The sequence below is a fragment of the Sparus aurata genome, chromosome 18 (genome assembly GCF_900880675.1).
Source record: "Sparus aurata chromosome 18, fSpaAur1.1, whole genome shotgun sequence".
Classification (NCBI taxonomy): domain Eukaryota; kingdom Metazoa; phylum Chordata; class Actinopteri; order Spariformes; family Sparidae; genus Sparus; species Sparus aurata.
In genome coordinates, this window is record NC_044204.1 from 28,525,718 (window position 1) to 28,645,664 (window position 119,947).

Genomic DNA, 119,947 nt, shown 5'->3' on the forward strand with positions numbered 1-119,947 from the left:
GACATCTTCCTACACAGTGAGGAGCGATGAGGGGTTAGCGGGAGCAGTGGCTGGAGGTTTGGCACCAGTTATCCTCTTATGTGAATCCATGGGGGGTTTCCCAGAACCTGATACTCTGGGAACCACTGCCATGGCAGGGCATCCCAGCTGGGAACTGGCTCCCACATCCTTGCCACGGGCATTCCAGAGGTCCACCGCCACTCGATCTCCAGCGGCAGTGGGACAACACCCATGCATCCCTACTGCCCACACTCAGTAGCCAGTGAGTGACTGGACCCCGGACGGATGGTCAGTTTGTTTTTGGGTGGTTTCGGTCACATTCTTGCTGGTTGTAAGTCGCCGCTGGGCCAACTCCGAGAGGTCACGTACTGCGGCCGTCTGATTGCACCGTGGTATGTGTTACCGTCTGGGCTTACAGGGTGAAGGCACGTTTTGCTGCTTTTCACCACGCAAAAGGTCACAAATGGCGCGTGATGTCATCCATCAAGTATTTGAGGGTGTCCACGTCACCTTGCGGCCTTCTGTTTGTCTCGAAAACGAAATCTACCAGCGAGCATTGCCTGGGATTGTGGCCTCAGGAGTTTACATCAGAGTGTGTGTGTGTGTGTCTGTGCACGTAGACAGGCAGTGATTATAACTTTCCTGTCATGTACTTTAACCGGAGCTCGCGGACTTTACACAACACTTGCTTCAAATTTTTTTTTTTCTTAATTCCTTGAATCGGCCGGCCTTTTCCGAGCGCTCAGTCAGCGGGAGCCGGAATAGGTGATTTGTTTATGTTTAGCTTAAACACTTATAGCCTCTCTCCAGGAACATAAACTGAAGACTGATTGTTTCTCTGCTGGGAGAAAAGCCCAGTCCATCAGAAGACTCCGCAAACATAATTCACTACGAATCTACCTCACAAATATACTACAGTTTTACAGAACATGGTGGAAAGAAGAGAGCAGCGGGGGGCGAAGTACTCAGATCCTTTACTTAAGTAGCAATGCTGCAGTATAGAAACCTCGTTACAAGTGCGCCTCTCACATTCACAAGTCTACTGGAGTGTTATCAGCAACATGTGATTAAAGTTTCCTTAATAGTTGAAGTAAAAAACTAGTTTCAGTGTTGAAATATAGAAAGTAGAAGTAAAATAGAAGTATTGCAAAATGGAAATACTCAGGAAAAGTGAAATATCTAGTAGTTGTGGTAAATGGACGACCACTTAGTTTCCGTCCACCACAGATGTCTTCTTAGGCCCTCCAGTATGTCAAACAACACAACACAGCATCTGCACGGGAGGACAGTTATCTAAGTAAGTGAAGCAGCTGAGCACGAGATCTCTTTACAAGACTCTTGTAAAATATGCAAGTAATAGCCAGGATTTATGTGTGATGCTGCGATACACAGTAAAACTGAACCTCTGGAGGCAGCACTCAGCGAGACGATCATTCCACCGGGCTGTAGTCTGCCAGTCTGCAGACACAGAGGGCTTTCTGTGAGCAGCCAATATGAAAGTATTTCTGTGATGTTGACTCTGTTATTTTCAGCACAAGGATGGAGAACGTCACGATGTTTATGTTTTCACCTGGCACGCTCGTTCATTCCATTTATTCCTGCTGCGATCAAGGGGAGACTGTTTGGTTGACAAACAGTGAACCGAGTCCAGGACTCGGACTGTTTGTGTTCTCGCTCGACTACTTAAAAATTGGCTTGAAAGTTGATTTATCCATTTCAGCTGCAGCTTACAGCGCCAGTGTGAGACTGAATTGATCCAGTTTCTGCGTTTTCTAACGTTGTCTTTCCTCTTTGTCTCTCTCTCTCTCTCTCAGAATTACAGAAACCACTTCCTGGCTGCTCTGAACATCACAACGTCGGCTGCCTCTCTCATCTACCTGTCTGATAGCCGTGTGTGTTTGTGCGTGTGTGCGTGCGTGCGTGCGTGTGTGTCCGCCCGTGTGCATGTTTGACGTGTGTGTTCCTGACCCGACCCCCCCCCAACACACAAATTAGTCTATTAGTATGCAGGGCGCTTGTGTGTCAGTCTTGTGCGTGTGCATATGTGTGTCTGTGCTCCTCCGCAGTGCTATTTCGCAGCCACCGAAAGAAAGTGACACCTACACGGTAAGGATGGACGGATCGCTCTCCCTCCTTCTCTTCTCCTCGCGTACTCCTTTCTTTGTATTTGCATCCTTCCTTCCTTCTCTCTCGCTCACTATATATATCACACGGCTCAGCTGATATTACTGGTTTTCTTGTGTGTGGAAATCTTGGCCTCGACCTTCTCTCTTCTCTCTTTTTTAATATTCCACAGCCGTTCTCCCCTTGCCAACATTTTATAGCAGTCATAGCTGGGGGTAATTTTAGTTTTAATTCCATGTTTCTTCAGGCCTTGCGTTTTTCTTTCCATGCAGCTCACAGCTGCAGTATTTTTTCCGCAATAATAATGACCCTTTTTCCAAACAGTGGCCTTAGATTCGGTGTTTTTGAAGTGACGTTTGGCTCACGAGAGCAGCTAAAAATGTCACAAATCCTTTAACAGCAGCAGACTTCTTGTCTTTTTGGCCCGGAGGAAACAAGTCTCTCTATCCTCCGCGTCTTTTTTCATGTCCTACTACTGGGGATTTATTATGTATTATGAATACATTATGCAACTCCTTGGCTCGGTGGGCCTGTTCACATCTTTCTTTCCATCATTTCCTCACACTTCCTTTTCTCTCTCTGCTGCTCTTTGCAGGAATGCACAGATGGGTATCACTGGGACGCTCAGACCGAGCACTGCAAAGGTAGAATGTCTCTTTTTACCTGCGTTTGGTTCCATCGCACCACCTTATTCTCACATGCGGTAACAGTTTTTGATCATCCGGTGGGTCTTTAGCCCCTAAAGTTCCGTCTCTGTGTTTCCCATCAGACATAAACGAGTGTGAGACTATTCCAGATGCCTGCAAAGGGCAAATGAAGTGCTACAACCACTACGGAGGGTACCTGTGCCTTCCACACACTGCGGAAGTCTTCCCAGCTCCAGAGCCCGCCATCACGCCCACCGTGACCAACCCCTGCCCCCTGGGCTACGAGTCGCAGGGAGACAGCTGTGTGGGTGGGTGTCTGGTTTGCAGGGTCCGGGGGGTTGGAGGTGGACAGGTGGCCACAGGATGAGAGATCATTAAGCATGTTTATGTGTGTGTGATTGTGTAAATTTATTGTCTGCGGCCACAGATTGCGAGGGACAGGTGGCCGTAGCAGGTGTTGAGACTGGAGGCAGCATGTTGGTGCAATCTGTGTGGGTGTGAGTGAGTATGAGTCCAGGGGGGCAGACAGACAGACAGCCAGACAGACAGCGAAGGAATTTGGAAGATTTCACACGAGAGCAGCTGCTTTGTTTTAAGAACCGGACTTGCGGCGAGAAACCTAGCCCCGCTGGAGGGGACGGGTGTTCGTCAGCCTGCATGAGACAGCAAACATGATTCAACATGATGTGATATTTTCAGCTGTCGGGTGCAAATGAGGCGAACGGAGTGGCCGTCGTCTGCCCTCCGACAGGAACACTGTATCTTCCTGTCAGGCTTGAACGATGGTGCGTTTGCTCACAATAACCACATTCTGACATGCGTGTCCCTGTTTCACTTTGCCCCCACAAAACGCAGACATCGACGAGTGTGAGCGAGACGAACACGACTGCCAGCCCAGTCAGCAGTGTATCAACTCGCTGGGGGCCTTCACCTGTCAGTGTCCGGACGGTTACCGCAAGGTTGGCACCGAGTGCATTGGTGAGATAATCCGTGTCTATCTGTCTGCGGGCTGAAATATGACAACCCAGAAAAATGTTTGGATGAAGTTGGAGGCTGACCTGAATATCCTTCGTTCTCTCTCTCTTAGACATCGATGAGTGCAGGTACAGGTACTGTCAACATCGCTGTGTCAATGTCCCCGGCTCCTTCTCCTGTCAGTGTGAACCTGGTTTCCAGCTGGCAGGAAACAACCGCTCTTGCATTGGTGAGTGACGCCTTCTGCTACTGATTTAAGACTCAAACTGTTGTAGCCAGAAGGCAAAAAGGTCTGAACGCTCGACTGATAGCTTCCAATCAGATTCAGCCTTACAGAGATCTGACTCAGGGTTTGTCAAGTGCCTGACAATAATTAACACCTTTAAAAATGATGTGGTTGGGAAATCTTAAAGAAACAGTTTACCCATAAATTCAGTTTAGCCGTTATCTGCTCACCTCCATGCTGATGGAAAGTCGAAGGGAAGTTTAGAGGCATTTCTGGAGCTTCACAGCAAAACAGCGTTGCAGCAAACGTTGGAAGTTAATGGAGAGTTGTTGAAAAAAAAAGATTAAATGGCTCCATACAGCTTGTCAGGCATATTCCAAGTTTCTGGAATACCTGAGATTCACAAATTGATTTTAAAAGATGTTATCGACACCCTTTTAAAGCCGAAATCTTCACTGGAGTTGCCAAGATAGTCTCAATCTACTTCAGTTATTTAGGAGAATGCTGTAACACTGTTTTGCTGTGAAGCTCCAGAAATGTTTTGTGGACTAAGAAACGCCACTTGACTGTCCATCAGCTTGATGGTGAATAGATAATGACTGTAATCAAACTCTCGGGTGAACATAATCTTAATTAAGTCTTTCAGTATTGGGGAGAACAACTCCATGGGTGAAAAAAGGTGTTTAAAGCTGTTTGTGGCTCTAGAGGGCGCTCAAGGGACGTACTTGAGTCAGTGTTGGTTCTGGATCAAGACTACAAGTTTGAAAATGGCAATAAAAATCTGGGGATGTGGCGTTAGAAAGATGTGACCCCTCTAGTCCTTCAATCTGCTACTTTAGACAATATTAGCACAACACAACTGAACGTCCATCAGTGGTTGAGATTCATCGTGGGTTATGTAGGTGGCAGGTTTTGACCAGGACAAGTTGGTCTATCTGCTGATACACAGCATCTACAAAGAACGCCTGATACATGATACAGCCTCTAAATGTGAAAGTTTAGACACCAAAACTAATGTGTTAGGGTGAGAGGAAGAACTCTGGGGCTGGGTTGTGTAGTGAAGTGAAGCCTGCTGGAAGAATACATGGAATAAAAAAGACAATATCTCCAGTTCATCAGTTTTGATCAAACTTTCCATCATGAAGTCTTGAAAGGATTTATCTGCTTCTTTCTTATATTCATGGTCACATAGGTAACAGTGTATCGTCGGCAACTGGACGTGTTTCAGTTTCTGGAAGACGTTTCACATCTCATCCAAGAGGCTTCTTGTGTTTAAGTTTAATTTTGGGGAAAGAACTTCTCTTATCTGTTCAGTTGTTGTTTTGATCAGTTAGCAACAATCCAACGCCTGCCATTACATATTGGTTCAATCATGCTTAATTATAACTACTGTACAGACGTACAGTGTGTGTCATTACCTCTTTACGACAGAGACTGCCTCAATTAAAACCAGTGAGAAAAAAACAGTTCTTTGGTGAATAAATGAAAACTGTTGCAACAGAAAACAGGCCGACGATCGCGTTTCCCGTCTCGGGCCCCTTCGCTAACAACAACAAGCTGATTGAGAGAATTTGTGCTCACATTGTTTACTTTAATGGGAAGCTATTCTTCTGATTTCTGCATTCATTTCATGTTTTTGGTCCAGAAACCGTCAAAGGTCTTTTTGGGTGTGTTTGCTCTTTGAAATTAGTCACACAGCATTCTGTGTTTACACGATACAATCAACCTTCTCTCCCTTCAGATGTGAATGAGTGTGATATGGGCGCCCCCTGCTCTCAGAGGTGCTACAACACGTACGGAACCTTCCTCTGTCGCTGCGATCAGGGCTACGAGCTCGGGCCTGATGGCTTTGCCTGTAATGGTAAGAGACCCCACTCCGCCTGTAAAGAAGGATTCATTCCAGCGAGGACAAAAAAAATAAAACCTGACCTTGTATACTGACAGACATCGACGAGTGCAGCTACTCCAGCTACCTGTGCCAGTACCAGTGTGTCAACGAACCAGGGAAGTTCTCCTGTGTGTGCCCAGAAGGATACCAGCGGCAAGGCACCAGACTATGCCAGGGTAAGCACGCCCGCCTCCATTTCCTCCCTAAGACCGAACACCTACCTCTCTGTGCTTTCAGAGTCACAAACGCTGCACTGAGTCAATAATCATTCTTAGACAGCGGTCTATTTCTGTCCTGTTCCTGTTCGATTCTGAGCCGTTCTTCTCCCGCAGATATAAACGAGTGTGAAACAGGTGAACATCAGTGCACCGACACGCAGACCTGTGTGAACATCCACGGGCGGTACCAGTGTGTGGACTCAAACCGCTGCCAGGACCCTTACGTACAAGTGTCTGAGAAGTGAGTGACACCTCGTGAAAGCTTGTGTGTGCTCGTACACAAACACACACTTTCACACACCTTTTCCCACTTAGTGAAATATGTGCTGGCCATCAGCTCAGAATATAATCAGCCCCTGTATTGAGTATGGCTCAAACTGCGAGATTACGCCAATTACTTTTTCCACGTTTGAGTCCAAATGTTTCTTTTGAGCACGCTCCAGTAAGAAAACTATCACAGAGTGGACAAGTGTTGGATTGGGAACAGGTGTGGGACAATATTAACATATCCCAGATGATTTAATATTAAATGTCTTTTAGAAAAACATTGAGATAAAAATGGCTACTGTTCAATAGTTGCTTGAATTCTCATCAGTCATCTCACTCCCTCTGCTGGCTGATTCGTGAACTACCTTAAATGTTTTCCTGCACAATTCAAGTGGTTTTTTCCTCCTTGTGTGTGTGCAGCCGCTGTGTGTGTCCCGTCAACAAGCCCCTCTGTCGAGATCTGCCTTTCTCCATCGTCCACCGCTACATGAGCATCACCTCGGAGCGCTCCGTCCCCTCCGACATCTTCCAGATTCAGGCCACCAGCGTCTCTCCCGGGGCGTACAACACCTTCCGCATCCGCTCCGGTGATGAAAACGGAGACTTCTACATCAGGGTGAGAGCTGTTACAGAGAGAGGAGAGTGTGATGGTTTGTTCAAGTTGTTTATGCAACTGCTGAGAAAATCTTTAATCTGAGTGAGGGGTAATATATATATTTGATTCAGTCATATCAGTGCTTCTTATCAAATTAATTCTTGCTATAATGGCTGAATAAACTAAAAGCTGATCAGCTTGAATGTCAGACGAGCTGGAGATGTATTTGTTTCGCTAAAACAACCAAATGTATGTTTTTTTATTTGTCAAAAATTCAAAATCAAACATTATATTGTATTTCAAACTTGAAATCAAAGGGCCAAGTTTGCACCATGGGCTTGTAATGTATGCAGGAAAAATGCGTTATTGTTCTTTCAAAGTTCCTTCGGTGTTCATGGCTTATTTTCCAGAAAGTAACAAACAAAGAAATAACAAATAAAATCACAGTTCCTGCACGCCTCTTTGTGCTCTGGCAAAAAAAAAAAAAACAGATCATGGTCCTCTGACCCTTCTATCATTTAAGTTGTTACCCAAAACAAAAACAAATCAAAATACTAGCTATGCAAACTAAATATGCCTGGAAGTAAACTAGCGCTCTAGCAAAAGAAAATGCTTGAATAACCAAACAAAAATAGAACTTCTCAGACGAACAAATAGTTCCTACGTGTCCGACTTTATAAAACTGTTCAACTTTGTTTTTCCAAGGCAGACTTATTTACAGTGACTACAGTCAGTCAGAGTGAGCAGTGAGTCTGTAAAACATGATACACTTTCTAAATGGAAAGCTCGCAGGAGGGTCATAAACTTTGCTTTCCATCTGCGCCTCTTCAAATGACAAACCGTCACATCCCAGTTTATATTGTTTATCTGAGAGCTTCAGAGGTGCTGATAGGTGGAGTTTGGTTTCCTTTGAGAAAAGCCAAGTTCACTATTTTCCCCTTTTTCTGTTCTTCATGGCAAACTAAGTTAAGCTAAGCTAACTGTTGATGTAGTTTTATATTTCAAGGATCTCTGTATAGGATTAGGTGGCAACTAGCAACTAACAACTTGCAGTGCGTTTGCTGATTGCTAACAAATGAACAACCTCAGGCTCGGGCCCCGTCTCCAGCCGCTGTTTGGTTTGTCCATTTTGGGCCACTGTAGAAAAACATGGCTGTTTCTGTGGAAGAGGATCCTGTTCGTCTGTAGATTAAAAAAAGTCTCATTGTAAGGTTACAAAAACACAATTCGTAGTTTCATATTACATTTCTGCCGATCCAACTTCCTGAATCTGACACACTGGACCTTTATTATATGCATATGTGAGTGGTATTGATCAGAATCTGCTGCGTGAATGTGCTCAGTGACATTTGTTTTGTCTTCTCCAGCAAATCAATAACATCAGCGCCATGCTGGTGCTGGCCCGCGCCGTGTCTGGGCCCAGAGAGTACACGTTGGACCTGGAGATGGTGTCGGTCAACCCTCTGCTCAGCTACCAGGGCAGCTACCAGACCAGCTCCGCCCTCCGACTCTCCATCTACGTGGGGCCACACACCTTCTAAAGAAGAAGAAGAAGAAAAAGACGACGAAGAAGAAGAAGAAGAAGAAGAGTGGAGGGACACAGAGAGAGATTGAGAGAGAGGAGAAACAGAGATGCAAAAAACGAAGCTGTAAAACCAAAGTGGTCAATGCAACCAGTCACTGTGATGTTACACTCTGAGCTTTTTTGTACTTCCAAAGAAAGCCTCACATTTCTGCCAGTCCACCATATTACACGTAAGATTATACATAAGATAAAGTATGCATAAACATAATTGTCTCGCAGATAACAGCCTTAAAACAATTAGTCCAGTCAAAGTTGTTCCCTTGTGTTTAAAGTGTCGGGATATCATGTTTACCGTTACGTTGTATTTAACACCGCTCTGATCTGACGGGATTTCTTTTCCTTACAACTGTTCAGGGTGATAACAAACCTGCCAGGCATTTTTTTTCTCCCCCCCGTCTCCCTTCATGTGGAGCGATCCACATCCATATTAATCTGTTTTCACCAGTTTACATTCTTATCTTTCGGTTCCGCTCTGTTTGTCACTTCATTCTCGTCGGCTCCGTTTCCTGTTGACAGACATGATTCAGTAACCACTCCAGACCAGACCTCAGCGTCCCGACTCCTCCTTCACCCTCCACCGTTCATTCCCGTGTGCAAGCTCTCCCTCACAGCCTTTTGTAGGTTTGTCTCATTGCTGATTGTGTTTTGTTTTGTTTTTGTCTAAGATTTAAACCCAAATAAAACAATATACCTTTTAGTCTCTGTGTCACAATGAAAAATAATTCCTACTTCTTACTTGTAATGTCTTTTTTACCCTGCAGCATCCGCTAGAGCCGAGATGACTGGCCAATTAAAGATCCAGTATTTAGCTAATTATCAGGTTAATTTTGGGTGTCTGCTAGAAAATGTTAGCATACTTTAATGGTAAAAGTTCTGACGATATCTAAGCCCCCAGTCAGACAGAGCGCCAGGCTTTGTAGCCAGTTTTCGTTGTGGCCAGTCTGTTTAAACACAATGTCATGTGAAGCTCTGCGGCCCAAAACAGCTTTTTCCCATAAGCTTACATTGTGAAAGAAGCATCAATAAAAGGGTTGATACATTATTTTGAGCGTCACAACCCCCGCAAAATGACTTTCACTGTCATAAATGGAGCCATTCGGTCTAGAAAAGCCGTACGATTGAATTACTTTATCCCCAATCAAGTTAGCCGGGCGCTGAGCCGGACAGCAGAAGTTAAAGGTTAAAGTTAAGAAAATATATTTTCACCTTTATGATTCATGTTCATGGACACGATTTGGACAATTTGTGTCCATGAACACGAATCCTCCACGTTACGTTTCATCACTGTTTCACAAACTGCCTTCACACTGAGTTGGTATGAGAGCATGTTTGATACTTGCTCAGTATTTACAGTATGCAGCATGGAGACCTGCTTTGCAGTCAAAACATGCACGAATCTCACTTTCTACAATATGAGTCCTTCAAGAAACACAGTCTGCTGTGGGGATCGGCTGCTTTCTCTGCTCCGATCATTATAAACTAAATCTATTTTCGACTTTTAGACTGCTGTCCACCTCAAGAGAGCTTCCTGACAACATCACTTAAGGCTCTGGGAAATCAAAATGTTCATTTTTACTATTTTCTCACACGCTACGGTCCAAATTTAACATAAAATTGGTCCAGACATATGCATACTGCCCGTTCCTTTGTCGAACACCATCCCTGTTTTCTATCTGCTCTGTAAATCATTCCCCTCCCTCCTTTTTTTCTTTTTTACTAAAGACAGAAAAGAGTGGTTTATATATGAAGTCGTGAGAACAGGGTAGTCTGCGGGGTAACCGGTGTTCGAGCTTCCCCGTACCACCCCCCCGTTTATCTGCACCCACACACTCAACGCAGCCCTCCGTTGCACAATATGTTTGCTTCTTTCTGTGTCATCGTCAGCTCACAACAACAAGCTAACATCATGATTTCTTCCCTAAAAATGCTCTCAGTCGCAGCCCCGGGATCTCTGAGCTGAACAGCATGTCAGGAACATACAAATGAAGACAGAAATACCAATTCCCCATTCTGATTTCCATCCTCATCTCTAATTATCTACAAACGTTTCATTTTTGTGACAGGGAGAAGCCGAGTAAATCTTCTTAAAGTCCTTAAATTAGGGAGGGGAATGGCAGCAAACGTCTGCAGTTTAGATTACACAAGACTGAAGCTCTGCAGCCTTCTGGTCTATTTTTACTGTCACAGCACTTCACTTGTGTTGTAACTGATTCTCCTGACCCACAAAAAAAAAAACTAAGGAAAAAGAGAGAGAGAGAGGGAGAAAAAAAAGAGAGAGAGAGGGGAAAGCCCTTATTTCACAGTCCACTGCTGTTCGCTCCGCCCCGTCCTACACACAAACACACAAACACACCACACACACCTCCCATCTGTCCTCACTGGGGGGTGATGACTCACACACACAGCCCGGTTTTATGTAATCGGAGCAGCCGGTGTTCAGCCGCCAGGAGGCAGCAGATCACACACATCTTCCTCACACAGCAGAAGTCCAGGAATAGCTGCAACCTGAGGAGAGAGTGTTGGTTTTATAACCTAATTGACGACTGAACCTACATTTTCTCTTGTTTCCCATGAACTCATACACCTGTGGGAGGGAAAAAAAAAAGTGATAGCAACTTTGTCTACTTTTCACAAACAGCAACTGCAGCGTACGAAAGAGTTTCCAAGCTCTGAAATATTGAGTGTTGTAGCACAGACTTTTTCTTGCATAACTTGGCATGCTGTGATGATGGAGAACAAAGATGACAGAGCCTGGTGGTGGCGTTGAAGAGTGCAGTAGGGTAGGAGGTGTGTGTGTGTTTTCACATTAGGGGAGTGTAGCTGTCCCCCTGGCATTTCCTGTAGGCATTCACACAGAAGGAAAACCTGACTGAAATCGGATGAAACTGTCATGGATAGATTGCTGGGCCTACTGGACACAGACCGAGGGGTGCGAGGGGTTTCACCTGCAAAATGTCACTGAAAAAGACACAAACTGACTGTAAAGATCCACAAAACCTCCGCAAAGAGATGCAAAATGTCGACAAACAGGTGCAACTTGACTTAGAATAGATACAAACCCAGCAGAATGAGGTGCAAAGCAGCTAAAGAGACACAAAACAACCACAGAGAGGCACAAAATGTCCACAGAGAGGCGTGAAACGACCACAAAGACCAAAAAAAAAAAAAGACCACAAGAGAGAAATCAACCAGGATGAGGTAAAATCAGCTAAAGAGATGCATAATTGACAACTAAGAGCAGAATAAAAACTCAAGATATGTTCAACAATCACTAAGGGATGCACAATAACGACAAAAATATGCAAAATGTCCACAAAGACACATAAATTGACCACAGAGACACAAAAAAACATCCGCAGACACATCCACAGAGATGCAAAACATACACAAAAAGACGCAAAACGAGCACAAAGTCAGAAAAAGGCTGGTATCGAGATGAAACATGTCTGGAAATAGATGCAAACCAACCAGAACGAGATGCAAAACGGGAAGAATAGAGAGGCAAAACTGACCACATAGTGACGCAAAACATGCACAGAGACACAAAATGTCCACAGAGAGATGCAAAAAGCCCAAAGAGAAGCAGCGTAACTAAAAATAAACACAAAACTACTAAAGATAGACAAAAAGACAATATGGCATTTCAGAGACAAACACGTTTGCAGTCCGTTGTGTGGTTCAGTGTGTGACGCTTGTGTTTGTGTTTTGAGTTGTGGGGGCTTTTACACGTCTGCGTCCAGGTGCCTGTTGTCTCATAATCTGTCCATGGACACAGTTGGCAGAGAGAGTGTGTGTGTGTGTGTGTGTGTGTGTGTGAAAGCGTAGTAATGAAATCTGCATGATTCTTGTTGTGTTTGTGTGTGTGTGTGTAGGGTGTGGGTGTGTGTGTGTTTACATTGGAGAGTGTGTGTTTGTAGTGTGGCATTGCCCACACAGACACAACGTGGGAGGAGTGTTTGGGGCGGCAGAGGGGAGTCTTGGAGTGCCCGGGCCTCATTTTTCTTCTTCTTCTTCTTCTTGGCACCTTTGCTCCGGTATGATCTCATTTCTGGACAAGCCGTGCCCTGCAGGCCACAGCGGGGAAGGCGTGGGACCGGAAAAGGAAAGGGCCCAGAGCGCAGACAGGACACAAAGATGGCGGACACACCTTATGAAATCCTGTTCTGCCCCTCAGTCTGAAGCCATGATGGAGCAGCAATCTGTTCCCTTTGATCTCCTCCTATTGCATGACAAACAGCTCTCACGCCTCCCCGTCCACTACACCACAATGCAGGTATTATATTTATGAATGAAAGAGCGAGCTGGAGTGTCATTTCCCTCCACCCACAACCCCCCCGGCCACTGAGATCAGTTCATTAACGAAAAGAGCGGGCAGTGGAATCTGTAGGACATCAAAAAACAGGCTGCACAATACAAAGAGGGCCGGGTGATTAGGGAGTGTAAATTAGTGAGGGCATGAGGCAGGAAACGGCTCTCTCCTCTGGTTATATATAAATATATACGGAGAGAGAGAGGCCGAGCAGAGGCAGAGGACAATTACACAATACGACATAAACAATCACGTCAGAGAGCAACAACAGCCGTGACACATCCGAGTCTGGATACAATGCCCACTGGCTGTTACAGGCACATAATTGCATAGACTTTGTGATGCAAATCATGTTACAAACTCTTTCCATGGCAACATCTCTGCACTTAAACTAAAGGTAGACTCAGACATCTCCCTCTGTAACAACATGAAACATACAACCTGGAACAAAAATCTTACATTGGCTGGAAATCAAATTTTACTTTGGAGACGGCGTTTCCCAACCAATATTATCTCTTTGACAAAACGACATAAAAAAAAAGGTCAGGAGCCACTTAGGTAACCAACAGGAGAATCTTATTGTTGTGATATTATAATTACTACTGCTCACATACAGTATGAGGCAAATCTTCAGTATGACCTGTAATCTTTTGATAAACAGGTGTTGAACTAGTTAACAACACCAGGATTCGCAAAATAACTACAAAAAGATGCAAATTAACTACAAAAAGATGCAAAATAATGAAAAAAATGATGTAAAACAACCAGAAAAGATGAAAAATGTCCACAGAGACATACAAAACAACCACAAATTGACACAAAACAACCAAAAAAAGACACAAAACAACCAAAAAAAGACACAAAACAACCACAAATTGACACAAAACAACTACAAAAAGACACAAAACAACCACAAATTAACACAAAACATCCACAAATTCACAATTTTGACACAAAAAGATGCAAAATAATGGATTAAACGATGTTAATCAACCAAAAAATATAAAAAATGTCCAGAGACATACAAAACCACACATTGACACAAAACGACCACAAATTCATAAATTTGACACAAAAAGATGCAAAATAACTCCAAAAAGATCCAAAATAACAAAAAAAAACATGTAAAACAACCAAAAAGATGAAAATTGTCCAGAGACATACAAAACAACCACAAATTGACACACATTGACACAAAACAACCACAAAAAGACACACAACAACCACAAAAAAACGCATACAACTACAAAGAGATGCAACAGAACTACAAAAAGACAGAAAACAACCACAAAGAGACAGGGGTGGGTAGCAGGTGGGTGTCAGCACAAGTTTGGTCTTTGTTTATTTGAATTCACCTTTCTGATGTTTTAGTTTGTTTGTGGCTCTCTTTTCATTTAGATACACACCTTATTTGTTACGGCACAATTACTTTACAAAAAAATCTATAAAGCTTTTAGGGTTCATCTTCTGGGGACCAAACATATCTGAACAAAGTTTCATGCTAATCGATACAATAGTTGGATCCATCCGGTCCAACAGAACCGAAGCGGTGGACAAACTAAAAACTAAAAATCAGAAGGTATTGATGTTTAAATCTCTGATAACATAATGAGTTTTTATTGGATTTGTATCATTTAGACATAAATCCTGCAGGATTTCCATCCTCTTTTTTTAAATATGAACATTCGTCAGGCCTCAGCTGACCTGCACAGACCGCACAGGAGCTTACATGTGAGACGCTCTCTGAATCGTCCTGCCTCTAATATACAACAGCAGCCGTTTCTTGTTAGCTCTGGAAATAATTAGCTTATCAGTCTGGTCCAATTACAGGTTCAACTGCTGGGCATGTTCATTACTGCGGGTCAGTGTAATCTCCACCAACACCCGGGGAATGAAGCACAGGGTATCTCAGCGAGCAGGATACTGGGTCACATGTCAGTGAACGTTAACAAGAGTGTAATTAAAAACACGACCGTGCAGATGTGCGAGGACGTCTGCACACCGCATGTTCCCCGTGTGGAGGTTCAGGTGCACTTGAGCGACATCTTCATCTTTCTCCGTCTTTCAAACAAACTAAACTTCAGCCGACAAACTGGATTACATGAGAGCCTTGGATGGATTTATATAAGGCTCTATCTAGACCTTATCCATGCCTACTCTACCTTCAATTTTCTTTACTCATTGCGTAAATGTGGTTACCAAGAAACGACAACGTGTTGCTATGGGTGTGTGGGTGTACAGCAGCAAAAGGGACCTATGCTGAAAAGACATTCAGCCCTGAGAAAATAACAGAGATGAAAAACTTAAGATGTGTGTGAGCGGCAGGGAGCAGGAGCTGGAGAGTAATTTTGTGAATCACAGAACAGAAGCCGATTGTGAAACAGATATTTGGGCTGTGACTTCGGGCTGAAGCGCGGCCTGCTGAAAAAAATCCGCTCACTGTGGATTCAGCAGGCAGAGTGTCATCCTGGTAAAAACATCAGAGGAGGAAGAAGAACTCAGATCCTTCACTGAAGTAAAAGTCTCCTAACAATGATGTGAAAGTACTTTGAGTTCCTGGAGGAAAACATTAGTTTTCACTTTGACACTTTGTGGCTTTTCCTTATTTGACGGCAACTGCTCGTTCATCGTCTGTTTTATAATTTCATTTACAAAACTTTTGTCATTTATCTAGAAACATGCTCAGAAGTTCAGCCTTATAGTTTTATTACTCACATCCCTCTGCTGTATTTGTGCGTATTAATAGTAAAAGAACATAAAACTGTCCTGCAAAAACATTTTGAGTCATTATAAGCTGTATTTCATACATGTTTAGGTTCCTTGTCAGCTCTGTAGTTTTTTGTTACACTGACAAATGAGATGACAGATGTAAAAAAAAACATTTAATTGATTCATTTAAAGTAAAAGATCTACCCAATCAACCACCCGAATCAAGACTCTAATGATTTAAATTGAAGAAGTTTCAGTTTCCCACTGCAGAAAATGAGAGATAACTGTGTTTGTGTTCTCTGAGAAATGTTACATATATGTAATTTGGAGTTTCATAACTTTTGTTAGAAATTTGACCGCTCTGAGGTTTAACTGACCCCAAACATGGATCCTACAGCACCACAAGTTTCTGAAATACCTTTAAAGAAACATAGAGCATTTGTTTGTATTTCTTCACAGCTGATCTGACTTTGTATCCTCACTCAAAGCTGTTCAATCAGTATGTGTCAAAGGGAAAAGTTACAACTTAATACTTTTCTACACGCTTGGTTTTAATAAGATCAGATCAAATTTAAGAAATATTTTTTATTGATTGTGCAGTTTTTATCTTTTTGTCAAGCTTTCATCTATTTGAAATTCTATGGGACTTCCAACGATGAGCAAGTAGAGGTACACAAGTTGTGCCACATGGAACTGCTGCTCACTATGCTCTTTACTCTTAGCTAACTTCAGATGTAGCTACTAGCTGCAATTAGCTAATTAGCTCTAATAGCCATGAAGCTAGTGGTCCTATTAGCTGATTGGAATTTGCCTTAGTGGGGGGTCATCTGGCGACTGAACGCAGCCTCCAGGACCGACTGAGGTCAGTTTGACAACAAGGGATACAGTACAGAGGCGATTTACAGCAGCTCTCACCAGGACAATGACACCATCGATGAGATGTCATGGCAGGCGTGCAGCAGGAGTGGAGTGAGAGATAGTTGGACTTCAGCAGCGGGCTGTGTAGAGCCAGAATTTCTTTACATGTTAAGTGAAATGAAGATTTAATTCAACCAACTCGAGGTGATTGTGGAAAGACAAACCATGACCATGCTGGTGAACTTTGTTTTGTTTATGTTAATTGTCAACACTGTTGTTTCTCCACACACAGTTAACGTTTGAATGCTTTAAAATGTCGGCCATATTGTATAAATTGCTCCTTTAAAGCAAGACTCTTGCCAAAATGCAATTGAGGCTGTTTTGTGAATGAGTTTATGAGTCAAACCATCATGTAAAAGCATAATTGCGACAAAAGAGGCACTTTTAAGATTTACTGTATTTCAATTTTTGGGCAAGTTCATTTTCAATGGGAGTGCTATGAGCACTTTTACAATAGCATCAAAATATTATTTTTAAAACATTAATAAGGCTCGACACGACATGAAACTTTGCTCATAGTATCACCAGGGTCTCTACACATGAACACGATCATTGAGAACATTGTTTGCTGAGTTTATTGAGAACTCAGAGTTTACTAAAAAGAAAGATTTTGAACAACTCACGTTAACAGTTGCTTTTTCCGCAAGCCGCCGTCCTGCCAGTGGAGAAATGTCAATCTCCGAATGCAACGTAAACTGGAGGACCCATTGAAAATGAGTTTGACCCGAAAATGAAAAGACGGTAAATCTTAAAAGTGCCTCTTCCGTTGTAATTTTGCTTTTACACGAAGGTTTGACTCATATACATCCACAAAAAAGCTTTGGTTGCATTAAAAGACTTATATTTCACATTTTATAATATAGCCTCACTATCATTGATGTAATGTAGAGAAACACTTGAATGTTGATGTTATTTGAACAACTGTATATACTTTTGAGGAGTTTAGTGAACTATATCCAATAATGTGACCATGTGTTTTGTTTGTAAAGTCTAAATCTGTCAAATAACTGCTGTCTGATAAATGTGGTGGAGAAATAAAGGCAGTATTTCCCTCTGAAATGTAGCAGAATATGGAAATAGTCCTCTCATCATCTGCCTAATAACTCTTTACAACAACAATCAGGTTTCTAAAAAATATCCCAACCTGCTTATCGTGGCAATTTCTAACAAACCAATATGACAATAATATCCTGAAAAATGGGACGATTACCTGTTACCTGTTTTCCAGCTTGTTGACACCAGACAGGTCATGTTTGTTTTTTCATGTATTTTTGGAGCGCTATAGATAGAAAACCAGCTTCCATTGGGAGAAACGAACAAGCCGCAGCTGACAGGTACTTGACCCTGGTCCATTCATGGATCAGCCCGTGGAGTGAATGAACCTGTAAATTGCTCAGGACTGTAGAAGACATAGAGTAGGGAAGACAAAATGCAGTAATGGAAGTTATGAGAGGGGAGTCACGTGACTGTTATCAAAACGTTCAGTCAATAGAAAAGTATTTTGAGCAAGGACAGCGACGAGAAAGAGGACAAGTAGACCGAGTCTAAGAAAAGGTGCACATGTGGTTCATTGGCGGATCTGAAGCCCATTCAGCACATCTGCTCCTCCCTCACTCTCAGCAACCCACTCTCTGCTTTTGTTATGCAACACCTCGCTCTATCAGCTCACCTTGAACACACGTCTGGATGATACACATTAAGATTAAGACTTAAAAAGTCAAATCTGCCCCGTGTATCTTCTCCGGCGTCTTTGTCTTTTGATCCGTGCTTGACCTCTTTGTCTGGAAAAATTAGGCTGAGAGGTTGATCGAGGGGAGAAACGGAGGGGTGAGAAAGAGAGAGGGAGAGAAAAAAAGGTAGAGAGGGAGTCTCAATGAAAAGATCTGCTGCTAGGAGGTCTCTCGTGATATAACACATCTACATCACGTCGTCGCCATGGCAACCCCGCATCAGCACCAACTTACTGTGGGGAGAAAGAGTCAGTGTCTGTGCTGGTATGTCACAGTACAGTACTCAAAAAAAGACACATTTTTATAGACAAATATCGAATGTTAAATAAATATTTGTCTTGTATTCAGACGATGTTTTACCTCACAAACCGACACAGCATTCATCCTTGAGCGCAGGCACAATCTCGTACAGTACAATGACGCCTCCGCTCTATAGAAATCTCTTGGCTATTTATTGCCCCATGTATATTCCAGGGACCTTGGGCAGACAGAGAAATGTGAACACAACTAAGAGCTCCGGAGAAAAACTTCTGCCCTCTGTTCCCTGCCTGCTAAAAATAAACTGGATATTGAAAAGCAAAGAGAAAAGGTACAAGGCTACCAGCTCACAAAGCCACACCAAGAGAGGGAGGGAGGGAGGGAGGGAGGGAGTGATGGATAAAGGCGGGAGGTGAGGAGCAGGGGTGTGTGTGGGTGTTTGTATGGTTTCGTATTCACAAGTTTGTCCGTCGACGGATCTGACAGGCATCAAATCAGAGTGAGGTGTTGTCAGAAGCTGTGTGAATGCAAAGTGAGTGGCAGGTGACGTGCATGTTAAAATTACGTGACGATATCGTTGACATCATGGCAGCACAACTTTTTATGTGAAATTGACTAAATTTTCATCCACAGACGTAAGCAGTGGTTTTATATTTAGAGACTCAATCTGAGGCCCAAACAGGGAATCTTACGTTTTCAACACGACTGTCCTGTTGTTGGGTAGTGAGGGTGCTGGAGTCGGTCCCATCATGCCTTGGGTAAGGGGGAAGGATTCACAAAGAGCATGTTGGGACCCTTGCAAGTGGTCAAACAATCGAGTATAAAGTAGTAACAAACTGTTTGCTATAGAAATCGTTCACACTGGCGCAAATTGGTCGTGATCTTTCCCAATTTTAACGAAAGTCAATCCTACAGACTAAATATCTTGACTGTTGACTAGCTGAAAGTATCTTTTCCCAACATTAACCAAAGTCCTCTTGTTGCCTAAACCTAACCACACACTGGATGTGACCCCTTGATTCTGGTATATAAATCTTTGGCTTTGTACATCTGTCATCCACCCTGACGTCCTCCCTGTGACACCAGAGCAGTTCATACCTGTAGAGTTTCATTCAGTCAAGAAATAAAAAGAAAAAATGAGATTAGTTTCACAAACTGCTTTCACAAGATACGTCTGAGGGGTTGAGTGATGATTCAAAGATGAACATAAAAAATATACCCCTGAGTCTTTTTAATTATGAATTGATTTATACTTTGACTTCCTCAGTACTAATAAAAATCCCTCCTTGGGGTTTCAAAGGTTCACCCAAAATGAAAATTCAGTAATTATCTACTCATCCTCATGCTGATGGAAAGTCAGGTGAAGTTTTGTCATCCACGAAATATTTGTGGAGCTTCACAGCAAAACAGCATGCTCCGAAACAACTGAAGTAGATGGGAACTTGTTTCAACAACTGATAAAAACTTTCAAAACTGATTTTAAAAGACATTATTTACACCCTGGATGCATACTCTAAAAAAAAAAAACCTTCTTCTTGGGGTCAAAAATGTGAAAAATTTGGTTGGATGTTGGAAAAAGACGGAAAAGGTGTGACATCATGGAGGCTTCGTGTACCACGACCAATTCTCTCTTTTCCCCTCGTCTCCTGTCCTCGTCTTTGCCGAAGACAAGGAATTTAAAAAAGAAGAAAGGGTCATTACATCACTGAATTAGACAGCTGTGTTGAAGTCAACAGGAGATGCATGAAGAAATTAAACCTGTACATATCTACATCGTATGACTTCTGATGAACTTCATTTCACTTCAGACACACTCAATTTTGTTTTGGACAGCCTCCTATTCGCAGCATGACTTCAGACTAATCAGCAATATTTGGTTGGACCTGCCCTGTTTGATCAGGATATCATCAGCCCTGTCAATCATTTGGTCATTAACATACTCCCTGAAGTGTATTCTTTAATTTTCTGGAGGAATATCTTCATCAGCAGTCAAGCAACGTAGATATGTTAGGTTTTAGTGCGTCTCTCCATGCATCTCCCATCAACTTCAACTGTTAATAACATCGTAAAATACAGAAAACCTTGTCACGATATAAAAGTATATCAGCTTTTAAACATCTGTAATGAACAAAATACTTTAATTTTGTCGTAACTGAAGTATTTTGTCGTAATTTTGTCTCTTGTAATTTTGTCGTAAAGACTTCTGTCAACATGGACGTCCTGGTGACCTCGTGGTTCTCGTATTTCTGGTTCAGATCTTCCGTGACTGTCGCACCTCTATCATCTATTGATTCAATGTTTGATTCTTGGATTGTCCATTGAAATCTCTATTTTCATTTATTAACTTATGTTTATTTAACAGGGATGATCTATCCTAGGGAGAAACAATGCAACAGATGTAACGTACCGTGTTTCTGTATCAGTATATCAGCCCTGGTTAATAAATAAAACAGACTGCAGGAGTGTGTGTGTGTGTGTGTGTGTGTGTGTCTGTATGCAGCACGGAGCTGTGCGTGTATGTGACAGTCTCCTCACTCTCGCCGTTAACGTGCGATTATTCAGACTTCACACGCTGATGTCCATCTCCGTCCTCCTCCACCTCTCCCTGTCCCTAAAATTTCTGCCTTTCTCCTCCTCATCTCTCCTCTTTACTACTCCACATCCTCTCTCCGGCTCCCGCTTCGATGCAGGAGTGGGAGGTGTTGCTAAGCGACAGATTAGCTCCTTCCTTTCAAGAAGCAGAGCGCAGACCTCGACTCTCTGGGTGTAAAAATAAACAGAAAAAAAAGAGAATAAGATTGTCTTAGAGGGGAGAAAGGACAAGTATCTTTCACCTCTGGCATGAGAAACCTTGAATTTACTACCTCCCCCCCTGGAACTCAGCCCCTTTCACCCCCCTCGTCTCCTCCACCCTTCACCCTGAAGTGGTCCAGAAATAATTCACTTATTTATAGCCCCATTTACATTCGAGATAAACACATTCTGCCGCTCATCATCAGCACAAGTGTTGACATTTTATCTGTAATAAACCTTCATCCCGCTGCACTGACTGATGATCTGTCCTCTCTGTTCCCTCTGACGATGACTAAGGTTGTGGAGGAACACGCTGCTCGTCCCTCATCGGCAGTTACAGTCTGCCAACGACCGAAGCTGTGAAAGTCACACCTGTTGGCCACTGCTGCTGAAAAATGTGTGTGTGTGTGTGTGAACAGAAAGAGCCAGAATACTCCTGCGCTTTGTACATCTGCTAAGTGTGTATGTGTGTGTGTGTGTGTGTGTGTGGACGACAGCGACAGAGTGTAAGTGTCGGGTGAATGAGTGTGTAACCGTGTGAACAACTGAGCGATGGCGGCAGTGAGAAATTAAATGAGTGTAATGTTCATGCGTGAGTGAATGTGAGAGGTCGAGCAAGGTAACACGAGGGTGAGTGAGTGTGTGAGGAGGGGAAGGTGAAGAAGAAGAGTGAATATGAGCTCTACTTTAGTATCTAACGACCACGAGCAGGAGAGGACGCTGAAGCAACATAACGTACCTTAAAATAACAGCTTCAAAATCATACTGATGGTAAAGTTACAGGGCGTCTCTGTCTCAGCCAAGCCCCAGGAAGTTTTTGTAGTGGCCAAACCTTGTAATTACAACTTCACGTGATGCACCGGCGCCCAAAAAGGCATTTTCGGATAAGCTAACAGGGTAAAGAGAAGCATCTTTAAAATGGTCACAACCCCTGCGAAGTGTCTCGTTTCTTCATCATGTATTGGATCGTTTGATCCAAAGTCTAGAAGAGCCGCAAGATTAAATAGTTTTATCCCCAGTCAAGTTTGCCAGGAGCTAAACCAGAAGTTACCTGGCTCGGTCAGCGGAAGGTCTCTAGTGCGCACGCTCTACGGGCCGCACAATGTGGAAGCTATGCGGAAGACAGTTGAGTTGTTTTGGCTTCGTGCACCACGGAGCAGCTTTCATAGAAGTTATTGGGACTTCGCCTTCATGGCCGTGTCCAGGTATAATTATGACGTCCTTGCTCACAGCCTCTCTGCCTCCCTATCACCTGTTTCTGCACCATGTGTACAGTGAGAGGGTCGGATCACAGCGTTACACACATGTTTACCTAAAAATACAAGTTTTCAACACATAACATTGTTATGACGTGGTGAGTTTTGCTTGTAGTTAGTACCTGCATAACGTCTGACAGATTGTTACAGAGCTGGGATTTGTATTTACAAGAGTGGTGTTGCACTCAGAAACTGTGGGGGGCGCCAAATCACACAAAATGGCAATTTCTACTTAATGTTGCTTTACAGCCTGCTCCAGTCAGTGTTTCTTCATGTATAGAAGATGTGGTTACCAGTCATATGTGGTTATCACCATCGCAATCAGACTTCTGTTCTTGCAAAATCAACACCTCACTACATGGGTTAGCGATAGTATCAATATTAGCATGGACCAGCAGAATGAATGTTAGCAGTGAGACTTGTGAGGAGGATAACCCAGAAACACTGTGTGAGAAATAACTGCAGTTATGAATGTGTGTCTAAGAGAGAGCGTTCGTTTTCTCACGAAATATGGAAAACTATCTTTTAAATTGACAAACATCACATGTGTGATTCATAGCACAATCCAAACGCGATCAAAAAATGTATCGTCTCTTTCACCACCATACATACTTTATTCCATAATAAGGGCCTCTGGGGTCGACCAGAAGAAGCGAGACGCGAGATGCCGGACGCTTCCTGTAGAGCTGCAGATTCACGCCACATGATACCGACGCTGTTTTACTATCGACTCACAAACCTCATCTGAAGCTGGAAACCAACAACCACAATTCTTACTCAGACATAAACAAAACAACATGTTTGGACCAGACAAATATTTTTTAAATGACCAATAATAATGTTTTCAAGGAGAAGAGATACTTTTATTCCTCACCTTTTAACAAGCTTAATTGTATTACTTTTTTTAGGAGAACACGTCTTTTTCCAAGATGATAATTTAAAGGCTGAACAGTTACTTCAGAGCAGGAGAGAGGGAGAAAGTCCAACAACAGCCAGCACATAACTGAGAGTCTAATAGTTAATAAATCATCACAAGAGGATTCAGCAAATGATCTGTATCAACGAATGTGTGGTTTGGAGAATGAAACAAATCATGTACAAACACTGGCACGGTCATTAAAGTGTTAAGAGAGTTAGAATCTGAATAATTTACTCTCACATTAATTTATGGTACAAGGTCGAACCTGAGATTTGGTAGTTAAAGACTGTTGTCCATCATTTTTTACTGTAATGATGTCCGATTCTACAAGCTTAATTGTATCATTTTTAAAAAAATGATTTTTTCTACCTAAAAATATTTAAAAAACATAAAATTTGCTTTTTTTTCACATGTGTATTACACATTTTCACACATGCTTGGCTATTGTTACATGTGAACAAAACAAAATGATGATGTAAAAAAATTGATTATTAGACTAAAACTGAACTATTCCACAAGCAATTTTTGTTCACATATGAATGAAAATGTATGCATAACAAATTTACATTTTCACAAGTAAATTACATTTCCTGTGCACATTTTCACCTGAAATTTTGAATTTCCACATGTGGTTTTGATTCAAGACTTTTTCGCTGTCACTAACATATTCCCATCAGCCTCATCTAGAAAATATTAGCATGCTAACATTCAAAACTACGACAGTGAAGAAGTCAACATTAAAACTACAATAAAATGTATATGAGCAGGTTTGACAGCGTTTGTTTCTGTGAGGTCACTCTGCCTCAGTGCAGCCTCACAAATCTGCTGCAGGCTCTTAGTTTCCATCCATTACAGGCTGTTAGCTCGCCAGGCTAATTGCATTCTGTCTGACATTTCTTAATACATTACATTTGAACAAAATAACCGAACCAGAGAGCTCCCTCCCATTGAAAAATGCACCAGACTGCCGCTGTGAATGAGTGACAGAAGTAAGGCCGTGAAAAAAATGAATGAGCGAGTGGGAACATGAATGAATGAGTGCCTGACTTAATGCGCCTGGATGAGTGTAGAGTAAAGAGGGTTATAAGACCAAATGAGCCTCCACATGAATATTGAGACAAACAGGAGTTTCTGGCACAAAGACGCTCAACTAATTGGATTCATTTGAGTCCATTTGCTGTCAGGGAGACGAGGCACTCATCCCTCCGACCCCTCGCTCTTCACCCATCCGCCTCTCCACAGCCATGTTCCTCTCTGCCACCCACCTATGATACCGACACAACCCCGTCTCATAATGGTGTGGATTATCATGACAACCGCAACAATGGCAGCGCTTTAGACAAGAGGAGTGTGTGGGACACCGGGACAGCTTAAGTACCTACGAGACTACCGGACCTGGAAAAAAAACAAAAAAACAACAAAACAACTTTGAGTGTTTTTCGTTCTGGGAGCTCCTGCATAAAGATGTGCGCTATTTCTGTACACAGAAAGTCTACCTGCGCCATGTTTTTTATAAAGGCAATCTCTGGATACACTACGTCTTGAAGAAATGGTGTGTGCTTAGTCACAAATCCAGAGAAAATGAGATTCACATGTGCAGCTGCAGCCTCAGAGTGTGTCTCTGTTCAAACATCAGGGAATCAGTTACTCCTCCATTACCCTGAAAACCGCTGATCTGCTTGTAACGCTTGTATTATTTATCAGGTTAGAGTGCAGAGAAATGCTGCTTTTTTATTCTATAAATAAGGTATGATAAACTGATGTATAGCTCTATGCGTTTGTAAAACTCTGAACAAAAGTTATCAACGTAACCGAATCATGCAACTGACATTTCAAGCAGCACCAAAGGCTCAAACTCAAAAGTTGTTTTCTTTTTAGGGATACAGGATCTACAGCCGTGTTTGAGCTAAATGCTAACAGTAACATACAAGAAGTGTCCTTAAGTAAACACATTCAGGGGGTAATTTGATCAAAACTGACTGAGATATTCATGATTTAAAAACTAAATGTAAGATCTTGTAAAGGAGTGTCTTCCTTTCACACCTGACCTCATTTAAAATAGACAAACTTGGCATTTAATTATGAGATTAACTTTATTTTCAATGTTATTTTAAGAACTGCACCATAAATGTTACAAGACGTGTCCCTCATGCGCCAGGAGATGAAGTGAGGAAAGGAATCGAGGAGGAACTGAGAAATGAGATCCTGGTCATCTGAGTGCCCTGAACCACATGGATGAGATGTTTCTCTGCCCCAACAGGGAAACAACAACACTGAACAAGAACAAACCTCGACAGCATGCTTGTATTGATTGCTTTTACCCCTGCAAACACGCACACACACACACACGCACACACACACACACACACACACACACACACACAACCATAAGCGTACACAAATCTGCCACATCACTACAGATGTTTTTAGCCCACACAAGTGAAGAATTCAATGTTGGCAGACTGAAAGTGATGCTACAGCCAGCTCATATTTCCAGATAACTCTGACACTTACTCACAAAGAGCCGGCACGTACAGCATCCTGCTGCGTGTTAATGTGCTTTTTTCACAGGAGAAATCACGTGGAAGCAACAGCCTCGAAAATTCTGAGAAATTTGAGCCGAGTTGATGTCGTCTGATCCTGAAACATGACTGAAGTAAACATTGGAATGATTGTTTTACATCATGTGTTGTACTGTATAGTCATTCTGTTGTATCCCTTTGCTCTTCCTCGTCATTTGAATACTGGAAACTGCAAAATAACTTCTTCTTGGCGTCCATGTTGCTCCCACATTCTGACATGATGCACTCAAACACACCGAAGTCGGAGGAACGACTTTCCTACTCGAGAAATGGGACCTAAAATTCACTGAGGTGGCAAAAAGCAGCACACAGATAAAACTGATGACTATGATAAATAAATTGTCAGACTGGAATGGTTTCCATCCTGGCACCAGACCACCTTCGTGTCCAAGATCCAAATTAATTAAATCAAGGTAAGTGTTTATCCACTGGGCTTTTTGAATTGTATGCAGAGCGTTCCCACAGAAAGTGGATCTTTTTTTTGGCAGCTTCAAAGTCCATTAGGAAAACACGTCTTTTTCCAAGATGATAACTTAAAGGCTGAAATGTAATTTGAGAGCAACAGAGAGGGAGAAAGTCCAATAACAGCCAGCACATATAACTGAGAGTCTAAACGTTAATAAATCATCACGAGAGGATTCAGTAAATGATCTGTAATAATGACTGTGTGATTTGGAGAATGAAACAAATCACGTACAAACACCGGCACGGTCCTTAAAGTGTTAAGAGAGTTAGAATCTAAATAATTTACTCTCACGTTAATTTGTGGTGGATGGTGACGGCCTACAAGGTCGAACATGAGATGAAAATCATTTTGCAGTCAGTCAAACTTGGAAAATAAGACTTTTTTTTCATTGTAGTTAAAGATTGTTGTCATTTTTTACTCTAATGACGTCCGATATGAGACGTCCACAGACGCACTGATGGGCTGGTTAATGATGCAGCAGACTTAACTGTGTCCAGTCAATTGATTTAATTATTTATTTTGCTTTTTACAATTAATGAGAGTCGATGCGCTGAAGAATCTGAACATTTTACGCTCGCTAATGACACCAAGATGCAGAGGACTGTATTCAGTCTTGTGGCAGCTGAAGAAGGGTATTGTGACCAAGAAGAATCAGGCAGAAGGAAATGTCGTAATGCAGTGTGAGGTGAGATGAGGCTCTGAGAGACAGAAGTGATGAACGAGTACAAAAATTCAATCATTATCTCCCCTTAACAACAAACAAATGCAACATGAGATCAGACTGTGTGAACAAGGCGCGAGTCTGTCACAGCTGCATCACGAGTTTCCTGAAAAAAGGAAACTTGTGCAAATTGTGTGAAATATCAGACAAAACAGGAATTCTCAAAAGTTAGAGAACCACCACTTGTTCGATCAGACCGAACTGACAGTAAGATGATCGGTTATGTTTTTTCTTCTGACAAGCAGTCATAAAGAAATTCATTTCACAGTCACATCCTCACATCTGCGAGGAAGAAAATATCTAGTTATAACTAATAAATAACCAGTTTTTTTTTTAAAAAATGGATCCAAATGCAAGAAAACAAAGCAAGCTCTAATGATAAGATGATATCCAGGGTCCAAAAATCACAAAAAGCAAGCAATAAAAGGCAAAGACCAAAACAAATACAAAAGAAATCCAAAACTGAGGACAAACCAGAAGTCACATAGAACAAAGCAGGAGCACGAGGACACACGAGGACCGGAGAACAGGCACAGGAACACAGATAAACCAGCTAAGAGAGAGGAGAGAACACAGGAAGTGATCAACTTACAGGTGAGAGGAGGAAAAGGGCGGAGAAAACAGACAAACACAGGAAGTGGAATATAAAACATGAAGAATAAACTTCAACATGAAACAGAAAAGAAGGGAAGACAAAGACACTACTGACAGAAATGAAACATAATATTCACAATCATGTTTTCATGGAGCGAGTCCCTCCTCTGTGGAGTCCGACATGTTTCTACAGAAGCCCAGAAGAGACAAACCAAACGCTTACTACATTTTTAGCCGCGGCAATCAGCAGCCTAGATGCCATTAAATCCTTCACACTGAACCTCCAAAGAAATTAATGAATGCTGGTTTATTTTCTGTGAACTAATGAACAAATAGTTTCACCTCTTTAAGTTGATTTATGGAGAAACATTTTCCGCGATGATCGCTTTGTTTTCTTGCTCTGACTCGAATCAGTCAAGCAGGCCTGTTCTCATCCTGCTGTGTCATTAATTCAATCTCTAACTGGATTCAACATAAACTGACACAGAAGTATATAACATTTCACAGTTATATCCTCACCTTAGGGCACTTACCTGAGGCGCCTTACTCACTCCTCCATTTTTTATTCACCACATCCAGGAGAAGGAGTAATAATCTGGATGATCTTTGACACCAAACACCAAAGCAAAGGGTTGTTAGATGCACCTGAAACAAAGAGCATGACTCAATGTCGGTCCTTTCAGGGTCGGTTGACAAAAGACTTGCAATTATACCTCCTGTGAGTGAGCCGCCGTAATGAACGAGCGTGACGCTGTGCCCTTAATAGCCGCGAGGAAAGCTGATGTCACTGCGCCGACACGTTGTGGTCATGACTTTCACCTCAGACTGATGTGTGTGACGTATTTCTCTGTGACATGCAGCAGAGAAGACACACTCGAGTGAAGCGGATTAAAACTCTACGTAGGACTTTTCTAAAAAAGTCAATAAATCAGTGCTGTACCTCGTCATTCTCTGATCATCTGGTAACAATCCGGTACCTTTGGGTCATTTACCAAACAGGAACCAGCGGTGAAAAAGAACAACTACAGAGGAAGCAGAGCTGGCTGAGTCATCCGATAGGAAAACCAAAGAAATATGAGAGAAAACAGACACAGAGGCAGAGCCGCGAGCACCGAGGCAAGAAAAACTACAGCTGAGAGCCCCAGTTAGATCCAGGATGATTCATCAATGAGTTATCCTCTGCATATTCAATAATATAAAAAGTAAACAGTGGGCCGAAGTAATCAATATATTTAACAAATGGGCCTCGTACTGTTTCTGATTCTGCATCCGTCTTCATTCATCTGGTAGAAGAAGAACACGGATCAGGTTCTGTTTCAGAAAAGTTTGTCAATGAAAAGACACACAGGTGTTTGCAGCCATCTTTGTTTGGACATCGACTTCTATTCATCGAGGACACTGATGGTGGAATTGAGCTGAAACGATTGGATTCAACCCCGGACCCGATCCTGGCCATGACCTCAGTCACAGAAGTGGACCCAAGTTTAAGTTACGATGTCTTGGAACTTGAATCAACAGGAAATAAGTGATTTGAGACTCGACTCAGAAGTTAAAGACGTGTAACTTGACTTGAGACATCGTGACTCGACTGACCTGTCTGTCTTCATTTTAGTTTCTTGTAGTCTGGCTGTCAGTATTTCACTTTTTGGAATCAACCAATCAATCAATCAATCAATCAATCAATCAATCTATCAAAATTGTTATATAGCGCCTAACGGAAAAAACCAATAGAAAAAAGAAGAAGAAGGAGAAAAGAAATTACAAGCAATACAAACAAATTGCTACTATACTAAACTTAAAAAATGTATAAATTAAATTTAATGATGATAAATAGTGAAATGTTGATAACAGAGAATAAATCGTAGTGATTAATTAACAAATACATATTTAAAAGTGATGGGATAGTTTTTTGTTTTGACTGATTGCATTTATTTTAGTCTCAATTAACAAACATGTAATTATCTGTCACTCTCTGAACAGGTTGAATGTGAACCGACACCTCGTCTATTTTCTTCATAACGACTGAATACTGATGGTGAGACCGAGGTTTCTCCTGGAAAAGTGACTTAACTTTAAAATAAAGCACTCAGTTTGACTTGCGCATTAAAAAAATGACTTGGAGACTTGCTTGAGAATAATTTCAATCTGTCAGCTCAGTGAATAACTTCATGAAATAAAGTACTTGAGCAGGACCTCAGATTCACACTTTGCTGCACTTGGATCGGTCTGCGGTCCCCGTAAAGAAAACTGGTCCTCACAAGGTGAGTGTTCAGACAGGTAGGTGTAAAAAAAACGCCCCTGAAGAACATCATCCAGAATGTTCACCGCCTTTTTTCTAACCTCAGATGAAAAATGCAGATAGAGAAAGGTTTAGATATTCATTTGGATTGTACTCAGTTTGAAAAAAGTAACTAGTAAGTAAAAGTATGTAAGAGTGAGAAGATCGACAATCTACTGCTGAACAACAACTAAACTAAGAGAGAAAGGGAGGCAAAGACACACACACATGCACACACACATGCACACACACACCTGTCTTCATCAGTGGATCTGAGGTGGAGCAGGTGAAAGTCATAGTTTTCTTGGAATTACCATCACTGCATCACTGAGAGCCGATCATGGTCATCACACATCTCCACCCTGGATAAAATAAAAAGCACAGACAGTGACACACGCACACACACACACACACACACACACACACACAGAGCAGAGGAGATGTGAGACATCAAAGTGCTGGGACACTTTGTCCATTGAAAAATCACAAAAAAAGAAAATCAGGCTGGAAACTTGAAATATGTGACGAATGTGTTCATAATTTATCCGGATGAATCATAAGTGTGTGTGCGCAGATCCAGCTGTGAGTCTGTGTGTGTGTGTGAGGGTGTGTGTGTGTGTGTGTGTGTGTGTGTGTGCCTGCTCCACATGTGAAGCACACACTCTATATCTATTTTGGGGGGCTACAAGTGAAATCTCCTCCCTATAAATAGGACGGTGGGGAGCTGGTTGCGGGGGCGCGCCTCGCGGTCCTTGTGCGGGTCACCTGTGAGATCTATTTTTAGACACCGCACCTCACCGCCCCCCCCCCCCCCCCCCCACGTGCTCACGTGAGGCTCGCGGTGACAGAATGGCAGGTTGCGCAATACTGGCGTCTGTTTGATTTCTTTATATTCACAGATGCCAATTATTGACACGGCTTCAGTCTCCATGAAGCCTCTGGAGATCGTCCTTGTGAGGTTTTTAAAGAGCTGCAGAACAAAGAGACAAACCCTGACGCACACGAGCACGTCACTAAATTAAAAAAAAATGGGTGAAAATCAAATAAATAAATGAATAGAAGTATGATGGTTGTGCTGGTCTGAGCTTGTGTCTCACTGGTGGAGCTGCCATGGTTGTTTCCTCTCATTATCTGTCAACCACATCAAAACTTCCACTCATAATCTGTCTGTTCTCGCCTCTTGATTGGTACCTGATCAGAATCAGAACCGCCGCACAGTCGATCGCAGGTCTGTGGGACTGCTCGACGTGTCTCACTGTGTGTATGCAGGCAGCGTTCGTGTTTTATCACAGCAAAACACGTTCATTAAAATATCAAAGATCGTCTCCCAACGACAGGAAAATATGAATTTGCAGGGAACATGCGCAGAATCCACGTCCGTCCGACTGACTGACCGACTGACTGACTGACTGACTGCAGGCTATCCGCAAATTCTGTGTATATTTGAGCATTTATTACAGTTTTCAGCTGCCCGGGATGATGTTTCATTCATAAAAGGCGACAGAGGCGACGCGTCTGCGGCAACAGTCCAACGTGTTTGAGGTGCTGACAGTCAGACGTGGTCAAATAAAATCTGTGGATGTCACCTAACGAGCACCTGCAGTGTTTTCTGACAGGTCCGGGGCAAAAAAAGATAAATAGAAATGACGGGTAGTCTTCTTCAGGTGCCAAACATATAAACACAGAGACCTCTATTCGTATGCACCACACACCCCTCCTCCTCATCCTCATCCTCATCCTTATCCCCCTCGTCGTCCTCCTCTTGCTGCTGCTGCTGCTGCTGCACCCCCTCCTCCACCTCCTCATCCACCACCACCTCCTCCTCTTCCTCCAATACACCGGAGTCCGGTGACTCCGTTTACGTTTTACGCTCGCTCCGCCTCTTACTCGGTTTTGTCCAAATCGGGCTTTTTGCGTCGCCGGAGCTCCCGATTTCAGCCCGACGTCATCAGCGAGTAGAGGGAAGAGCTGACGTCGAGAGAGAGTCACCGAAAGGAGAGGGCACGGGTGAGGGAGGGGGGGAGAGATTCACCATTGCAAACGCTGATATGAGACATATCTCCCCCCTCCTTCTCCACCCCCCTCCCTCCCTTTTACGTCGGTGTTGGTGCGTTGGGAGCCCCCCTACTCCGGCGGAGTCCCAGCCTATATAAGTGACCCGCGAGCAGAGTCCCTCAACCAGATTTACGGGTTCCGGACTTCAGTGCGAGAGAGACGGCTACCACAGCCGCCGATTCACCTGCACTCCGAGCGGGGGGACAGACATCCAGCAGCCGGCCCAGCCTTCAGAGCTGGTGGACGCTGTGGTGGAGCTAAAGCAGCCGGGGGACCAGGACAGGAGACGGGGTTTTAAAACCAACAACAACAACAACATAGCTGAGATGACAGTCCAATAACACCTCCGAGCTCTTCTCCTCTCTCCACTCTGACGACCTGAGACTTCAGCGCTGACACACACACACACAACAACTCTCCAACTCACATCTGGAGGAATTTCGATAGTTCACCACCGCAGCAGCAGCAGCAGCAGCAGCACCCGGCCACCATGTACCGCTCAACCAAAGGAGCATCCAAGGCTCGACGGGACCAGATCAACGCCGAGATCCGGAACCTGAAGGACTTGTTGCCCATCACCGATGCAGATAAAGCGCGGCTGTCATACCTGCACATCATGTCACTGGCCTGCATGTACACCAGGAAATCCGTCTTCTTCACTCAAGGTGAGAATGAATTAAACAACCTGTTGATGAGGCTCGTGTAGCGGTGAGATAGAGAGAGGGAGAGAAGGGGGGGATCAACAAGTGTTCTAGCGGCACAGCAGGCGGCTCTCCTGGCGTGTGTCTCACTCTGTACAGCCGGGTGTCTTAACTGATCAGAAACAATCAATACAGAAGCTGATAGATGAGTTTTAGCAGCGTGTGTCGCTGTCCGCGGTGCTGAAACGCTCCGGCTCGCCGCTGTCCGCGGTGCTGAAGCCCGCCGCAGTGATCGGCTCTGTTCGGCTCTGTTAACGTATTCTGCACATTCTGTCCCGGTTCGTCTCTGTAGGAGGGGGAACCGCTGCTGGTCTGGAGGAGAGCGCGGGCTTTCTGTCTTTCCACGAGCTGTCGGAGTTGATGCAGGCGCTGCCGGGCTTCCTGATGCTGGTGACCGGGGAGGGGAAGCTCCTGTACCTGTCAGACAGCGTCTCCGAGCACCTCGGACACTCCATGGTGAGCACACACACACACACACACACACACACACACACACACACACACACACACTGATACACACAGATTTGTGATGTTGAATGAAAGGAGACACACACTCTTTACTTCAGGGGGTAACGTTTATGATATATGTGTTAATTCTACAGGTGGATCTCGTGGCTCAGGGGGACAGCGTGTATGATATCATCGACGCCTCAGACCACTTCATCATGAGGAACAACCTGTCGACCTCCACCTCCCTCGAGATGGGTGAGTTATCAGAAAAAAAACGTCTCAATGAAGTCAAAGGTTTATATTTTTAATTTCTAGAGAGATCTAACCCTCCTCTCCTCTCCTCTCCTCTCCTCCACAGATCGTCTCTTCCGCTGTCGTTTCAATACCTCTAAGTCCGTGCGGAGGCAGAGCGCTGGGAACAAGCTGGTTCTGATCCGAGCTCGCTGCCTCTCCCTCCCCTCCACCTCTCCCACCACCGGCTCCTACTGGACCTCCAACCCGGTCTGGGTGTGCTTCTGCTCCCCACTGGAGCCCCACCCGAGCCGCTCCGGCCCCGGAGCAGAGAGGGAGTCCACCTCCGCCCCTCCTCTGGCTGACACCAACTTGTTCCTGGCCTGCTTTTACTCGCAGCACGGCCGCGACATGAGGCTGCAGCTCGCTCAGGACAGGTGAGTCCCAACACCTCCACCCTCCACCTGTTACTTTAATATACAATCTGCTTGTGAGATAACTTTAAAAAAAAAAAAAAAAGGGTGAAGCATTATGGTCCTAACGCATCACCGCCCACTCTCCCCCGCAGCGTGAGCTCCTATCTCGGCTTTGATGTGACAGCTTTACGCTCTCGCTCCTGGTACAGCCTCCTCCACCCACAGGATCTGTCACATGCCTCCGCTCAGCACCGCAGCCTATGTAAGTATACTCTTCTACAACCGTCCTTGCCCACACAATCACACACACATCGTGCCCACTGGCACATCCACGCAGCGAAGAAGAACACTATGATGATTAATAGGATTACAAACCGGTGCCAACTTGTGCTGTGACTGTTGTTCCACAGTGAGAGAAGGAGGAGAGGGCAGAGCTGAGATGGTGGTGCGTGTGCAGGCTCAGGACCAGTCGTGGGTTTGGCTCTACATGGTGCTCCAGCTGCAGCCAGGAGAGATCCCCATCAGCAGCAACAACTACATCATCAGGTATTCACAACAGGCCACTCATCCCCTTCAAGTCAGGTTGATTCAAATATCGTAAAACGCCTCCCTAACTTCCTGTTTGTCCTCTGTTTCCCCCTCCAGTGAGTCTGAGGCCTGGTCGGTCCGTCAGCAGCTCAGCTCAGAGCAGAACCAGCTCACCCTGGTCCTCAGTTCTGGCACCTCTCAGCAGGAGGGTCTGAGCCTCCAGTCTCCAGAAACCCTCTCCAGCCCAGACCAGGTCTTCACCCCCGGCAGCAGCGGCCTTTCCGCCCAGTCCTTCGACTTCAGCACCGCCGGCTGCAGTGTGGGCTCCTCTGATGAACCGGGGAGCTCTGCCGCCGAGGCCATGCAGCTGGAGGGCGACCCCCGCTCCAGCATCTCCTCTCTGGAGGAAGAGAGCTTCTTCCAGCAGCATCCCACTGAGAGCCCCTCAGTCGCCTCCTCACCCACCCCGGTCACTGTTGAAACAGTAGCAGACTTAGACTTTTTGACCCAGAACATCCTCTTGCCTCCCTCCTTCCAGCTCGATCCCCCTCTGCCATCTCTCCCCCTGCCTCTCCCGCCCGTCCCCACCTCACAAGCTCAGCAGAGCAAAGAGTTTGTGTGCACTCCCCCCTACACCCCACAGATCGGAGGGGCCAGCTTCCCATTCGGTGAGCCTCTCTTCAGCTTCGACCCCACTGGCACCACCACTCCTCCGCCCTCTGCCACAACGGCCACCGCCACCACCTCTCTGGCCCCTGCAGCCTCCTCCTCAGGCCCACCAACCACTGCCTCCAGCCCCACTCCCCCCACCACCCTCTCTACCAAGCCTCCCCTCACTCTGCCCACTCTGTCCACTGACTTCCTGTTCTCCGTCGACCCCTGCAGCGGCTCCCTGTACGAGAAGCTGCCCCCCACGCCTGACAGCCCCGGAGACGGCGACTGCACAGTGATGACCCTTCCCGAGGTTCGGGGTCCACTGTATGTAGATGTGCCACTGGGGCCCATCCAGTGTCCCCCTGAGGGCCTCCTCACCCCTGAGGCGTCACCCGGTAAACAGCCCTGCCTCTCCTTCTTCTCCCTGGAGAGGGAGAGGGAGAAGGAGAGGGCGGAAATCTCCCTCTTAGCGCAGCACATCAGCTCCCTGGCAGAGGGGTTCTACCTGGATCCACTGCTGTCCAAACTCTCTCCCCCCTCCATGTCACCCTCATCCTCCCCTCCCTCCCCCTTCCTGTCCCCCACCGTAGAACCTGCGGATTCAGTCCACATGCTGAGGGAGTTTTATCCCATCAAATCATGGAGAGGTCTGGACATTCCCATCTTCCTCGACGATGATGATTCTCTGTTTGAAGAGAGCATCCTAGAAACCCTCCTCCAAGACGACTTCGCTCCTCCCCAGTCCGCCATGCTCTCCTCCGCCTCCCCCTCCACCTCCCCCGTGCCCATTCCCTCCAGCCCCCCCTCCCCTCAGACCCCAGTGTGCTGGCGCCAACCCTCCCAGTTTGAGGGAGTGGGCCACTTCTGTAGCGTCCAATCGGCGCAATGTAACTCCATGGCCGGGTGCGGGGCGACTGTGGCTGCTGAGGCCGGGGCAAATGTGGAAGGGGAGGGGCTGGCGGAGGAAGCAATGGAGATCGAGGTGGTGTCATCTCCTGTGTCCTCCTGCTCCTCCATCCCGGCTTCCCCTCCCCTCATCCTCACTGCCTCCCCCAGCCCCGTCACGTCCACGCCCATCGCCTCGCCAACGCCCGCTGTGTCTTGCACTCAGTCCCTCCTGGAGGAACTGGCCGTCCTGGAACCCATGTTTGGGGCAGGTGCCTCGATCGCCCCTGGCTTAGGGCAACAACCTGAGTTGTATCAACTCCAATGTCATCCATCGCCACAGTGCTTCCACAAAGGTGAGAATCTGTCCCTTCTTCTGACTTCTTAAATGAAAAAAACAAGTCTGAAAATAGACCACTAACGTCCTCTTTGTCTCTCTTCTCTCTTTTTGTCTTCCAGATGGGAGTGGAAGTGTTCCTCCGTTCTAAAATAAGTCTGTGACTTACTTCATTAAGTATGGCATATTGTCATATTTTGTGGAGCCCCTTTTACTGCAAAGTAAAAAATAATTAAGTGTATAAATATACATAATGTATATACAACTTAAGGACTTTAACTCCTACATGTCTCCTCAGAACAAAGATTGGCTTTATATTTTTGTTCAGTCATTAATCTGTATACTACTACAAACCTGGTGCAACATTTTACATGACGGGTCGAACGCATGGGCTCATAACTGACTGGGTTCTGAGCCCATGTGGTGCCTCTCAGCTTCTCTGTGACATGAGCTTCAGATATGATCAGACAGAGACAAACTCTCTGAACGTGTAACGCGCTGTTTAACTTCCAGACGCGCATTTGTATTCACTCGTAGTGAAAAAAAAAAAAATCTGTTGTGAACAAAAAAAAAAACTAAACAAAAGAAAAAACATTTCTTGCTACTTCAATGGGGAAATGAATTATAGCACTTTTTGCCTGACATGCAGCGACGCAAACCCAAACCTCAAACGTACCGGAAGTCAAATGTTTACAATTCTTTTTTCTACATCCTTAGGGTGACCACTATCAGAGCATCCAACCACAAGAGATCTCTAACAAACTTCAGAGCCTTAAAGGCGACACAAAAAACCCCACAGACAGTAACTTTAAAAACCCGAGATACTTTGAGCTTTGAGTTTGCGGCTTCAAAAAAAACCTTTAACATTTCATATTTATCTCTCCATCTGAAAATCTTGTGTATCTGTGATGTGCAAACAAACAAAAGGAAAAAAAAAACATGTGAAGAGATTCTGGCATGCGAAGATATCAAGATTGTCGAAGGAGACGTTGTCTGGAAGTTTCTCTGATCATGCCACAATTCCACTGCTCCGTCGTACTGTACATTAGACTCTGAATGTGGGCTCCTCAGGTCCCTCCAGTCGGCTGGATATTGTTGCAGCATCAATATTTGCAATGCTGGCAGCGTATAGCGGCTCCTGAAGCGGCCCCCTGACCTGCTGAACTCTGAACTCTTTATCATGTCCATTCAACATGGACTTTTACATCGTTGCTCCACTGGAGCGCGGTGTAGTTGAGGCACAATTGACTATGTGAATGAGCGATTCTTCTTTTTTGAGAGGGGTTAGAATACACAAAAGTTTTGTTTTAAAAAATGACAAATATAGGGATGGGGTGCTATTTCTATTCAGTTACCAAGCGACACGGGTTGAGAATGGTACTATTCCCATGGTGTCGACATGCTCACGTAGAGTTGTCTACGGTCAAGTAAAGGATTGATTCCTACGTTTCTAGCTATTCAAGGCTAAGTTATTATACATGTGTAAAATTACTATATTGTATGTGTGACATTTGAACAAGATGTTAATGCATATGCGTTATGTCTGTGGATATAGGCATATGTTCTTTTCAGAAAGGTTGTACACATTTGTACATTTGTATGAAACTGTTCTCGGTCTGTACATATGAGAAAGAGATTTTTATCGCATAAGATGGAATATATTCTGAACATCTTACCTACTGCAGAATGGACATTGTGGACCAGTGTTCTATTGTGTTGCTTATAAGTGTATTTGGTTGTCATACAAATGCATTTATATTAAAGTGCACTTATAATGCGGCTGATGCATCCGTGTCGTCACAGTCAAGCCCCTTGTTCCTCCCTCATCATCATCATCATCATCACCACCATCATCATCCCACCATCCCTGCCTCTCTCCTCCTCTCCTCCTCTCCCTCCCATACACACTCCACTCCTCTCCTCCATTTCTTCCCCTGGAGCGAGTTTCGCTCAGCAACAGCACTGACGCACACACATGACGAGACAGAATGAGACACTATCTGACTCAGACTGACGCACACTCTTGGCATCGAGGTTTTTTGCGTGCGCATGTGCACACGCAGCCGGCCTCCCACTTATGATGATGATGCTGCTGATGATGATGATGCACGCACACACATAATAGTAGGCATATGATTCCCCCCCCCCCCCCCCCCTCCCTCCTCCCCTCTTCCCTCCCTCCCTCCCAGCACCCCCTCTTTACAAATCACGGCAGTAGCCCACGTTCACTCGGTGTACCTGGCGACTCCATCAGCGCTCGACGTGCTGGTGTAAGACTCCATATATAGGCATTCCTGCTCGTCTATTCTCAGCCTCCATTCAGAAGGAGCGGAGAGGGGAGGGCTGGAGAGAGGGAGGGAGAGAGAGGGGGGAGACAGAGGGAGAGTGAGGGGAGGCTAAAATTAGAGGTACAGTAAAGAGGGATGTGGGACAAACTGGATGGAGGTGAACATATAATCAAAATCACACAGAAATACACCCATTTTCTGCAAATCATGATGGATAAAAGATGGAAGACGGAGCCGAATACAATCTGTAATATCTTCCCCCTCCCCCCGGGGCCACATTAGAGATAACACAGAGTCTATTACATGTAACGAGGCAGAGCCAGAGATATTATACTGTTTTTTTCTGCAAAGCGAAGATTTCCTTTCTTCGTCGGCTGCTTCTGTTGCTGCAGTGTCTGATGGAGGGAAGACGAGCAGAGAAAGAGCTGCACGGCTGACTGCTGCCATCTGCTGGCGAAGACAAGAACTGCACCCACACAGAGAGAGACTGATAATATAGACTAGTTATTAAGGGAAAATATTAAATTCATGCATGTAAATGGATAATACAAAAACAATTCCAACTTCTTTTTAGAATGTACTGAATTATTATTTTTTCTTTATCAAAAATTGCTTAATCACACGAAAAAAAAACATTTCATAATTCATATTTTATAACGAAACAAAATATGTTTTTTTTTTCATTATATCTGAAGCACCTTTTGCTGCTCATCCTCTCACTCAGTTACAGATACAGGCAACTTCTCTGTCGCCCGCAGAGAAAGTCTCCAGACTCCCTTTGAAAAAATGCATGATTTTGTAAATGTTGAGCCAGAAGACACTTTATAATCTTTAGGAAACAATGTCAACAACAAATTCTTAACTATTTTGGCCTTCATCATAATTAAAATAAATCATGTTATACATGAAGATATTTCTTTGTTTCTGTAGAGAAGGGATATGAAATATGATCAGAAATGGTCACTTCAGACATACACTGCCAACATTTATGATTAGAATATCAAAGGACAAGTTCACATTTTAAAAGTCTGACTTAAAACAACATTCACATGTATATATGCGCAATGTTAATCAATGTTTAATGAATTAATAGCTCCGAAGACACAGTTCTCTCTCTGTTTCCACAGAAACTGTCTTTGCTGATCAATGGTGAAGAACAGTAGCACGAAGGTAAATGTTTGTACCAAACAAATATAACTTTTAAGTTGATCTAAAACACTCTTTGCTGCTTATTCACTAATTCAGTAACAAATACAGGCAAATTCTTTTCTCCCCTAGAGAACGACCCAGACTCCCTTTAAAATACCCTCGTTTTGCAAGTTGTTGAGTCAGAAGACACTTTATAAACTTTATGAAACAATGTCAACAACAAATTCTTAACTTTTTTGGCCTTCGTCATAATTCGGCATGTTATACATGAAGATATTTCTTTATTTCTGTAGAGAAGGGAAATATGATCAGAAATGGTCATTTCAAACGTACACTGCCAACATTTATGATTAGAATATCAAAGGACAAGTTCACATTTTAAAAGTCTGACTTAAAACAACATTCACATGCATATATGCACAATGTTCGTCAATGTTTAATGAATCAATGGCTTTGAAGACATAGTTCTCTCTCTCTGTTAGCACAGAAAGTGTCTTTGCTGATCAATGGTGAACAGTAGCACATAGGTAAATGTTTGCACCAAACAAATATAACTTTTAAGTTGATCTAAAACATTCTTTGCTTCCTATTCACTAATTCAGTGACAAATACAGGCAAATTCTCTTTGCCCCTAGAGAATGACCCAGAGTCCCTTTAAAAATCTCTCAATTTTGTGAGTTGTTGTAATAAGAGAATCGTAAAAACTTCAGAAAACACTGTTTACAATAAATTGTTAATTATTTGGACCTTTTTCATAATTCAGCTAATGTTATGATGAAGAAATTTCTTTATTTGTGTAAAAAACATCTTGTCTCCATAAACCTACGGATTCGAGGAAAAGTGACTTTAAAGACGTAACCCTCTGTTTCTTTGCTGATCTGTAGTAAGGAAGAGTAACACAAAGGTGGATGTTTATACTGAACAAAAATTGCTTTTCATTTGATCCAAAACACTCTTTGCTGCCCATTCAGGCAAATTTATTGTCGTTCGCGGAAAAGTCCCCAGACTCCCTTTGAAAACTCTCAATTTTGTGAGTTGTTAGAATAAGAGAAGCTTTATATACTTTAGGAAATGCTGTCCACAACGAATTGTTAATTATTCTGGCCTTCTTCATAACTCGGCTAATGTTTCACATGAATATTTGTATAAAAAACATTGTATGTGTTAGACCCAGTGATGTACGCGTTTATTTGCATACAGAGCGAGCGGGGAAGTGGTCACTTGAGACTCATGTCTGGATGCATGTCCACTTGTGCTCACTCAGACGGATGTTAATACCACGTCTGACTCTCTCTCAGCAGCCGATGGCAGCAGCTGCTTAAAATGGAGTTCCCAAGGACACTTGGACAGGACAGGAGGAGTCCAACCATGTGATTAATGGAGAGCCTCCTCCACCTCCTGAGCCACAGACGGTGGAGACATGGTCCTGTTGGCAGGGGCCCAGGTTCAGCTAAACTTAAGTGTTTACAGAGAGAGGACGGTGGATTTGGTCTCTCAAGTTCCCATGAAATCAACATGTTCAAGATGTTTTTACAACACGTTTTGCTCTATAGACACTATGACTATACATCAGGTCCAACGGTGCCAAAAAGTCATTTTGTATATTAGTTTTGTTTTTTTTAAATAAATGATATTTCAGAGTTTGTAACTTTATCAAAAAATTGTGATGACTCATCCTGCACTCAAGGGCATATACTAACTTTGTGACCAATAACCCCTCCCTTAATGTGTAATGCACATTTAGCACTACTGGCGGCAGCAAACGCCAGTCGATATCAGTGACGAATGGCTCCCTGGCCGCCTGTTTCGACAGGAAACACGTATTGCCGGAGCAAACAGCACTCCACCCGCCTTTCATGGGAACTTTAAATCACTCCAGAAGAGTTTCATCAATGCCGACGTGTAGAGAAGGAACAATTACAGCAACAATGAAGTCTTAATGCACATAATGGGCGGGTGAGCGGTTGATTTAAAGCAACACTTTATTCTCTTTACCTTAAAATAACAGCGTCAAAGTCATTCTGATGGTAAAGTGTCTTGTAATAGAGCGGATGGTGTTTCTGTGACCTGTTTCTGCATTATGTAACTGCAGTGAGAGGGTCGGATCACAGCGTTACACATGTTTACTTCGAGATACAAGTTTTAAACACATCACATCACATCACACAGAAGATGAGCTTTGTTTGTAGTTAGCACCAACATTACACCTGACAGACTGTTACAGACCTGGGATCTGTATTTATGTCAGTGGTGTTGCACTCAGAAACTGTGGGGGGCGCCAAGTCACTACAAAATGCCAAATCCTACATAATGTTGTTTTAATCAGGAGTTAATTTTAACACTTGTAGTTCAGTATTTTGTTACATAAGTATAAAACATCCTTTAAGTGTTATTAAAGGAAACAGTTCAACAATCCATAATTATCAGCTTACTGAGGGAGAACTTGGTTAACGGCCTGGCCGTTGTAGAATATTGTGGAATATATTAACATGTGCTCTATAATGACTAATAAACAGCTGATATGCTACTAATGGTGTGTTCAATGCAAGTCTGAAGTAGGAGTTTCCGAAATGAGTATTTCCAACTTCCAATCTAAAAGAGTTCTGGTGAATTAGCTTGGAAAAACATGGACGCTCGCTGCAAACGGGTGTTTGAAATGAAAAGTCTGCAAACTCCACAGCAGTTGCAGCAGATTTAACAGCAGAGGCTCCTCACACAGACCATCAGGACTTCTACTGAACACAGATCAATACAAACAAACACATCATGAAGTAAGAAGTGATGAAGAGGTACAAAAAAAAAGTCATTGTTCACTATGTGTGCCGCCAAACTGCTGTGATGTCATTTTTGTTTATGTCGGTGAACTCGGGCTTCTGACCTGGAATTCTGACTGGGATGGCAGGTCCACTGCAGTAATAAACAACTAATTAAGAATTATGTGTCCCCTTAAACAAAGTGTGAGATTATTAAGATTCTTGATCAAAACTCCTGTTAGTAAGACTGTTGATTTTCAAGTGTCAGGTCTGGCGCTTTCAGATGGTATCCTCCCCTACAATCCCAAAAATATCGACATTTGATGAATTAGGAAACCCAGAGCGTCAGTATTACTGTCTAACTAACAGGAGCTTCAATCAGACAAATGTTTTTCCTCATTAATAAAGGAATTTGTTCTCAGTTAATTGTCCCAGAGTCATCAGGGATCTTCTATCTTCTTCGTTTGATCTCATCAACAGTCAAAACAACAGAAACGTACAAATGTTAAACAAAAAAAAACAGCAAATCCTCACTCTGAAACACCTGAATTATTTAATTGCTGGTATTTTTTGCTTGACAAATGACTCAATTACTTGTAAAACAAATGGTTGAAAAGCAACTTTCCTGTCTATTGATTAATTGTTCAGTCTGGGTTTAACAATGGGGCATTAAATATTGAGGCATTAAATGAGACTGACCCATTTTTAGGCGTTGAACAAACATCCACACAATTATTCCGTTAAAAGTCAATAAACCATTATACTGAGCAGCCCGTGTGATGTTTCTGCATTAATTCATGTGCTGAGCCCTTTGGATCACGGATTGATGAGAACTGTGCCGAGTGTGCAAGAAACCATCTGCACAACCTGACGAAGATCCAAATCGCTTCCAGAAGTGTTAATAATAGATAATAACATCAAAGAGACTGCATGTACAAATCCTTCCAAGACAGAGCAATTACAGTTTCATTAGCTCGGCTCAGAGGAAACGAAACGCTCCCGGTCATAAATATTCTCCAAATTTCAGAAGATGCTGTTGTTGCTGAGACGAAGGTGACGGAAAAAAAAAAAAACTGTTAAAATCATTTTGAAACACTCAAAACAATTAAGAGAACAGACATCCGCATAACAACTGTTTTATTAAGATCAGTCAAACAACATTAACAGAGTTTTCGTATGAATGCACACAGTCAGTAAAAACAGGAATGAGGGCGTTGATTTCGGGGGTCTTCATTTCTTTTTCACCGTCAGAGCTTCACTTGCAGCCGCGTCAGCTTTCAGCTTCTCCTCCCGCTGCTCCAGGAAGATTTTGTACTCATCTGCCGACAGACTGAAGAAGAAGGAAGGAGAAAGAGACGGAAAATATTATAATCGGCTACACCAAACTCTGACGTACTGCCGCAGTAAAAATCTAATTGAGCAGTTCCTTACGTTCCTACATCATTTAGTAGTTTGGTGAGTTTAATAAAACTCGACAAATGTGGATGACAAACACGACAACGGGATGTTTTTCGAGTGGAGCCGGTGATGTTTAATAGAAGACATTTCTACGACTCAGGTCTATACTTCATCTATCAGCGACTTTAACTTTGAACACAGTTTTTGGCATCAGCACCTCAGAACCAAAGTGCCGTGTTTCTTCTTTGTGGAGTCGCCACAATGCAGCAGTGTTCAACAACCGTCCGGGGAAACATCCATTGTGAAGAGAAGCAGAGATACCAATTTCTCCACTGACAGAACTCTCAATAAATCATAACGCTCTGCAGCCGCAAGACATGTTAAGTTTTAAGTAAGGGGGAGAAAGGGATTCTGGGAGAAGTACAATATCATTAACTGAAGGAGAAGTAGATGCGGCAGGTAGAAGGACTGAGATCGTGCGAGAATACTGAACTGAAACAAGGAATGCGGCGCACGTAATAAATGATAAATATCTAAAAGTAAACAAAGGTGGATGTTAAGATGCAAAGCTCCTCACGGGTGAGAAAGTGAGTTGGTGTGAGTGTGGCGGTGTTTAAAGCATTCGGATACAAACGGCAGACATATGTATAATTTAAATGTTTTATACAACAGGACATTACGCAGCGGGTGACTTTGGGATATCGCTGCCAATTCAACCTCCACGATTTTAGTAGTGACTTTTCTGTTTCCTGCAGTGTTCAGACGGCTATTTTACCCAGAAACAGTAACCACGATAAAATGTCAGCAGTTTACGTTTCTGCCAAACACTGATACATTCAAATATGTACGATATGTGTCACAGGGTTACAGCAGGGCCATCGCGATATCAGACTTTCACTGCCACACTGCGACCAAAACAGGTATCTCTCAAGCCAAAACATGATCCTTTCCAATGCCGAACCATGTTTTTTTTTTATGCTTTAACCAAATCAGAGCACTGGCACAGCGCTGTCACGACATAAAATAGGAACTTGAACCTAAAGAAAGTTTCAACATGTCTTTGGTTTTGCAGAAACGTACATTTATTCTGCCGACTGGGATGGCGAACCATGTCCAAGAAGATGAACCTTTATTGATCCCCTGTAGGAGAAATCCAATCTGACACAGCAGCGAAAAGTGTGCAAACAACACAATACAATAAGTAGCAGCACAGTTTCTGAGTATACATACCTACTTTTATAAAACCTGCTTAGTTTCAGGTAGGTTAGGACACTAGAGAATGGACAGGAGAGTGTAACTTCACTAAAATACCTTGAAAATTACTGATATTGGATGTTCAACACTACAGGGCATATAACTGTAGAATACTCTCGTGTAGTTGGTGTTAAAGCGCTGCAGTATGCAAGTTAATTTACTTCGGACCACAGTCGGTCTTTTCCTATCGGCAGAGATTCCTCAGGCCTGATAGCTCCGAGAGGGATTAGCTTATCAGGGAGTTACAAATGGCTGCTGGGCCGACAACAGGACAACACACTTATCAACAGCACTTTACTGGGCCACCTCGTAAACCACTTCAGTGAGGCTGAAAAGGGAGCTGCCTCCAAACATGCGGAAGTTTTTCATAAAAGTGTCGGCCTTCAGGTGCTTGTTAGCGCTGCTCTTGCATCATTTGCCTTTCCCTGTTTATTTGCCTGGAATGTGACGCATTTCTAAACTGCACTCCTTTATTTCTTTTCGTCAACTGAAAACCGGTCGTGGACGTTTCGCACTTGCCATCTTTAATGAGCAACAGAGAAAGTGTAGCTGCTCTGTCTGTGTATCCGAGCACCGAAACCTTTTCAAACATTCAGGATCGGTATGTACTGATAAATCAATATTTTTGACAACACCAGCTCACAGAGTTGGTCGGGATGATATGCGACAAAGGTCTCTGGCTGGAACCAAGCCAGGCACATTGTTTATCACGCAGTACACATCTTAAACCACAGGGTCCAGCATCGCTGCCAGGAGAGAGTTGCTGATTCAATTTCGGAGACTGTAATTCTGGTGTTGCTGCGCTGACTGCTTGTTATTGTCAGGTACCCTGCATGTTATTATTCATGTTATTTTTCTATAAGGCGAGTTGGGCTGCATAATAAAAAGTGACCTCTACAACAAAATATGAATGTATTTCGACTGCAACTACAACTAAAGCCTCAACAACAGAACGACGGACAGACGGAGGAGTGGAGCGTCTTATAAGCAGAGTGGTGTCATTATTACAGCGGCCAAGTGAAGTCCGGCACAATAAACCAAACTAGGACCTGACATAAAATCTAAAAGAGAATAATGTCTGATCATATACGGTGCACTGGTAGTACAGCAGATACTGTCTAATCATCAAGTTTTAGTATGGGGAGCTACTGAACTGGAAATACAAAGGTGTATATATATCTAAGTTTTCAAGGCTTTATGTTGTTGGGCCTCTGCACCCAAATTTATTTTCTAATGTAATAGCTGACTGTAGCCCAACTATAAACTGTGAAGCTGTATGACAGGAGAAATCCGACGTAAATATAACAGATGAATAATTCAGAGGACTCTGTTTGGAGTAATGCTCGACGTTCAAGTTCACCCCCAAAAAATGCAAGTTCAGTAATGATGCTGAAGCAAAGCCAGGTGAAGATTTTATAGTTCACAAAACACTTCTGGAGCTTCACAGCAAAACAGCGCTGCAGCATTCTCCTAAACGACTGAAGGAGATGGGGACTAAAATGTAAAACGACAACAACAAAATGGCTCTTTACTTCCAAACTTCACCTGACCTTTCATCGGTATGGAGGCGAGAAGATAACAATGGCACTTTCATTTTTGGGTGAACTGTTCCTTTAAATGACTAGCGGTTCTTCATGGTTCCTCATAACGAGTTCAGGTCCCGTTGTACTGTCAGGGGTCTCGGATGTGTGTCATTTGTTTCTTTTTGTTCTCGTCTCCTTTTAAAATGTGATAATGTAAAGTGTCTTTGAGAATCATGACAAGCAGCGTATAAACAAAATGCGTTCAACAGACGATCATTCACCTGCTGCTTCTTTGCAGCCCTGCAGAAATACGTCTGATGCTTCTGACAACACTGCTTATACACACACACGTCAGGTTCATTGTACACCGAGCGCAGGATCAGGACTTACTCGTTGACGACCTTGATTCCCAGCGAACGGGCCGAGCCGGCGATGCTTTTGACGATGGTTTCCATGGAGGCGTTCCTCATTTTGAAGCAGTCATCCTCGGATTTAACCCTTGCGATCTCGTACACCGCCCTCACGGACACCATCCCTGCAGTCTCGTGGCCTTCACGCACAAAACAAGAGTTTGAATAAAGAGGTAAAGGGAAGTGAAAATTAAATAAACATTCAAGGGTAGTTTGACACAAAAGCGGCCAAAGTGTGTGTGTGTGGGAGGTATTAGAAGTCAACAGGTGAAACGAGGCTGCGGATGGCTTGAAGCGTTAAAGGTTGAAATTCATAATTCTCTTTTCCTAACACTCCACCTTTGCCACTTCCTTCCTCCGCTGCAGTTCCCCCACGTCATGAATATAACATCAATCACAGCAAAGCTCAAAACCGAGCCTGGGGAGAGACGTGTGTCCGTTACAGGATGGGGCTCAGCGGGTGAAAAGTGGAGCAGTTACATCAGTGCAGCAGAACATCTCACCTGTCTTTCCGGCACCTTTCGCGATGCCCGCTGCTTGCTTGAGAAAGTAGGACACCGTGGGCTGGCCGATCTTCAGGTCGTAGGTTCTGTCGGGCTGAGGAGACAGAAGAATTAGAGTTCAAAGCTGTGATCAAAGGTGTGAACATTAAAACTTTATGGTATTAAAATCTCGGCAAAGGAACGGGCTGGAGACAGGGTTTTTAAAAAAAGACATCAGAGGAAATCCACACTTCTTCATTGGTTTGATTGACTGTTCGCTTGAGCCTCGACACTCGGCTACGACTGTCACTCAGACGGTTGAATAGCACAGTTTTACAATTGATTTCTGATTGACATTCCTCATTATTTTTGAAACGTGGGCCCTTGATTTCTGACAGAGGCAGACAAAATCATTTTAGAGCCATCGACCAGCTGGAATGACGACTGTCTGTACTTTTTGTACAAGAATCAAAGTCTGCGTACATCCTCGACCTGCTCGCTCGTCCTCCTGGATCCACAATGTTCACTCACATGACGCACTTCAATCAGACATCGCAATTGAAATTGTCTGTTCTGTACACACAACATTGATTATCTGTCAGGCTTCGGAGACTCCTCTGTGGATCTTCCATTCATTCACTACCGCTATAGTTTGTTCTTATTGAATTGAGGGTTTGAGGACAGAGGATGTTGTTTACTGTACAGAGTGTAAAGTCGCCCTGAGGAACTGACTGTGACTGTGATTGTGGTTGTGGTTGTGATTCTGACCTATACAAATAAAACTGACTTGACTGTTGCTAGCAGCTTTCATCAGCTCCTGCAGCTTGCAGATGACGCTAACGTTAGCCAGCTCTTGGAGTTTAAAAATACCTCTTTATCCCCACATGGAGTCAATCGTAATCTTGGAACTCACTTTCACCACTTTTAGGGGTGTGAACGGATTTCAGGTGCTGGAGTCACATATCTAAGTGGTATATTTCAGACTGCAGTAAGAAAAGATCCAGGATTATTTGCCCTCCGAGGAGTTGGCACTTTCTCATCATCACAACATATTATTAGACAAACGCTTCTTCTTGCTCGCAAATGTATCCTTTTAAAATGGATTAAAAATACCCCACCAACCAGAACTCCGTGGTGCACGGAGATTTTTAATTTCCTTCCTCATGAGAGGGTTGAGCGCAGTGCTTAATTATAATGAGGATGAAGATCAGGAATCTTGTCCTTGATTATTTGCCCTCTGAGATTACACAGATTCTGTTGAAAGGTCAATACCCTTCTAAGTGGATGCAAACTTTGCCCAGTTGACGGTTTAATAGCCAATGCATTAGTTCGACTTTGCTCTTGTAATTGCCGTAATGTGAATTGTGAAAGTCTTTCTGTTTTGAAGATAAAAAGAGCCTCAGACTGAATACTCGTCATCACGTAGAAGAAATGTAAATAAACAGATTTGTCCTTGTGTTGCTGTATTGATGTATTTAGTCCAATATAATGAGTACAGTAAAGATACATAAAGACCAAACTGTCATTCCAAGGTAACTCTGTTTTTCTGCTTAACTTTAATACTTGTCTGTATTTTCAAGGATGTTTTAACTTTAGCCTCCAAGAAAAAAAAGTCTCTGCAGACGTGCCAATGTGTTCGGCGGACATGATGCCGTTATCTCAGGTGAAGTCGGTGGCGGTTTCTAAACTCACAGAACATACAGAGCTGCTGCTGATGTTACTAAAGGCCTCTAAACAACAATTTATTGGCACCTGGACAATAAACTAGATCTATTACAAATTAATGTGTATGTAAATACGTGCAGACTATTTATATACTTGGATTTTGTAAAAGAAATAAATAAATGTAAGTGTCGACAATCCTTTCGATACCTATTTTATTTCTAGTAATATTATCATCTTCAGTTTCTTCTTCAGTGCCATTTTATCTTATAATTCTGTTGTCTTATTAAAACTTTTATCTTATATTCTGCACTGCGCAACTCAGGGAGACTCGTCGCAGTTTCATCGTTTTGCACAGCGACAATAAAGATCTGAATCGTAATTTGGACGTCATTTTATTCCCTTTTCAGCTGTTGTTCTGTCACAAGTGCTTTCACACAGAACATGAATATAACATGGTGAAAAAGCGATGCATATTTATCTCAAGGTTCATTTTTGGAGCTTTCACACCGACATGAAGTCGTCAACCAGCGCTTCACATTTTCATTTCATTCATTCGTAATTTCCCCTGTTGGTAAAGGCCTTAAACTTTAATTTTCAGGACTAACGTGAGCTCGGGGAAATGCAACACAATGGATGGACTGGTTAATAATTAAACTGCAACCACAGAAAATATCATCATATCATTTGAAAGGCTTATAGTAATAAAGCTGCGTCAGGTTACCACAGTGGCAAGTAAGGTTGTTAGCCAGACATGCTAAGGATGAAAGCTCATCATAGAGCAGACAAACACAATGTTTAATGATTTACAAACACTTATGTTTTTAGTTGTGAAAAAAAAAAAATAGGAACTAAGCCTCCAGACTCTGCAAATGTCGATTATCTGTCTTACTGCAGCTTAAAGCGTAACACTTCATCATGCAGAGAAATCCAAAGCTCGACAGGCCTACTGTGTTAAATTCGAAAATATAAAAGTCAAACATGATGTTTTAAAAAGCTTTTTGAAGCAGTCAACACACTGCTTGGGATAAACCTGGTGTAAAAATACAATATTTCTCTTTTTTTGGACCACAAACCCCCAAATTGAAAGTGAAAACCATCAGAATAAGCCTTCACAACCCACCATGTGTTCTTTCTGTGTACATGTAGGATGTTAAACCTTTCCTTCATTTATTGATTACTGCAGGAAACAACTCTTGTGTCCACTCCGGACACAAACATAACAAATCTATCAGTTCATGGTTCTCGATAATCCCTTAAATGAATTTTTAAAAAACTCAATATAATTAAAACATGATTAAAACATGAATCTAAAAGCGGAGATATGAGTTATACTTTTTCTGTGTTTTGAAACACATACTGAAGTTTCTGACTGAAATTTAATCACACTTTATTCTGGACGTACGGTTTAACCAGACAGAGACAGACCTCCCCCCCCCCCCCCCCCAGAAAAAATTCAAGGCACTTTGCCTCGTTAAACTTCAAGAAGTTAAGAAACCTTTTATAAATCAAGGCGAGATGATTAAAGCTCAGACGAATGTCAATCGACCGCTCACTGGTTTCCTCGCCGTCTTCAATGATCCTGTCTGTGTTTTCTGTGCAGAAATCTTTCCCTCTCATCTTCAGTATTTAAGGTTCCTCATGAATCAGTACCTGCTTTTTCTTTCATCCTTCACAGATACAAGTCTTTCCTTTACTTTTTGGGGCCTAATTGCTTCGTGTTCAAGGCAATTATTACTCTGACAGAAACAAAAATGATAATATAACAACCTGTACATCAGATATATTCCTTAGAGCACCAGCTCTTAACAGAAAAGTAAATTAGCATTTAGTGTTTTTTTGTTAACGGTTGTTTACTTTGGTTCTGAAGGTCAAAGCTCAACAACATTTCATTAGACAACGTTTCAGGTTACAGAAAAGGTGAGACAACACTTCTTGTTTGTGATTAGAAAGTCCCCGGCGAAAGTTCAATGCAATTTCCTGTTTCTATTGTGTGCTACCCTCAGCCTGTGTGGTTTTTTTTTTCCTTTCAAGAGCACTTTCAGGCCATGATACGATTCAAAGGGACGGTTTTGTTTTTTAGAAGTGGGTTGAATGTGTTGCATATCCATAGTCAGGGAAGTACAGATGGGTACGTTCCACATGTAATGTCTTCTCTTTAATGTGTATTTGATGTTCTTATATGTATTTGTGAGTATATTAATGAGACATGCACCAGCAAAACACACATTTCCATTACTGCCTGCATTAATTAGCAATGCTTTTGAATCTTGAATCAGTAGGCGTACCGTTGTCGGTAGCTAATTAATGTTCTGCCCCGGATTAGTTTAGCAGCAAAATGTATTTTAGACAGCTAAAAAATTAATTTCATCAACGATTCATCAATTTCCATTCAAGTCTGTGCTATATTTAGAATATATTCTCTGCCTCATCAGACTGCCCGTTCCAGTCAGAAGCTGAACCAGTTATATTGCTTTATCTGCAGCAACCAGACTCCTTTGAAATAAACACAAATTTAAGGCTACATTACACAACAGAGTTGCTGGTTTACCGCTGCCTTGTTTCCATGCTTAGCATGTATTTTTTAGTCACGTTTCTGGTCACCTGATGAATTTAAGTCCAACAGTCACTCATTTTAGCTCAGTTTTTGGTCTCCACCAACCAATTCTGGCTCTTAAGCTGCTTAATGTTCACCAGCTAGCTCGCTAACTTTCCACCCAAGTTTGTTTGTTGGTTGCTTGGTTTGTCAGCAATCAAATGGATTTACTTGAAACTTGGATGGATAAATGGCCAGAATAGACTCTATTACCTTTTGGTGCAAAAACAGATAAAGAGATAGATCCGGGAGTTTTATTTCACTTCCTTTAACGTGTACGATGGGGCATTTTTCCACATGTCTGCCGACTTCTCAAAGAGGAGAAAACGCATCAGACGTATTCAGGTTGCATGCATCTGAACACCACCAGTTACTGTGAGTCCGAAAAACCAAAACAATGATGAGGAGAACTGCAGAGGTAGCTGATAATTCTGATACTTGACAATTAAAAGTGTTGAAGAAGACAGATCAATGTGAACACTCATTAAAACAGTGAGTAATCTACGCTGTGTGGACGAGCCGTCTACCGTTGCATCGTCAACTGCCCTCCGGCCTCGTTCGCTCGCCCTTTCCATCCTCCCCTCAGGACTAAAAATAAAAGTAATCTTCTCAGCCTCGCTATGTTTTTCTCCCTTTTCTTTTAATTCAGATTCAATCCCCAGCCTGAGACCTTTATTTATTGCAATCTGACATATCGAGCCAATCAATGAATCATCTGAGGAAAGTTTACTTTGGATTATCTGTTACCTGTCAAATAGAAAAATAAATAAATAAATAAATAAATAAAAAAAACTCAGGGCAATAAAGTGTGGGCGGAACAGAGGAGATACTATAGAGCAGGTGATTTGTCATCTGAGCCGTGTTATCTAACAGTATTGACCTTTGGACAGAGGGAACAGAATTCTTCTCCATCTATGAAAAAACATATCAGTTGCAAAGGTCTGAAGCTCGCTGTTGTTTCATCCTCCATTTTTACAGGACGAAAACGCAAACATTTACTGCAGCGGCTTTTCTGACAGGCGAGATGAAAAAGAGGAAAAAAACACAGAGATGGAAAAAAGTAGATTTCGGTGAACGAACAAGTAAACCACCACAATGTTAAAGGAAGATTTGAGATTTTTACATTCAGCGATGTAGGTGAGAGGCGTTAGCTTAGCTTAGCACAAAGAGTGGAAACACAGTTGATCTGTAACACTAAATCTTAAAGATCCTTGTATTAAGCATTAGTTAATTAGGTCGTAAAGCACGTACATTTAAATTTTAGGGCATTTAACAGAAGCTTTTGTCCAAAGGGTTATTTATGTTTATAACAGCATCACACATCAGTTTAACTTAACTATTATGTTATTGTTAAACCTTCACTAAGCTTTTTTTATTGCTTGATTAGATACATAAATTCTTTATCATTCATTTCTTAGCAGTTAACTATTCACTAACAAACAGTGTGTTATAACGTTCTTATATTCTATAATAAAATAAATATTAAGATAAAAGATAATGATGATTTATCTTTAAAACACTCAAGTAATCTTATATATTTCAAAAAGCATCTTAAAAAGACTCATAAAGGACTTATTACCTATTAGCTGATGCTTATTACCAGGATCTTAATAATTGTTACGGAGAGAAACAGTTCGCCTGCTCTGTTCAACGTACACCAAAATCTGCCTGCCTCATTTATTTATCGGCTATGTCATGTTTGCTTAAACTGTACCCAAACATAAATTGATATCTGGCAACCTGTGTGACAAGATGACACCAGAAGGCGAATGCACCGAGCCACCGTGAGCCGAGAATCATCTTCCAGTACATAACTTCACGACTTGTCATTTTTATGGATGACCGTTTCAGTCCGTCGGTCCACCACTGTGTTCCAGACTGAAATATCTCTGAAACCGTTGGATGGATTGATGGGAAATTTGGTGCACATATCAATATTCCTCTCAGGGTGAGTCAGAAGTAGCAGGACAAGAATGTATTTTGTTTAAAGCCGCTACAAGGAACCTTATTTGTATGTTGATTCTGCTGCCCCCTGTGAACAAAAGCTGTATGAGCCTTTCATCGTAAAAATCTTGATTCGCTCACCCCTTTATGTTTGCTTTGGAAGTGAGTGAATGAAAGGCGCAACACATTTTTTATACTAGTTTTTCTTTTTACTCACAACTTTTTGCAGGATGCAGGGAAATATTTTTGTTTGTGTGAGATCAAACTGTAATATGAAGATGGGGGGGGGGGGGGGGGGGTAAAGTGAATCACATCAGACTACAGAGCAGCTTCTTTCCTCGGGCTGTGAGAAACTCCTCAATTGATCCTCAGCACTCCACCATAAAAAATGGTTTAAATTGTGTGTCTTATCTGGCCCGGGTAAGTCGGAATCCGACCCGATGACTTGACAAGAATAACTGGAGTAACCATCAGTGCTTGAAGTGGAAAAAAATAAGTGCCTGCAGTCTGGTCAGAAGCACATTTCCCCGCACAGGTCAATTCTGCTCCTCTGATCTTTTCTAATTACACATACATCTTTATAATAACCTCATGGCGTTATAGTGTACAGTCCTCGCAGCCTGTGTGAGTCTGCTCATCTCTGAGGAATAAATATGTAAAAAACACACACAAAAAACAGCAGTGAGACTGTTTCTAAGAGATGATCAGTGTTTTCTTGATAGATTCGCTTGTGGCAGGCAGATTAAATGTAACGGATGCAGACATGGACTATGTAGGCACTACAGTGGTGATTTTATAAACTTGCTGTAAGAGAAAACACAGACAGAGCATGAGTAACAATACTGCTATAAAAAAAAAAGGATTGAAAACATATTCAGTATCGATACTATACGATGCTAATGTTACAGACCTGATTTGTAGTTACGACAGTGCTGGTGCAATCAGAATTTTTTGGGGCTGCCATATCGCGCAAAATGCCAATTTCTGCATAATGTTGCTTTAAAGAAATAGCCGATCATTTAGTTGAGGGTCCTTTTTTCCTAAACTGAGACTGTTTCATAACCAAATAAAAAACTCTTTGTAGTGTTTCAATGTATTTGGTTCATGATGAAACTCATGTACTATCAGTGCTGTTCCCATAAGCCTCAGCTGGACTTGTCATACCATGTTAGCACGCTGATGTTAGCATTTAGCTGAAAGCACCGCTGTGAGTCAGTACTGTACAGCCTCACAGGGTCACAAGCATGTCGGAATCTTAATCTTGCCAGATGTCTGCTTGTTTATAGGTTAACCTAAATGGATAAAGAACGTTTAAAACTTCTGGACAGAGCGGGCTAGCTGTTTCCCCCTGTTTCCACTCTTTATGCTAAGCTAATTGCCTCTTGGCTGAGTGCTATTGATCTTCTCATCCAACTCTCTGCAAGACAGTAAATAAGCATATTCCCCGTAATGTCAAGGCAGTCCTCTAAAGTGAGATGAAAGGCAGCGCGAGAATTAGCCTGAGGTGAAAGTTGAGCTGAGGAAACATCAATCTGAGAGGCTGAAACATGAACACACCAACACAGAGCGGGGTGAAGAGAGCAACCACAGCGCTGAGCACCGCCAGCAGATGGCAACGTTCGGCAGCAGCGAGGCCCCAGTCGTGATGGCAGAGCTGTTGGCTGAATATTGCATGTCAAAATAAATTCACGCCTTTTAAAGGATTAGGCTTCCCCCTCCTTACATCACAAACCTCATTACAACACACATTTACTCAGTGGAAAGGACACAACAGCACACGGAGGAGAGCGAGGGGGGGGGGGGGGGGTGTGACGAGTCAAACAATATGTGGTTGTGTAAAATAAAAACTACAAGCTCATAACACCTCTTTTCTGAGTAATTCACATTTCCTGTGTGCACTTAATGCTTCTTGACTCCGAGTTCCTCTGGGTATTGCTTCATTAATGAATGCAAATGGAAAAGGCTTACTTCAGTGGTAGAGTATGAATAATGGAAGTGCTATGGTAATGTTATGCAGCTGGATGAATTAACCAAAACCGTGAGAGGGAGGCATGTTAAGTGGAGAAGGTCATGAATGGGTTCGGAGGGACCCACAGCGAGGAATCGCAGACGCACCTTCACGTGGATCTTGATCGGGAGAGGGATTCCCTCCTTCAGCTCCTTCGTCTTCTCATTGAAGTCCTTACAGAACTGGCCGATGGGGATTCCTCTCTGGATGAGGAAAACAGGGGAAAATGAGGGAGGATGGTTTTAAAATGTATGAGAAACAGTTAAAACGTCACCGGTGTCACACTGCGCCGCCTGAATACAGATGCCCGGGCTGCTGTCAGTCAATCAGTGACAAACCTCAGCACAGGTCTGACTATATTTGCACACACGAGTGGCTCGGGGAGCAGACGTGTCACAGTATATATGTGACAGGTGTGTGAGTTCATGCGCCTTTACATCTTGAGACGCTTCATGCGAGTTATTCTAGCTATAGTCACACTGAGATGGATCTGTGTGTGTGTGTGTATGTGTGTGTGTGTGTGTACGCAGCCCTCTTTTGTTCCAGAGTGTTTTTGTGTGTGTGTGTGTGTCTGTCACTCGAGTTATGACTGAATGCATGTTGGCGCCCAGAGCCAGAGAAACCCAGTGATGAATGAGCCTCCCATTTTCCAGCTCCTGCAAGGCCAACCAGAGCGAAAGCAAAATGGATGGGTGACATTAAGTCAACACCCGGCCAGCGCTGCCTCTTTGCACCATTCCTCTTCGGAGCTGAATTCGGCGGCATAGCCTAATAAAGAATCTAATTATTACCGCTGAAACTTATACTGACCTTCATCTGCCATCCTTCCCAAAGGCAACACGCTGATTGAAATGTTCATTTCAGAAATGAGAGGAGGGAAGAAAAAAAAAAAAAAAAGTGGTTTTATACAGTTTAATGGACTCGCGAGCTTCCATTGCTCCACGATAGAGCACAGCACAGCTTTCAGATTCTAATAATGGATCTGATGAGAAGTCAGTCATCCCGAGACATTCTCCAATGACAGTATGCAGGAAGACATTCATTTGAACTTAACGGAGCAGAAACTTCTGTGAACATCATTCCCACTAAAGGCTTTGAAGGCACCTGATGAATGCAAATCAGACAAGACCGTCACTTCATTAGCGTCCAAAGTGCTACTCATTACTCACGGGCGCTTTCTATGCAACCGCTGACACCATAACAACAGGCTGATTGAAATTTCAACACATCACATCGCGAGTTGCAGGAAAGGTTATTGTTTCCGAGCTCATGGCTGCTATTTGAATCACAATATCCAATTAATGAAATGAAACACAGCTACGTCCCCAGAGCCCTCACTAGGCTCTACCTTCCCTCCCCTCTTGTGCTTATTAATAGTAATCCCATGTCAACCTCAATACCTTCTACCCGTGCCCCGTTCCCTCCCTCCACATCCCATAAAACAACATAGCAAGGGTAAACAAGTGGGGAGGGAGCAATGAAGGAAAGTCTAATTAAATATGGATTAGTATAAAGGCTGTGATGTTGGGTATGAGTCAAAGCAAACCCTCGGGCTCTGCCTCACACATTCAGCTCCCGTTCCCTTCCTTCTGTTCAGCCCGTGTCGGATAATGATCTCTCCCACCGACTCCGATGGCCCTTTCATGCCACACAATGCCATGAAAGGGCCTCCCCGACCAGCCAGAGATAATGCCTGATGCCTCTAAAATGTGCTTAAGCACGGGCAGAGGGACATTATGCAGACAGAGGAGCGACTGTTCTAAAGATAGACGGAGGCAAAGACTTCACATGGCCACCCTGACCAGACAGTCAGCGCAAAAAAAAGAGCAAATTCAACATGAAGAAACAGCTAAAAAAGTGGCCCGTGAGAACAAAGACAAGAGAAAGGACCCACTTGAGGATAGCAGACAGTTTGCCCTGAGTTACACGCACAATCAAGTATGCACCAGAGACAGGTAATCATATTTTAATGAAGTTATTTCTCCAGAGTCCGACCGTCTTAGATTCTGGGAACGACATTGTGAGCAAGTTTTATTTTGGCCTCAGGCTATTTAATAGTTTAACTGCTGTAATTACAGCAAATTGAACCATGCTGGTAATTGCAATCACCGTCTTTAAATGCGGCGGAGGGCTGGTGTGCCACGAGAGCAGGTTTCAAGGTTGGCTCCTCCAACTTCGCATGACATTTATCAGCGAGGGAGCGAGAGAGAACTGGAACAGCAACACTCGTGCCCTGGCCAAATCGCTAACCCCGCTCACTGCATCTGAGCATCTAATCATCCTCGAGTCCGAGCTGCTGGATAAATCCCCTCTCCTCCACCATGACTGATTAGAGCCGGGTGCTCTCCAGTATAAAATGGCTGCAGCCCATCACCCGAGGCGGGGCCTTCCACCGCCGGCTGCGGACGAGGACATTCAGCCGCGCATCTTCAAAGACTTCTGAGATCCTGGGCACCGGGATTAGACGCTAATCTACGAAGATATTTCTCGCCGTCAAATCCGGCGGCGACAGTGGTGAGTAATTGCTATATGAACCATTCAATATCAAGCGCGGCAGAGCTTTATTACTCATAATTATGGGAGCAATTAAGCATTTGCAATTAAAATCTGAGAAGTGTCCGTTTGATTTGACCCTTCCACCATATTCTCTGCAGTCTTTTTTGACACTCCTTCCGTGTTAATGTGATTGGCCTTTCAGCTTCACTAACTCTTTTTAACAAGATGTAGCGCTGGTGTGGCAGGATGGTGAGAGAGTGTGTGTGTGTGTGTTGTGTGCGGATGGAAAGGAGGAGAGACAGGACTGGGAGAGGAGAGAGACCGCTGAGGTGTATTAAAGTTGTCAGAATGTGTCCAGTGGTCGTGGTCAATATTTGAACAATGGGGAAGGAGGTTTGTTTGAGCGACGGGAGAGAAGTAAAGCGAAGGCCGCGGGAGGTCCTCATGAATACTGGTGAGTGTGCGTGTGTGTGTGTGAGTGTACATGTTTATGTATGAAGACTTCCGCCTCATTTCAATCTGACAAGACTATCAGTTCAAGCATGGATATTTGTGCATATTAAGCTGCCAGGGAGTGCTGACGGTGAGGAAGCGTTCACCGTGTGTGGTCGCAGGTGTCTCAGCAAAGAAAAAATACAATGAGGAGAGAGGAAGAGAAAGGGAGTGGAGGTGGATGAGGAGGAGGAGGAAGATGGGAAACAGGGAGAGTAGGTCAAGAGAAGCACTGTGCTTATTGGAGTGTGGCAAACACAGAGATACAGGACACAGATGCAGGATAAGGCCTTGGGGCAGGAGGCTGGAGTAATTGCCCCTGGCACGCAAGGCCACTCGATAAATTGCCCTGGGCGGTCGACCCGGAGGAGGTCTGCGATACACGGTGAGGAAGGTGTTACAGAGGAGAGAGGCTGGTGGGAGGCGAGGTTAATTAAACTCTTCGGTGTGAAACACTCTCATTCATTACGTTCATTACCTTGTTCATTTAATCTGCTCCGCTGTTGGCATTTTATCACATCCAGCCTCATTGTAGCGTCATACAGCTGATTAGGTTTCATGTTGAACCCTCGCCTGCAGGCAGGGTAACTGAGAGTGTTCGGAGCTTAGGTCCAACACTCGCAGCCGCACACAGCAAACAGCACAAAATAAATTGAGTTCACGCTGGACATGCATTTTACTTGATTTTCCACCCTGGAATCAGTGGATTAGTCTTAAAAGTGGAAAATGAAAACGATTTTCACCCCAAGTCTCCAGTGAACTGTGCTGAGGCCAATATACAGCCCTGCATAAAAGAGCAGAGGAGTGCTGCTCAGACGGCCATGAGTGCAGAGCCGACGGAGCGAACCAAATTCAGGGACTCATCCTCATAACCACCAAAACAAGCCAAAACTTCTCAGCAGTGTTGCTGCCGTCTGGATCTTTGCTTAAAATAGACACAGCCTTCACACTTTCCGTTGCTACCTGGCACCAGAAGAAGAACTCGCTGTTTGGGGGCATGGCGAAAGCGAGCAAGCAAGCAAGCGAGCGAGCGAGCGAGCGAGCAGGCAGGCGAGCCGGCGAAGGTGGAACAAAATGGATTGCATCACGACAAAACATCCCATTTTCAACTCCATTAGGTCTCCCTCACAGTCTTGACAGTGTTGTGCTTTTTGCCACTTCACATGATTAATCACGTGTAGAGGCTGCAGCAGAAACACAGAAGCCTGAGCGGCAGGCAGCTGAGGCTCCACGCTGGTGATGACTGAACAATCTCAAGATACGCTGACAAGCCGAGGAGAGAGACACAAAGAAAGAGAGTCAGCAGTTGGAATAAAGTCAGACTTTATAGAAAAATGTTTCTAGCAAATCTTTTGTTGAGTTTGTCGAGTATTCACAGAGAAAATTGTGAATTTCGTGCGCTACAGGTGTTTTTAAAAAGTAACTTTAAAGAGATTTTATACATCCAAGACCGTGTATAGCTCTTGAGGAGAACGACTGCGTGTGGAAAATAAAAGTCCTGCGAGCCTTTTGTAGTTTCAGTCGGAGCTGGAGACGAATTCTCTCAAGTGATTTCACTTGAGTCTGCATCTGTTGGGGCTTAAGCACGAGAGGCCGCGCTTCCAGGCAACATAAGCTAAGCTTGTTATCCAGATCTGAGAAAACATGTTTGTTTAGTGCAGACCCCAACAAATGTCGCATCAAAACGAGGATTCCCATTAATCAGAAATCATCTCGCAATTGTAAAACCTGTCAAAATAATCTCAATATGTTCTCTTTTTTTACTTTATCGTGCAGCCCCGGCACCTACTGTGGTTTTTAAATGCACAGTATGACATTTCTGCCACTAGGGGGTCTCGCACTCATAACAAAACATAGGACGTAAGCAGCATTGCATCGTGGGAGTTCGTTGTTCTCATTGCTGAACAACCACCATTGCTGATGAAAATCTATCTGACCTGACTCAGACAGAAATGTTCACGGACGAGGTAAAGTTTAATTCACGTTACGTTTAGCCACGTTAGCCGACTTCCTTCCTCACTCTGCGACTCTCTCCTGGAAGTTATATATTATAATATTATCGACAGAAGACCAAATGAAATGTGGATTTCTCTGGGTTATTATTTTTAGGTTAAGGTTTACCTTCGATGGTGTAGATGAAACAACAGATTATGTTGAAAATCTAGCATTTTTTAAGCTGTTTGAATTCATACTCCAAAACCTTGAAAACATTAGTAATGCATGATAAATATAGGCTCTATATTGGGAAATTGATCTCATCAGGTGTAGCAGATAAATGGACCCGTTAATATGAAGCCAAACTGCTCTGAAAGGCTTCACAAGTGCAACATCTACGCACTCAGATACAGTCGTTGCTCCTCTAAAACTGTTTGGCATTTTGTCAATAAAGACGAAGACGCGCAGCACGCTGTTGTCGGGTTCATGACATCAGACTGCTCCACCTGGTTAGAGCCGCGGCGTGCAGACGAGAGACAAACATTATACATCATCCATCTTTAGGAATCTCTTATTGTCGTTATCCATGAGACGAAGGTAATCATCGGCTGTAAATAATCCTCACTCTGCATCCCTAAAACAGATCGGTTTTAAATAAGCTTTCAAGTCTTCGTAAAAACCCCAGACTGAACTGTCAGAGGTCGAGTTGCATTGTGGGTAAGAGCGGGTGCCAGGTTTTGACAAGAAGAAGAACACAAGGAATGAAAAGAAGTGCTCTCTGATTCTGTTGCATCCATCATTTTGGTTTTGTTTCATTGAGCATCAAAAACTGCAATAATGTTACAGAATGCACACTCAGAGGAGCCCTGATTTAATTCATGTCTTGCACTCCGAGCTGAGTCAGAGAGAGAAGATCCGAGCGCAGGAGGGGAAGGGATTGAGCCCTCCATGTCTGGCGAGGTCAGCCTCGGGTCTGACGTGTGGCACCGCACACTGTTGACGCCTTTAGCATTCTCGGACAGTCTGTAACCCCATGTGTCCTTCCAAACTTCCCCAATCATGTCGGAAGCAAAAAGTGATGACTGCACAGTACTGTGGACAGCCTGTCCGCCTGGCTGCCCCTCGCCCTCCTCTGCTATTCTCACTGTTCTCCCTTGTCCTTTTTTTTCCTGCCTCGTCTCTCCCCTCCCTCCTCTCTTTTCTCTGAAAGTGAGCCAGTGTGCACAATGACCTTCAACCACACCCACAGGGAACAAAAAGAAAAGAAAACAGGAGCATAGCATCAGGAAGGTGGAGAGAATCGGATAAACAAGAGGACAGAGGAGTGACAGTGGCGAGAAGAAGAAGAAGGGGTGAAGATGATTTAAAAAAAAAAAAAAAAAAAAAAACCTCACGCTGAAGTGAGGAAAATGGAAAATCTCTCCTCTCTTGGAAGCCAGCAGAGCGCAGAGCTGGATCTGACAAGAAAGATGAGTCTCCATCCCCTTTCTCACCAGTCTGATTAAACCTCTCACTCTAAAAACGAACCCACCGCACTGAAAGGAAAGGAAGAGGACTTGAGCCCGTTGGACGTTGGACATTTTGAAAAGAAAATTGCATCTGCGGTCGACAAAAGGAACCCCAAATTAATTTCCCCAAACGAAGACGGCAGGCAGCCTTTCTTCTAAAAAACTGTCTCCAAAAGATTCATTTTGGGAGCAGATCTGCCTCAGAAATTCCCAATCCTTCTGTTTAAGTATGCAGTAAGCCGGCTGTAATGAGTTAATCTACAACAGAGGGATGATTTCCTTGTGTGACTAAGACAGTAAGTAGACAGAAGGAGGACTAATTAAAGTTGTAACATCTGCCTTCTGAGCTCTAAATGTGTCTACAGGCTACAAGCATCTTTCGCTCCACTTCCTCGCGCTTTATTTTTGTTTTCTAAATTCGGAAGCGAGGAAGGGTAAATAAGGTAAATCTGGCTGCTTCCCCGGAAAACAATGCAACTAATCTTCCTGCAAGTGGCGTTAACCATAACCAATGAGTGTACTGTAACTGGGGTTTGCTTTCAAGAATTCACAGCATCTAACTTCCACAGCTGATGGAGGAGGAGGAGGAGGAGGAGGGAGAGGAGGAGAGAGAGAGAGAGAGAGAGAGAGAGCGAGGAGGAGGAGGGACTGGAGGAGGGTGGGAGGTCTGGACTGGAGGCACGTAACATGCTTACAAATGAACAGCACAGCCAAACTCGGACAGCGTGAGTGAGTTTCTCCCCCTTCGCTTCTCTCCTCCTCCTCCTCCCGAGCCATCTTTCCTCTGCTGGATCTCTCTGCGGTCTCCACTTTAACGATTGCGCGTCGCCGCCTGATGCCGCCGCTCCACTTCTGAGCGACTTCCCCCGTCGGTCGCTCCGCGCAGCCGGAGCCCGACCGAGCAGCAGCGGCAAGCAGAGGAGGCAGCAGGAGCAGGAGCAGCTCCCCTCCTCCCTCCCTCCTTCTCCCTCTCTCTCTCTGTCTCTGTGTCAGAAGATAAACCCCCGACAACAGCCGAAGCCGACACTGCGGGAGGTGACAGATCCAGATTCGAGCCTCTGCAATAAAAACCTCGGAGCCGTTTGGAAGATATCGGCCACGCCAGATCTGCACGGGAAGAGCAGGGATCTGGATAAGTCTTTTTTTTTTTTTTTTTTGTTCTGCTGTAGCGATGACTTTCCCCTCTCGCAGCCTCCTCTCCTGTGCACAAACACCCGGACTGTTGGAGTAAGACTTTATTCCCATCAACGCCAATAAAAGCGACTTTATTGGTGACCGACCGCAGCTTCTCCTGATTCTCCTGCTTCTTTCTTCTTGGGAGGGAAAAGAGAGCGCATTTACCAGCTGTAAATCAAGAGGATCGAGCCAGAGTGCAAGACGAATGGTTTGGGTAACTGAAAAAAAAAAAAAGCTTTTACTTTTACTACTCACAGACATGCACGGATTTAAAAAAAAACAGATTACCTGCTGTGACCAGGGGCAGTTATGAAACAGGTGTTGTAGGGAGAGATTGTTTGAATTGCCAGAGGATGCAAGAAAGGAGGGTTGCGTGCATGCCGGGGCAACAAATGATAAGCATGATTTTTTTTTTCTTGACTCAAGAGAAAACAAACGTGATAACTCTATTAAAATAAAAAATAAAAACAGGCCCCTCAGGCAACACTTTGGCTGCTACCTGACAAATCAACAGATGTTTCAGTCACGTGGGTTTAAGTCTGGGGAGGGGATTTATTCAGCGCACTGCCTGGCTCTCTATTAATTAATCAGTTTGCACATTATGGCAGAGATGTTGTCCTGATGCCCTTGGTGCTCCAGTGGCACATGTGAAAACTTGTGAGGGATCCTGGTCTTTGATACAATTAGGAGCCCTCTGAGGCGAGCGTGCGGAGATCAATCGAGGTGGGGGGCGGGCTAATTAATCTTTGCTTCGCCTACCTGGAAAACAAATGCAAGATGCAAACCCCCCTCACCAGCCTCCTACACCTGAATTTAGGAGCTTTTTTCAGACTTGCAAAGATGGAGGAAGATCCTTGTGCGCCCGGTGTCACACACGATTAGCTTTAAGGCGAGAAGCAAAGGGGGAAAAAATCGAACAAATGTCTGTAGAAAGAAAAACGAAAATGAACTCATCTTTCACCTGCGCCATTACATGCCATTACTCATGCTTAGAGCGAAATGGGTTACCTCACCTTGTCAACAGCGGTGTCAGTTCCCAGACAGGAGAATGATGAATTTGGCCGTATTGATGAGCTGAGTGGACACACGGGCTGTCATCTCGGCCCCTCACTCAGGGCAGAATAAATTACACCGGCGTTGACAGGGAGTCAAAACACAAATGTGGCCTGACAGCGAGATTTCCAGGGTGAAAATTAAGGCGCAGGTGGAATAACTTTAGAGGCGCGACCTCGAAGAAGAGCCAGCTGCAACGGTGGATGTGAACTTCTCCATCCCCCTCCCCTCCCTCCCCTCCTCCCCCCGCAGAGTGGGGCTTGTTCCCCGAGAAAAGCAAAACCAAATTTAAATTCCAATATCCTCTCAATCTGTGGCGAGGTTTATTGAATTTCTTTCTTTCGGAGGGGAACGATAATCAAGTTTGCAGTGTGTGGTGAGACAAAAGGCTTCGCAGACAATCAGATATTGCGAATGCTGGCATGATCCACGCCTGTCCTCCCACCATGCCTCCGAGCAGATTAATCAGTGGAGATCGCTCCTTTTCCTCATCTCTTTGATTCATCTGTTTCAGAACAAACCCTTAATGTCTGTGATATTTCAATACCCCCGCTGATGAATACATTTCGATTCATCCAGGCCAGGCTGGCTCGCGAAATGCACATGCTCACGTAAGTGGGTGGAAGTCACTTTGTATCTGCATTTGAGTCTTTTCCTCTTCATCACTTTCACCCCTTCTCCCCTTGAGCTTATTTATGAACTATTACCATCATGCAGTAACACTTTATTAGGCATGTAGACAGCCAAGAGGCCTATTAATCTTTCACTTGCAGTCGTATGCTCAATCCCGCTTCTCCACACGCGCATTCACACTCTCTAACCCTCTTCTTTAACCCAGGAGAGTTCCCTCAGCCCTCTTCAATGATTCACCAGCACAGAGGAGATGGCAGAGCTCCTGCTCATCTTACAGTGAGGGAAGTGATGCGTCTTCCGTCTGAAAGATATCAATACACACTTTCCACTGGCAGAATTTTCTCACAGGCCGCAATCACGCTGACAATCCCTCGCTCGATCACGCTCAACTGTTGCCATTACGACACATCTGAGCCGGTAATGATTTTATATTATAATGTCATCGATCCAGTTGAGGGGTTGACACCCCCCCGAGTGCTGCTGAGCAGATAGCAGACAGTCCACCGGTCCTGCGCTTTGCTTTACAGCTAAATACGATAAAGAGATGTCGGTTCGATTGCGCCGTAAAGTCAATGATCGTTTCTCACGTTATGTCAATACTGAGGCTTACACTGTCGGTCCCTGAGATATGAGCTGCAACACACAAAAAACAAACCCCACATATTCAGCCAAATTAGCATTGCATGCATGCACTCACCCGGGCGCACACAGTGTGTACACAAAGACACGAGTGGAACACATCTCTAAACAAATAGAGAGTTATCAATATTCATCTGAAATGAGAGAGGAATTTGTGATGATTAAAGACTGCAACGCGGCGTGAGAATAAACATGGCAGACTGTAGAGGCAAAGAAAGGGCTTTGACAGCGCACCTAGCTGCGTCGGAACACAATTAATTAATAATGAATAAGCGGAGTACAAAAAAAGAACAGGAACCTCAACAACAAACAGGAAGAAAGTATCAGAAGAGAACTTGGGGAAGATTTCCGAATCAAAAAAAGCAGTAATCTTAGGACCTTTATGGAAAATGAAGACTGCTTAATTCAAAGCGCTGCAGAGAAAAAGCAAAAAAAAAAAAAAAAACACAATTTAACAGGCTCCTCGGCTTGAGCAGCCAGGGTAGATGTAGCTCTGGCCAAAGATGAAGGGCGCTCACTGCTTACTAGGCAGCTGATGTCTTAAACCATAGCAACAAGCATAAAACTATTTTACATCTGGTTTAAATTATTGCTGCTAAGGAGAAACATGTTTCTTATCTTCACATTTCTTAGTTTCTCTGAGGACAGATGGCACGTGAAACGCGATGTGAGCCGAGTTTGAATCGAGGCGAGGCGAGAGATTTACTGTGCATGTGTGTGCGTCTCTTTCAGGCATGGTGCCCACGCCCCAGGTGTGCGTATCAACCCTGGTCACAGTGAGCACGATGGCAGTGGTCGACCTCTACCTGCTGGAGCAGAGCATGCTGGGATCTCGTGGTCTGCCAGGGCCGAGTGTCTGGCAGTATGCGGCCGTGTTGCTCGGCGATGTGGGCTTCCTGCTCGCGCTGCGCTTCGTGTCGGCCGGCGTGGTGTCGGAGGCGCGGTCGCCACGTCGTGGTTTTGCCAATGCCCTCTGGTTCCTGTTCCTGTCTCTGCTCCAGCTCAAGCTCTTCTTCGTCTGCCATAACTATAGGCAGGAGCGCCGGCCGCCCGACCCGCTGGCCAGAAAGACGCTGACTCTGCTGCTGTCCATCTGTCTGCCCTCCCTGTTTCTCATCCTGACGGGGGCCGACCACATGACGCCGCAGCGCAGGAAGCAGGAGGTGCGGGGGCGGCTCCTGTGGGTGGTGGTGGACCTGCTGGATGTGCTGGACCTGCAGGCAGGGCTGTGGGAAGCCCAAGGAGGTGCTGCAGCGGGGACTGGAGGGGTCGCTGAGCAGAGGCTGCCCATCTGGGCCGAGGGCCTGGTCTTCTTTTACTGCTACGCCCTCCTGCTGCTGCTGCCGTGTGTGGCCCTCACAGAGCTGGGAGCCACTGGCCTGCCAGGACAGAGGGGGCCCCGTAAGGAGGCTCTGTACCCTTGGCTCAGCTTGGTCACTATCAATATCTTCACCCTGGCCCTGAGAGGCACAGGCATGCTGTGGTACAGGGACTCCCGCATTTCCACCGTGTTCCTGGGGAAGAACCTGCTGGCTCTGGCCGTGAAGCTGAGCTCAGCCTGGGAGAAACACAAGCAGGAGCGCGCTGCTGCGGGAGCTGGGACTGTGGCTGGAGCAGAACCAGGAGACTCAACCCTGCCAAGCCAGAGCTCGGGGCAAGGAGAGGGCCAGGCCCAGGGGAAAGCCCCAGCCTCTCATTATCACTCACTGTCTCGCTCCCAGAGCCACACTCTCTCCCACGTCAGCCTGGAGCCCACAGAGACGCCCTTAGGACCCTCTTTCATCTCCCATGAACTCTAGAGAGTCACTCTGAACAGGCACACACGCACACAAGCATGTACCCACGCCCAGAAGTCGGAACAGCCGAGCCAGTATCACATCCAAACAGAGAACTTGTATTGGATTTCAGTACAATGGTGATGGGTACAATGCAGAACTGTGGAAATGCATTTGGCAAGCTTGGCTTTCTGCACATTTTGTTGTGCTAAGAATAACTGAAAACACGTTACTGTGATTTGTGTGAGTGTATTTTTAAATTGAACACTGTGAACACATCTATCAGACTGTAAAGAATATTCCAGATATGTATGTTGAAGTCTCGTAGTGCTGATTCCCTTTTTGAACCGTCAGACGTGTTGAATTTGTTTCACTGAGGCTTTTCTTCATATTCGGCTCTTTCGCCGTTCCCACATACTTGTATTTGTGATTTACTCATTTAACTTTGGGTCCAGTTCGTGTGGTTTGAGAGGACAATTTGATCAACACTCTAATGTCTCACATTAGATGCCAAAATACAGACTGTGACCTTTAGTGTACAATTTCTCTGTCACTTTATAAGGCGACCTTCACAGAGAAAAGTTTAATACAGAGAGGAGTGATGATTTATTTTCCCCTTCAGTACCACAGAGACTTGATTCAAAAGCCATCTACGGAGTAAAACTCACTCTGCACAGTGCTTCAGTATTTCAATAGAGTCTAACCCAGAGAATCCAAACCTCCTTGGCTTGTGGCCCTTTAAATCAAAGTCTAGTCACGATCCCAAGTGATGTTCCCTTCTTAGATTTTCTTATTTCAGAGGCCTGATGAGGTGAAGCACCTTTTTTTTTCCCACAGTAAAACAAGGCCAGTGAAGAGGCAGACAAACATGATAAACATAGCATTTGTAGAGGATGTTTTCTCCTCATAGCCTATCTCTCCATGTCCTGACCTCCCAGATTTATCATGTACCAGTACTGTGGTGTCGTTTCAACCAAAAGGGGGAAACACCGGCTGATAATATAATAGTGGTCTGGCAAGAAATATTCATCAGTGAAATCACTCACTGTGGCGTTTGGTTGGAGTGAAATCCTGCAGACTCATGGACCTTTGTGCCCGACCATCCCTGCCAAACTGTGTTTGTCTTTTACTTGAGTTAAACGCAAAATTTCAGCAAGAGAGATTATTTCAGAGATGTCTGCTGCACCTACACATACTTTAGCTGCTGGTGTTAAAAACCATCCGGTAGCCATTTTAGCACAACAGATTGTGCAAATGTGCATAAAGATGCCGACTATTCACGAAGAACACAGTTTCCATAAATAAAATATTTCAGTGGTAGGGGCTTAAAAGATGGGCAATAAGCATCTTTGCATCATCTTAATCCTATTGCAACACAAACTACAGTACAGGTCTATTTTGGTACATTGTTTACAAAGACGGAATACCAGTGTAAGTAATCCTTTTACAGTCTCACAACACATTCAAAAGTTATGTTTTGCTGTCTTCTGTCGTCTGTTCTCGTCTCAAAGGTCTATGTTCGTCATTTTCAAAAAGAAGAAGAAGAAACAAACTGTCCCGCTGCCTGTCCAACGGAGAAAAAAAAAATCCCTTTTTTGCCCCAATTTAAATGGAAGAGTTAAACTTTTTATGAACTGAGTGTTTCAATAACTGTTTTGTTGAGATGTGGGTGTTGTAGTTTTTGGGCATCATGGGATGAAGGGTCAGTGGGTGTAGAGGGCAAACACTACGGTCAAGTAGAGCTGCGACGTTTAATCGATTGTAAGAAAATTAATCAACAGTTATTCCGGTTAATTGATTAACTGCTTCAATCATTTTTTAAAAGGAAAAAAGTCAATAATTTGCTGGTTCAATTTGCTGGGGACATAATGTGCTCATTTTCATGTTCCTTTCAAGACCTTTTACTTGCACAAAGACCTCTAAAAAACAGGAAAAAAACCTTTAAATTCAAGGAAATCCTGCTTTCCTTTGTCATTTATGATAGCAAATGAAGGATCGTGGGGTTTTGGACTGTTGGTTGGACAAAATAAGCAGTTTGAAGATGTCACTTTGAGCTCTGGGAGCATTTCCCCCGATTTTTTGACATTTTATGAACTAAATGATGAATCAAATGATCATGCAAATAATCGACAATGACAATAATCATCAGTTGCAGCCCTACAGTCAAGTGCCTTGTTTCCTCATGGAGCTACGAGCCTCTTAGTCGTCATGAGGCGTGCACACATCGTGTGTACCATGTGGGACTTGGACACACTACCACGCGTATATTGTGACGTTATTCCACAGCTGGCGTCGGCTACACCTCCAGGACAGAGTGCAAACTAATAAAGTGTTTCATACTCGTCTGGTGTTGACAGTTCATTGGCTATTTCGTAGGAGCATTATTGGCATTCTGTCGGCCACATATAGGGGAAAAAACAGGAGGAGTCGGTCCGAAATGTTCAAAGCCAAGAGGCCTGAGGGACAAATAACCGCCTCATACTTTCAAAACCTCCATTATATTAAAGTCAATCAGGCCCAGAGAGAAAACTGTGTGTTTTTATGTTTTGCTCAGACTGGAGTTGGTGAAGTGGATGTAAGCCCCCCCAACACATTCAAGCTGGAGAAACCGCGCTCTTTGCTTCATGGAGCGGCACCCTGACAAAAGGCCGTCATTTATCACAATTATGCCAGCGGCCCCATCAGCTCGGATCCTCTCGCAGTAATCCTTGAGTGTGCTGTCGTGTTGTCTGCCTTTAATGCTGAAAGAGAGCAAAGTCTTGACGAGATGGGGTGTGCATGTCAAGAGTTGTAGTGAGAGTGTGTGTGTGTTAGTGTGTGTGTTTGTGTGTGTGTGTGTGATATTTTTCAGAACCGGCTCTTTGGCTAACAGCGGCTGTGAATGCACCCGTCGGCCTCTCCTCTGAGCTTTAATGGTCCTTTTAATTGAAATCGAGGCTATTTGTCAAAATGCGAGCGCCTATTCTCGCTGCTTTATGCTTGACTTACAGGCTATATTCACGGGATGCATTAAGACTAATGTACACAGTCAGCCACACAAAGAAACTCAGTTAAAGGTTCGGTGGGGGAATTTCTCTGCAGTTCAGGGAGACTTTTGAGGCAAAACCACGAAGGAATAACCAGTGTAGTAGACGGCATCCGGCTCTCACCTTCCCTCCACCTTTCATCTCCTCCTCCCAGCTCACTCTACATTTCAAACACATGCATTCTAGATGCACTCCCTGTTGGGCAACTTCTCATATTTCTATTATACTAAAAGCAGTAACTGCATAGGCAGCAGCCCCTGCAAATGACTACCTCCCAGAATTTGTTACACCTGTTAAGCTCTGGATACAACGCTCAGCATTTTCCCTCAGCTCCCTCAGACTCTCTGCTCCTGAAGAAAAAGGGCACGAGCTGCTCTATTTTCTTTCTTCTTTTCGCCGCTCTCCCCACCGCCCTCCATTCTTTCCCTCCATTCTCCTGAGCTAATTTCATTCCAGTCTGTAATTATTCTCCTGTACCAAAGCTGTCAGCTTCCCTTTTTGTGTCTCGCGCTCCTTCTTTTATTTCTCTCGTTTGTTTAAATTTGCCCCGCAGCCGACAGGCAGCCTACCTATCTGCACTTCCCCTGTCAAGGGTGGTTAGTCAGAGAGAAGGAAAAAAAACCAAGGAGGAGAGGCTGGCTAAGATTAAAGGGCCGGGGCCACTGCCTAAAGCACAGCGGCTGCCGACTGCCATTTATTTACCGTTTGCTTCGCACACACGGGGTGAGCTTGATGGAGCACGAGAGTCAAGAGAGACAAACGCACACAACAACCTGCTCCGACAACAGTGACATCCAAACCGTCCAAAAGGAGGCACCTTTAGACAAACATATGGCTTTGTTTTGCTCGGTTGAACACTTGGTTGCAACCCATCTCACCTCATTACTTCAGAGGCAACGACAGCTACAGTATGCCTGTGAGCTCAGAGCCACCTTGTCTGCCAGGGAGAGCCAAATTTAACAGACAGATGTCTAAATCATTCATCATAGCACACACCATCAGCGCCACAGCTTCTGGAGAGAACTTCAAAGTATATTCCAGGAGAAAGAAATGATGCAAAAGACCCTCTTATGATATGCAATGCAATACTGGTGACAAACGCATACTAATTCTGGCCTCAGATGTCGGGGTGACATCAGGCTAAAACAGGAGAATAAACACAAGTAAAAAATAAACATTTAGTCATTTAATCCGTTGACTGATTGACAGAAAAGTAATCTCCAACTTGATTATTAATTGTTAAGAATTATTTGTCAGACCAAAATACCGAAAAGCTTCTCAAACACGAGGATTTGCAGCTTTTCTCTACTTTAAATCATTATAAAATAAAGATGTTCCGCAGGCGAACACATCTTTAAACTAAAGAGACAACGCTGAATCAACATTGCCACTGACGGAGTCGGTAGCTCCGAGCAGTGGAGCTCCACTTACTGGTGACTGACAGCAGCACTGTCAGCTCATCTGTGACTCACACCACGTTACTTCCTCAAAAGACAATTAAAGCCACAAAAACAGTCTTCATCAGAAAACTCATTGACAAAACTGTATGTTGTTCTTTTACCCAACTGGACTCGACAGTTTAAACTAGCAGCAGACTGGACTCGCTACTGAACTGAAGGCAGCTAGAACCAGCACCGAGCTTGGCTGTAGGAACAGTGATGCGTTACCTTCTCAGTGTTAACCACACATAACCTTTACTTTGGTGGGAGAGAGAAGAGAAATGTGAGGCAAGCCAGTGTGCCTGCACTCAGGTGAACAATTAAGAGAAAGAAAAGAGAGTTGAGTCTCGTTCGCAGGTCAAATACTGACACTTTGGGTTGGCGTCAGAATTTGACTTCCTGTAAATGAGTCTAACCAATCGACTACGCAGATACAGACATCGTAACACACACACAGTGTATAAATACCTGTTATAAAAAAATGTGGAGCAAAGAAAATTAAAATATATATAGAATATAAAAGCACAAAATTAAATTAATTAGTGACTTAGTTACTACAGCAAATTACTTGAATGTATTTGTCCACTTTCCACGATTAAAATTGAATGTTGTGCCTATGTATCACCAACTTACGACTTTTAAAATCATACTGATTCATCAGTTGATGAGCGAAATTGCAAAAACAGATAACGTATTCGTAAAAAGTAAATATACTCCAGCAGCAGTATGTTTCCTTGGAGAGCACTATGAGGAAAACACGATTTAGAAAAATGAATAAAAAATGTGATATCTGTTTAAATGAACCCTTAATACACTTCACTGACGTCGAAGCTGCGTCTATGAAATGGAAAAACAAGATATAAAAACATCCAAAGCATCCATCTGTAAATCAACAAGCTTCAAAATGAACAGTGTGTATGTGTGTGTGCGTCCACACCCGGTCTATAGATGGATGTATGGATTGAAAGATGATGTAGCTATGGATGGATCGGTCTGTAGACAGATGGATGGATGGATGGATGGATCCAGCCAGAAATCTGCTAATTAAATCCATGCTCCACTTTGTAACCAAAGCAGGCAACTAATACATCTCTTATATCTTACTGATATCTTTGCAAACTGCAGTTGATTTGCAGTTAATTCTAACAGCATATACCTTTACTAAAGATTACATACAGGACATTCACTGCCACTAGCGCTGAGAAAGCAGCATCCACAAGCATGACGGTGGAGTTTGGTCATCAGGAAGATGAACGCAGTGTCAGACGGTCTCTCTCGTCCCCTGGCTTGCACCCTGTTTGGCTGCGTTGTACTGAGTTTGCCTTACTTAGCCTTAATTTCCCCCCCAACTTCTGTAAAATACATTTATTTTTAACTCATGTTTGCTTCCCCCCTCCTTCGTCAAGCCTTGAGCCGGGTTGTGACACTGAACACCAAACTCGGATCACACAGTAAAATCAGGCAGTGCTGATCAAATGTGAAAATCAAGATTTTGTCACTGCACAACCTCGCTTTACTGCATTTGTCTCTTTGAATGTTTCTGAATCCTGTCTGAGTGTACTGTTGAGCTGTAAAAATAGACGGCCGCTTTCGGTGCTTTGTAACTTTCTTGGGCGTGTTGTTGAAGTGTGAGCCTCGGGCAAATGTCTGCTCGTGTTAGCGCTTTAATTCTAATGTAACGCTGAATAGTTTAATGAATAATAATTGCTCGCATGCTTTATTTTTGCTTAGTGTGTTTTGAACGAGCGCTGCACTAGCACACTGCAGTGCATACTTGTTGGAGTTGGTAAAGAAACCACTTTCCTTACTTTGAGCTGTCACACATTTGAGCTTCTTTAAACATGATCAAACTCAAACCACAGCGTCTCTGGGAGGGCAACAGTTTTTTGGGGGAAGAACGCCTAAAAATACCACACACGACGCCCGCTGATGCTGACATAACAGCTCTCACGTCACCCTGACAGGTGTTATATGCGGCAAGAGACACTGAGGAGCGTCGAAAAATTCACGATTGTTGTCGCTTGGAGTATTTACGTGTGCCTATTGAAAGCCGTCATTAAAAAATATGCCCTCCGTCTGCCATGTCACGCATTTCTGCCAGGGAAAAACATGTTTTTGCAGTGTATGGCAGTTTTTGATGTGCAGAAATTGAGCAACAAGTCAAAAAAAAAGTCAAAGAAGTATTCCCAAATCTTGAAGGCAGGGATGTGTGTAAACGTGAAGCAGAAAAACTCTGTGACCTTTAGAGCTGAGAGTTGAATGACAGAGCGAGCTTCTTAATCTCTGCTCGGAGGTCTCCAGTGTAGCTGAGGGGGAGGGAAGATTTAGCTGAGCCTTAAATATGATCAGTAAAAATGTTAAAATCAATTATACATCTGACTGGTAAACAGTGCAGAGAGGGTAAAATTGGGTTATTACGGTCTCTTCACTTGGCAGCAGATAAAATTCTGGCTGCTGTATTTTTGAGCAGGAATAAAAGAGGCTGGAATGGGATGAGATTAAAGCGCAGATCCTCTGCTTTGTTATTGGATAGAAAATGTCTGGATGTTTCCCAACTGTATGAATTATTACTGTACTCACTCTGTTATTCCTTCAAAAGTGACTGTCGCTGTCAAACATCAGTCCAGAGGGCTGTGACCAATGTGTGCAAGACTCCTGCGAACGAGATCTCTTAAACCTGTGATAATATTGTGCTGAAGACAAATCAGTGGATTGATTTTTTTTTTTCTCTCCCCACGTGGGAGCAGCAAATAGAAGCGCTGAACACACCGCCTGACACATCATGACCTTAAAAGTTAAATAAAGAGGGCTTGTCTTCCATCAGCTGCCTATTTATCATTAATTTGTATTCCTATTTTTGCCGCCTTGATGAAGGTTAAGTCCAATATTCGCTCTCTCTTTAGCTCTGTTTTTGATTTCTGGTTCTTTAGCTGCTAAACGCTCCTCTATGTTCAACAGCTAATTGCTCACTGTGTCTGTCTGCCGTTAGTGCTGAGCAGGTAATGCTCAGACTTATAAGAGCTTTTTTGCTGAAATCAGCAGCCTGCTACAGCTGAAGAAAAACCCAATATAAGAACAGAGAGAATGAAAATAAACACAATGAGTTTAAAGACACCGAGGGGAGCTGCACAGTTGGATGATAGTTATCAGGGAGTTTATCAGCATTTGGAGGGAGAAAGGAGGACTGAGCTTAGTGCTGAGCTGGCGGGCTGGAGGAAGACCGCTTAATGTTTTCAAACTAGACAAAAACAAACTATTTCAGTTGTGTTTTGTAACCTTTGTGAGTCACCACACACTAGAAAAAATCCGGTTGATGTTCACGACCCCCTGAAGCACCGAGACTTTTAACTCCCAGCATCCCGAAAGCGCCAAAATGAAAAATGAGTATTTTTCTGTGTGTGTGACCGATCTGAACTGCAGCCCAGACACACTTTGACTCTTGCAAACAAACTACACAAAATCTATTTTATGGAAAATTGTATCTCTGGCACATGAAATGTGATGCCAGAACTATTCCCCAGTCTAAAATCTGTTATCTTAATTCTCTCTCCACAAATAGCTGGTAATTCCTGAAAAGTAACAAATAGCCCCCAGGTTGGGTTAGTTTAACAGTTGAGACCAATTCAATAAGAAGAAAAAATTAATGGTAAGTAGGTGGCAATTAGAAAGTACCATATTAGAAGTTTCTTTGAAAGTACCTCCTAATTACCACAATAATTAGTTGAAAACGCAGCTGAAACAACTCACTTGCTGAGAGAAACTAGAAAATTAAAAAAGGTCAGCAGAGGTGAAGCACAAACGAGCTGCATGTTTCATGGAAATGTGGAAAGAAATTACCAGCTGTGTTTTAACTCCTCACTGACATTAGGAGATTATGAATACATTTCAATACATTTAGACTGTGGTAATTTTAGGGTAATTTCAAGGAAATTTCAAATATGCCATTTAGTAATTACCACCAACTTATTCTGATATTTTCGGACCTGTAAAATAAAGTGTTGGTGATCTATTGATTACAGAGGTATCTGTGATAGAACTGAAACTACTCTTAGAAAAACCTGACAGCTATTCGACAAATATCAATAGGCAACTATTTTGATAGTTTCTTAATAGTTTGTTGTTTTTTAAGCAACAATAGGCCAAAATGTGATGTTTCCAGCGTGTCAAATGTGAGATTTGCTGCTATTTTCTCTTTAATCTCATTTTAAACTGAAAGAATAAAATAAAAAATTGGGTAGATTTCACAAAAAACTAAATAATTTGAAGATTTAATCTGTAAATCAAAATGTGTATGATTTAAGGGGACAGACTGGCAGAAATGGAATATGATATATTAAGAACTATGTTTTCTAGTAACTAACAATTATCTTAATTGTTTATCAATGTATTGATTATTTCTCGATTAATATTAGTTGTATGGTCTATAAAGTACCACAAAATGGTAGAAAACTTAGAGCAATGTTTCCCTAGATCAAGTTCTCAAATGCTTTGTTTTGTCCACAACACAAATATATTCAGTTTACGGTCACCGCAGAGTAAATTAACCACAACATAGTCACATTTAACAAGCAGGAATCAGAGAATTTTGACTCTTTTCCTTAAAAAAACTCAAACTTATAAATCAATTCTCAAAATATGAGATTCATTTCAATAGTTGACAACTAATTGATTAACTGTTGAAGCTCTAATGTTTTCATTTATGTATAATCACGTGAAACTAAAAGAGTTGTGTTTGTTACTATTGAATGAGATTTATGTCTTTCGTGTTGAGGGTGGGACAAGGTGTGTTCAGCTGGTCTCCATCTACGGCCTCACCACTAGATGCCACTTAATCCTAAACAAAGAACATGGTCATTAAAAAAAATAAAAATGCTAATTGGAACCCAACTATGGGAATATATTAGTAGATATAATATCATAAGTAGATCAGTAGAACAAGAAACAAAATATAAATGTTATGAAGAAGTCATTCTTGGCATTCAATCTGTTGGTAATTAGTAACAGTTAATGTGGCTGGTTAACTATAAAAGTAGATATTGTAACTTATTTCTGTATTCTCTTTTTTGCTATTGTTTTATTTTCTTTGTTGGCAATAAATGCAAAAGAAATCGATTTTATTATCCTTTGTAAATAAACAGTAACATGCTGGCATATACACTGTAAAATCAATATAAAACCGTTATCCCACTGTAACATGCTGTAATCCATTTTAGGGTATATATGCTGTTAAAATGATTTACAGTAGATGAGCCATAGAATAAGTACAATGCTGTCATCCCTGCTGCCTGCACTTTACTGTTATTTTAGAAATTCTTTCAGAAGTGAGTCTGAAATGACTAATATCCGAGCACTAAATCTAAGACCCAGTGCATCAGGGGGTTCAGGATTCCAGTAATGAACAGATCTTATGTTACATAGTTTATGTTGTGCACCTGCTGACAGCAGAGTACATCATTTTCAACACAACCATAAAGTAACTGCGCTGTTACTGTCGATGTCAGATAAGAGAAATGTGTTATTTTCACATCGTTTAACTCCTCTCTGACGTTTGCTTTCCCCTGACATTATTAATCACGACTGGATCTTTTCTGCCAGTTTTTGTTCACTTTTCAATTCTCCTCTCTGAGCGTCGCCATTAAGTCACAGAGATGGATGAGCTGTGAGAATTGATCTTGTTTCCAAGCGAGCAACAGCATCCAAGGCTGATGAGCACCGTCCATTAAAGAGGCTAACTGGATCTCATCTGCATGTAGGGAACAAGCCGCAGGGCTGCTTTCATTCAATCTCGCACAAGAAACAATCAAACTTTAAGCAGCTGAATGGCCGTTAAAGTGGGAGCAGATTGTGCCTTTATGATGTACAATAAAATAAAAGGTTTTACAAGAAATATTTAAAACAACACACTTGTGTGATCAGAGACACAGACAAGGTTAATGAGCATCGGCACTGAATAGTTAAGTTACAGAAGGATGATTTTATTTTAAAGCGAGGGATAAACCAGCCTCTGTTATTTTTACCCGCCGACTCTGAACCATCTTTGTTCATTACTCAATACTTGGCAACTGCGACTCATGTCATTATTGTACCACCAGCCAATGCATCAATTTCTCTCGTTGGAATTGGCACCGGTGGTTACAAAGTTGTAGCGGTGCATCCCTGAACAATAAAACACAACAGAACCTCAGCTGTCTCTCAGGAGCAGCTGAAGCAGGGAGAAGTATACAAGAATTTAGGACAAAAACCTTCACAGGTTAAATCCCATTTCATCAGCTCGCTTGTAAACAGTGAAGCTAATGCGCGCGGACAGTCGGTGTGGATGGAGGTGTTAGTGTCTCTGGCCTGGAAACCGCAAGAAAATAGTTGCAGAGCGATGCAGAGTGTGGCACCCACCTGCACAATGAAGCTGTGCGACTAGAATAAGAATGGGAATATGAATAGGGCTATGGGAGGAGATGGAGGTGGTGGAGGGGGGGTGCGAAGGGGTGACTCAGGAGAGAGAGGCACCTATGTGATTGGCAAAGAGAAAATAAGGAAGGATCAGGTTGTCTCACAGTTAATAAGAGCTGTGTGCGTAAGGTCAGTTGATAAAATGAAGCTCTGCTCCTGCAATTAAGTTAATACACCTGATTACTCGGAGCAGACAGATGGAACAAGAAGTGGATTCGTAAGTACCTGTCCCAGGATGGGGCCGAGTGGGGGCCCAGGGGCCGCTTGTCCTGACCTCACTATCGCCCGGATAACATTGCCTGCATCCAATTTCTTCACAGCCTTGGCTGCCTTTGAGATCTTTGACATCCTGGTCAATCTGTAAATCCTTAAATCTGCCTCCAAGTCAATTGAGAATCCATCCACTGAAAACGTAAGAAAAACAAACAAATTAGTCTTTCAAGAATACACAGCCGCAACAAATCATTTACACGCCGGGCTCATTAAAACATCATACACTCAAGTCGATACTGATGCCCATGGGTAAAACCCGTGCCTTTCCATTCTGCAGCAGGCGAGTAATTAAAAAAATCTTTGCCTTCGATCCGCTCAGTGAGAGCCACTTTCCTGGAGGTGTTTGCAGTGTGGATCAGCGGCCGACTGAGATGCTCGCCATGAAGATCCCGAGGACTGGCCGGATTTAAACTTCTTTGGAAAAATCATGGCGTGCATGCCAAAACGCCTCCATCGTCTCTCTGCCGTTTTAGATGTCTAACCGGCGCTGAACTCCCTGTGCTGCAGCAGAGCTTCCTCTGCATCAGTAGAGGTCAAGAGTCAAGGGCGAAGGAGGGATGAGTAATAACAGCAATACATGTGGGAGTGTCACCCTCACATATGACCTCAAAGAGGGTTCGGCTTTTTCATTCCACCTTAAAATGCATTTGGCAAATTAGGAGTCAATTAGCGGAGTGTGGAGAATGGCCCGAACTGCTGGCCCTTTCTCTGGGGAGGAAGAGCACATAAAAGCATGCCTTTAATCCTCTGCTGGAATAAAAGTGATACTGACACAGCTGTAAAGAAAAGAATGGAAAAAAAAAAGATCAATGACTGGAGCCAAGGGACAAATACAAGTTTTAAGGTTGGGGCTTGTGATTCAGGGGAACCCTGCATTCAATAAAAATAAGTACTTGAAGGGAGAGAAGAGGTCCAGTGATGATTCATTGTAGGCAACAGAGGGTATCCAATTAGATCAACAGAAGAGACAGTACCAAAAAGATATATGGGACCTCATGCTGCTTTGGAGCAACACACAGTGAGAAACTGCTCCCAAGAAAAGTTGTGATTCTATCTGGGCCGCTGATTATCCAGCAGCCGTTAAAGTGCAACCACCATGAGGCAATATTTGTAAGAGCATTAAGGTGATACGCATGCTGCAGAAAAAGTCCCCAAATAGAATCCATTTAGTTTGAATTCTCTCAATAGCCGTCTTTAAAATGTAACTCACATACACTGCTGCTTTTCAGAGGTCAATTTCACGCTGCTCGCCTAATGTGTTCGGCTACTTCATTGTGGAAAAATCATGTTGCAGTTCAGATCAATTTCGGAGCCAGTTAGAAAAAAATGCGGAGACCTCTATGCATTAAATCTGAAGTGAGAAACCTCTACTTGTTATCAAACGTAGACAGAAAGACTCATGAATCCTTAACTGGCAAGCTGCAGAAAAACAGCAGTTTTGAGGGGGGGGGGGGGGGGGGGGGGGAGAAAAAGCGCTGCGCCAACCAGCACCGAACCGATAAAATGACATACTGTACCTCCACAGAGAGGAGGCTTAACTTGAGTTTGGTGACTGGAAGCAAAAAACAATTAGGGCGAGCATCAAATGTTGGGTTTAATTCCAATTTGGGGCAAAGGGAATAACAGTACTGAGAGTTGGGAAATGACAACGTCATGCTTTAATGCACCGCAACTCCAATCTCTGCTGAAGTATGAATAATAAAACCGCAGTTCCCCTTCGCAAAATGAAAATCACTCATCACAAGGCCAAGCAGTTAACGCTGAATAAGAATTGACCTACATAAGGCATCACAACCGCGCTGACAGTATGTGTCACAGTTGAATTTACATTAGATTCAAGGAATAAAGCAGAATTAGCTCTGCAGCGGCAGGAAACGTGGTTCAAGGCGGCACAATAAGCCTCAATCAGAGCTCAGTTAATATTTTTGCTGCGAATAATCAAATCAAAAGCCGACGTAATTTGAAGGAACAGACACAATTTTGTGCTGCTCTTTAGGCCGAATATTACATTCCTACAGCAATTACAGGCAACGGTGTAGCAGATAACAAGGAGAACACACGCAATTTGTTTGCGCCATGCAGAGTTGCAGCGTAAAAGCACTTTCTCAGAGCATGCTCGATAAATGACATGCCACAAAACAAGCATTTAAATAACCACCTCATAAAAAGGAAAGCAGGGTGAGCTTTAATGGAGAAAAACCAACAAATGTTAGACTGCCAACCAATTTACTGTTGCACCCAACAATTTCAATCCTATTCCTGTCAGTTTCAGGTTAAATGATTTTCTTTTTTTCCTTTTGTCCTCACAATTATCTGGTTATCAATTCGAGCCATTTTGCTTAATAAATCGCCTGCCACCACCAGAATGCAAACTCTGGATCCAGACTGTGTTTCTCTGGCTATCTGTCGAGGATATCTGGACATTTTTTTAAGCTCTCCTGCCGCCTGTCAGAGAAACTACTTGGGATAGAAACACTGTATCTCTGACAGAGGTAAACATGTCAATAAAACTGAGCACTCGGGAGAGAAGCAGGAGGCAAAAATCTCACTCGTCATGATAATATGCAGGACTATAAAAACTACACTCCCCCACGTAAAAACTCATTACATTTTTATCAAAATGTGCCAGGACGGGTTTCACAGACCAGTAACGGCAGCTTTTGTGGCGTGTTTCGGCATAATTGAATCTGACTGCGCTTCAAGGAGACAGCTGACTTTGATTAAAGAAATTAATCAGTTTGCTATTTACAATGTGAGTTTAATTGCTGTCAGTAAAGCCCACCGCTGTTTGTTGTTTTGGCTATTAGGCTCTCTTTAGTCTTCATTAAGGGGAACAAGCAAAACAGCAAGGAATCCTCTGAATCTGTGATTTGTTTACAAGTCAAGGTCACAGATATCAATCCTCTATAAAATGACAATCTTGAAAAATGGCCTCCATAAGATCGCTTTGAGCCGAGAGTCCCAGACCCTCCTCAATATAAATGACACTGACATTGTATGGGCCTGCAGGAAATCATGTCTTCCTCCTCTCCACTTTATATCCGCCGTATCTTTTTACTGCGGTCCGATGAAATAAAAGCTGAATACTAATTGATTTCTCAGCGGGATCAGACTTTGTAGCCGCGACAACGCAGAGCAAAATCTGGTTCAATAACCTTTGTTACACCTTATCTGCCTTCTCATCTTCATATCTCGGCTAAATTGGACGAGAACAAGCGAAGAAAATGAAGTCAAATCATTTTTCTAATAACGCGGAGTCTGTGTTGCTACAAGAACCGGAGATTATTATCTTATCACAGAAACAGTGACAAAGATTCATTTGAGTATAAGTGTGTTAGCTTGTAAACCGTGCTTCAGTAAAGGCTCTTTTACCTCCTGTCAGAGCACCTTTATGCGGTTGGTTTATGCTCCTACAGCCGGTCCCAACATCCACCCTAAACCATCTTTAGTTGTCTGACTACAGGCCGGTGATACTGACTCGTGCTTTCCAAGGTTTAATAGCAACGATTACTTTGAGTCATGTGTTATAAACGTATCAAAAGGTATTGTTTATGGGGAAACTTAAATGTAAGCTTCATCACCTTCATTACAGCTATTTTGTATGTATGATATTTAGCCACACCAGCAGCGTGGCCCGAGGGCTGATGATGTCGCTCCTGCACTTCGGTCCACCCCGATATAATATCTGAAGTTTATTATTATTTCAACAACTACAGAATGGATTGCCATAATAATTTGTATAGACATTCATGATCCCCAGAGGATGAACCCCACTCACATCTCCTCTACCACCACCAAGAGCTTTAAATTTTTCTATTAAAACCACTCGACTGATTGATGGATTGTTTTGAAATTTCATACAGATTTATATTGACTCTGGTGCTCTCCATGTAGCGCCACGAGCAGTTTTCACTTTCACTTATCCTCTCAAATATTTCAACTTCTACTTTATGGATTAACACATAATTATGTGCAGGTATTCATGGTTGTCTACTGACTTTAGTGATGCCCTAGCGTTTCCTCAAGGCCACCTCAAGGTTGCAATTTGCAGTTCTAAGTGAAATTGGTAATAACTTTGGCGATGCCTTAAAACTTCAGAATACTTGATTTGTGACCTAACTGCAAAAACTAACAATATTCCCATCAGTGAACATAGCTCTGCTAACTGGCAAATGTTAGCATGCTAATCTGTGATGTGAACAGAACTGCAAAGTAGGACTGAGCAATGTGTACGATACAAATCGTTACGAGAAATGAGACTGCATACCATCTGAGATTTTGGTGACATGACAAATGTGTTCATTCCTGGTTTTAAGGGATGAATCACATTAATTAATTAATTATCTGAACTTAGCAGACCATTAACTTAGTGATTTATCCCCATGACTGATGAAAGATTCTCACTGGGACACTGTGACATGATTATTCATCAAAAAATCTAAATTTGTCAATATTTTGCAAAAGTACCAACAATCATCCCTAAACTGTTGTAGTATCAACATCGAGATATTTGGTCAAAACTACTGTGATATCTGATTTGTTACCCAGTCTCAGCATTTATGAAGTTCTTTTGAGGACATAAACGTCTTCATTAATCAAGATTATCTATTTTATGTTCTGCAATAATCCAAATTCTTATTTGTGGAGGGAACGGGGACAATGCTAACTTCTGGGTTAGCCTACAGAAAAATGTCATCCCTGTGGCTCTCTATAGACAAGCCAAGTGCTTCTCCAACTACTCCAGAGTTGCTTCTCGTAGTCCAGTCGATGCACTGTTGTCACCTCCAGGGATTGGGCGGCCGGCCTGGGAGCCGGGCCGAGTAAAGCTGAGAGGAATAACCTAATTCTGTGCAATGGGTGAAATATGAACAACAGACTTTTTGGCTCGTTACCAGGGGTTGAAAGATAATCGACGATTACTCTGAGGACGGACTGGGCTTCTTCGTTAGAAACGCACATTTTATGAAGTCATTAATATTCTGCAGACTGGATGATGCTCATGAGACTCCTGCTGACGATCACTCTGTTGGGCCATTATGAACAATGCTCACAAATCAAACACAAAGAGAGATAAAACCAAAGGAAACAAAAGATTTCTAGAGGTATTTCTGCCTTTTTTTCAAAAGAGGACAGTAGGGAGTCGACTGGGAAAGAGGGCAGAGACAATGGGAATAATATACATCAAAGGTTGTTGTCACAATATAGCATCAGTCCTAACCACTAAGCTGACACGACTCCCTGTGATAAAGGGTTTTATCCGCGCCACCTATCCCCACACATTTCTATTTTTTTTTTCCCATTTACGTCCTACGGTCTCCTCTGTACGGTATTTACAGCTTATCCAAGAGCTCCCAGCTCTAATAAAGATGATTTTAGCTGATAAAATAACTAACGCGTCAAGCTTCTATCGCAGGTTATGTTTTTAAACGTGCAATCCATTACCTGATACACATTTCTTTCCCTGAGGGTCTTTCTTTGTGATACTCTGATAAGGATTGAAGGATTTTTATTCCAGTCGCATCACTCAGTGAAACTCGTTCAGTTTCTATCCCTTTAAAACAGATAAAACCTGTCAGAGCCCACTGCCAAACACAAACCATGATTAGCATTCTTTCAAATTAAAAGGAAAGGGACCAAATCCTTTCTTATCTCTCAGCGACACTAAAACTGGCTCTGACAATTGGTTTTATTCAACTCTTAGTGTGGCAGTCCATCTAGTGGTGGCATTCACCTTTACATTTGATGTAAGACATTTGGCTGAAAGACTCATTCACAATAAGACAGCGGCACACTTCAGTCACGTGTGTGCGTGACTTCTGAGATGGCCTATGTCACCGCTACACATCCTTTCTGGCAGACAAATTCAAGATAAAGAGGGAGAAAAGGCCCTAGAGACATGCGGCTGTCCCCAGATACTAACAGAAAAAAGAGCACAGGCATATTAAAATTATAATAGCAATTTCATGTTTTCTGCTCATCTGTGCAGAAAAAATCTGAATACTATTAGAGCAGCAATAGACGACTGGTGTCCTTGAATACATAAGATAATCAAATCTCTGTTAACAGCAAAATAAATAGCACAGGAAGGACCTTCACTGGCAGCAGGGGAACTCTGGGACACTATTTGTTTAGAGGACACCATGTTATGAATTAGGAGCTACAGATTAACTGTAATCGATGAGCCTAATGCGATGACCGAACAGAACAAATGTCCTGAGCTGTGATCATTAGATGAGCCACACGAGACGCCCAGGATGAGATGAAGAGATAACGTCAGATATAAAGATATACAGGGCCAGTCATATGCCAAAGCTGTTCCAGCACATTAGTATTCATCCCATCAAACTCCGGCCCTGGAGCTATTGATTGCTGAATGCCAAGTCCTAAAGGCCAGTCAAATAAAACGAAGAACTCAACAAGAGTCTGAATGATCCCATAAGACTGGAAAAGGGAACTTGCATGACCTGATTTAACCGAGTTCTGAACCTGCAGGTCTCATCTCAACGGAGCGCAGAGCAGGAGAGGGGGAAAAAAAAACCCCCCTCTTCATTCCCCCCACTTTGAGGAATAAACTAATTTTACATCAAATAGACTGATGTAACACCAGATTTTGTGTAGTTTTTAACTACAAAATGAGCAGTAAGCGGAAAGAACAGCTTCATATCAAATTTTCATTGTGCAATTATCTTGGAAAAATATATTCTGATGAAGGCATTACTGCTTAAAATTCATTTCTCACATTTATCTGATGTTCTTGCTGTGGATAGGGAGAGAGAGAGAGAGAGAGAGAGAGAGAGAGAGAGAGAGAGAGAGAGAGAGAGAGAGAGAGAGAGAGAGAGAGAGAGAGAGAGAGATTACATTCTGCCAAAAATATTCATCAGGGCTGGAGGGTGACTGTTTCGGCGTTCAGCATGTTTTACTATCAAAAACATTAATCACACAATCTTACTGAACCATCAACTGACCTCCACAGTATCTGCCATTACTTCCGTCATATATTGCGCGGGCAACGTCCGAAATATGTATTTAAATGTTCAAAATATCATCAGTACTCTCCGGCGGATAAATTGTTCCTTTACCAATGCTGAATATCTCTTTGGTATTTCTGCAGTGAAACTTGTAACTTCTCATCTGCTGACAAACACAGCGATATCGACTCCTGGGATAAGTTAATAACAGCCATGATATCTCGGGGCCATGGTGAGAAGGGAAGGCTTCTGACCTTAAGTTCGATTTTTGAATCTTTACTTCGGGAAGTGAAAGAACAGCTGCTGCCGTACCCTCATTACCACCTCCGAGGTGCCCTTGAGCAAGGCCCTTAACCCTCGTCCACTCAGTGTTCAACAGGTCAGACTGTGGATATACGGAACCTTCCAGGTTTGTTGGTGTATAAATGTGCTAGTGCACACAGGCTGTTCCTAAAAAGAAAAGATCTTGGCTCTCAGCGATACTCTGATTAAAAAATGATGACTCGTAGACTACACGGCCAAAAGTAGGCAGACGCCCCGTCAGTCTGCTTTTGTGTTACACTTAGCTCCTATTGAACAAAATACTCACGCTATAAAATCTCAGCTGCCACTGCTGATGGTTTCATTAGCAACCATTATAAATCACCTATTGATAAATGTTAGAAAAGAGTGAATTTTTAACTCCTAATGTAGCCTCAACTGATTCTGCATCTTCCACGTTCTCATGGACGGACAGACAACAAATTATAATGTTAATGATTCACTGATAATCGATTGTAAATGCAGATTACAATCAATTAAATACACGCCTTAAAATCTGCATCCCTAATCCAAATACTGATGTGCTTTAGATGAAGGGCTATCTTTACATGGTTTTAACACGTACATGCTTCTTATTTCCAGTGAAGAGAAATCGAAAGGTTACAATGTCTACTGGTATTTAAAGCCAGAAGTGTGTTTTCATCAGTCTGGGAAAGTTCATAAAAAGGTGTTCCGGCACAAAGCCCTGACTTCACACACATTCAACACCTCTGGTATGAAGTCAAATTCCAGCAGCCAGGTTCTAAAATATCATAGAATAAAAAAAAAAAAACTCTCCATCAAAACTTGAGTCTGTGTGCAGCGCGTTATATCTGCGTTATGCATATCTCCATTTCTTTGGTACGAGATGCTCAGCAACCATCACATTTGTGTGTGATATGTTGGTGCGTCCGTAGCACATTGTATTACATCGGTTGACTTGTCTTGCTGTTGCTAAGCAGTGACCGTGGAAAAATAAGTCCGTTAATGAGGGCAGCAGCCGTCCACTGCTCTGTTTGAAGGCGGCTGAGTGAAAAGTTGACTACTGAAGCAGCACATACATGCCTATCACCATAGTCTGGCTTCAAACCGGGGCCTTGTACTAGAATAGTGATGACTCCGGGTCTAAACTTCCTGCATGTATTATCTCTGCTAGCCTGTATTGAAATCCCAGGGAGGCCGTTTCCTTTACTGGATCCCCTGAATTACATTTTCCTCCCTCCATCATGTTTGAATGGAGAGACAGAATGTGTTACAAACTGCCTGCACTGGGAATAAATCTAGACTAGAATAACAGTCTGCCGGCTGCGAGTCCAGCAGCCAGTCAGGCTGCAGTTTACATACAAGGCTGTCCAGACTCAATAATACATGTAGTGAAGACTTTGAAGGAATTTAATATAATTTATGAGGTTATGTTTTGGCAAAATGAGAGTTATCGCTTTATATATAATTTCCAATGAAAAACACGCCGTCTTCAGAGTACAGACGGCCGATGGAGAGCTTCATCAAGTGCTGCACCGACAATCACCTGAAGCTCAATATCAGCACAACCAATCGGCTTACGGTGGAGCACTGCTGTATGTCTGTTAGCATGTAAGTCCACTGAGAAAAACAAATCCAATTCCTTGCATGTGTTCACGTGTTTAGCCAAAAAAGTTGATTCAGATATACACAAAGAAGCTACAAATGTGGATTCTTTACACACATCATTCTCAACTCTGCTGCGCAGAAGATCTAATCAATCACCACAGACACGCAACATTACTGTGACCGATTCAGTATCTGACCAAATGTGAAATATGGTCACAGTCTCCCCTTCTGTTACTGATATTCACCATTTAGCTAGAAAAGTGTTCTCCGCAGAACATTATCATGTCACTGCGAAGTCGACCTTTTACCATCTGGACATAAAATGTCATCACTTCATTATGTTGTCTTTCTAGACCTTTGTGTGAAATTTAATCACAGTTAGTGTGTGAATTCTTCAGTTGCCGTTTGCACCAGACGTAATGAACTTCAGGGGTTCCCGAGACACTGCGTTCAGGAGAAAGGGGCGGGAGACAGTTCACAGCAACCTTTAACTTAATCAAAATCTAATCAGTTCATCCTCAAGTCCAAGTGGACTTTTGTGTCAAATCACACAACCGCTCAAAAGTTTGGAATCGCCATAAAAGCCTCATCCAGTACAGTCGGACGGCTGAGAGGACTACTTTGTGTTTCTGAAGTGTCCGCCTTGCTTTAAGGCAGCAGAAAGTCCTCTTTGCAAATAGATGTTACTTTGTATGGTGGGTTTGCATAATAAGAGGTGTTTTGTGCAACGGTTCAGCAGGACAAATTGAAAAGACAGAGAGATACAAAGACACCTGTGAGCAAAAAAGAATACAAGGACCCACGAGGCATTTGTAAAAGAAATCAGGAGCTTAGCATAAAAAATGCTGCAGATTTATTAAAGAACAAATTCCTGTTTGAGGTGTCAAATACATATTCATGCCTGGAATTAAGAGGTGATGCTTCAGCGGAGCTTTTCTTAAAACCTAAAAAACTCAAATCTAAGGTCAATTTAGGTTAGCTCTGTTGAAATTAGACCATGGACTAGACAATCACAGTTTAAACCTATTAAACTAATCATTGATTCGACTTCAACAGGCCCAAACAAAAGCAGATTATCAAAATATCAAGAGCCAAATTTAACCATTGTGGCGCAAATTATCTATAAAAAAAAATGTGTTTCAACTGTATTCTCTCCTGTTGTACGACACTGTGGGGACATAAAATAAATTAAAGCTTTAATAATTTAAGTCTACTTTTTCTCTCAAATTTCAATAATGCATTTTGTCTCTAAATTATACCGTTTTAATCTGCATTTAAACAGCCGCTACAAAAGGAAGGAAGATAATCAAAATAACATGTGATTCCAAACTAGGAAGGCTAGAGTATGTTTTATGTCTGATTTATGATCCATGATTCATACACCCTGCATGTACGAAAAGGCAAAACAGACATTTCATTCCTCACATCGTCATCACACTTCTTTATACTAAAGATGAGATTCGGCAGCAACACTCACACAGCCAACGCGAAGGGAGGAAGAGGGAGCGAAGGCAATGCTGTCACAGATTTCAATGATTACACACATCACAGCCATCTCTTGGCGACATGTGGATACACAAGGCTCTGACATTATAAAACCAAGTCCCCGGTATTGCAGTGCAGAAAACTGCAAGCCAAAGTGTGACTGCAGCCAGAATGTGACAGTAAACTCTCTGAACTTTGCAGCCATCTGCACCCACTGGATCTGAGCTCCTGCTGCAGCTGGACCTCACAGACACGACACCGGGGAGGCATGATTAATATATAACGGTGTGGGCGTGTGGTTACTGATCTGGAGACAGGCATCAGAATTAACAGGGGTCAAACCTGAATCACGGTTGCCGCAAGGAATCCGGAAGAAGGTACTTTTACGGGCGGGTCTTGGATTTTTGCAGAAAAAGATTTACAGCAAGAAATGACTCAGCTCTTTTAAACTCAATAATGTTCTCTCACATATTAAAACTATTCAGAAGTGTTACCATTTAACACAAAAAAAATGCCTTACTATAGAAGAGTGTTTTAATGTATACATGCCATGCATTCACACTCAGCATATGAATTATCCTAATTAGCCAGATGGTAAGTGTCACAAAACCTTTTTTCTTACGAATCCATCTGGACAGGAGTCGCCTGAAACTGTTTGGAAAAGGGAAGTCACTTTGTAACAGTACTTGGAAGGTGATAGGAGGAACCATCTGTCTATCACAGTATATCACTGGCAAACAAGAGATCAACAGAAGGCGAGCGCTACCACCTGCAGAGCCAGTTGGTAAATCAAACTCTGATCGAAGCTAGTCGGGCAAAGAGGGAAAACAACTTTCCTATTGAGAAAACCCTTCAGTGCTTTTTCTTTCCTCTTAGCGACATTTATGATAATCTCTTGAGAAGCCACCATTGTTTTCAAACTAACATTCGCTTCTCTTGCCGTACATCACATCTGAACCACACCTGTGGTTGCCTGTAGTTTGCCGGTGAGGTCAGCCGTAAACCTGGTCAGGTGGCTTTGCGAGATAACATGATCTTGCGAATCCAGCTGCCTCACAAGGTAGCATGCCGATTAGTGCCGGGTATCACCAGGTACCTCGCGATATGATACGATACACGATATCTGTGTCACTGAAGAAATTCAATAGAAGAAATTTATTGACTGCACTGAACCCATTTTACAGGAATTACAAAACATTGTCAATCAATTTCACATGAATGACAGTCAAGTAAAACAAAGTGGATACTGCACAGTGGCTCTTCTTAACACACACACTGACCGCAACTTAAATATTATTAAATATCGATATTTGGCGCCAGTGTATCGATAACGTACCTCAAGACGAAATATTGCGATTTATTAGACGGCTCTTCTTAATGCTGTAGAATGCTACATTCACTTGAATAGGCCTTCCCAACGTTCGGCGGTCAATTATTTTCGAATAATCAATAATAATCAATTATTATTTTCGAATAATTGACCGCTGCTAAGCATATTTGACCGTTGTCAAGGAAAGTGGCCTTTTTGCCTCTGATTCACGTATTTCGTATCACTCCACGCTCTAAAGCTTTGCTCCGCAAGTAGTCCGGTCACTTATCACCCCAGCGTCTTCGGTCGCTAAGCAACATCAGCTGATCTGTAGTCTACTTCATATCGGTAAAAACTACTCCTAGGCCACTAGTATGGATGAGTTTCACATTAACTTTAATATTCTTGGAAAATACGGTGATTTCAACTCTTGGCAAAAGGCTGAGTTGTCGTCAAAGGTCAAGAAAAGAAAAAGAGAGGAAAGCAGCGAAGAGGGAGAAGTGAAATGGCGTCGGTTTGGCGAACTATATTTCTCTGCTGAAAAACACTATGAATGGTAACGAATAAATTGTAAAAAGACACCCTGTGTCAAGTTTTCTTTTGTGCATGTAACCGTGTAATAAGCGGGATAATGTATAGAACGGCAGTCACTATCGGGAAAATAAGTCCCTTCAGGACGAATCAGTTCGTCCTGTCTGCACTTATTTTCCCGATAGTGACCGCCGTTCTATACATTATCCCTTACATATCGTAGTATCGATATTTTGGTACACCCCTAATGCCGATATTAGATATTATCAGATGCATTCACACCATTTTGTCAATTATATAATCGATCAAATGGCGGCATTTGGTTGCAAGTGCGAGGATGGCAAGCACGGTGGCTAGGGAAGCAGAGAGGAGCTATGGAAACTTCAATATTTGTTTATTTGTTTCAAGTCAAATCGTCATCGCAATATTAAACAATGTTATCGCACATGGCAGATTTTCCTCATATTGTGCGGGTCTAACATGAACCTGAGGATCAGCGACCCCCTCGGGTTGCGAGATGGGAAAATGGGAAAATAAAATAATCTGTTTAACTGCTCATTAACGCAACAATCTAATCAGCCAATCGTGTGGCAGCAACTCAATGCATTCAAGCTTGTAGACATACGTAAAACAACGTGACAGTATTTTATACCATCATGTCGATATGAAGGAAAATCTCAGAAGAATGTTTCCAGCACCTTACTGAATCTATATCATGAGGAATTTAGGTTGTGCAGGAGGCTACAGAACATCCAACCCAGTCCTTGCAAGGTGCATCTAATAAGGTGGCCGGTAAGTGTTTATCATCTGAACTACTGTCCTCCAGAACAGGCTTTGGTCTTGTTAAAATTGGCCATTTTTAATAAGCCTTTTGCAGCTCGTCATGGATTAAGTACAGGATATCTGACAAGTGCATTCCATGTTTGTATTGGGTGACACAAGCGCTGCGAACCACCTAACACCATCCTCATTAAACGAAGACAGGCGTATCTGAAAAAAACATTATAATTAAATGTTCATGGTTCTGACTTCATCTGTTTTATCTCCATTTTTGTCGTTGTCGCTGTGGTTACAAACATAATACAAGCTGGAAGCACACAGTTGCCGTCTTTGCCTACGGTCTGATGTTTCATTAATTTAAACCTGAAAAGAAACACTGAAATACTTCATAGATGTTCGGTGAAACTGTCAGGTTACCAAAGGTTGATGCACAGCTTCCAGCCAATTAGAGCTGAGTATTTTCAGAGGCCATTGTAAAGATTATGCTGTTTGAGCACTAAGAGATGTTGTTTAGTTGTTTCTTCAATGATAAGGGAAGGTAGAAAAAACTACTTGCGCATCCACTAACATTATTTTTGTTGTTGTCAAATGTAGGGGACACTCATAACATAATTCACCTCTGCACCCTATTCCTTCCCTTTAACAATCAGTCCTTATGTTTGCTGTGAGTATCATCATCACCAATTCTTCGATGCTTGTAGACTATGAAGATTCAAGCTGAAGCACACGACTCCTGTTCACAGTCAGATCATACAGCAGAAGAGCCATGTTGTGCCTCGTGTGTGAGGGGACAGAGGCTCTACAGTCTTGGTTTCAAATCCTGAGTACCTCTTAAGGAAATAAAAATAAACACCAATGAAAGCAAGAAGTTCCCGAGGTCATGTTTGTCAGGGAAATCTCAGATTATCTGCTGCTTTAAGGGCATTACACGCAGACAACTGTCTGACTGAAATGACTGATTTTGAATGAAATGTGAAATAGTAAAATAACTACAAATGTTCAGACATTGACAGACAGTCTTGTGTTCATGTGGGAGACCTCTGCTCATACTGACATGATTAAGAAACAAGTTTTCACAGACTTTAAGTGGCAGATTTGTGTACGGCATAACACTGTGAACAGAAACATGCTGATCATATTTAAATACAGTTTTACGAACTCCATTTGTTCCTGGTGTCTCCAGCAGTGTTATTATAACACAAATTAAAGATGGAAACCTTAGAGCCTTCACTCTTTAAGGTCCCCTCAGCCAGATGTTTCTACAGATCCAACTCTTCCATCATTGTGACCCTAAACAGACCAGCTCAGTACATTTCACAGCCTTAATGGGAGCTTTGACTTTGCCTCTAGTTTGAGTGTGGACAAGAATTCAGGCTCGTTTTACACTCAAACTCGTCTAATTCACCAAACCAGGCGATGAAGAAGACATTTACAAATGTGTGAAAGTCATCCATGTATGTAAACGAACACGGACAATTCGTTTAAAAGCATAAACGTGACGCACAGCAGGAACACTTTCTGTCCACAGTCACATTGAACAGCACGAAGCAACACGCACTTCACCTCCATTAAGACTCAGAAGACGACAACAAACAGCTTAAAACCCTCCTAACAAGTCGAACAGAACCGGGTTTAACTCCAAAGACACGACTTTAACCGCATTGTTGTCGTACCTGTCACTTGTCCTGTCCCTTCACGCCGTTAGCAGCATCCTTCAGGGCGCAGACATCTTGGATTACTGAACACAGCCGCCTGTTAGCTGTCAGCCAATCACAGAGCTGCCCCCTGCTGGACGGGAGGAGCAGCTGCAGGAGGAGAAACTGTGAGCTGAGCTTCAGCAGGGAGATGGTTGTTGACACAGCAGCTTAATAGTACAGAATATATTTTAGCTGATAGCTGACAGGATATAACCACAAGGCTCATTCAACAGCAGCTTCAGTGGGGTCGCCCATCTGGATCAGCACACTGACTTGTTTACATTCCGGCTTTTTTTGTGTTTCCTCCATTTTGTGCCAATGTTTCCACTCCCATTCCACCCTGGATGTGTTGTACATGTTTTATACACGTTTCCTCCAAATTAAACAGTAATTATGTGACTGAAAAAAGCTGTTTGTTTTTAGGAGAGCGTGCCTATGTTCCCACAGCCCTATGTTCCCACATTTCTAAGATTTTTTCCCCAAATTAGGCCCTATGTTCCCACATTTCCTTAGGGCTAGCCTAACCCTAACCCTTTCCTTAACCCCTAACCCTAACCCTTAAAGTGAAGGGAAATGTAGGAACACAAGACCTAATTTTGAAATGTCCTAGAAATGTGGGAACATAGGGCCTAATTTGAAGAAAAATCTTAGAAATGTGGAAGCATTGGACTGTAGGAACATAGGGTGGACCCCTTTTTGGGAAAGAACATTTCGTTGCTAGTGGCAACTGTCACAGTTCCCACAGCAGTGAGTTTATATGTTCGTGTGTGCTGGACAAAACATTTCATCTTCATTTGTCACATTGTTAAATCCACCATGATTTGACAAAATGATGTTTGAATGAAGTTTCTCTGTGATCACTTGTTGTGCCAGCTGGCTGAGGCTGACGTGGTGCTTTTAACACTTTTGAGTCCAAGAATGACTTTATTTGTCACTGTACAAAAATACAACAAAATTTCAGGTGCTGGACACAAAATGCTTAAATAAAATAGATAGTACATCCTAAATATACAATAAATAATGCTTTCATTCACTATCCATTTTCCTCACTTATACTCTCAGTCATGCCAGCTTGCTAACGTATGCAAAACACATGTTCCATGACGGTATTCAAATCCAAACTCAAAACCCACCTGTTCAAACTGGCATACTCACTCTGACTGGTCACTGTGCACTACACTTTTCTTTTCTTTTCTTTTTCTTTTTATGTCAATGTTTGTTTTTAATATTCTGTGATGTTATTCTGTGATTTTATGCTTTTATCCTATGTAAGTTGACCTTGGGTGACTTGAAAGGTGCCATCAAACAAATAAAATGTATTATTATTATTATTATTATTATTATTATTAAAGTGCATTTGTGATAATAAATGATTGCATATTAGTGTTGACGTGTGTTTCGGGGGTGCGTTTTTAGTTCAGTATGGTGATGGCTTTGTGGTAGAAACTGTTGATGAATCTTGTGGTGTGTGTTTTGATGGACTAGTAGGTGTTTACCGGAGGGCAACGGTTCAAACAGGTGATGGGCGGGCTGGAACGAGTCTTTTAGGATGCTGTGAATTTTGTGAATGGACACATAATGAAGAAGTGCCAAAAAGTATGAGACAACAATGTTACGATAGGGATCACAGATAACAGTCAGATCAAAGGTATCCTACAGAAACAAGACAACTTATAAAGGTCTACAACATTATTCATCACCAACCTTCTATGCTGACCTGGCCCTGGCAGCCCACATGAAGACCGGTTGGGTCAATGACCCACGAGTGGCCCTAACGACTCTATAAGGACACTCCCACACAAAGTTTGCAAGTCTGCAACTCCCATCCAGCTAGTTAGACCTGAAGACGCCTCTTGGATGAGAAGCGAAATGTCTTCAAGGAACTGAAACAGGTCCAGTTGCCAACGATTCAGCACAAAATATATTTAACCTACTGCTAACAGCTAATGTCCTATAACAACACATCATTTTATCACATCATGACGGACGTAAGGATGGAAAAATGAAGATGAAATGTTATTTCAAAGCGTGATGTGTGTCCAGAGTACACAACCAAGATGAACTCACTATGATGGTCACTGCGACAGTAATAGTTGCTACTGGCAACGGAGTGTTCAACTCAAAGCACCTGCTGGTCCAGTGTTCAGGGAAACAGTTGCATAAGGCTCGAGACAATGTGCATGAACACATGAACAACTCAGCTAGGACGGAATGGAAAATAGAAACAGGGGGACAGAATGGAGGGAAAGCATTAATAGAAGGAATGAAAATAAGAAGATTTCTGTTTATTTGTATGTGGATGATCACTTGACATAATTGGGAGTCGCAGGCAGAACAGCAATTAAATGGACCTCTCGCTGCAAATTGAGGATTTCTCTTTTAATTGGAAATTTATTGGGCCACAGTGTGAGTGATGGTGATCACAAATCATAAAATAATAGATCTCACAAACTGTATTGTAAAAATGTATTAGCAGGTGTATAGAAACAAGAAAACTGGATTAAAGAGGTTTAGATTTCAGCTGATTCTCTTTTACAACGTTGTGTTTGTGTTATTTTTCTAGACTAATCAGACTTTGAAACCTTCTTAGGTGGTAAATGTTCATTTTTTGGTGGTACTTGCATTAACAGCTATTTTGACAGCTACTGTATACAATTTCATGAATCCAGCTTTCTTGTTTTTAAACTCATACCTTCTCTCAAACTTTCGGTAGTGATATTTTGTGATTTGTAATCACCGTCATTCCCATCCAGTTTTTTAAATTGTTTCCAGTAAAATTGTGACTTGCCAACTGTTTCAGATCTTTATTATGTTTTTTGACAGTAATTGGTCTGTTTAGAAGCTTTTCAGGGACTCTCAGTCGCGTCACCTGATCTTCATTAGCTGGTGAAATCAAGGATAATCATAAGCATTTTCTCTTCTACCTCAGTTTTTCATTTCATTTTACAGCTACTAAAACATTGTGTTGTATATATTATTTTATTGTTTCTATATTTGCCCTTGTATTTCGATTGTATTTGTAGTCAATGTACCTGCTGCTGCGATAACCTGAATTTCTTTTATTAATCCCCAAAAGAAAGTTATCTATCTATCTGCATTTCAGTGACGACTGGGAAGACTCTATCTTCTGATGAGGCCCACGTGTGTTCATAAAAGCTCCAGCAAAGGTGACCTTGTTTACTCAACTGTTGTTGAATTTTGTTCCTCAAATTCAGAGGGTAAAACAATGTTTAGACAACCAAAACGAGAATGAGAACCAGTGGTGGGGCGGGCAACATTTAAACACTGGTGTTAATATTTTCATCATGAGTTTGTCATTTTGTATTTATCTTTACTAACAAGTCGTCACCTCAAGCTGCTAATAGGATCAAGTTCCCTTCTGTAAATTAAAGTGTTGGGTTCAGTGTGATGTTTGTTACCTTGCTCTAGGGAACTTCAGTGAATATAAAATAAATTAACGCTGTTGCGCTTCCAGATAATCTCCCTCCTGTGACCTGGACCAGAATAATCCTGTAATTAATTCCGTTACACTTCCATAATGAGATAGCGCGAGCACCAGAGGCAGGATTTCCATTAGGGGTTATAAAAATATGGCGAAAGTTGTTCACTGTTTACGGGCTATAAACTGTTTTCAGCTGATCAGTAAAGCATATCGAACTGATGCATGTGATTCAAATCTGAGGAATGTTTATATTCTTCAGCAATTAAATCTAATTAGTTCTAAATTCCAGTAGAAAAATGTGAAAGTGCACACATACTGCCAAAACATCTTAGCCTCATACTTTTAATTTAAGTAATTATTAATACATCTCACAGTTCAGCCTCAGAGGGTTTAACTTCTTTAACTCATCTGAAAACATTATTCTACTCAAACACTGCATCAGAGCAAATAATGAGCAACTAATTCACAATTTATATTTACTGTATTTTTTTTCCTTTACACAGTCTAAACTCACGTGAACAGACCAAGCCAGAAACACAATGGAAAACAAAACGTATTAAAATATTTTATTTGGAATAAATTCAAGTTATTTACATTAACACTACTTCAAGCGTCCTTTGATTTTTTGCAGGCCTGCTGACGGCTTTGACAGATTAAAGGTGATTCGGCACTGTGAAATATTCTATGATAAAAATCTTAAAGCCTAATTAACCAGTATACAAACACTCTCACCGTACACAAGTGCTCAAAGTGACACAAAATATTTTTCGAAAAATTTAAATTCTCCTCCATCAGAATGTTAAAGGGTGAAATTCAAACTGGAAATATGAAATACAATTTACTTTCTCTTCAGAGTTTTTAAAATAAAAGTACAATATGCAAAGACTGTTTTCTAAATTTCACCAACAAATGCAGATCAACTATACAAAATAAAAACCAAAAGGAACTTCACAAAGTGTTCACAGTATGTTTGATATGTTTGAGGTAAAAAATAAAAATAAAAAAATGTCTCACATCCATGCAGACACTGTCACAACTATTTTAAGGCATTTAAGATCATTTCATTTAATAAATAATTTGATATTCTAAAGCGTATTTTTTTTAAAAAAAAAAGTACCATTAAAAATACAATCAAGGCTTCACAGATCAGTTGTTGGCGTTGGTTACTTTCTGGAGAGCAGCAGCGCTCACATGCAAGGAATGCTCACTGGGAAAGAATTCCTTCAACAGGAACGACAGGAGGATCTGTTGTGAAAGACATGAGGGCAGAAACCGCACAAGATGTTCATGCTATATAAAATCAAACATAGTATTTGAATATAAATTTCAACCTGAAATACTCACATACACCAGCGTTTTGTTTTCTTCGCTGTTCTGGAAAAGATTAAAAGCGGAGTCCATGTCCGTCTTCTTCAAGACGAGATAGTTAGAATCTACAGAGAGAACGTGATGTTTTGTTTATATATTATCAGCAGCCAAAAATAACGGGTTACTTCCTTTAGTGCAGAAAGATGTCGCCTACATCTGGCGCTGATTAAGCTGTGCGCTCTCTCCCTCGTCTCGTTCTTCTCCTCGTCGGTGCGAGGAGGGGGAGGTGCAGCCGGCTGAAACTCTGGCCACTGTTTGTCACGCATGGTGTCGATGTACGCGGCCATCTGCACTTCTGTTGGGTTCATCTTGTTGAGGAAAGAGTTCACTTTTCTGGGAGGAGAACACAACAAGACCAGAAGCCATTTAAAAACGCAAAAATCCAGTTTAAATCTGTGATGAAAGTCGGCACTAAACTTACTTTTTCAGGATGGGCATAACAGGCTTCAAAATGGCATCAAATATGTTTATGAGGATGGAGTTTCCTGCCAAGACAGAAAGAGAATTAAAGTGCATCAAACCAGAGAGCATCAATAAAAAAGGACCATATCAGTGTTTTTGCATGTTTAAGCCAATTTTTCATAAAGTGTTTTGTAGTTGTTGCCGAGTTAGATGAGAGGAGAGAGTGTCTAAAACTCCCACAAAGCTCTGCAGCTGCACTTTTGAGTTTAGGTATTAAACATCTCAACAAACGCGGCCCCAACACATCTCTTTTGTGCAAAAAATGTCCTGTGGCTGAATGTTTCTGGAAAATCTAAAAAGAGCTTTGCACAATCTTAGACATGGAAATTAAATTGGAGCCTTCCTTGTTTTTGTTGGTTTTTCCTCGCCAGAAGGTTTCCACAGTATTCCCTCGCAACAAAACTGCAGTCGCTAGCTAGAAGTCGCATTTTGTTCCAGTGGATTAAAAAGACACAAATCCCAAACAGTAGCACAGTTGCACAGATAATTATACAAGGTTTTACCAGTAAACAGCCTCTCTTCTATTTTAAAGAGGGAACGACAAGTAATTCTTAAAAATCTGGCACTGAGGAAAAAAGTAAACCTACCATATGACATTTCAGACTTAACACAGAGCAGTGGATTAACTCACAGAAAGAATCCCACATCATACAAAATGTAACTGAATTGAATTATAACTTCCTTTGATTTCCTTTTTTTGACTAATTCATCTTCTTTCTCTGAAAACTAGTTACCCAATAACAAGTTAGAATTAGAGTTGTTACACGTCTGACGTTCCTGATTATGGGCTGTCATCATTTTTATTAACATTGTGAAACTTTGTGATTGCTAAAATTCATATTCAAATAAGAAAAGGAAAGAAAGAGGTGTCATGTATTGTACTAATTATAAAGCTCTCTTCGATCGAGGCAAATCTGTTGGCTGTGCAGAACACTGACTTGACCTGACTTGTTATTCTGCACAATTTTGCCACTACAAGAGTCCGTTCCACAAAACAGAATCATTTGATTTAAAGGAAACCTGTTACGATTTCTCATTTCTATAATTATTTCCTGGTGAGGCTTCTCTGAATTTTTTTCTTAAACCAAAAATAAAAAGTACCTCTGCTTGAGCATTCAGAGATTTAGATATCCTCTAACCTGTCTGTGAAGGCGTCTTCCGAGACAAACCTTTCAGTGCATGAAGTTACCAAATTACCAAAATGCCTTTCATCAGATCGATGTCTTATTATCCGTCCTAAGGTTTTTCTTTTTTTGGCAGCGAGGCTCGTGAATGTTATGCTCTTCAGCTGTCGACTGTCAAACCGGGACTGTCGGAGCTTGTCAAAAAGCTCATGAATGCACCACTCAAGCATGACTTATCAAAACAGCACATACTTTCACCTCAAAATACCACACAATGATTAATAAAATGGATTAAATGTTCACTAGGATTAGCGCGAGTGTCGAGTCTCTACAGGTTGGGTTACTTAAATTAATCTAAAAAGCAGCAGCTGTCAGTGAAGTACACATGATAACAAAAACACTGGCATGATCCTGAAGTTTCTATTCTTGTGAACAGAGTTTGAACAAACCACATATTTCCTTCAGCAGGTCAAATATGGCTTTGGCTCCTTCCAGCTGCTCCCAGTTAACTTGGCTCTTCTGACCCTGGGCGTCCTCCCCTCGTGTCAGAGTGCCCTGATCCTTCCCCTTAGCTTTGTGCGCTCCGACCGACATCTTGAAACATATTTTCTCCTTTTTATTTGACCTCGTACTGAAATGAAGCCACGATGGGCCGTCTACGCTATCCCCGTGCAAGCCTCCGTTCTGGCTGCAGTGTGGCGTGGAATCCAAATCGGGTTGGTCTTCATCTCCGTTGGTTTTTGTTGAGGCGAGAGAATCCTGCGACCTGGATCGGGTCAGTCCTTTGAAAATCATTTTGAAGTGAGAGGTTAAGGGATTATCAGAGTCCTCCGTTTTGTCCTGGGAGCAGTTTTCGTTTGCCGGCTCCTTCTCAGTTTCTGCTCCCTCAGGCGGCTCTGAAGGAGGATCGCATTCGGAAATCACAATAGATGGGATTGCAGCATCTGGAACATTAATGCCCATCTTGGTAGAGGCACCAGGGTTTTCTAAAGGCAGAGGTGTGGATTCTAGATGTGAAGATCGTGATAGGAATTCTTTCGGGGCTTCTATCTGAGGGCTGGAGCTCTGCAAAGGAAAACAATCAGGTTGTTCAGGACAGCTGACCCTGAGGCATCGGTTCTTTAATACAGAGTGACATTCAGTATATGGATTAGTTTAGTTGTTGGTGTTTATGAGTTCAGGAAGTTTCAGATAACTCCTTAAAAAGGAGGATTAAAAAAAAGGCACATGAATGTAGTATCATGCCTTTTTTGGCCAGTGTGAGACCAGATAGTTTTGATGTTTTCCAGCTGAATACTTGAGATTAAATTTTAGCTGAATAAATAAAAGAAAATCTGAACATCATTGTAACAAACAGAGCCAACCGATACATTTAAACCAGTTAGCGGGCTCAGTGTTTGTTGGATTTTGTTGAGCCAGTTGTTGATTGGGAACAGACAGGAGCAGGAGTTATTATTTTGTATTATCATTTAGTTTATTATCAAAGTAACTTACTCTGATTTAGCATCAATCACTAATTTCGTCGGTGATTACGACAATTTCATAATAGAAAAACCTCTCATTAATGACAGATTTCTTTTTTTTTTTTAAACTAATAATTAACAGATAATTGATTATTAAAGCTGCCAACTATCAATTAAAGAAATCCTTAAAATGTGCATCCAACAAAAACGCAGCAATTAAAGTGTTCATGACTGTGAAATTGATGATAGGAGGCTACATCTCACAATGCTACTATAAAACTGTTTTCCTTTTCAGCACTCCCTCACACTGCCCTAAAACAGACAGTTGAAATAACAAAAATAAACTGTTTTATCTATGTTTGTTCACTGCAGCAAGTCTTGACAGTAGGCGAACTGAAAGCAGGGCCTCCCACAAACATGCATGAAGCGTCCGAGAGAGGGAGAGTAGAAGAAACAGAGAGAGGAGGAAGCAACATGCATTCCTCCGCTATCATAAAATCATTTAAGCTCAATCAAGTTTATCCGGACCTGAACCAAAAGTTAACAGGGTTTATTCTGGGCCAAGACCAATCCTCCATCCAAGTTTTGTGGAAATCCATTGAGTAGTTTTTTGTGTAATCATGCTGACAAACGAGCAGACACGGTTGAATGTCTGCTAATTGGCAGAGGTTATAATTGTTGAGATTCCGGATCGCAACAGAAATTAGTCTGATCATGTTCTCATCCTGTTCGACGTTGTTGGATTAATTTTAACAGGGCGACATTTTTGGTGAAGTAAAACCAAAAAAAAGCCCAAAACCAGAAGTGAGGGTCAGTGATCTGTAATAACTCCTTACAGCACTGGAACACTGTCTTTGAGCACAACTATGATAAGTAGGCCGAAGTTGAACCAGGGTCTGTTGAAGCGACGGATGTTTACACAGGACAGCTTGAATAACTAGTTTCACCATCCGCCTTTGTTCCATTATAGATTACTGTGTCTGTTTATCTGATCGTCTCACTGGGCTCCGTTACCATCGGACAACTTTTCAACTTGGTTAATACAACGTCAGATAGGTATGAAAGCCAGATGTGTGAAACTTTACCTCTTCTTCCTCTTGACCTGGAGTCAGGAAGTAAGCCAGACCGCTCAGAAGTCCCCACACGCCTCCGTAATGTTCCTCCTCATTCAGCAGTTTCTCGAGAGGGCAGAGGAACTGAAACACCGGCTGAGTGTGCCCGATGAGATTATCAGAAACTAATTCCTGAAACGGCAAAAGAACAAAATGGTCAGTCATGAATGTTATCAAGTGTTCATCTGTCAACACACGTCGGTTGCTCTGGTGTCTTTTACCTGTAGGAAGTTCTCCACCGATACTCTGGCTTCTTCTTTGGCCTTCTCATCGTTAATCTCTGATTCCTCTAGCACCAGGATCATGGGCAGGCTGGTCGAGTCCTGAAAATGAGGCAAAAAGGCATAAAAAAAAAAAGATAAAGAGAGCTTTAAGACCCAAGTTGTAAAGTTTTCAACTAGCCGTGGAAAACCTGAAACGTTCCTTTCACATTCTCCAAGTTGCACCTAATGATCGTCCAAGAAACATTTGCAGATTTTCAGGTCCATTATTTTATTGTAGGAATAGATTTACACACTTTAATGCTCAAAATCAGTTTTCTCATACTGTCCACTGTATTCCCCCTGTATTTGAAACGCTGTTTTAGCTCCTGTCTCTTTAAGACCTCCCCCCCGATTACCCAGTCTTCTCTGATTGGTTAGCTCACACATGCCTGAACCTGCACTGCATGGTGACATACTGTGATGTCACAAAGTCACATCTGAATTAAAGGCGTGACTACTGATGAGGCGTTTCAGGAGCAGTGTTTTCTGCAGGAGAGAGGAGCTTCCGTTTGTGCGGATATTGACCTTTTTAACTTTCAAGATCTTTTACATGCACAAGAACATAAACACACTGAAGAAAAGGTAAAAAATGAAAAGGCATAATACCGCTGCTCCAGAGCTAGAGATGTTGATGGCAAAAACTTGTGTTTTCAGTGTGCAAGGATCCAACATTAGGAGAGTTAATGAGTATAAATAACGATACAGATTGTCAATAAACTGTTGTAATTTGTTGACAAGGTTGTCTAAGTTGTATTTGAACACTTAACATCTTTTTCAATATACAGAAATAGGACTACCATTTCTAAGCTCTGTCGGGAAAGGATTGTTTAAGCCGTTTTTCTCTCCCTTATGGATTATGGTGATGTGATTTATAGGCATGCCTCTGCCTCTACTCTAAAGCCCTCAGATGCTGTTTATTATTCTGCTCTTTGCTTTACAACTGGTGGTGCTTGTAGCGCTCATCATTGCAGCTTGTAAAAAAAAAAAAAGTTGGGTGATTTTCCATCTGCGAGACATGCAAGACATTTGTATTTATCCATGTAAGGCTCTCGTTGGGGTTGCATCGTACAGTCGTGTTTACTTTACTAGACTGGTCCTCTGGGTCATATCAAACTCAGTCTTTCATTGCAAATCCCTCGAGTCTGTAATGAACTCTGATTTCAGTTTGTATGCCCAAACAACCTCAAAAGCAACTTAAAATATTTTGATATCACTTGATAAATTTAAACGGATGATTATAAACCATTCAGCTGTTATTTATAATCAGTTTTAATCTGTTTAAAAACTCCCTCAATGATCTTTGAGGTTAAATAACTGTAATAATACAAATAAAACATTGATTTTGACTTGTGGAAAATATGTCCTGCATCCCATATGACTAATTAAATCCAGTGGTTCGCATAAGTGGAATTCCTGACTTGTGAAAAAAAGAAAGAAAAAGTTGTGGTATGTTTTCACAACAATGCTTTCCCCCCTCTGGCTCATGCTGAATAGACAATACGCAGCACACATAACTCTTTTCCTCTGAAGTCAAAGGAAAAAAAACCCTGACAACCAACAAGCTCTTCTTTCAGTCAACCTTCACGAAGGTTATGATTTTAAAGAGGAGCTATTATGTTCATTGCCAGCTCTGTATTTTTGTTCTGGGAGTTCAGTGGAGGAGCTTTTCATGATTCATGGTTCAAAAGATTTCTCAGCCCATTCATCTTATACTGGCCCTTATTGCTGCACCTCACTTTATCCGCTGAAACTCTCCCCTTTTGCTCCTTCTGATAGCAAGCTTCCAAAAGCCAGCTGAGGGGGAAGCGCCGACGTTTGGATAGCAACACGAGCGCCTCTTGTCATATTTTGTGGATAGAATTACTGATGGACAGACAGCCTTACTTGTTGCTTAACTGGTTAGCTCAATTAGCTGCTAAAGCTAGCGGTCCTGTTAGCTGACATTTTTATCACATTATAATATATTTGAAGATATTCATCAGCTTCTCGCTGGTGGTCAGAATAAGTCACCAAAATTGTCGCTATAGACATTTAAGAAATAAAGTTGCTAAGAGGATCTAAATCTAGCAAAACAAAGTCAGCAAGTTGGCAAATCTGATAAATGTTCAGCTGGAGGACCGCTTACTGCACAGCTAAATTAGATTACTATTCGAATGGGAAGCTAATGTTGAAGTTAGCAGCAGTTTTAGTTACTTTTAGCAACAAGTAAAGCCACCTATCCATCAGGAAACTCTGTAAATCACAAAGAGTTGAGGCAAAACAGCCGGAGGACATCAAATGACATATGATCCAGATCAGGGCCGGTTTTTGCTATGGGCAATGTGGGCGACCGCCCAGGACGCAATCAATGTGAGGGCGCACGCCCTCACGAAAAAAAAAATAAATAAAAAATCGGCAGTTTTCTAGACTACCGCCGCTCATTTCCCTTAGTGGACTGATTACGCGACGTGAACATCATCAAAAAGCGATGAAGCCATGATGAAGCCCGCAACTCATTCTCATTTGCCAACAAAAAAATCATACTAGTTTCAAAAACCTTACAGTTGTAAGTATATTAGTAGTATGTAAATGTACGGTACAGTAAGAGATTGCACTTTGTCCATTGGAAGCACTTAATTTAACAGAAGATGTCTGTTTTGTATAGCTGCCTCTGTAAAACAGGAAACACATTTATTTATTTATAATTTATATTTTCTTTATTCATTTTTACAGGAGTTGTAGCATATTCCTTTTGTAAAGCTACAGACCTTGTTTGACTCATCAATGTTTTGTAAGTTTGAGCCATGTTTTTATTAAGGTCTGAAATAAAACAAGAACCTAAATATTCCCAGCACTTTCTGTGATGTAGTACGCTGCTAATCATAGGAAGTAACAAGAAATGACTCTTGACATTATGGTAGTAGCCTAGTGAGAACAGGGTGTTGGGGGAATCACTTTTTTTGATCTCTTTTTATTATCAAACCACAAATTTTGGGAGTTACCGCAATTTCATCGCACAAAATTGCATAAATATCCCGCATATTTCATTGCATTTTTTAAGAAAACATGCCGCATAATCAAGGATTTTTGCCCGCAACAATCGCAAAAACACTCTGTGTTTTTCTGGAAGGACTGGTCAGAAGAGGCGGGGGGGGGGCAAGTGATGGTTCGCCCAGGGCATAAATCTAGCCAGGACCGCCTCTGATCCAGATCACAGTCTGGAGCCTCTAATAATCACCTCGGAACAAACTGAAAGACTGAGTGAGTTGATCGGCGTGTCCCTGAACTACAAGGGCATGTTGTGCCTGAAGCTGATGACCAATAAACAAGCTGATGAAGAAATGCCATCAGGTCGTTGTGAAAGTGGAGTTAAATGTTTATTTGCTCGCAGGGATTAGTTTTATGAGCATTTACCTGAATATGTGAATCTTGGGCCACGTTTATTAAAACATCCAACATTGTAAGATGACAAAATATTGAGGACCAATATAACTATGCCTGCAAAGTTTTACCTGCCATCTGTTGCGGAAGTATATAACATCCATGTAGGTCTTTCTGATGTCCCACTGCAGGTTCTCTGGGCTGTCCTTCTCCTCAAGGTGAACGGTGAAGATCAGCTCCTCTTCCTCACAGTCGGCCTACAGCACAGTAAACACCTACTCGCACTCCGTTTCAAACATTAACATACCACTGAAGGACAAGCTTTTACAGAGCCTCAGCAGACAGATAACAAGTCTCCTCGACATTCCAGGCTGCCACTGATATTTATAACTCACATGAGGGATGCTGACAGCCCAGCGACCGACACGCCACATCTCATAAGACAGCTTGAATTCCATCATGTCCTCTTGGACGCTTGTCAGGTAGTTCTCCAGATCGCTGTCCTCCTGAAAAGAATCCGTCATGTTTTCTCGTATTTTCCTCTCAAGTTTAATCTGTCTAGTTATCTGCAGCAGACTCACCCTGTCAGAGTCCTGCTGGCTGTGAATGGAGCCCTCCCTGCTGCTGACGTCCTCGTCGTTGGACGCGTCTCCCTGGATCGCCATGACCCTCAACACCAGCTCGTGCTCCAACTTCTTCATCTTCTTCTTCTTGGCCTTTTTGGACTTCATCTTGTCCACAAACTTTGACCATCCTTCTTTGAGCTTGTTCCCTGACGGATAAATCAAAAAACAAAAAACAGAAAATTCAGCATTTAGAAGATGAATCAGTGCTTTTATTCATGGAGAGAATAGCAATCCAGTCGAACTTGACTTGACCTTCACAGCAATTTGCATTTGTTTTTCTGCATCACAAGGAAGCATAACAACTTCAGAGCATCCCTATGGTTAGAAATCTTTTGAGAAAACACAATTCAGGTTAAAACAACATTCCATTAGGCATGTAAGGGCTGTAACCAGAGGTGTCAAAAGTGCACACATTCTTTGCTCAAGTCGAAGTACTGATACAACTTCCTTACACAAGAAAAAGTAAGAAAGTACAGGCTCTCAAATGCACTCCGTCTATAAAAGTATGGTGATGTAGAGTGATGTCAGAAAGTCGCAGAATTAAAGGCGAGACTACTGACGAGGTGTTTCAGGAGCAGTGTTTTCTGTGGGAGAGAGGAGCTTCTGTTGGAGCGGACTTTGGACTTTTTAACTTTTAAGATCTTTTACAAGCACTAGGGAACTAGTAAAACTAGGGAAAAAATTAAAAAGCACACCAGGTCTCCTTTAAAACTGTAGTTACAAGCCTGTTTTAAATATATGACGCATAGAAAGTTCAGATTTTTGTGTAAAAGGTAGGCGGTAAAAGCAAGAAGTTGTGAGAAAAATAAATAAATAAAGTACAGATACGTGAAGTAGTAATTTTTACTTCCCACCTCTGTTAGTAACCAAACTTTCAATCTTATAATTTACTCAGACAGCCTTACAATGAATAAACATCCCATCAGCAGTAGATTATTCTTACAGATTGTGACAAATTATGCCATTTTTCAGGATTTACAATGCAGTCAGTACAGAGAAAATACATATTCAGTATGTCAGGGTTAATTATCTGGGCATAATGAATTCCTATTAAGTCATCAAACTGTTGGATTGTTTGCAATATAAGGAGATAGAAGCAGAACTGATTTGCCATTCAGCTTGCATTTGTGCAATTAGCTGCCTGGACCAACAAACAAAAGAAACGGGGGATTAATTACGTGCCAAAAGGCAGGCTGGTAAAGAAAATTATAATATTTGTAGCCGACAACACACTGCTATTTTTCAAACTGTTGTGCAGGGATGTTATGTAAGCACTGTCTTTTTTCCTTTTTTTCCTTCACACCCACAAACTTCTCCATCTGCCACTCTCAAGTCTCCATCACTAATGTTTTCACGCTCCGAGCTGAAAACCAGGTAACACTCTCATGAACAGCTCACACAGCTTACAGCCTTTAATTTCAACCATCACAAAACACACCTTTCCTTTTGGCCTTGCTCCTGGTGCGGGTTTGTATCCCTGCTCCCTCCAAGCTCCTAGGGAAGAAAAAAAAAAAATCAGGTCAGTTCCAATTTCAAACACAGAAGGTGGCTCTCACAGTCATTGCTTTTTATTGCTTTGAGGCTCAGTGTGCCAAGGTCAAGCCAGTTGGGTGCAGAAGTTGACAGTCACTCACGCTTCGCCGCCCTCGCATTGGCCCTCCTGTGAAGCCAGAGAGGTTTGATCCAGGTCTGATCCACTCAGCTCCTCCACAGAGCCTTTAGGGGACACGCTGTCAAGCTGGCTCACCACCAGCTGGTTCAGGTTGTCGGGGTCAGACAGCCATGTCACCAACAGGCCCAAACCTGGGGGAAACACAGCAGCAGCACAATCCTACAAATGCTGTTCATCATAAAAACATAGTAAATTCAGGAGGCACAATGTTCTCATTTGGCGATATTAATGGATTGAGTCATGTTTTCTTTTAGTTCACGTAACGCAGCTGCAGTGGTTTCCACAATGGAACATTTCAAAATGAATTGATGGTTATTTGTTTTAGAGCTGCAACAATTGAAAAAAGTAGTTTCCAGCCATTATGATTGACATTTTGTCAAGCAAAAAATGTCAATTTGCTGCTTCCAGCTCCTGTCAAGTAAAGATCTGCTGCTTTTCTTTGTCAGAGTGAGTTTTTGACTGTTGGTTGTACAAAAGAAGACGTCACTTTGAGCTCTTTGATAAATCTTTTAGCCTTTAAAATCTCAAACAGCTGTGACAAATGCTAATCAAAACATCAATGTATTGTGAATATAACTGGCAGCTTATTGATTATTAAAATAATTGTGAGTTGCAGCCCTGATTTGCTTTACTGCCTCAAATTAGCTGGTTAGCTTAGCTTTCACTAAACACTGAAAACAGCGGCTAACAGTTAGCTTATCTCTGTCCAAACAACTCTAAAGCTCAATAATTCCCCTGTTATATTTTGGTCATTTTATCCGTACAAGAAAATATTACCCAATTAATTAAAACAGCAACAAGGAAGCTAGGGGCGGCTGTAGCTCAGTGGGTAGAGCTGAGGACTAGTGACCGGAAGGTCGCTGTTTCGAATCCCTGGCTCCCCGGTGCGGGACTGAGCTACATACCGAAGCATCCTTGAGCAAGATGCTGAACCCCAACAACAACAGCTCCTGATGTGCAGTTGGCACCTTCATGGCAGCCACTGCCATCAGTAAGGGCCCTGCGATGAGCTTGCGACTCATCCAGGGAGTACCCTGGCCTTCGCCCATAGAGTCACTGGATTTGGCCCCAGTAACCCCCGCTCCACCTTGAATAAGGTGGTATAAAAGCGGTAACATCACCCGCATGGATAAAGCAGAAGAAAACGAAAAAAAAAAACGAACGAACAAGGAAGCTGCAAATTTGTGTCTTTCACCAATGATGTGCGGGTTGTGAGTGGTGGTTATAAGGGCGGCAGTGAATACTCCTCCTTGCAGTACCATCAAAAAAATAGCCACAAACAAAGCACCACTACTTTGCTGATAAACACATTCAATTTCCTATAAATTCTTCCCATCAAAAAGGTCCCCTGTTATTTATAATATTTTATCATAGAGAATGAAAAAGAAATAACGTTTTCTTTTTAGCTGGTAACGAACGTCATAAAACAGTGAGATAAAGCAGATATCTGAAAGCTCAACATGGATTCAGGAGAGAAACTAAACTTCAAACCACAGAGATTCAGTCAGAAGCTACGCAATTACTGAGAGCCGAGCCGAGTTAAATATTGCAACACAGGCTGGTTTGAGGGAGAGATGATGGTCAGCATGGGTTGACGGGACGTCACTGATGTCAGATTTCACGGAAAAAAACGGGGGTCACACAGAGGCCTCTGAATTAAACTGACTGCTTCATAACCAGTTAAAAGTTCCTTGTAGCATGTTTAAATCTGTAAAATCAGCCCTTTTGAAACATTTCTTAAGAGGTCTTCTCCAACTGATAAGATCAGTTACAATATTAGGCATAATTATGATAATCATTTTCACTGTAAAAATCAAAGCTCTACATAATTTGCCAACTGTTCCAAATTATTGCAAACAATTAAGTCTCTACGAATGACAGAAATGAGTTGCTCGCAGCTGCCAAGATGAAAAGAAATCTGGACATGCATATCACTTTTAACTACAGCTGTAAAAATCACTTATTGTAACTGAGCTACGAACTTGATTGCAGAAACCTCCTGCTCAGCAAGACTCCCGCCAGATAAAACATTTTATCTGTAACAAAAAATGACAAAACCCTGAAGGGAATTGGGAGATCAGTGAGGATATTCACATCCTAAGTCCCACAATGCCTCTGACAATTAGGGATTACACACAATTCACACTTGTAGAAGAAGTCGCGGCAGGCTTACGCCTTATGTAAGAGAGAAGTGTTAAAGCTTTCTTACCCTTTAAGGCAATGATCTCATTTAAGGCACAGCGGTTGACTTCTTGGTTCCAGAGGGATTCGGGAAAAAGGTTACGTACCAGAGCGTCGGAAAACTCTCGGAGGACCGCCATCTCCTCTGCTCTGGAAGTGAACAAGAGCTCTCTGAAACAGGAAGCACAACACAAGTGATTAATGGATCATAGATGCTTATCACCACATATCTGATAATCGCTTAATCTAAGTGTTAAATCTGAGGGGATTTACTGCTCTTGAAACACCATTTAGGACAGGAACAATCGTTAGGATGTCAGTGCGGGTATGATCTTGTAAAACTTGGGTAACTTATTCCCAGGTGATAAAGAAATATGAAGGTTTTTATGGGGTTCAGACACATATCTGAGAGCACAGAGTAGCTGAAGCAGCATGAATCTCAATTAAAGAGGAAGTAGGTGTAAAATCTCACCTGTCTGGCTGCTTTGCATTATGTAAGTGCTGGGTCAGAATCCGAATGGAGCCCACAACCGCCTGGCAGACATCAAAGTCTTTGGCTCTCTCAATGATCTGGTCGATTATGTAGTCGACTTCCCTGCTGAGCACCTGGTGCAGAGGCTGGTGCTCGCACGGCTCGGGAACGGCATACCAAGGCAGGACCAGCTGAGCGTAGGCACACTCAAACACTGAGGGGAGCAGTCACAAAGGAAATTCGCATTAACACCGAGCGCCCACGCTCACCTCCTGAACATCAAACCCAAAGACTGCAGAAAATCAGACTTTTTAAAACTCCTGTCCAAATTATTCATCTCAAACTGAGCACAAATATCCACGACTGTGTTTTCTTCTGAAGACGAGAGACCGCTGCGGAGATGCAGGCAGGATTATTAATCGATGGACACGCTGAGCATGTTTTATTTATAGCAACGTAACTTTGTTTATGTATTAGGCAGAGACAAGCTGATTGATGTCCGAGGACCATAAAACATTTCTTTAGAAGAAGAAGTTTTTTAAACTGAATTATTGAAGATCCCTTCAACATGTTTTATGTGCATAAATAACTAGAATTACTGGCAGGAGATGTTATGCCTCCATGCATCAGTTAAGTTGTTGTTCTTGAGCTGTGGTGCTGAATAACAGCCCAAACACTTTTTGCAGATTATGATGATGTCACAAGGCAGATTTCAAATGTCATAGCTTCGTAATTTTATCCTGTTAAGACATTTGTATGTCAAATTCTATTGTAATTATAGTATGAATTCTTTAAGTTTGGCCAATAATGTGCTTTTAGAGATATTGCGTACACAATAATCGGACGCCATGAGGCCACCAAAGTTTAATCAGTTCATCTTTGAGTCCTTGAAGAAATTCCCTTAAGGTGTTCTTGGGTTATCGCATTCACACGAATGGAACAGACGAACAACGCGAAAACACAACAGGTCTTTAAGCAGCTACGGTTAAAGGGACGACCACAGCTACAGAAGTAGCCGTTGTAAGAGTAAAACGTTGCATCACGATAATAGTTTTCCATGACAGAAACCCGCTGGAATGTTTGGTCGACGCTGTAGCCGTCCCTCTTCCATCACTGCTTAAAGTCCCAATGCCTCCGCGCAGGTGACGGTCGGAGCCATTATGTTTTCAGATCTGTGCGCTTGACATGTTCCGTCAGAATAATGGCACAGTTAGTGCGTTGAAATCAATCAAGTGTGACCCATTTTTTCGTCGTTAATAGAAATTCCTGAATATCTGGAAAATATTCTTAATGTCACAAGTTTAATTGCTGAACACAGGATGTCTCCTTCCTCACAGTGAAGTCAGTTCTCAAGTTCTTCACATCACACTTGTGTTTGATGAATTTTTGCAATGTCATCAATCAAGCCCGTATCCTCCCCTTTTAAAATCAGTTTTGTATTGAGTACAGAGGAAATTCCCACTGTGCAAAAACATCATTCTGCGCAGTGAAGCTCAAACATACTGCAGGAATAAGAGGAAGAACACAGGTTTCTGACTGGAGGCGGATATTAAGCAGAAATTCCCCTGGCATGCCTAAATGGTTTTGTTGGCTGTCTTTTGCAACAGCAGCGTTTTTAAACTACCAACGCAGGACAAAATGTGAGTTTATCATTCATTTAGCCAATAATGGAGATGTGACAGCGGATAGAAACGATGCCAGGCCGTCAGCCTGATTGGATCGGCAGTCATCCTTTATTTTCCCGGGAGATTGCGTTCCGAGCTGCCGACAAAACTGCAGCGTGAAAGCGAGATGTATCCAAACACAGATGGTGTCATTATTCTATAGCCATTACATTACGCAATCAATATTTACTTTATAACAATACCGACTGCCAGTTTAATTAGTGTCAGTGATTTAGGCCTACATAGAGTCTCAATGAAAAGGGTGCAGAAACAAGTCGTAATAAAATCACTTCACACGTAAACAGAGTGTTACAGTTTTGTTTCTTACATTTTCCTGACGCATGTGTGTGTGTATAAATAGTGAAGCAATATTTTTAGAACATAAAACTCTTCTTTAATGATACTCTGTGCAAGTATACTTTGTTAAACGTATGACTGTTGAGAATTACTCGATCATTTGTCTGTTAATCGATTCATTTTTTGGTCTATAAAATGTCAGGACAAGGTGAAAAATGTTGACCAATGAAGTCAAAAGGAAGATGATTTTCGAAATGTCTTGTTTTGCTCACAGCAAAGATATTCACATCAGTTGATATTCAAGATATATTCAGGAGTGAAAACATTAAGTGCATTCAAGGACGATTCACTGCAAAGAAAAAAAAGCTTGATTTACATTTCTCAGTTTCACAAACGTGTCAGTGGGGTTTTTTTTAGGTCAGAGCTCAGCCTTGATACATCTGAATGTAGATAGCACAAAATGCATGTCTCCAGCCAAGAAACAAAGCCGACTCAGAGCTGTGATATGAATCTTTTAGCCGAATGCAAGCCAATTTAATAAATGCTGCAAAGCAAACAAAACTGATAATGAAGTGTGAGAAACATATCTTTTCAGAGGGTGTGTTTTTCATCAGCTTCCTTGAAGCCCCTCCTAGCTTCATGTAACATGAGCTCCAGCTGCAGCTGTGTGAATGCAAAACTGTCCTTTTTCAACCGTGTGTCGGGTCATAACAGCTTAAATCCGCTGACAAAACACCCTGAAGTCAAGAAGCGGAGCAGAGCCCTTGGGTGCATTTGCAGGAGAGATAAATGTGTTTGCACCAAAAAAAACAAAAAAAAAAAACAACAAGCTTCACCTCTCTGTAGAGACCTCTTTACATGTGGATACTGAGACTCCAGGGGTTCAGCATGCTCGCGGCTCCCTCCATCAACAAAGACGCAAGCGAACAAGCGTTCATCCACGGTTTCCTGGAAAACACACAACAGAAGGGTGAAAACATAGTAGAGAAAAAGTCCACCCACACTCTGAGCTGCACTCTAGAGGACAGTGAGTTATGTGATGAGTAGAAACCAGTTGTTCAGGCCTCAGTGCAAGAAAATAAAGCCCCTCAGGCTACAAGAGAGAGGCTCACATTTCAATATTTGAACTTGTAGGCTACTGGTGTCACAGCTCAGTGGTTAGAAGTTAGATTAATGACTTATACTTACAAAATCCTCTTACAGACATAAAAAATGTTTTTTATTTAAAACTTTATCGTGTTTATCTAACTTATTCACACATACAATGGAGAAAAGTTGTTTAAAGTGGCATCACAAGCGGATACATTCAGTATCCAACTCACTTAAACATGGCTCAGTGTTGATGGTGCTCCTGAACGCAACACTTCCCCCACAGTAAAGCAACATGTAGCCCGTTCAGCAGCAGCCTACCTGCAGCTGGTGCTCCTCCGTCTCCTCGTCAGTCTGAGTGCTGCTCTCTCGCCCACTTTTCCCGAAGAGAAGCGGAGTGTAGAAACAAAAGAGGAAACACAAGAAGTACTGTGTCACAGAGCGACCGCAGTCCGACAAATACCACACCAAGCCGAGGGTTATGGCGATGGAGAACCGCCATAGATACATCTTCTCCTCCTCCTCCTCCTCCTCTTCTTCACCACTACAGGCTCTCTCTGCTCCTCTCTCTCACTCTGAGCCGACGTGTGCTGCTCATGGTCATGGATGTGTGTTTGTTCGCCCACATCTTCAGCTCTAGGAACACAAAAAGAAGACGCCGTTTCCTCAAAACACGAAGTCAGGACGGCGGAAAGAAGCCAACTTTATGAAGCTCCTGAAAGAGGAGCTGTGATTGGCTGCAGGCAGCCGGCGCGTGTCTGCTGTTGATTATGACAGGATGCCATCTACAGGTAGCAGCTGTACCTGACAGCATCTATCTATCTATCTATCTATCTATCTATCTATCAGGAATAATGTGAAAATACTCTACTCTGTGAAAAATGTTGGTTTTTAAGTAAAATAGCTCCTGAGTGACGTATTATATTAGCGATTATTATTATTATATACAGTGCAAAAAAAGAATAAGAAAGAAAGAAATAAAACCGTGCAAACTTTCTTGCAAAGAAAATTGATAACCATAACTTTGTAGGATAAATGCAACAACTATATATTCTGTATATATATATATATATATATATATATATATATGTGTGTGTGTGTGTGTGTGTGTGTATATGTGAAAATACTCTACTCTGGGACAAAATATTATATTACTATACTGCAAAAACATCATGTCATCAGCCAGCTAAAATAAATTATCTGAATCACCTGTAAACAAGAAACATTATTAAGAAATTGGATATTGATAAGAGAAACATTTCTTATCTTGAAGTTTGAAAATGTTTGTGAAAGATTTAAAAGTTAGTTAGTTAATTCAGTTCATGAAGGGGGGAGATAGAATAACTTAGCCTGAGTTGTCATCGCACTGATCCACTAGACAGATCACTGAACTTAATAAATTAATAAAGGAACAAAAGAAAAATGCTTTGTGACAATTATTTTAATATAAAACTGTTCTACCCTCTAAATTGCACAAACTTGTTGATGCAACAGTGATGAAAAATATATAAAGTACAGCTGAAGCTATAAAATATGCTCCATATTATATATCGATATGCTCTAAATCATTGAACACTGCTAACTGTTCTGAGTTTAAGGTGGCAGTGACCAGTTAAAGACCACAGGGTGGCGATAACACTGCTCTTAAACCTCACACAGAGCAGAACTGAAGGACGCCCACTGATTTATACAAGGATTATGATATTAAATATGATTTATCTGGAACTCTTAATCAGACACACAGGATTATATGATTAATAAGGGAATGATGAATAAATAAACAGTAAATAAACTCAAGAAATATTCCAACAACTTCTGTGATATTAAAGCACTGAGACTAAAATCCAAACTACAGTCTTTGAGTGAAATAAGCTATAAAAAGACCACACTGCCTTTAAACTGCACTTTATGTTTATTTATTTTAATATCAGTCATCTCTCTGTTTGGTTTTTCCTCATGAGAGGAAAACAGTCAGGTCGTGACCCGGTGACGTCATTCAGTCTAACAGCTGAAATTACGCAACAGGCAGCCTGACAGAAGGCTTTTAGTGCGCAGGGACGCTTCAGTGATCTGTAGACACACACACACACACACACACACACACACACACACACACACACACACACACACAACTCTCTACTCCGCCACAGTAGTGGAGCGTAACTATCTACTTTTATTCTGCAATGGTTGAGATACTTGTACTTGAGTATTTTCTCTCTCTGCTACTGCATATTGCCAATTAAATAAAAATCATATATAGATTTTACGTTCCTACATTAGTTTAAGCGATACGTCGCGTTGTTATAGATTCAATAACCAGTCTATGCAGTTGTTAAAACTAGCCCCAACATGAGCAACTTCAACTGCAAATGACTACATACACACAAGTAAAATTAATCTGATAATATAACTTTTGACAAGTACACTTAATACTTGATGGATAATGGATTATTTCTACAGTGTGGTGTCACTACTTTTACTGCAGTGAATGAGTAGTCTACTTCACTTAAGAATGTACAGAGTTTGTTTATCTGATCTTTTTTTGTATAATGAAAATATATTTTGTATCTTCAACCTTAAAATTACAGCAGCTCTTTCTAGCTGGGACGTCTAATGATGAAAGTACTTGCAACACAAGGGCTGAAATATTTACAGAAAATAGTTTTTAATATTTATCACTGTGTTAGTTTGAAAATCCAGACTCGAGGGTGCGAATATGGCCCAAAAATCTGCAAAGCGCGACTTTCCCTTTCCATTGGTCGCACCACTGCGCCTGATATTCAGCAGGACAGATAAAAAACTGGATAAAAACATTTTTGTAACGAACGCCAACTGAGTGTGAAGTCAGATATTAGCCTCTGAACATATTTTCTATAGATTAAATTGTACGCTTTTACATCAGTCAATTTTTACAATACCCCAATATGATTTAATGTTAATTTATTTATTTGTCAGTTTGTCAAGCACTTTAGAACTTTATTCTTTAAACAGTTGAGGTTATTGCGATTACTTGTCGTATGCGCTGCGATTTGAATGAAGAAAAAACATTTAACTTTCCATAATGTGTGAAGAAATTAAATCAGAATGTATTATTGGGTACACCTGAGTGATGTGCTGATGTGTCTTAGTGCACCCAGAGTTACACATGTTTCTGTTGCAAGATGGCTGAAAACTTTGCATAAACAGAAGAATTTTTAAGGCGTTTTTGTCTCTAAATACTGAGCAATATCAGGTACTCTATCAGGCTGTGATTGTGTTTGTCCTGTGTACTTTTAAACCACTCTGCTCCTGTGTAGACTCAATCGCTGTGCACTGGACTCTGAGCCCAGGTGGATCTTGAATTTAGGACGTAGCCTCATTTTAGCAACACTGTCAGATAACATGGTTCACTCAGCTGGACACCGCCTAATCTCCTTCCAGTGATTCGAAAAATCTCAGATGTAAACCGTCGACCTAAGAAAATCAGTTTTAAAACTATTTTGACCGCTCCATCCCCAGAAGCCCCTCTCAGCAGGTATATACGGTTAATCCTTGATTCAGCAAGCGGCTCTGTTACAACTCTTAACAGGGATTAAAGAATCAGAGGCAACACACAGTTCACACACAGTCTGCGTCCTCCTCGAGGTCACGCAGGGAACAAGTCAGACAAGTGTAGTCGACATGTTCTCAGCCGGACAGCAGTGGCGTGCAGAGACTTTTTGAAGGGCAGGGGCGAAAAGAAGGGCACTTTAGCGTGCGTTTTGGCTCCCAAAAGGGCATTTTATGCATGTTTTGGCTCCCAAGAGGGCACTTTAGCACACGTTTTGGCTCCCAAGAGGGCAGTTTATCATGTTTTAACCAGCCAAGGGGGCAGTTTAGTGTGTTTTGCCAACCAAGAGGGCACTTTGACACGCTTTTTTGCCAAACAAGAGGGCACTTTAGCACACATTTTGGCTCCAAGGAGGGTACTTTTGTGCACGTTTTTCAACAATTGAAAGCTGCCCCCCCCCCCTTGTGCACATCACTGCCAGACAGAGTACAGTATGATCCTGACGTGTGTGAATTTTCAGGATCTCTACAGAGTTTGGTGCAAACGAAGCAGCTTCAGACCTGCAGATTATCTGTAGCTGCTTCGTTTCACCAAACTCTGTAGTGTAATTTGTGTAGTTAATCATTTTTGACGCTTCATCCATAATTGAAGAATCACATCAGGGGAATACTCGATAGAGACACTCTACTGACAGAATTAAACTTCTGATGAACTGTGGGAGTGAATAATGGTTCAGCAATTTTAAGATAACTTATTCTCATAGACTCAAATGATGTAGTCACACTTGCAATAAGAGTAATTACAGCTGCAGACTCTTCTGTGACGTTAAAATCAAACAGACTTGACTCTACTGCCATTTGTTCAAGTCACCGCTAATAAGAATTTCAGACTGCACACTTCAAATAGCCTCCTAATTGAAACAGAGAAATGGATAATGTTCGTAATAAAAAATGTCTGAAGGCTGATCAAAGCTGCCAAGTTGCCATGTGACCTCACAGTCAGCACGCAGTCAATAATACGAAGTGACAGTGTGCTGCGGGAATATCAGGGTGCAGATAATAGCCACAGCAAACACGTCAGACGTCAAGTGTCAGAAATCCTTAGCGTGGAGAGTTGTTTTGAAACAATGGCAGCCCCAGTGACGGAGGAAGGATTCAGAACCTTCACTAACATAAAAGTACTAATAGCACATTGTTAGAATACTCTGATACAAGTAAGTATGTACGTATAATCATAAAATGTACTTAAAGTACTAAAAGTAAACCGATTCCCTGCGACGATAATCGGCTCTTGTGCATGGATTTTGCTGTTGTGATTGAGGTGGAGCTCACTTGGAACTATTTTGTACCGCAACCAGTAATTCTTCTCATTATGGATTGATTTGCTTATTATTTACTATATTAACTGATTGATTGGTTTGTAAAAAAAAAATTCTGTAAATAGCAATAAATACAGTCACAATCACCCAAAGTGCCCAGAGTGGCACCATCGCAATGCTTGTTTTGTCCATCCAATAAAACAAATTGAGGTTAAGCAGCAATCAATTGATTAGTTTACTACACAATTCATTAACGTAGTAACTAGAAACTACTTTGATAATCGATTTTAGTAATTTCCTAAAGTAAAAAGTCAAAATTGTCTGATTCCAGCTTCTTAAATGTGAATATTTTCTGGTTCCTTTCCTCCTCCATGACAGTAAACTGAATATCTTTGAGTTGTTGACAAAACAAGAAATTTGATTTCAGACTTTAGGTAAAACTGATCAACACTTTCCACCATCAAGACAATAATGGACTGATTGATTGAAAATAACCCTTATTTGTAAAATTAAAAGGAAAAAGCAACAAATCTTTACATTTTTGAAGCTGGAACAAAGATCTTTGTATGTCTTGTATACAAAAATCTTAATTTGTAAAGTAACTAGTAAAAAACAAAGTAGTAAGAATGTAACCAAACATAAGGAAAGTGAACTTGAGTATCTCTTTTACTGTGTTCCAGCATTAGGACAAAGGTTAAGATCTGATTTTAGAGAAAGACCAGGACAAACCCTGGTTAGAGGCCAAGAAGTGCAACATGTCTCGTCCTGATAGGGTTACAATCATGTGCTTCTTTAAAAAAGGTGGCAAGATCAAGTATCAGGAGCAATTCAATTCATTATGACCCTTTAGATACAAATGAACACCTGCCGAAGTCCCCATGAACTTGTCTGGATGCCCTTTGCCTTCCTGATAATAAATAGCAAGCATATGGAATAAAGCCTTATCACACACTTTAATTGGCAGAGATCTGGATTTCACTTGACTGTAGTAGTAAATAGGTTGAGCAAGTGGTCACACAGCTCAAGGTTAAAGTCCTCACTCACACCAGTTGGCGTCAGATGAGGTTTGGCAGATAAAAGCAGACTGGATTAATCCACCTCCCTATAGGTAGCTCAGGTTTGTTTTTCTGCAGGAAGTCACTTTTAAAAAATGATCTGCTGAACTATCAAT

At 42.3% G+C, this 119,947-nt stretch overlaps 5 protein-coding genes across 7 annotated transcripts in view; 3 read left to right on the top strand and 2 right to left on the bottom strand.

Moving 5' to 3' along the window:
* The window catches only part of efemp2a (EGF containing fibulin extracellular matrix protein 2a), an 11,570-nt gene extending 2,347 nt beyond the window's left edge, over window positions 1-9,223 (top strand). Inside the window, exons 2-11 of the mRNA XM_030396375.1 lie at window positions 1,815-2,106; window positions 2,720-2,768; window positions 2,894-3,079; window positions 3,627-3,749; window positions 3,859-3,975; window positions 5,714-5,833; window positions 5,917-6,036; window positions 6,193-6,319; window positions 6,766-6,961; window positions 8,308-9,223. Coding sequence (XP_030252235.1) covers window positions 2,005-2,106; window positions 2,720-2,768; window positions 2,894-3,079; window positions 3,627-3,749; window positions 3,859-3,975; window positions 5,714-5,833; window positions 5,917-6,036; window positions 6,193-6,319; window positions 6,766-6,961; window positions 8,308-8,481 — 1,314 coding nt within the window. The 5' untranslated portion in view covers window positions 1,815-2,004 and the 3' untranslated portion in view covers window positions 8,482-9,223. The remainder of the gene's footprint in view (window positions 1-1,814; window positions 2,107-2,719; window positions 2,769-2,893; window positions 3,080-3,626; window positions 3,750-3,858; window positions 3,976-5,713; window positions 5,834-5,916; window positions 6,037-6,192; window positions 6,320-6,765; window positions 6,962-8,307) is intronic.
* Window positions 9,224-32,215: 22,992 nt separating this feature from the next.
* Window positions 32,216-38,094, top strand: npas4a (neuronal PAS domain protein 4a). Its single transcript, XM_030397427.1, has 8 exons — window positions 32,216-32,778; window positions 33,107-33,270; window positions 33,417-33,519; window positions 33,623-33,932; window positions 34,064-34,173; window positions 34,322-34,457; window positions 34,557-36,334; window positions 36,438-38,094. The coding sequence occupies exons 1-8, from the start codon at window positions 32,604-32,606 to the stop codon at window positions 36,464-36,466; spliced, it is 2,805 nt and encodes a 934-aa protein (XP_030253287.1). The 5' UTR covers window positions 32,216-32,603; the 3' UTR covers window positions 36,467-38,094.
* Window positions 38,095-43,625: 5,531 nt separating this feature from the next.
* Window positions 43,626-93,461, bottom strand: mrpl11 (mitochondrial ribosomal protein L11). 2 transcript variants are annotated; one of them, XM_030396527.1, is made up of 6 exons: window positions 93,311-93,461; window positions 78,627-78,805; window positions 55,890-55,985; window positions 47,594-47,687; window positions 47,071-47,230; window positions 43,626-43,835 (listed from the first exon to the last, which is right to left on the bottom strand). In XM_030396527.1, the coding sequence occupies exons 2-6, from the start codon at window positions 78,747-78,749 to the stop codon at window positions 43,736-43,738; spliced, it is 573 nt and encodes a 190-aa protein (XP_030252387.1). In that variant the 5' UTR covers window positions 78,750-78,805; window positions 93,311-93,461; the 3' UTR covers window positions 43,626-43,735. The 2 variants fall into 2 exon arrangements, with proteins under 2 accessions (XP_030252387.1, XP_030252388.1); XM_030396528.1 differs by lacking the exon at window positions 55,890-55,985 and having other exon boundaries at window positions 93,311-93,442.
* Window positions 58,000-74,462, top strand: tmem265 (transmembrane protein 265). Of its 2 annotated transcripts, none has more exons than XM_030396526.1 (2): window positions 58,000-58,296; window positions 66,447-74,462. In XM_030396526.1, the coding sequence occupies exon 2, from the start codon at window positions 66,449-66,451 to the stop codon at window positions 67,511-67,513; it is 1,065 nt and encodes a 354-aa protein (XP_030252386.1). In that variant the 5' UTR covers window positions 58,000-58,296; window positions 66,447-66,448; the 3' UTR covers window positions 67,514-74,462. The 2 variants fall into 2 exon arrangements, with proteins under 2 accessions (XP_030252386.1, XP_030252385.1); XM_030396525.1 differs by lacking the exon at window positions 58,000-58,296 and adding an exon at window positions 61,932-63,603.
* A 3,857-nt stretch (window positions 93,462-97,318) lies between the features above and the next one.
* On the bottom strand, window positions 97,319-114,630 carry LOC115568798 (uncharacterized). Its single transcript, XM_030396387.1, has 16 exons — window positions 114,251-114,630; window positions 113,677-113,788; window positions 110,880-111,093; window positions 110,436-110,578; window positions 108,189-108,357; window positions 107,993-108,048; window positions 106,510-106,700; window positions 106,324-106,434; window positions 106,060-106,185; window positions 102,527-102,628; window positions 102,279-102,437; window positions 100,180-100,795; window positions 98,566-98,629; window positions 98,299-98,477; window positions 98,121-98,209; window positions 97,319-98,021 (listed from the first exon to the last, which is right to left on the bottom strand). Exons 1-16 carry the CDS (start codon window positions 114,437-114,439, stop codon window positions 97,923-97,925), a joined length of 2,619 nt encoding a protein of 872 aa, XP_030252247.1. The 5' UTR covers window positions 114,440-114,630; the 3' UTR covers window positions 97,319-97,922.
* Between the last annotated feature and the right edge of the window lie 5,317 nt (window positions 114,631-119,947).

Bases quoted from the DNA above. Each gene is read 5' to 3' on its own strand.
- tmem265 (XM_030396526.1), top strand. From the start codon at position 66,449: ATGGTGCCCACGCCCCAGGTGTGCGTATCAACCCTGGTCACAGTGAGC.
- LOC115568798 (XM_030396387.1), bottom strand. From the start codon at position 114,439: ATGTATCTATGGCGGTTCTCCATCGCCATAACCCTCGGCTTGGTGTGG. The intron at 98,478-98,565 runs GTAAGTTTAGTG...TTCTCCTCCCAG, and splicing joins GTTATGCCCATCCTGAAAAA to AAAAGTGAACTCTTTCCTCA. The intron at 98,022-98,120 runs GTGAGTATTTCA...CTTTCACAACAG, and splicing joins AAAACAAAACGCTGGTGTAT to ATCCTCCTGTCGTTCCTGTT.
- mrpl11 (XM_030396527.1), bottom strand. From the start codon at position 78,749: ATGTCAAAGATCTCAAAGGCAGCCAAGGCTGTGAAGAAATTGGATGCA. The intron at 47,231-47,593 runs GTGAGATGTTCT...TTGTGCGTGAAG, and splicing joins GAAAGGTGCCGGAAAGACAG to GCCACGAGACTGCAGGGATG. The intron at 43,836-47,070 runs GTAAGTCCTGAT...CTTCTTCTTCAG, and splicing joins GGAATCAAGGTCGTCAACGA to TCTGTCGGCAGATGAGTACA.
- npas4a (XM_030397427.1), top strand. From the start codon at position 32,604: ATGTACCGCTCAACCAAAGGAGCATCCAAGGCTCGACGGGACCAGATC. The intron at 33,933-34,063 runs GTGAGTCCCAAC...TCTCCCCCGCAG, and splicing joins CTGCAGCTCGCTCAGGACAG to CGTGAGCTCCTATCTCGGCT. The intron at 34,458-34,556 runs GTATTCACAACA...TTCCCCCTCCAG, and splicing joins AGCAACAACTACATCATCAG to TGAGTCTGAGGCCTGGTCGG.